Here is a 121,896-nt window from a genome sequence, read left to right as displayed (position 1 = left end):
ACGGTTTTTAAGGAAGAGCCCAAAATCTGGCCAAGTTCCATAAACTTGTTATTCTTCGACCACCAATCTGGCACGTTTTATGACATTCCAAGCCTTCATTTTGATCACAAACTGAAGAAGATACTATCACGATCATTTTGTGATCAATTTCATCTATTTTGGTCTCGTTTGAGCACGTTCAAATTTTGGGACGTCACTGAAAAATGGGATTCTGACGGCTGAAAAAGTATACCTTTTTTTGCCTCAAAATTCGTGTCATCCAACCTCTGATCATACAAAAAAACTATATCAAATTATAGCTATTCGAAGCACGGTCGCAACAGACCCATAATTGCGATGATCTGACATCGAGATCTTGAGTTAGGATCTTGAGCTATATCCTCTCAAAGAATTGGATTTTTTTATATAAAATCTGAATTTTCATGTTTTGAGCCTATCTTCTTTCTAGAAATTCTCTCGTTTTCAACAACGCCATGATATGTTCAATATGTCAAAACGAGCAAGTCATCGAGATCTAGCTCATGTTCGAATTCAAGCTTAATTGGACTTAAAACGAGTGAGTTATGAGCATTTGAAAATCATCTCGAAATAAGAAAACACAATTTCCATAAATGGAAACTGGTTCACGTGTAAAACCCACATTTTTATGGTATGTTAGACCCAAAATGGTCTCGGAGGGTCCGATTGAGCTGAAATTTGGTGCTTTAAGGTTTTTCGACATTTCGAATCCAAAAGTGGTGGTCTAATACTGTTTTGAGACCTATAAAATGAGGCTATAGCTATAAGAAAATGATAGGAACTAGAATTGAAAACCAAGTTTCATCCTGATCATATCAAAACTCACTCATCAAAACACGACACAAAGTTTTGTGGGTGCCATTAGGGTATCCAAAAATACCCTCTCATGTAATTTGAAGTCATTTTGATACTTCTTCAAAGGTCATTCAGTTTTAGACTTATTGCTATATTATTCCTGTAGTCTTGCGGCGTCTTGGGCACCAGCAGGACCGAGTTACTACCGACTCTCTCCTTATTCGTCTCAGGATACAAGTACATAAAAAATGACGTATAACAACTTGATTATCATTTTATTTGAGAAAATGTTGAAAGTGGATATTACTCCTGATCATGTTGCAACTATAGAATAACTTGTTGGTATTTTTACAAAATGTCTCCCTACTTCACAGCATCATTCGATAGCAAACAAGTTGTCAATGTTTGACATTCACAATAGTTTGAGGGGGAGTAATAAGAATGATGATAATCACATCTTTGATTGAATCATGATATATCTAGATAATGATAACGATCTAAAAGTTTCGATCATGATAAGGATTAACATGATATATTGTGATAAATTTCTTATATGTATTGTAATCACATCTTTGATTGAATCTATCAATGATGAGTACATAATAATTATAAATAAGACACATCCCTCTCTATAGGTGTAGAGAATTTTACATGAATATTGTTCTCTAAATTTATTCAAACACCACATCATTATCTTTTGTGTAAGGTTTATTACATGACTAAAATAAATAAAACACAATAAGAAAAAAATAAAATTAAGGACTTGCCAATATTAACTTATCCTTGTACTTCTTACATTGTTGAATTCTCTTACCAAAATCATAAACTCTAAGATTCACATAAAGTCCTACTCTATCGTCTTTTCATTTTTACTTATCTAGTTAATAAATAACAAATTAAGAACTCCTCCCATCAATACATGACCGTGAGATCTAGAATCTAGCAAAGCCAATCACGCCAATTCTAAGGAACTACAAGCATTACGTATACTCAAGATACACAATAAAGTTCATTTCAACCCCCCAACAAAATATACACTTAATAAATAAAATTTCTAAAAAATAAAGGAACAACCAAGTCCCCTGAAATTGACAAGCATACAAATATTAGATCCATATCTCGATTTTATTCTCTTATATGAATATCAAGTGTCTCCATATCTCACTATAACCAAACAGTGACATTCGATCGTTGTTTCATGCACGTAATCTTTTAAGAGTGTCATTGAACTTGATTGAACACCAACCCAAATACTAGTTGGATTGAGTGGTCATTAACCTAGTTGGATTGATTAAAAGCCGCGAAGACACTATTACACTTTTTGGAAATAGGAAATATATACAAAAAGAACATTCATTATTGGTATTGGGAGACCATAGCTATTACTAACCATTAGATGTAAAATCAAGTGGTCATTAGATGTAAAATCAAGTGGTTGGAGTTATGACATCGACTAGGCACAATGTCTAAAATAAAAATTCTTGAATATTGTGACACATTTCAATCCATCAAATTTTAGATCTAAAGGCCAAGAATGATTGTGACGTCTTTGTATAAAAAATAAATAGCCTTATAATATGCAATCCCTTAGAAATAAGTTTACTTTTAATAATATTTTTCAAGAACCGACTTGGGGTTAGTACCCACATTAGAAATTTAGGAAAATATGTAGTTTCTACTAGGCAATTGGATTGAAGAGAGAGAAAGCCACACTTAAGGAGAATTTTGTGTGTACACCCTTAGAGGCCAATTTTAGATGAACTTAAACCCAAACCATTGAATACCAAAATTTCTACTATGATATTAGTCGATCTCACTCGATGGACTTAAAAAAATCAAAAGAAATCGGTGCACCAAACTTGATCCTGAATCGGCAACTGACTCATGATCCCGAGCATGTGGGCCTTGCTTGAGATTATCTTTCCTTTTTTATTTCCTGTATCTTTTTTTTACGTTTGAATCTTGTTTGGGTTTTTTTTTTTTTTGTTAGATCGACAATCTCCTTCAAACAATTTCCAAATCCCTTCCCTTCTTATACAGTAACATTTTTTTGAAACTTTTTTAGGGATTGCACTTGCAAGCCGACATCACCGGTGGTCCGTAAGAAAGTGGTTCGATGACCAGTTTCTTGTATGGGACATAATTTCACATAACCATTTATCTATCTCTGGGTGACTTTGTCTCAATCAAGGGCCGCTCCTATTATTGACATGTGTTATCTCTTTATCTTAGTATTGAAGAAAAATAAATGTCAGATTGTATATTCAATAGTATGCAGTGCAAGGAATGCCAATAGTGAGGGGGGAGGCGTGGTTGAGAGAGAGGGAGAGAGGCGCAGTATCCAAACCGAATTTTAGGGAGAGTTTAATGAGAGATGGAGTATCTATACATTTGAAAGATAGAGAATACTGATAGAATAATTTTAAGAACAAGTTTTCAAATTTAGCTCACAAAATATATTGCAAGTCCTATCGATTCATTCGATCCATTAATCTCATAGTTTTTCAAAGGTATACCATAGTTATATCCCAAAACTAGGAAATTTTGATTTGTTTAAAAACTAAAAAGATACAAATAAACCCCTTGAAATTCTAAGGCGATGACCATACCTTTTACCCATGGATAAGGTCCCATTTGTTGTTGTTTTTATCATATCTATCCACCCCCTAACTGCGGTTAAATGTGGTACTAGAAATACTACATAAATATGTAAAACAATGTGTTTTTGATATGAGGAAATAATAATCATTATCAACCCTATTATGTGAAATCCGAGGGGGATGTGATTGATGGGACACAAAGCGCAAAATATAATTTTTCAAACCATTTGGTACACTCTAACCCTACTTGACAACTAAAAAACCAAGATAAAAAGCATCATGTTTTCTTTGTTATTGTTACTCTTCCTTGTTTGGCTGTTGGGAAACCAGAGCCCGTATTTGTCCCCTTTTTGGGACAAAAAAAAAAGGGAAATATGGAACCTCCTCATATTTCATTTTTACACCCTTCACCCTCTTTCCTTAATTAAATCACTAGCTTGAGCCCCATTTTCTCCTTATACTCCATGCCATGTTTTCTCTCTCTCTTTCATCTGTAACCCCAATTCTCTATGTATCTATAACTCAAGCCATAACCTCTCTCCTTGTATAAACATTTCTTACTTCACGAGCTATAGTCTATATCTCTCTTCCTCAGTTTTCATAGCCCGGATGCTGAACCAATGCTCCCAACGTTCTTGTTTTTTTTCATTCTCCAAATTTCTCAAAGATTTCATAAGAAAGCAAACTTTGTTTTAACCTTTAAGTTGTCGGATTTTATATTTGATGGTTGAAAATGATTGTGACGTTATTATACAAAAAAAATTGGCCTTATACTATCATCATTATCAGTGCTTTATTCTAACTATTTGGAGTTTGCTACACAAATCTTGTTTTGTCGTTTTGCTCTATCAAGAGCATATCATCAATAAGATTATAAAACCCCACATATTTTTATTACTATTTCCATCTATGTCATTTTGGATATTCCTTTTGCCCTTTTGGAACCTTCCACTTGAACTAAATCACATCTCTTGCGTAGCCTTAAAATAAACAAACACAAATAATATAGATATAGATAATAGTGTGGTTTACATAAGGTTGCAATCTTAAACAATCAAATTAACTTGCACCCCTAAGCATTTTCCATGAGATGCAGATTCGGCATAAAAAATTATTAGGATGGTGTGACAATTTATTTTTATCTCTAATTATAAAAATTTAAACTAAAAAATAACTAAAATCAAGCTGATCTATTAACACATAAAAGTTTTGAAAATGGATGGCCCTGATAATATGATGCAAAATATTATATTTTTAAAATTTGAAATATATTTCTCTCCATATCTATGTATCTCAATGTCAATTAGACGTTTTTTGACATCAAAATAATATTTTTCGAAAGAGGCACACCTTAATTATATGTTTGAAGGTGCCAACCTCAATATAAACTTTTTCCTATAAACAAATTGAACTGCACATCGAATTAAGAAAGTGTACTTATCAATCCATCGTCGGTTCTCCCCATTTAACGGTAACATTGGTCGCAGAATTGTGTGTCCACTTGCACCAATGGTCAATATCTGCGGTAATTTGTGATCACGAACGGTTGATGCCCCAAATAGAGATAGGGACAAATCCGCAATTTAACGATCCCAGGGGTAACAATTGGAAAAATGAAAGGATGCGGTCACACATCCATGTGGAATCGACGGCCAGGATTGCATTTAACTCTGCAATGCTAGGGATATTTTAGCAATTTATCAGAATGACATGGCAAGTTGGTCCAAAAGGGCGAGGCGCACTCTCTCTCGCTCTATAAAAGGAGTTGATCTCTCGTGCTAAAAACCCTAACCCTAAATCCGGACGTGGGAGTAAACCCTAACCCTAATATGGCCGCAGGAGATTAGTTTTCGTTCAATTGTCCAATACGTATCGGAGTTTTATCTAGGGTTTATGTGGCTCTACTTCAGTGGAAGATCTTCTTATTGCCTTATGATAATCTAGGATTTTACTGGAGATCTTCCAGGTATGGCGTTTACCTTATACCTGGTATGACTGTAACTTCATCTTGATCTTCTCTGTAGCTGTATAAACCCTAGAAGTAATTATTTTTATCATTTTTTGCTTTTAATGGAGCCTTTAATATTGTGGAGTTGGCGATTATTGAGGATTTGGACGTTGGATATTCTTTTAACCTGTTTCCTGATTCATGTGTCATCTGGTTGTAGCTTGTTTCTTTTTAGTTATCGAGAGGGTTAAATATGCTTGAAGGGGGTGTTTTACGGGATCCATATTTCATGCTATGTATTTGATTTGTGTGATACAATATAGATTGTATAAATGCAGCCATCTAATTTGACACCAGCTTATACGGAAGATAAATGGTCTTATTGTGTAATTTTCCATAGATGTATATGTATATACATGTATATACATGTGTATATATATATATATATATATATATATATATAGGGTGAGAGTAAAGAGTCAAATGTTTTGGCAACTCCTTGTTGGGGGATGAATTCATATGATTTTGAATCAGAGCTCTGTATGAGGTGGTGCACCCCAGGTGCACCCCAAAATCTCGTTATAAGATGTAGCAAATCTATGAACATTTGAATATCTTGATTATTGACGGTCTCGATAACATGCTACAAGATGAATCATTATTATTACTTGAAATTCAATTTTTTTTCATATTCATACATATCAAAGTGGAGATGATCAATTGAAGGGTTTTCTAATACCATTTGCCAGTACTGGAGACTGGAGGTAGGTAGGGAGGGAGGGAAGATGTGTAGTGCTACTGAAAACCTGATGTCACAGTAATTATTTCGAAGGGAGGGAAGATGTGTTGTGCTACTGAAATCCGCTGTCTCAGTAATTATGTCGACTTATGGAATAATCCTATCCCCATTCATGGTGCAATTATGGTATTTGCTTGGAATGGAGGCCAATTCATTGTTCAGTTACTTCAATTTCAGTTATTTTTGATAACCAGCTTTTTAAAAGCAACAATTTCATCATCTGCTAAAAAAGGTATAGTGAGTGGGGTTTTCTAATACCATTTGCCAGTACTGGAGACTGGAGGGAGGAATGGAAGATGTGTAGTGCTACTGAAAATCTGATGCCTCAGTAATTATGTCGAAGGGACTGAAGAAGTGTAGTGCTACTGAAAATCCGATGTCTCAGTAATTATGTCAACTTATGGAATAATCCTATCCCCTTTCATGGTGCAATTATGGTATTTGCTTGAAATGGAGGCCAATTCATTGTTCAGTTACTTCAATTTCAGTTATTTTTGATAACCATCTTTTTTAAAGCAACAATTTTATCATCTGCTAAACAAGGTTTAGGGAGTGGACTGTCTAAGCTAAATTCCTGGTTTACAACAGTTTTTAATTAATTTTTTATGCAAAAAAAATCAATTATTTAATGCGCGCATTCTACGTCATGATTAAATCTCTCACATTACCCATGTGACTAAACCCCCCACATTGTTGCCAAGGTAATTGACCTTTGTATTATGAGATCACGTGCATGTTATTTTACTAAAATTTGTCAACACCCTGATTCCTTCCTTCCATTAATTGACAAATTCTCTGCATCTGACTGATATTTAATCGTCATTCAGTTGCTCCACTAGTTTGTTTGGTGTTATGGCCGGTCACAGAAACTATAGCAGTAAACGCTCCCACTCCCAGGCAGACTCTATGGCGAATTTTGACAATGGAAGCAAGCGAAGAAACCCAGGAGAGGAAAGAGAACAATATGCCCCTGGACCGGAAGATACTGTCTATCGATACTTGTGTCCTGCAAAAAAGATTGGGAGTATAATAGGCAAGGGTGGAGAAATAGTGAAGACTTTAAGGGCAGAAAGCCAATCTAAAATAAGGATTGGTGAAACCATACATGGTTGTGAGGAGCGCATCGTGACCATTTTCAGTTCCCGCATGCGAAACCAAGCAACTTATGATGAGAGTGGTTTGGAGTTCATGTGTTCAGCTCAAGATGCACTATTCCGGGTGCATGACCGCCTTCTTGCTGATGAGACACCCGGTGAGGAGGGTGATGATACGAATTCCCAGAATGTCACTGCTCGTTTACTTGTTCCCGCAGATCAAATTGGGTGCATAATTGGGAAAGGAGGACAGATTATTCAGAACATGCGATCTGAAACTGGGGCCCACATTCGCATTCTGAAGAATGAGCAGCTGCCTCTTTGTGCTATGGCGTCAGATGAACTTCTTCAGGTTGTACATTACGAGGATCGAAGCTGTTGTTGAACTTCTAATGTTTGATTCAAGTCTATGTTTATTGAAATATCTTATTGTTTAAGCAAAATGATTGTAATAGTTGGTTGAAAGAGTATAAAGTAGAAAAAGCAGGCTCACACTGCACTTCTTTAGCCATTTATGGCCCTTTGTCCGCACTGTCTCACATATTGACAACGATTGTGTTGTCTCTTTGGTTTCAGATATCAGGGGATGCCTCAGTTGTTAGGAAAGCTCTATATCAAGTTTCTTCTCGTCTACATGAGAACCCTTCAAGATCTCAAGGAATGCTCTCCTCGGGGCCAATGATTCCACCTGGTGGTCAGTTCTTTGGTCCAAACTCTGGTGCCTCATACTATGGGGGATATAAAGGTGATGTTGGTGGTGATTGGGCAGTTGGGCCTTCACAACATCTCTATTCTGGTGCTAGAGATGACTCATCCGCGAAAGAATTTGGGCTTCGCTTGGTTTGCCCTTCTAGCCACATTGGTGGAGTCATTGGCAAGGGGGGTGTAATCATTAAACAAATCAGGCAAGAATCTGGTGCATTTATCAAGGTTGAAAGTAACAATGCGGAAGGTGATGACTGTGTGATAGCTGTTTCCGCAAAGGAGGTGTGCAGCTTAACATAGTTCTTGTTGGGATATTTTTTCAATTAATGCATTTGTTTTTGTTTGTTTTTAAGTTCCGATTGCCGTTTGTGTTTCAGTATTTTGATGATCCTTTCTCTCCGACCATTGATGCGGCAGTTCGTTTACAACCGAAGTGTAGTGAGAAGACTGAAAGGGAATCTGGAGAACCATCATTTACTACTCGCTTACTTGTTCCATCATCGCGTATTGGGTGCCTTATTGGAAAGGGTGGATCCATAATTTCTGAAATGAGGAAGATGACAAGAGCAAACATACGCATATTTTCAAAGGAAAATCTACCAAAAGTTGCCAGTGAGGATGATGAAATGGTCCAGGTTTGTCATACTTGCGTGGTTGTATCCTGTATCTGTTTTAGTGGTTGTATCCTGTATCTGTTTTAGTGTGTTTGATATGCTTGTTTTTATGCCTGTATTCTGTGTTATGTTATCAAAGTTGTTACTGTTTCTGTTGATTAAAGTGAAGGTTTATTTTTTCAGCTTTGAAATGGTTGTATATATTCTTGTGTTATGCAGATCAGTGGAGAGCTTGATGTTGCTAGGAATGCTCTCATTCAAGTGGCAACACGATTAAAGGCTAACTTTTTTGAGAGGGAGGGTTCTTTTCCAGTGTTTCCGTCATCTCTTCCTTACCTTCCGATGTCAGCGGATGTATCAGCAAAACCAGGTGGGAGGGGTTATTCTTATTCAGGAACAGGACTATATGGTGCCTCTGGTGATGTTACTTCTGATAGTTACGGGAATTATGCTAGTGGGCAGGTAAATTTTAGTTACTGCATGGTTTCCTTCAATTTATAGTTTGCATTTCTTTGATTATATTCTTGAAGAAAATAATTCCTGAAAATATCACTCACATGGCTCCTTTCTTTTTGTTGCATCTTGGTATTTTGGGTAATCTGTTATGGGGATTCTTCTCACTTTGACATACATTCTTCACTTCTTTTGACATGTGGAATGCAGAATGTGTATTTTACATATATTCTTCACTTCTTTTGACACTAGTGTATTTTTGTGGTATTTTCAAGATTCTGTAAATGGGTTGTATGTTTTAGAGCTCCAAACAAAACTTTCGGGATTTAGCTCTTGGTTCTTTGGCAACTGGAATGCAGAATTAATGTTTATGCACTGCTTTACCACTTGTTTAAACCTTTTCCTGTGTAAAATTTGATGTGTTTGATATTCATTTTTGTTACTCCTTTGGGTTGTTATTTGGTTCCCCATTCCTTCAAATTTTTTGATATTTCTCTAACCTTATATTGTAATGTCAGAGTGGAAGTAGTGGTGGTTATGGATCATATGGAGGCTACACATCAGGGCGTTCTGGTAGTGGGTAAGTGTGATTTCTTGTTTTTGTTTGTTGTATGAATTTCTCTAAAGGTTCTTTAATTTTTTTATTCAGTCTGAGGTATTTGTTGGGTTCAACACTTTTTTCTATTATTTGCCTCTTTTTGTTCTCTCCCAAAATTCTTTTAAGTGGGTTATTGGTGTTTGAGATTGCTTATTGATGTTTGTTACATCCATAATTTGTAAAGTGCGAGTTGGGTATTTTTTTTTGGTTAGGATGTAAGTGGGCTTGGGTCCTCTCTTTTGTCCCATTGTTTTTTTCTTGTTCGTCTTTATTGTTTTCTGGAGTCCAATTTCGTATCTTTTCAATCCCTTCTATTGTCAAACACTTGACCACCTTGTTACTCTTGGCTGCTGATGTGGGACATATGCACAGACTTACCTTACCTGATATGTGGTTTCTTGCACCCGCTGATGTGGGACCTTTGCACATGTATATTTACCTTGCCTGATATGTAGTTGCTTTTAGCAGGTTAACTAGTCAAAACTCTGTTTCTCATGGGAAACATCACGGTTATTAGGATGGCTGTGTGCCTAGCCCCGCAGGTAGATTATTGTGTCACTTTCGTCTGTACCTTTAAATTAAGATTTATATTTCCATCCATTAGTATTAGTCCTTCCGCATCTTTTATGTTACAATTTTTACTACCTAGTCAGCCCACCTATATTTAGATATCTGATTTACCTGTTTGCCTTTACCTTCCTATCCAAACAGCCAAGAACCATGATGCCTGGAGCCTGCTTACTGCCCTTTGATGAAGCCTCAAAGCCTAAACCTGAAGATCTCTGATGAACAGGGTTTTGGAAACTTTTGGCCCTTCCCCAGAAGAATATTTTTAGTGTGGTGTGATACCATTTGGCGATGTTGAACTGTTGTTTGATTACCCATCGCCATTTACTTCCCACCAGGCTTTATTTATTTATGTACCCAAGGGCCTTTCTTCTTAAGACCCCGTGTTATATGGAGACTATGACAAATACAGTTTCTTTGGTATTTTGCGAGAACAGAGAATTGCCCATTTCTTTTTTTTATGGCATTGCCAAAGTTTTTTAATTTGTGTTTGATGTGAAAATTTGATTTGCTGAATTTTTTGTTTGGTTCATTTTTGTAATGCCATGGGTTTTGGTTTGTTTTTGTCTGATAAATAGGTAATTTCATCATAGTCGAGAAGGTCTATTTTTCGGTACCATACCTGCAAATTTCTGCAAATTGTTAGTTATCCTTATCTTGATGTCTTATAGAATTTATGGGGTTTCCTTCTTTATTGGCCATGTCACTAAATTGATGGTAATTCTAAAGTCTAGACAATATGAGTACAGAATTGTCTTCTGTTGTTCTTTTAGAGAAGCCAGTTATAGGAAGTTTCTAAAATTTGGTAACATGATTGAAGTGAAAAAAAGGTAGGGGTTGTGGATATGCTCTTATTATGGGCTTGTTCATCATGAATGCTGAACTATATCGTGATGTATAAATATTTGATTGGTGTTGTATCAATAAATTTCCCCATTTTTTTTTTGGCTTTGACCATCATTTTCTTTTATCTTTTCTCTTGCGAAAGAAGTTGGGATTCTGGGTTGTGTTGTTATCATTATGTACATTTTAATTCTTGCAATAATCTGTTGAAGTAATTTTAATTTTTTTTGTCCAGGATGTGATTTGTTCACCAAATACTGTAGAAAAAGCTGTTGAATAATTAGTTTTGACAAAATGCTATATATGATGGTGGTACTCTTCTAGAAGAGATGATATTTTGGATTGTCATTGTTGACTGTGCTGCTCTGTTCCAATTGTTTCTATTCTCAACTTCCTTTTCGTTTGTCTGAGATTTGTTTTTTTTTGTTCTTTTGGGTCAATAGATCATTCAATTGTTTGTTCTTTTATTTACCTTCACATCTTGATTGGGTCAGATTGCAATTTTCTTTTTCTGTTTATAGTATATTTACTTAGGATTTTCCTTATATATCTAACAAATTTCGTTATGATTTTACTCAAACATCGTATGATGGTTTTAAATATACTTCAACTATGAAATAGAATTTATCTGAGGCACTTTGATGCAAGTTGTGCTTTACTTTGCTTCATTTCTTCTTTTTTGGTGCTGTTTTGTTTCTTTCTCACTGTTCCTGGATCCTTGGGATTTCCTCATGCAGTGCCTATGATGGGTTTAAATATACTTTGAGTCTTAGCTATGAAATAGAAGTTATCTGAGGCACGTTCAATGATGCAAGTGGTTTTTAACTTGATTTGGGTGTTTTAATTTTTTTCTCCTATTTTTTTTTTCTCTGTGTCTGTCTCTTGAGTATTTTGCATCTGGTTTTTACTCGAATGTATTGCAATGGTTCAGTTAACATTTAAAAAAAAAAAAAAAATGTTGATAAAAGCATTCATTCTCTCTCAGTTTTGTGGGTGTGTTCTTTGGGCTTTGATGCTTGTGTGATTGGCATTAATGTTTGTATTCCCACTTTATGAATCATGCATGCAATACTTAGTCTCTGATTGGTAGGATCAATTTATTGGAGCTAGGCTTTTGTATCCTGACCTATTTTAGTGTTGAAATAGGTCAAATGCTTGGGCTAGTCTGCTATTTGGATGGACATTCTTTACCTTTCAAACCCTGAAGAGGATTAGAAATCGTCATTTGCTTTGGGGAAAAACCTGATTTTGTTGATGTGTTTGTGTATACGGATTCCTATTTTTTGTGGGTTTTATTTGCTGTCACAATGGGATAGGTTGAGAGGTGCAGTTTCCAAAGTAAACCCATATTAGTACTGGTACTAGGATTAGCATTTTACTCATTAGAAGCGCTCTCATTTATTTGTTTTATGTTTTGTGTTTATTTGCATTATTATATTTTCTTTTGTGGTATGCCTCTTATGGTTTTATATTTACTTTGAGTGTATTTTCCAATGGGGAATTTGTCTGAGGCACCTCACGTTGAGTGTTTTGAAGTTTAGATTGCGCTATTCCTTTTGTCAATTGGTTTGGGCTTTAAGTAGTTTCTTGTTTTTTTTCCTATGACTCTTTAGGTATTCTCATGATTTGAGAGCATGAGATCAGCAATGCTTTTCAGGGTGATGATCTTCAGAATATCTTTTTTTATTTGTCTTCCCGGATATCTCTCTGCAAATAGCTCTCAGATGTTCTGTAAGTTTGAAATCCTGGTATGACATGCTATGGGTTAGTTGGAATTCGGCGGATTCTAATCTTATTACACTGTTGCTTTGGATATTTATTTTCTGTTTGCTTCTATGCGCTCTGATAGGTTTATATATAGTTGTGGCAGAAAAGCAAGAAAACATATGATTAGCGCAATGGCTTTTGTGCTAGCTGTTGCTTGTTAGCTTTATAGCGAAGACAAGCAAGAAAACAGATTCGCCATAGCACAACGGCTTTCATGCTAGCCATTGCTTGTTGCAAGAAAATGGATGCGCATTAGCCGTTGCTACCTTAAATCCGAGCAGTTGGTTGTCTGTTGGTATTATCTGGTAATATTATTCTGTTGGTATTTGTTTGGGTATTCTATTGTTTAGTTACATTTTTATCCCGTTGAGTGTTATTTTGAGTTTAGTGATGGTATAGTGGATACGGACATCAACACTCCTAGATGATGGGGCTTCCTGGAGTTCCTATGCACTTTCCGAATTGATGATATACTGATTTTAGTTGCTTTGTCAACCTTTAGATATTTTGTTTGTTGCATTTTTTAAAATACAAGGTACGTTTCATTCTATCTCCTTGCTTTAATTTACTCATTCTCGATTTAATTTGCTTTCTTTGAATTAGAGTGCACTTATCGATCTATGTACTTTATGATTTCCATTGCATAAACTAAAAATGTGTTATTTGGCATTGGTGTTTGCTTTTTGTAACTTCCTATTATCATGCTTTCGTTTCTTTATGTTGATTCTTTGTTCTTGAAAATTTTAAACGGACTTTCATATCTTAAAGTTGTTTAGGGCTACTGCTGCATTATCTGTGATTTGTAAATCTGGTGATTGTCGCAATTTTTAAACGTTCCTGCTTTTCTTTGTAAATTCTGGAGTTATGAGAGACTCTCTAGAACTTTTTTAGTATGTTATAAAGATAGCTTTTGTAAATGTGAGTATATGGGAGTCTTGTCACATGGAAATTCCTGTATATTTGATCATACATTTATTGTTCTTTCCATTTTTTCTTAATTTTGGTTTTATAAATGAACTAACTGCTCTTTTGTGTCTTTTTGGGGGGGGGGGGTGTTGTGTGTGTCTGTCTCTTTGTCTCCTCATGTTTGCACGGGCATCTGTGGTGTGTTTTACGGTAGATTTGTCCTATTGTCAGCGGTATGTGTGGCATGTTTTACAATCAACTTGTCCTAAAACTGTAGAGGTTTGCATTGTGCCCGACCAAATTCTATGGAGTCGTGTCAACGCACTTAGAATTATATTGTCTTTCTTTGAATACTAATTTGTGTGGTGTTGAGAATTGCTCTTGTCGTCCTGTTGTGGCAACCGGCACCCCGACAGAATGTGGCTTAGGGTGGTTCTTGTACTTATATTTTGGACTTTGATTCTTGAAAAGGGCATAATTTCATCTTTTAGAGTTTTTCCTTTACCTCTTATTTGGGTTTTGCTGTGTGGGTCTGATGTAGGTACATTTTTCTGGATTCTGTTTTTTGCTAGATTCTTTCGTGCTTCACCATTTTATTTGGTTTCAATGATGCATATGACGATTATCTAGACAGGGACATCGACAATCCTGTAGAGGATGATGACATTTTTTGGGAATCTCTCTGATGCATATTTCAATACTTTTTTGTCTCTTGGTTGCATTGAATATTGGTATGTTAAAAATTTTGAGATCCAAAGATTGTTCAATGGATTTGCCGTATGTTTTGATCTGTGGTCTTCATTTTTCATTTTTATTTTTTTGCTGGGATGGGGGTTATTGTTTCACTTTGTATGTTTTATTACCAGTAGAGCAGATTTGTGCTTTGTAATTATGTTTTATTTTTTTCCCCTATTTTTGGCTGGAATTTTTTCATATTTCGCCTTTGCTTGATTAACGATTTTTGTTCTATGTTTGTCTCCTTTGCTTACATGTTCATTTGTTGCAACTTTTTCTTGTTTAGAACATGATGTTCCAATATTTTTTCAAATTTTCTAAATGTAAAATGGTTTTCTATATCAATTTATTTGACTACTCAGTAACCTCTTTCGATGAAATCAAGACTTCATTTGGCCATTGATAATCATATGCACGATATGTCAGAGGGATGATGATGGTTCGTTTTAGTCACTACCTCTTAGTTTGACTGTTTTAGTCGTTGCGGAGGGATATGCGTTGAGATGTTAAGTTGCTGATTTGATGTCTTGGTTGTATTGAATATTGGTATAACCAAGACACCAAAAAAGTTTCGAAATATGTTTTATTACCAGTAAAGCAGATTTGTGCTTTGTAATTATGTTTTATTTTTGTCCCCTATTTTTTTGCTGGTATTTTTTCATATTTCGCCTTTGCTTGATTAACGATTTTTGTTCTATGTTTGTCTCCTTTGCTTACATGTTCATTTGTTGCAACTTTTTCTTGTTTAGAACATGATGTTCCAATATTTTTTCAAATTTTCTAAATGTGAAACGGTTTTCTTTTTCAATTTATTTGACTACTCAGTAACCTCTTTCGATGGAATCAAGACTTCATTTGGCCATTGATAATCATATGCATGATATGTCAGAGGGATGATGATGGTTCGTTTTTGTGACTACCTCTTAGTTTTACTGTTTTAGTCGTTGCGGAGGGATATGCGTTGAGATGTTAAGTTGCTGATTTGATGAGGTCAATACTAGTTGAAATTTTTGTGTTGTCGCTTGTATCCTGATGTTCATCTTTTGGTTCGATGGTACTCCTTGAAATGTCCATCCATTCACTTGTATTTTTATATTTCGTGTGTTAGGAAACGATGAATCGTTCTACTATCAATTTACTTGGACTTTATGTTGAGTACTCCCTTTAGTGTACAGTCTACACTTATTTGCTGGGGTCAAGTGGCCTATCTAGGATGACTTCCATGATCTGGAATTTGGGATACACTTTAGAGCCATCAGACGTTTATTTTCATCTGACCCTGAAAATTCCCATAGTTGCTGTAAGATACTTGGTCGTTTATTCAGGCTGATTTGGAAGAAAGAGTGTTTTATTTTTTGGTTCCTTTTTTTATGAAGTTGCCTATATCACCAAAATTTGGGGTCTTGAAAATATGTTCCTGCAGGTTTGCCCATTGGAGTAATGTGATCCTGTCAGAGAATGGAATCTTTTGGCTTTTACCTTATCTTGCATGTCACTCTTTTGAATTTTTATTTTCCGTATTTTTTATGAAGTGATTTTGTTTGTTCTTTTTCTTGTTGTATATGCTTTGGTTGTCTGCTCTGTTAAATCTTGGTTTGTTGGATCTGAAGTCTAATGGCTTTTGGAGAAATTTGCATTACTTTTTATACTATAATTTTTTTTTGTAAGAAAATTCTGGGAATGGAAAAAATTACGTGAGGAGGAAGATAGAAAATTATTCGAGTAATATATGTTTGCCGATGTGTTTTATTTGAATCAAAATGTGACTGATTTTTTCTTGTCTGTGTGAGACTCTCCCATTGCACTGTATTCATTTGGCCATATTCTTCCCTGAGGCGTCTAGCTTGAAAAGAATGGAAATTTTGGGATCATTTTTTTTCTTGGTTGTTTTTGATGTTTTTGAGAAAAAAAAATCTTAGGTCGTGATGCTTTTCATTTTTTTCTTGTGGCATATTTTCCATCTTGTTATCAATATTCCAATTTTTTGCTAGCCCATGATGTTTACATGCACGTATTATCAGATGAACAAATGATGATTCATTGTTTGTCACTACCTCTGAGGCTATCTTTTTCTATCACCAATTATTGTATTCTATGTGTTTATCAGAATGGATAATTAAGTTATTTTAGTAGTATTTACTAATGGAAAAGGTATATATATAGCCAAGGCTCCTAACAATTTAGTTATAGCCTACCACAAAAATTTCATTAGAAGTGGTTTTTTTGATGTCCAAATATTTTCAAATTGATCATCTCGACATCATGGGGCATGGACATGAAAAAAAACTGGATTTGCAAGATTTGGGAATAGTGCGTCTTGAAATACAATTTTGGACTGTCAATTTTCAAGATTTTCAAGTTTTCATAGATCTGTTCGATCTACACTATTTTTGAAGCTTTAGATGTTATAATTAAAGATGAAAATATATGTTAAGGCTATCACCAAGATTTCTAGTATTGTAATCACATTTCTCAACGCTATTTGAAGGTGCGCTTTGCTTTGATTGTTTGGAACCTCGGCTCTATACAAACCGCATTTTTTTTCCATATTGGCAGTTTCTTTTGGGGCAGATTTAATTCGTTGTTTTTTGTTGCTTTGGGGTTTCCTTTGCTGTCTTTGTCCGTCTCTTATATTTTTTTTCACTTATACCTTGCCTGGGCTGGTTATAGATATATTGCAAGCTAACTTATAATCTGTGATATTCTTTTATGTTTACTTGTCTTTTCATTCCATCCCACTCGGTTACTGAAATGTTTTCCCTTGGTTTTCTTTCCCTGGAAGTGTGGCATATCCAGCGATTTTTTGTGATTGATACACAAATTGCGGGGAGAGGTTCATTTGGTCTCTGTTTTTAACTCATTATTGGGGAAATTATCGTCCAACTATATAAGTGGAAATCTTTCTATCTGGTAATAAATTTTCTATAGCGTCAATTGTCTCTTGCCTATGAATTTCGTTCCCTTTCCGATGCTCTCTGGAAAAACCTTACTGGAAATTCCGTTGAGTGTGAGATGGTTGAGGGTGGAGGAGGTTTATTTTCAAATTTGGGTGTCAATCATTGGATATGCCCCATTTCCGAAGTAGAATATCAGGAAATTAATTTTCTAGTAGTCAAAGAGGGCGTTATTTCATTTCTAGGGATGAATTTACTGTAAGGGAGATTGGATTGTGCCAATGATGTTGTATTTGCACGTTTTTTCTGAAGATTAATTGGGGACATGCTTTTTATCATTTGTTCTGAAGCCTAGCTTCTGCTAGATTTTTACTCCATCAGCCATTTTATGTTTAATTTTGTTCTTTTATGGTTCACTGTCTATGGTCTGTAAACTCTCCCCCTTTAGTTTGTTGTTATTATTACTTGCGTATAGGTTGTCGTTTTTGAAATTCAGAGGTATTCATAAAGGAGACTCTGAATCTTTATTATCTCTTTCTTTTGAGGCTTTTGACTATTATATTTTTAGGCTCCTTTTATATGCATATGATGTAAAGATAGACCGTGACATCAGAAGTCTTTCCAGGGTATGGTGACTCGTCTTTGGGAATCTCTCTGATGCATAGTACTCGTTGTGCAGTGCATGTTTTATATAAATTGTTTGATGTTGCCATGGTGTATTTTATAAAAGATATTCTCTGAATCTTTATTATCTCATTCTTTTGAGTCTTTAGGTTCAGTGGCATTTATAAAGGTGAATGCCTGAATCCTTATTTTTTACTTTTCGAGCTTTTGACTACCATATATTTTAGGCTCATTTTCTTTGCATATGATGTCAAGATAGACAGGGAGATCAGAAGTCCTTCCAGGGTATGGTGACTCGTCTTTGGGAATCTCTCTGATGCATACTACTCGTTGTGGAATGCTCGTCTTATATATCTTGTTAGATTTTCATATGGCTGCGTTTCTTTTCTCTGTGATTCATAGTGTCTCATTCCTTCTTATTCCATGCTTCTAAGACATGTCTTTCTGGTTTCTTACACTCTACATGTTTGTAAATTAATGCACTGAGTATTTTTTGTCTCGTAAAAACATTTTGTGTTTTTGTTAACCAAAGTTGTTAGTGTTCCTGATTTTCAATTTTTACTGCACAAGGAAAATGGTGGGCTCTTTTGTGTTTTTATTCGCATGTGGGTGCTTATTTTTGTGTTTGAAGTAATTTACTCTTTTTAATTATTGGGGCCTGGTATTTTGCATTTGTAGGTGTTTTGGCTAGTGAGGTGTGTTATGCATGTGATGTGAAGATAGACAGGGACATCAGAAATCCCTTGTGGAATGTGATGATTTGTCTTGGGAATCTCTCTGATGCATAATGTTCCCTTTACTATTGTCGCCTTTTTTTAAAATCACTTTGATATTGATATTAACCCTTTATCTCTAAGTTTTGGGTCCTTAGCAATTTTAGGGTATCTTTTTTTTGTGATTATTGTTGGAGTTTTGGCTAGTGAGGAATGTATCATGCATGTGATGTGAAGATAGACAGGGACATCAGAAATCCCTTGGGGCATATGTTGTGATTTGTCTTGGGAATCTCTCTGATGCGTAATTTTCCATCTACTAAAGTATATTGTCGTCGTTTCTTAAAATCAGTTCTATTTGGTTATCGATATGTATGTAAATTGAACTCTAACAAACGTGGTTTTCTGAAAAACTGCAGTAATTTAGAAACCGATTTGAACTTTTGTTCCACCCTTATTAAGTGAGAAAAATGGGTTTTTGTAACAGTCATTTCATCGTTTTGTTTTTTTTTGTCTGGGTCTTTGTTAACCTTTATCTGTGATGGCTCGTCTGTTTGAAGGCATTTAGTTTCATTAACTTTATGATAAAGTGCAACAATAATTTTACCACTTTCCATTTGGGTATATCCTATTTATTTAACGGGTGTGGTTTGAACAAGGTTGCAACCGTTATCAATCCAATTAGGGCACTCCAAATTTTATCGTAACATGTAATTTTGTTGTAAAAAATTCATAAGACTCTGGAAATCTATTTTTATCTCTAACTAAAAAATTTTAAATTAAAAGAAAGGTTAAAATCATGTAGATTTTCTGTAAAAATATTTGACAATCTTGAAAATGAATGGTGTAGATAATGTGTTGCGAGATGCATTATTTTTGGGACTCGAAATCTTTTTTTTGTACTCACATCTCGATGTTGAGAGGATCAATTAGAGGGGTTTTTAAAATTAAAACGACCTTTTCCGATGGTTTTTTAGGTGTCCTATTTTTAGGTTCCATCTTTATATTAACTTTTTCCTTATTTAAATGCATACTGTTTCACTTACTCTGGTATGTAATAATCCGTTGTAGAAGGGCTAATTTCAAATGATCTTAGGTCTATATTTATCTAGCGTGGTTCTTGGTAGTGTCTATTTCTAATTATTATTCTTTATCTGAGGCTTTTTTTTGGCCATTTATTTTGTTTTTCCGTTGTTGCAGTTTTCTTTAGGTTTTGTCGTGGTCTGAATTTTTGGGTCGTTTTGTTTTCCTTACCTTCTATGTTTTATGTTTTTCAATTGAATATCAAATTGCAACCTCATAAGAATGGAAGATGAATCGTTATTTTTTAGCTAGCCTGCTGATTAAAATAACAGTTTGAGGGCCCCTTAACCTAGTTCTTGCATTGGGGCCCAAAAAGGGTTCATGTAAAGAAAGGTTTAGGGTTTATGACGTCTGGAGATTGAACTGAAGTTCTTGGCATTTCTTTTAGGTTTTTTAGGTACTGACATTGTTCTTACACACCAGATTTTAGTAGTTTTCCTTAATGTGTGTTTTTCAAGTTATCTTGCAAGCTTATGTTAAAGAAATTTATGTAGATGTCTTGTACTTTTTTGTGTAACCTAACATGCGTTGTGCTCCAAATGACAGCCATGTGAATGATCAGGGTTTGATATGCGGGGGTGAGAATTAGCCAAAAGTCTTGATTTTCTTGTCATAAATTTTCAGGAGTCATGATTGTAGACAATTATACTGTATTTCGAATTGTTGTGCTCTGACTAACCATTTTTGCAATTTTCTTACTACATGATTCGAGTTGTATTTTTATTATATTCTTTTTTGATAGCCTGATGATTGATCTTTAAGAATGGAGATTTGAAGGCACTTTTTGTTGTAGCCCATTGGGCATTGGGCTCCAAAATGTGTCAATGTAAGTAAAACGTCTAAGGTGTATGAAGGCTTGAGATTCAAACGAAATCATTGAGGCCCTGTAATGATTTTGTTAAACCTGTTTGGTGTCTACCATTTTTGGTGAACTTATCAAATTTAAGTGTTTTTCTCGTCTGAATTTGTGTCTGGAATTTTCTTGCAAGCTTTATTAAGAATAAACTCTTTTCGTTTATCTATTCAATGTCTTTATTTGATTTCTCATGTTTTTGTTTGTTGGGACTATGTTTGGTCATTTATCCTTTGGAACGGGTGTGTCGTAATTAATCTTGAGCATTGGATTTTAAATTTGGTGCCTGCATGTATTCTGCTGACCAATCTTACAGTTCAATAGATTTTTTTTGGTACTTTGGTATACACTTAGCTTTTCGGTTTCAGGGTGTTTTGGTTTTTTTGTTGGAAAATTGTTTTAATTGGGTGGATGTTGCATTTCTACAGTTGTGACTAGGAGAAAGTTAGAGAACCCTTTTTGATGGGGGTTTTTAAACTTAATTATGATGGTAGCTAGTTAAGAAGCTCGGGTCGTTATAGAGGAGTGGTGTGGGATTGGAATAGATTTGTTGTATTTTCTTATGCAGATCTCCTGTTAGGTAAGGGATTCGAATAGATTTGTTGTATTTGTTATGCAGGCCTCCTGGGAGAGAACTGCAAATTGGGCACCGGCTCTTTACAATGGTTTAAAAATTTTCATGGTAAGAAATTTAGGGTCTTTTGGAAGGCGATTCGTTGAAGGTCATAAGAAATTTAGGGTCTTTTGGAAGGCGATTCGGTGAAGGTCATAAAGTGACGCAATATGGAGTAAAAATCACCTTGGGTATTTTGTTACAAATTTGGGACTTGTTTAGCCTCTTGTTTTTTGGTGCGCATCTTCCGTGAGGCCAATGTATTAGCAGATTTCCATGCCAACGGAGGTTTTGGCGGTACTGTTTTAACTGAGACTTTGGTCTCGGACTGTGTGATTTTCCTTTTAATCTTTGATTAATAGTGCTTTGATACTAGCACTGCCAATTTTTTTAAAAAACATTTGAAACTAATACTGCCAATTGTTTTTAAAAGGATTATTATTTGTATTTTTTAGAAGTTATCTATTTTTTTATATATCTCATCAATTAATTTTTTGGAGGTGTTTTATTGTGCCACGTGTTGCGGGAATCTTGTATTTCTTGATGGAGCATCCGAATATCCGTGTTAGGTTTTTTTTTTTTTTATATTTGTTCTGGGGTTCTTGTATACTTGCCATTGTTTCTGAGTCTGAAATCTCCAATTTAGACATGTATGGCCGGGGTTGAGAATATATGTTCCAAGATGACACTTTTAAGGATGCATGGGGTGTCATTTCTTCGTTCAAGCTTATAACTAATTTCCCGTCACCTGTCAGTAGCACACCTTTGGCCGAGGCGTGAAGCATGGCATTCTGACTCTGAACCACTTTGGGTTGGGAGGCTGGGGATACTGTTATCTAGAAACCTTTAATTTCCCAAGAATTTCACTTTTTGTAAAATTTTCGTAACTGCATCCCAAGCCCACTCAGTGTTCGTTCCAAGTCTAACCAGGTGAATCAGACTCCAACACTTGGTGATTGATGCTGCCATCGTAACTTTTTTATGACTGCTCGTAGATTTTGCAATTCACGAGGGCACTTTGTGGAGGTTGAGACTACTGTTTATACAACTACTTTTATCCCGGTGGAAGTGTGCGGTCTGTATATGGCCAAGGCTCTAAGTTGTCAAATTGGAGCTCACCTTCAATAAGTATGAGAAATGTGGTTTGAATTTTGAAAATCTTTGCGATAGCCTTAAAATATATTTTTGTATTTACTTATAAAATTAAATGCTTAAAAGATGGTGTAAATTGGGTGGATTTATGAACAGTCAGCCCAAAAATGTGTTACAAGATATACAATTTTTAAAATTTGTAATCTATTTTTTTCTTATGTTCATACACCTTGATGTCGAGATGATCAATTTTAGGATCTTGTATTAAAACAACCTCTTCTAGTAAAATTCTTGATTTTGAGCTCTAATTTGATTTTTCATAGAGCCTAGATCTATATAAACTTTTCTCTTGGGGAAAGGTTTCAATAATATTTTCAGTTTTCAAAACGTATTCATGTTTTTGTGCAAATGCGGCCAACTCTTGCGTCCTTTGTATGAGAGCAGGTAAATATCCTGGGAGATAAAATGCAAGATCATGTATGGTCTTGATCTTGAGATTGGTCCGAAAATCTTCGTAAGATACCATGCCAATTGATCGTTTGGGACCTTACGTGCGGTTTTTTAAATAAAGATTCTCTAATTGGTCGTTTGGGGCCGTTCTTTTGCAAAACTGGGTTGTGGATCAATACTTGGGTATGTTATTTCTTTAATTTTTGTTCTTTATTTTGAGTGAGTTATTTTGAGTGAGGTGACCTAGTCTGGAACTTCCTTAGCTAATCGTGGGTGTGCAAATTCGGGTACTTGTAAAATCCCTTTTTCGTAGTTTGTTAATTAAGTACTTGTAAAATATCGTTTTCGCAGTTTGTTCATTAACCAGTGAATGTATTCAGCTCATGATTTAATGATTACATATTGGTTTATCCCCAGTTAAAAAGATATCTTAGAAATAAGCTATCAATAATCTGACAAACGTCAATTCTTGGATATGTGAATTCCTCTTTTTTTTTTTTTAATCTTTTTTTTGAGTGAGATGACCTACTATGGAACTTCCTTAGCAAATCTTGGGTTTGCAAATTCTGGTGGTTGTAAAATCTTGTTTTCACGTTTTGTTGATTAACCAGTTTAGCTATTCTGTTCGTGGATTGATGGTTACATATTGGTTTCTCTCCAATTAAGAAGATTTCTAAGAAATAAGCCATCTATAATACAAACAAATTAGATGGTTCTCTTCTGTTCTTTTATATATACAAAGGAAAAAATTTATATAAAGTTGCAACCCTAAAATGTAGAATTATAGAGGCACCTAAAAAATCATTCAGAAATGTTGTTTTAATGTTGAAAAATGCTCTAATTGATCATGTCGACATCGAGATTTATAGATATGAAAAAAAAAATGCCTTTGAGACCTAAAAATAGCGCATATTGCAACCCATTATCAAGACCGTCAATTTTCAAGATTTTCATTTGTTTATAGATCTGTTTGATTTTAACCATTTTTTAAGTTTAAAATTTTTTAATTATATATGAAAATCGATTTTAAGATAATCCTATTATTCGTTTACAGGAAAATAAAATGTTATGATAAAATTTGGAGGTGCTACCTAATTGGATTATTTAAAGTTGCAACGTTATAAAAACCCCACCCATCTAGAAATAGTATATTTTCTAATATATTGTTTATTTGAAAAAAATTTGTTGGCGCATTTTTATTGAATACGTAATTCTCAAGTAATAGTACTAAATTATGAGCATCACAAGGTTAACGAAGTATATACTACTCATAATTTTATTATTCAAGTAGTAGTAGTAGCGGCCGCTGCAACAGTAGTAATAATAATATGTAAATTATATAATTAAATAATAATGTCATTGCGATATTGATTATATAATAATTTTATCAGATTTTATAATTATAGAATAATAATTATGTGATATTGAATATATAATTATTTAATGAAATTTTATCAAATTTAATAAAACCTTATTGATATTAAAAATGTTGTAATAAAAATAGATAAATTTTAATATCAGCATACTACACTGTAATATTATCGTATATGATACTTTGTTATAATATAATAAAAGTAATAATATAATAATAGTAATAAAATATTTAGTATAGATAGTATAAATTACTTATAACATTATTATAAGGTGTGGTTTGCATAAGGTGGACCTCCAAATTTTAACATGTCATGTAATTTAGGTGTCAAATACTTCAGATGGCTTTGAACATCTATGGTCATATCTAATTAAAAAAATTTAAACTCTAAAAATGTTTCTATTCTATGAACATAAGAAACTTATGAAAATGGGCTGCCCTGATGATATGTTGCATGATGCACTGTTTTTTAGAAAAACTTTTTTTCTTTTTTTTTTTCATATTCATAGATCTTGATATCAATATGATTCATTAGAGGGTTTCTCAACATTAAAATAACCTTTTCCGATAGATTTTTGAGGTTCACCTTTATCCTTCATTTTGAAGTTGTGACTTTATATAATCTTTTTCCTTATTATAATAGTTCCGGAATATCATAATAACATAATGTTAAGAAAAGGGAAAGAGGAGTATGAATGGGTAAACACCTCAATGCAAAAAACTAGTAACATAATGTTAAGAAAAGGAGAACAGAAGTATGAATGGGTACACCCCATTGCAATAAAAACTAGTTTTTACCGAATGCTTGAAAATACACATTTCAGGTTTTTTTTTTTTTTAGAACGAAAAAGTTTATATAAGAATGCTACCTTATAATGTAGAACAACAAATGCCCCTCAAAAATCCATTAAAAAAAGTAGTTTTAATGTTGAAAAGCCCTTTGATTGGTCATCTCGACATCAAGATGTATGAAAAATAAAAAGTTTTTAAGGTTCAGAAATAGTGCATTTTACAATATATTATCTACACCATCCATTTTCATATGTTTACAGATCTACTTGATTTTAACTATTTTTTAAATTTGAATTTTTATAATTAGATATAAAAATAGATTTTGTGATAATCCTAAGAACATTTACATCAAAATTATGTACGATGATATAATTTGAAGGTGCACTTCTCCTCTACACCTACGGATGCATCTGTATGCAAACTGCACCCTTTTTAGAATGAGTGAGTACTAGATATGAGAGGTTTTGACGATATCGATATCCTGGATTAAAATATTATAATTAGATATAAAAATAGATTTTGTGATAATCCAAAGAACATTTTACATCAAAACTATATACGATGATATAATTTGAAGGGGCACCTCTCCTCTACACCTACGGATGCATCTGTATGCAAACTGCACCTTTTGTAGAATGAGTGAGTACTAGATTTGAGAGGTTTTGACGATATCGATATCTTGGATTTGATATGATTTGATATCTAAACGTGTTAATTATGTACGGACCTGAAAAACGATCCGAAAATACTATATGCCCTCTATATACCAAAAAATTACAATCAAGATCAGAAAATTCAATTTTTTATTTTTTAACAAAATTACTCCTCGGTCTAAAGATGCCATTTTTTTACTACTTTTTAATTATTTATATTATTATTTTTATTTAGTAGGGCAGTGTCCAACGTTTAAAAGGCATTGCTCAGTTAATCCGAAGATGGGAAGCTTGGAATGCTCAGGCAATCCGAAGATGGGAAGCTTGGAATGCTCAGGCAATCCGAAGATGGGAAGCTTGGAATGCTTACTCTTTTTAGAATTACAAGAATAAGCGGTCTGGGGACGTCAGACCTCTCTCTGGACTAAAAAAATAAAAGCGTCAGGGCGGTCCGAGGGTCCCATCCTCTGACTGCTTACTCTTTTCAAAATTACAAGTATAATCGATCCAAGGATGGGGACCTCAGACCGCTCCAGGGTGGTCTGAAGTTACTATCCTCAAACCTTTTATGTTTTTATAAAATTATAAGAATAAGAGGTTTGATGATGGAGACCTCGGACCACTCTAGGACTTTTGTTTTAGTCCAAAAAGCGGTATGAGGCTCCCATCTTTAGACTGCATGGGCCGTGCCCCTTAAACGTCGGACATTGCCCTGCTAAATAAATACATAAAAAAAAAAATTAACAAGCAATCCGAGAATGCCATCCTAAGACAGAAAGGTAATTTTGGTAAAAAAAAATCACGTTGACTGACTTTGGTTGTAATTTCTGGGTATATAAGAAGCATACCATATTTTCAAATCTTGCTTTCAGGTCTATACGTAATCAACTCTATCAAAAAATACACCCAAATCTAACCTCGATAAAATTAATAAATAAATTGAAATATTAAATGGTTTCCAAAAGCCCATTGTGGAAAAAGGGTAGGCTTTTTTTTGGTAATTCAGTATGGAAGAAAACCCTCTACCCTGTTTTTTAAAAAGGTTTAGTGTAGTGGGTGTTAGTGAAGTGGCGTTATTGTGAATGAAAACCATAACATGATGACTAAGGTGTGGGAGTTAGGGGTGGCAACAGGTTAGGTTCAACTAGACCAGGATCCGGACCCAGACTCAGACCTAAATAGTATTCAAATTTGGGTTTTGGACTTAGAACCGACCTGTTGGGTCCAAAAAATTGGACCCATACTTTCAGGATGAGTTTTTTCTATCTTTTTTTTTTTATTTTTTTTTGCTATTATATATCCGTATTATTAGCAACAAGATCACAATCATCCGCTGTTAGATTTAAAGCAGTCTAATTTGTAGATTAATAGTTAGAGATAGTTGTCAGTTCTTATAATATACGATGATACAATCTTGAATACACTTAAACGAAAAAGTCTTAAAATAAAGTATCTTTATCTCGAACAATTCACAGGTATGATTCAGGTCCAAAACCCGAATCGGGTGTACCTAGCGGGTCGTTGGTCGGGTTCGGGTCCATTACCACCCCTGGTAGGAGTGCTACCACCGCGTTCGTAGCCTCTTTACGAGAAGGGTAGGCCTTTCCTTCTCTTTATCACCTTAACTGAGCATTTTGGTAAAAAGAGATAAGCAGGAAGATGCCAAAATTTCAGTTGCCCTAACATTAACGCTTTTCGTTAAAAAAGGAGGCTTCTCGGAAACCCTGGCCAAAATTTGGGTGAGATAGGCCTAAATTTGGTCCAGACGTTGGAAAGGCGACTGGTTTTGGGGGGCAGATATTAAGATCATGCAATGGTGGTTCTCATAGCAAAATACAGATGATGGGCCCTCCTCAGGTTTTTTTCGATTTTTGAGTTAAAGCAATTACACCGCGTGGAGCAGCAGTTTCCGTGTGAACTGATTCTGTATTGATTGATGGAAAGAGAGGCATTAATTGATTTGTTTGAATGAGAGTAACAAAAGAGGAAGACTTTTTGTACGTTCAAATAGGGTAAGGAGAAAAGGTGGTTCAGTTTTTCGAACGAGAGGAAAGTGGGAGACAGGGGCCTGGTGTTCATGATGAGCTGAAGAGAGAGATTAGGGGTAGGCTAAGCAGGGCAGGGCAGGGCTAGACTGAGGAGATACACTGCCCAAAAATAACACCACTGCTCTATCCCCGTACCTCACGTACTTTCTCCCTCTTCTCTCACCTCTCTCTCTCCTCTCACGAGGGAAGTCACGGCCTGCTTTTAGGTGAGAAACCAGAAAAAAAAAACAAATTTTTTTTTTTTTTTTTTAATTTTAAAAAAATTCTCATATTTGAAAAGGAAAAAATGGGTTGTTTCGTTACTAAAAAATTATCTTATTTATCTTTTTGACCACTATGCTTGTTACGATAGAAAATATGAATTTTAAGTTTTAAAATTAGTTCATTTATCACCAAGATTGTCCATTTTAAAAAACTTCGGATGCTCATAAATATGCTAGATTTGCATCACTTTTGAAGCTTTCAATTTCTAAGCCATGATAACAGTTTTTGGAGTTTTGACACCGAAAATACATCTTTTAATGCGATTTTGAGATGCGCCTTGCTATGATTTATTGAGATTGTCACCTTATACAAACCTCACCCATTCGACAATTGAGACCAGGAGAACTACAAGTCTACAATGGCAGAACATTTTATTGCTATTAAAAAAGGTGTACTAGAGATTCTTTTTTTATTCTTTGGTGTGGGCATCATAAGATTGAACCTGGAAATCTCTCTCTCACACATTTTGGATACTTATTAGTTATTACATAATTGGACACACCTCTCTCCCTCTCTTTCTCTCTTCTGTGAAGGGTCTTGTCTCTCATTAAAATAACTCCTCTTGTGCATGCCACACGCATACAATACATATGCGTGAGAGTGAGAGTGAGAGTGAGTGAGAGAGAGAGAGAGAGAGAGAAAGCCTGAGTCCGCCCGATGGGAATGGAGTGTTTACAATGTGATTTGTACCAAAATGGAGTGTTTTGATTTAAGGTCCTATCCCAAATTATTAGTATAACCGTTTTTTAAACCCTCCCCCGGTTTTTATTCTTTCTTTTTACTAGAAAGAGGAGAATAAATCCTGCACATTTTCCCATTTTCCTCTTCCTCAAGAAAATGTACCTTGCTACATTTTATTTCAATATTTGCTTTAAAAGGGCGTGCATCTCCTTTTCTCTCTCGCTAGAAATGAAAGAAAATTAGTCTGTGTTACTGGTAGTGATATCTAAGACACAGACCTCGTTGAAGAGAGAGAAAGCATTTCCTAAAACTGTAAAATTAGTATTGCTTTCTTCATGCGATCAATCATACGACGCTCTAGTGAATAATTATTTGCAACAGCTGGCTTTTGACGTATAACACAAGGCTCTTCTGCACATCTATAAATACCTCTCTCTCTCTCTCTACACATGAATATTGCAGATCGAATTATGTATCTCTTCAGGTTTACCTTCATTTTTTTTGGGTAAGTTTTTTTTTTTGTTTTTTTAAAAGTCATTAGGGATTTACGCTCCTGGTGAGAATTGAGTAAGAATATGTATTCCAATCTTGTAAAAACCTCTCTCTCTAGATTACGTCTGTCTTTCTCTCTCTCCTTTCATAGTGCAGTGATCATCAAAGAGAGGCTACCAGCTTGTAACTACACTATACGTCTATATTTCTATTTTGTAAAGGGCGCACACAATCTCTCTCTGATATATTCTGAATTTGTTCTCTCTCTCTCTCTCTCTCTATCACGAGCCTAGAGAGCATGCGTCGTCATCGTACAGGCCTTTTTTTTTTGGGTTTTTAAGTTCTAAATACAGGCGTAATAGAAGTACATGATGTACAAATATACAATAAACATGCACTACTTTTTATTGACTTTATTTCTCTGTCTAAATCAAGATCATGGCATGCATCCATAAAGGTTTACAAGCATATCGTACATGGCATGCAAGTTGTTTCAAAAAAAAAAAAAAATATCATTTAATAAGGAACCAAGTACACATCCAGTGAAATTTAAATGATATTAAATTTTCTCTCTCTTTAGGTAGGGTGAGGTTTGTGCTACTTTCTACAAACATTTACTTTTGGACATGTTTTGTACGCGTGATAGTATTTTCATGTGAAATTTTTTTTTAATTATGATTTAGTGGGGAGATTTTTTTACATTAACTAACTGTCAATTGGTGTAAAAAATTGCATTGAAATCAATTGGTGCGGAAAAAAACTCTCAATATTTAATCACATGAGCAATTTTTTTCGCGTGAAAATACTTTAATAGTATTTTTACATGCACACCAAACATGCCATCATACTTATCTTATTAAAACTAAGGAATTTATCACCAGAAATTTATCAAAATATCTATTGGAGATAAACTATTCAACATATTATCCTTATATATGTGGATTTAATTTCAAAACACGCATCAAATACTTTGTCAGTTGGAATAATTGCAAAAGGGTTACATTTTGAATTGTTCTCGCGGGAGTTATGATAAATTTCTCATTGGTCAAAATGCATTGAAGATAAACTATTCAAAATTTTAATCATATTTATTGTTTCAATTTCATAAAATCCATCGGTCAAAATGCATTTAAGATACACTATTCAACATTTTAATCATATTTATTGTTTCAATTTCATAAAATCCATCAAAATACACATGACCATTCGTTGAAATAGTTGAAAATGGCAAAAATATTAAATAGTTGATATGCTATGTGTATTTTGGTAAGTTTTATTTTAAAATATTGGTGTAGGACCTTATTATTCTTTCTAGAGGGCACCTATGAATATTTTAATAATGAAATCTCTTTTGAAAAATATGAGAAACAATAAAACCATATTCTTAGGTACTGGACTGGCTCATTTATGGCGTCTAATACTGGAAATTTTATTGGTGTACAACCTTATGATTCTTTGTAAATTTTAAAAGGCCCCGTGTTTAGCATTTCGTTGAGATATATTATTCCGATGCATACAATTTTGGACTGTTTTTGAGATAAAAAATAAAAATAAAATTTTGGTCGAATGTTTCGAACATTGGACCGGCCATACTATTGGTTAAATGTTCTTATCACTATTTTATATCTTGCCCCATACATAAGGGAAGAAGCTTTCATTGTTTACGCCATCATGGGGGAGGAAGGATTTGAACCCCTGACAGTATAGTTCGTAGCCATGTGTTTTAATCCTACTCATCTCTATTGAAGTCATGATTGGAGTTTCAAATAAAACAACATTTTCACTTAATAAAATGTGTTATAGTTTTAATCATCTTTGAATTGACATTGGGGATGCTTAATACCAAGTCTCTTTGTGGCTCTTTTTATTGGGCGGAACACCATGCTATCAAGTAATTATTGTTTGCATATGTAGCCCTTATTTTGTCGCATGATAAATAATTATTGTTTGCATGTGTAGCCCTTATTTTGTCTATAGTATGAGAAAGAGATTATGGACTACCTTAATTAATTATATATTTTATATCAAATATGACAAGATGTTGGTGAATGTACTTAAAAGAGAAAAATATAGTGGGGAGCTGTATGATATTTCCAATATCCGACCATCTTAAAAATGAATAGTCCAATATATTAGTTATTAGATTACAATTTTTTTTTTTTGAAACGTACGTTACGTTATAAGACAACTTCATAAACTATAAAAAAAAACAAAAAAAAATAGTAAATAAAAAAAAAAAAAAGGAAAAAAAAATATAAGACCTCATCACAAAATTTACGAGAATATTGGCCATAACTTAATCACACAAAAGAATAGTTCGTACATAAATTTTTCCAAAAACTTTTGCGGTCTTATTATACACACACTTAAAATTCGAGAGATGCGGATGAATCATATGTCATAAGGGAGAAAGTATGATAAAAAAAAGTGATAATTGATGGTTTTGATAGACTCCACTTATGAATGTCATTTATTTTTAGGACAAGCTTTCAATGCTTCCTCATAAAAGGTATATATTTCATTTTATCTAACCGTCCATTCTAAATAGAGGGTTAAGATTATCTCAATCACAACGTCACGTCTCTAAACTATTTTATTTTTATTAATTTTTTTCTATAAACTATTTTGACACCAAATTTTGGACGTCAAATCTTCTATTAAACTTGTACTAGCAAAAAATATTTCCAATAAAATGAAATGACCAAATTACCTCTGAAAAATTTAAGAGATATTTTAGTTATTATATTTTATCTAAAAATTATTTTTAATATTTTTTATAAGTGAGCTCTAATGAGAAAATGGTACGAACCAAATTTCATATTCATAAAATTTTTATAAAAAGTTAAAAAAAAAGTAAAATTGGATGGCTGGATAATAGGAGAAATGTATACATGCTGCGAGGGAAGTATAGAAATATTTTTCTTCTCTTTTTATATTTGTTTTCTCGTTAAAGTTTATTATTTATTGGCTTTAAAGTCAATTTCTATTCTATTTTGATTATCCATTGGTCTAAACTCAATCCATCCAGTCTATGTCCTGCTCTCCTCCATCTCACTGCAATAATCAAACCCAAGACTTCCCTTTCTCTCTCTCTCTCAACAAACTTTTATTTGTGAGCCTGTCACTCTCCCTCCTTTCTCTCTTTCTCTCACGGCAAACTTCTCATTTTGAGCCGCCCCCCACCCATCCCATCCCATCCCATCCCTATTTCTCTCTCTAATCGAACTTCCTTTTTAGCCTCTCTCTCTCTCTAACTTCTCGTTTCGAGCCTTTCTCTCTCTGAACACCCCTATAAGCATGACATACGGAACAGTGCTGCGTCCCGCATTCTCAAGAACGCGAGAGGTCACGAGTAAGAGTTATAATCCACATGACCATGGAAGACTATGTTTAATTGTTCATAGGTGTATTATCACCATTAATCTAACTAATGGACAGTAAACAGAGGAGAATGGAGTACGTACTTCTGGGTCCCAGTCCATCTCAGCACGGTCCATTAGTTGAAAGGATGTTGATAAACACGATGACGATATATACTCATGTGATCTATCGTATACTTTTCCTCCAAGAAATTTGACACTCTCTCCTTAACTTGTTTGTCTGTAATCTCTATTGCTCTGTCTCTCTCGCATCACTCATCACAGGCAGCTCTCCAATAGCATTCCAGCCCACTCTCTCTCTAGAGTATAGTAGAGTACAGTAGAGTATAGTAGAGTAGAGTGCAGTGCGAGCCCCCCAATGATATTTCTATATAAAGCTCCCCCCATCAATTCCTTCTTCGATTTGAAGAAGAAAAGACCCCATACGAAAGCAGAAAATTTTGCTTTCTCCTTCCTACCAATCCTTCTCTCTGATTCGCCGCTTCTTCCTGTCATTCCTGCCTTCAGACCTCTCTCTTTCTCTCCTCTTTTCTTTTGTTTTTCTCTCCTTCCTGTTTAAGCAACCCCAATTTGTTATTTGAAAGGTGTAGGGGTAGACGCCTCTGAATAAAAGGAAACCACACCTCTCTCTCTCTCTCTCTCTCTCTCTCTCTAAGATTTATAACTACTCTTTTAAGGGAATGTATCTTTCTGTCCCTCAGTGATGGGAATTGGATGATATATTTTCTGGCAGTAAACGTGAGGTTTTCTATTGGCTCTCTCCCCTTTCATTCCCCTCCTTCTTTTGCAGTGAAACTGGGTCTTTCTATTGGTTCTCTCGCTCTCTCTCTCTCTCTCTACTTTTGATTCTTTTCCTATTCTCTCTCTCTCTATCTATCTATCTCTACTTTGATGCTGTTTCTCAAGTTCTTATTGGTCACCATTGATGATCATCTATGGTCTTGCATGTGGGGATGAAGATGTATGATGCAGCCAAGGATGACTTGCCGAAAAGCTCTCAAAAGGCTTCCTTTTTCTACTGCCATCATGCATGGGCATGACATGACATGTAAACACCATGCATGGGATCCTGTCATGTATCATGCCGCGTACACATACTATCATGTCTAGGTCTAGCAAAGGACATGGAAGGAACGAGGAATGGATCGGCCCATTTTTTCTATTGACCACCATGCCCATGCATGTGGCATGAGATGTAACATCATGTATGGTGTGCTATACTGTCCAAACAAGGATCGGAAAGGAACAGAGAGTGGATTGGCAAGTTGTCCTTGGCTATATTTTCATTTCTTTTCCTCGTGCTAGACTTAAGATGACCCACCTCTATAATGACGATGATGGTGCTGCGTGTTAACTTTTCAACATTAAGGATGGCTTTAATGTCACCATTCAAATCAATCTTGGGTGGTAGCTGGTAATTTTATTATTCTGTTCATCTATGTGTGAGGTTGGTTACTTTTTCTCTACATAATCTAAGAAATATGAAGCATCTTTACGTTATCTTTGTCCAACTACCACTCAAATTATTTATTTACTATAGCTTTCTATCGGATTATGCATTTACTTCTTTTTTTTTTTTTTTTTAAGAGAAAAACCTTATGCATTTGCTTTCATACATGGAAAACTGTTTCATGGGTACGCAGTTTTGCATATTTCAAAATGGATGCAAATGGGTAGTTCATCTGAAAACTGGTGAAAGTCCAAATATTTTTTTAGGGAAATTTTTATTTCCAATTTTTAATATATACTTATTTTAATATACATATGGTCTTCATGTTAGAGATTATATTTCTTTTAAGTATTAGGTCCAAAAATCCATCTCAAAAATAAATTCTTATGGTATGTATAGAAACCATGTCCTTTACACTCTCACTTTTACAATGCAATACAATCCAGAGAGTCCTTATTTTTCTGGGTCTGTACGATATATTTCGGGGCCAATGTTTAATAATTCGGGCTCAGATTTCGGGACCCGATTAACTCCAAAAAAATCACGAGAGTCGATGACTAACCCTAAAAGTCCAGCGAGTCTGACTGTCGAAGATTCTTATATAATTTTGATATTTTATTTTCAGCTGTATCGATATTAGCTTGAGGTCAGGCTCCTGCGAGTCAGAGCTCGAGTCTGTGTTGTTAATCACTTGACATGAAATATATGAACATTAAATTTTTTTATATTTTATATTTTTGTAGAAAAAATATCTTAATATTCTTTATTTTTAGATTTCATTTTGTGATAAATCTAAAATTTCAAGATTTATTTTTCGGCCCTTGCCACTTTAAATATATTTTTTAATCTAAACATATGTGAAAAAGATATGTTTTTTTTAATCCAATCCTTTTTACCTTTGTATTTATGTAGCTCAACCTTTTTTATCTCTTCCTATGTCTCTCTATCCTCTCGTATCTCTTCAAGTACTTCTCTTTCTCCTGTCATGTTTTTTCGAACACCTCTCTCCCAAGAAAAACATCTCACATCTATAAAGTTTTTTTTTTCTCAAATTTTTTTTTTTTTAAACTTCTCTATGTATAAGTTTGGAAAGACATGCCTTTGAAGATTTGTTAGACCTGAAAAGCAAGTTTGAATTAACACAAGGGATTAGAAAAAATAAAATCTAAAATATTTTTACTTCAAAGTCTCCATTAAAATCTTGGATTTATTGTAAAATGAAATCTAAATATAAGGGTACAAAGATATTTTATCTATTTATTTTTTTATCATTATTTTGTTCATTTTGCAGGGATGGATTGCGTGCTCAAGCTTGTGGTGGAGAGGCGTGGCCCCTTTGTAGTCTCAACTTTTTGTATGCATGGGACTTCTGAGCCTGATGACTCATGCTTTTGCTTTCTTTGGTCATTATGTAGTATTGGCCCCTAGTTAGATTTTGATGTGGAGACCTGTCCTTTACCCCAATTCAGTAATTGTTGCGGGCGGTCTTTTATGTACCTTATGTATTTGCACCCGCTTTTAGTTGGGCAACCAATATTGGTAGTCCCTCTTTCTCTCCCTTTTTCTTTCTCACTCCTCAATCTCTCTGCCTATGGAACCCAAAAACACGGAGTGTTGTCTCTATGATTATGTAAGGGATCTTTTTGTATCTTGTGCATTGTTTATGATGGGAATTTTTTCTTTTTTTTATTTATTTATGAAACAATGTATTGCCCTTTTGGTGGAAAGATCAGGTTTCCATTGGGCCGTTCACAAATTGTAGAAATGCCACAAATTGTAGAAATGCAGACGTTACGATAAATATATTTTTTAAATATAATTTGGTCTTGATTTTTAGAGAATATAATAGGAAAATGACATTTACTTCCCTCTGAAATTTCCATCTTTTTTAGCTTATTGGGTTCAGCAAAATCTCTTGTATCCTCCCAAATTTAAAATGTCCCTGTTAATCTTTTTGGTTCACTAAAATCATTTGTACCCTTAAAAAATTTAAAATTTAATGACCGTTGAGTCTTGAATTTATGGCATTTTGTAAAACAAAGTTATCAAATTTGTAAATAAAAAAAATTTATATATAGCTCAGGCTCTAAACAATCAAATTGGAGCCTACTTCAAAAATTTCACTTGAACAGATCGTTTTGATACCCAAATATCTTTGAATTGATCATCTCGTCCTCAAGATGCATGTACATGAGAAAAAAATGGACTTAATTTTTTGAAATAGTGTATTTTGTAGTGCATTTTTTGATGTTATTATTCAAGGTTTTCATGCTTTTATAGATCTGTCGTTCTATACTATTTTTTAAACTAATATTTTTATAAATAAAGATTAAAATGTATTTTAAGGCTATCGGAAAGGTTTTTAATATTGGAACCACATTTCTTGAACTATTTCAAGGTAGGCTCCAATTTGATTGTTTAGAGCCTAAGCTCTATACAAATCATGCCTTTTGTAAAATTATAAAGGAAAATATAAGTAGGGGGCTAGTGGTTTCAAAGTTTAAAACTTAAAGAGGGGTGCAAGGAATTTTGGTTAATTGGAATAGAAATTCCAGGGAAAGGATTATTAACTTGGGGTCAACAGGATTAGAAATTTTGGGGAGTGGATAAAAGATCCTATATTCAATATAATAGTCTTTAACATGGAGAACATGAGTATAAGAAAAAAAATTGAAAATTTAAAATAATTATTATATTTAAAAAACATATGGACCGCTAGTTACACTTGTTCTTTTATATACCATCTATTTGTATCAATCTTTAAGATGGATGTTTTATACTTTTAGAAAGAATATGTCTCTCCCACACATTTATGCATAAACAACATTGTTCCCTTGTACGTCTCTTCATGCACCTGAATCTTTTATGCCTTCAAATACTTCGTGTACCCTTAAATGTGTGGATTCTATATATATGTATGGAAGAGGCTACAAAATGTCTATGGGTGGAAATGAATAATTTTTTTGCCTATAGCTTCGGTACCATCTAATTTTTTGGAGGGTGTGGATTAAAGACTATTATGGACCTAATATATTTGTAGCGGTCTGCCCCAGATATAGTATGTCCATGATGTGATTTTTTTCACTCATAATTGTTACAAAAAATATATGGGGGGACCATCATGGCCCTTGTAGATCTGAAGCAGTTTTTAGGTAAACCTGTCACGGATACAGCATCTTAGTGACGGGGAAAAGTACTCTAGCAATTCACCTATATACACTTTTAAGATTTTTCGCATATATATATATATATACATATATATATATGTATGTATGTATGTATATACAACACTCCGCAATGCTAATAGGTGAAAATGAACATTGATTTTGCCTATCTCCATCATCATTTAAATTTTATCGTGTGGTCATAATTTTTTAGTGGTGTTTTATTTTTTATTTATTTTTCACCGAAATGATTTAAAATTTGGAACATGTATTCACAAAAAATAAAGGAATTTTTGTAAAATATAGAAAATATTTTTATATGAAAAAAATTGATTAAAATACCTTAGAAACGTTTTGGGGGTATTTTGATCAATTTTATTTTTGTAGATATTTTCTTTTATATTTTTATTAGATGCACATGAGTAAGATGTACATATCTTCCAAATTTCAGATGATTTCAATTTGTAGAAAAAAAAATGAAAAATAAAATATTATTGGATAATAGTGACCGTACGATGAAATTTGAACGGTGATTAAATTACAAGATATTATAAAAACTTTTCCCTATATATATATATATATATATATATATATATGCGCGTGGGTTCTGTCTCCCTCTCTTTCTCCGTCTCTCGCTGGAAGCAGAATATATGGTTCTGCTACTTTTACCCTCCCCTAAACAAGAATGCATTGCCAAATGCTAACAAAGTAGGCCGAGGGGAAAAATAGAAAAAAAGACAGTGTTTCACACTCGTTTCCAAGCGGTGTGGTATTTGCTGGAATTGTTGGGCTGTTCAAATGGGGCCTTTGGCATGTGTACCTACTTTTGGAATGTACGCAAGTTGCAAAACATCATGCCTCTTCAAAGTTGGAAGTAAATAATTCGTGTGGTGGGGCGGTAGTGTTGTTTTGGCAGCTATGTCAATGAGCCAGCGGGAGCATGCTTATTATCTGAAAGTCTCTTTATTCTCAGCTAATTTTAGAGGATTTATATACAGTAGTTAAAGTTCGTTGGCTCTTGTTCGAGATTAAACTGATCCGAGCCCTCATCCTTTTTTAAAAAGATAATCACTCCCCCGGGAACCAAATTTAACAAAAATAAAATCTCAAGTAAGACTGTTGCCCCGAGGGAATAAATGCATGGAATTGCTCCGGAGGGAGCATAGTATTTGCACTACCATTTTTATGAACGCATCCCACATGGAGCCAGTTCTAGCATACATACCAACAAGAGAGTTTTCTCTCGTGCCACCGAAATCCAATCTTACCTATCAAGCCCTGAATCTGCTCTCCATGTTTTAGGGGTTTGGAGCTTTCACTTGCTGTTAATACAGTAGCTATGTGGGCTCTGAGGAACGTTGCGTTTGGAAGCTCTAAAACCCTATGGGTTTTGATTATTTATAAATAAAGTATGATAAATAAAACATGACACATACCACAAGAACATAACAAAGATTTACGTGGTTCTCTTAAGAAAGGTTGTGTCCACGGCATAATAAGCATAAATCTACTATACCAATCAAAATTACATTAAAGATTTTGGAAAACAGTGTTACCTCTCTAAATCTCGACAAAAACAAAACTCGAGCAAATCCTTTTAAACCACTTTCTCTTCATTCTTTTTACTTCTGATAGCTATTATCGACAATACTAGATAGAGATGCGAGAGCAACGAAAAACTGATTTTCTCTCTAACTAAAAGAGAAACAACCCAAAATATCTATGGAAATTGTTTCTCTACAAGAAACCAAACCACTCTCCCTTCCTTTTCTTTACTTTGGCAATCATTACGGACACACTAGATAGAGACGCGAGAGCAATGAAAAACTGAATTTCTCTCTAACTAAAAGGAGAAACAACCCAAAATCTCTATAGGAACCGTTTTTCTAAAAAAAATCAACATCTCACTCTACATGGATCTTCCAGAGGCACCAACAATGTTTTCTTCATATGAAGCCCACTTCTCTAAGACGAAATTGCATTTTATGCAGAGGAGGCTTTGCCTGCCTTTCTCTTTAGAGGAAACACCATTCACATATAATTACCCAAATTGGGCACACAAATTATCGACACTTTCATCCCATATATATAAGATTAGGATTCTGTACTAAATAGAAAGTTATTCCATATTTATAAGATTAACATTTCATACTAAATAGGAAACTTCTTATTGATGTTACATATCTCAAAACCTATAGATATATCCAAGAGTCATAATCTTTTTGGATTTCTATTTTTTTAAAAAAACTTATCAATATCAATCTCAATCCCACATAATATGGGATTTACTTATGTGGGTGATTTTGGATAGCACCAAATCCGATAAAGAAAGGGAGGTCATGATCTACCTGAAATTTTGAAATGCTCATGATTTATAATCTATTATCATTCTTAGCATGAAAGGCAATAACAATATTATTCACAGTATCATTCATTATGAGCACATTGAACAAATTACAGCATTATTCATTTTCCTAAAAAATAACAACATTTATTCATTCTGAGCATGAGCATTATGACCTACAAACTCCTCAAATGAATCCAAATTGCTTTACTATAGAAATCAATACGAGAAACTTCGCGCATGAATGTCAATATCCAACAGGTACAGGATTTGAAGATAGGAGGAAGGAGAGATCTCCCTTTAGGTCCCGTTTGGTTCCTTGAAAATGAGTGTCCTGAGGAGCTACCCTATTAGAGTAAGTGTCTCTTGGAATATAGCCGTCTACTATTTGGATAGCATACGATAAGAAACCTAAAAGATGTCTTTCTACTGTTTGAATTGTTTTAATATTATTGTATATAATATAATATTATATTATATCTACTATAATATTATATATTATTATATAATATATCTTATAATATGGGGTGCGGTTTGAATAAGGCGGAGACCCTAAACAATCAAAGTAAGACACGCTTGTAGATCCAACATATCTATCGAGACTTGATAATCTTGAAAATTGATAGTCCAGGAAATTTATTACATGATGCATTATTTTCAAGACTTGAAATCTATTTTTCCTCATTTTCATACATCTGGAGGTCGTGATGATCGATTTGAGGCATTAAGGCATCGAAATGACCTTCTTAAGTGAATTTTTAAGGTGTGCTTTAATGTGATTGTTTAGGGCCTCACCCTTATATAAACCTTTTTTTTATAATGTACAACTAATTATAGGAAAATTTTTATATGCATGCTAAACCACATTTCTACAATATGCGGTCCCAAGATATAAAGCATCCATCTTAAAAATAGCTAGTCCATCTTAAAACAATTGAAACTAAAGATCCAAATGTTTTCTTAAAAGAATTATTATTATTAATTTTCAAAATTTATTTATTTATTTATATTCATAATCTCATGTTAGAGATTACATAGCTTTAAAAATTAAGTCCAATAATCTATCTAAAAAATAATTTTTTAATTGGTAACTCATTCAAAGAAACCATGTCCTTAATTTTAATTATTTTGGGGGATATAGATCTTCACATTTTGGCCTCAAAACATGGATACAACATTCCTAGAAAGACTAAAATCCCATCCCCAAACCACACCCACACTAGCCCAAAAATGGCAAGTGAGAGAATCAGGGGAGAAAGGGAGTCTGTGCTTCCATGGTTTTTCTCTGTGTACCTTCTTCATTCATGTTCTTGACCTTCAATGTGATTACTCTCAAAGTTGCCAAAAGATTTAATTGACAGTCAAAAAGACCATTTATCTTTTTTATATGGAGTTCACAATTATTCTCATTTATTAGATTCACTTATTAGATGGCTTGTGGTGAGTCACGATGTCTGAAAAAAAAAAAATTGGAACGTTATGTCTATTCTATGATACTCTTATAACTACCAGATAATGATTTCATGCAATGATTGTATAGTAGTATAATGCAACCATCTTTAATAACTATGTTAGAGATATTTGTTTGACACAGATTTTTAAATGTACAATCTTTTCATTATGAAGAACAATCACAAAATAAAAAATTTTGAAAAAATGCTCTAAAAAGTTTTCATTCTTGCCCAATTAATACAAGCCATCCATTTTATTGAGATGGTTAGATATAAGCCTCAAAAGGATTTTTTTATTCCCAAAATTTTTATATACCTTTATCATTATTAAATTAATAATGCTAGAATAGAAAAAAGTGATTTTGAATTTTCGAAAGCCTAGATCTTGAAATTCACCAAATAGATGATCGAGATTCATTGTTGGATGGGTACTAATTTTGACCACATCTAGGGTGTAAATTGATTTTTTTTTTTTAATTTATTTTTTCTATAGGGTTGATTATGAGGATTAAGATAATGTGTGTGCAAAATTTAGGATCATACAAATACCAAAAATATAATTTTCTAGAGGTGTGATTGTATTATACTACTATATAACCGTTGCATTAAATCATTTTCTATAACTACCCATTTTTAACTACCGAATTTGAAATTTAAGAGACATAAATGATTGTGACCTCATACACAAAAGATAAATACTCTCTTGGTAGACAATCCCAAGATTTAATGCTCCAGTCTAGTAAAGTACAATCTAAGAGTATTTTTAAGACCCCAAATTTTGGGGATGTAACTTTGGCAACCTAAAGGCTAACCTCAAAAAAAAATTGAAAAATTCATATCTCAATATCTATGAGCTCGAAAACAATAATATCCCAATATTGGAAAGTGAGATCTAACTGTTGAATCATCTAGTAATTCAAAAAATATCCTCTGGTGAGTATATAGCGACTACTGCACCATAAACCTTTGCAGTTTTTTCTTTTTATCTTGAGCATAATCTCTAGGTTGAAGAAGTTACATCCCCAAAATTTGGGCCTCAAAAATACCCTTAGATGGAGTATACAAAGTACAAGCTTTCCAAAAGCACATAAAAAAAAATGTACCCATCTCGCATAGAAAAGACAGAGAGAGAGAATACAAAAGTACAAGCTTTCATCAGACCCATGTTTGATCTTGGCAAGAGATTGATCCCATTGAATTGAATGAAACTACAATGGAAAAGTAAGAGCGAGAGACCATATAGAAAGAAAAAGTACCAGATTTCAAAACACACTCTTTGTTGGCAGACTTCTTTGATCGATCAGGCAAAGTACTTCACGAAGCTGGACCTTCGTTCAGGATCAAGTCTGGATTGCGGAAGGAGATGAATTCTTCACTATATTTAACTGTAGTAAGGGTGTTCACAAAAATAATGCCCCATGTACACAATGGGCAGTATGCATCTGAGGAAACAGAAAGTGCCAAGCTACAAAGTCATGTAGTAGAGGCGTCAACAAAAATGCTGCCCCCTGTACAAAATGGGCAGTACATACAAAAAACAAGAAGTGCCCCTTCACTCAAATGAGAATATAGACAAGGAGCTTTTCTATTATCAGACCCTCATGCTCTCATTTTTTTCTTTCTTTTTTGGAAATATTTACCCATTTATCCTTCAGGTCGATTGTCGTGCGAGCCGCATTAAACGCATCACGACCAAAAGCCAAAATCCGTTTCCATGGAATACACTTGTTATCTTCTGACATTAACTTTACTCCCTCCTGCACCAGCAAGAATTATAATCAAGGCTGATATTCCTCTTATTATCTCCAATGAACCACATATTACAAAACTATGAACCGTAGTCATATCTAACATTCTTCTTATCATCTCCAATGAACTATATATTACAAAACTATGAGAAACACAGTTCATGTAGCTTTAACACCCAAAACCAATTTACACAAACACAACCTGATATCTCTCTCTCTCTCTCTCTCACACACACACACACAGCTAAAGATTCCAAAAATCCTTCAGCCATAAATTGTGGAAATAGGCCACCAACTTCTATTCCTTCAGTGATTGAATGCACTAAAACATTAATACTATCTAGAAAGAAACTCCTGGAGAAACCTTAGCAGTTCAAAGACCTATGGTTTTACATACCTTCAATACTTCTTCCTCCTTTGCAGTCCAAGGACCTATTTTACGCCTTTTAGAAGGTTCTGCGCTTTCTGTGCTGCAAATCAGCAAAAACAAAAAAACAATTCATTGTTACAATTAAGACAAGTAGAAACGAAAAGTTGTATCTTGGATAGGAGAATTTCTCATGAGTTGATATCTTGAGAGATTTTCAAAGGCCTAGCAGCCTAGCTCATCTTACGAATCATCAGGGATGACCAATAACGGAAACACCAAGAAAAAAAGGAAGAGTCTAAATAATTTAAACAAAATAAAGAAAAACATATTTTAACTAACTTGGCTTTTCAGAGGGGCTGATATGGCACAAAAAATTACTAAGTTGTTTTGCTTCTTGAAATCCAATTTACACACCAAGAAGGCAATATTCACAACTATTAAGAAGCCAAATATCTGATTATTGTTGCCAGCATGGTCAAAACTAAGATGCGCGTATTGCTCTCTAATAGTCCAGATTGTTATTTTGAGCAGATTTTGATGATAGGAGATCCAGTTGAACTGTCTATTCAAGATAATGTTTTAGGAAAGGATTAGCATTAACATCAGTCTGTGTACACCAGCATTAACTTGAGTCACACACTAGTTGCCCAAATAAGGAAATCACTATAAAATTCTAAAACGCAGCAAAGCATCCCCCGCACGTGCATGTGTGTGTGTGTGAGAGAGAGAGATTCAGAGATTCATTGGTAACTTACCAATGCTCAAAAGGGCGATGTCTCAAAGCATACTTCCTAGAACCAGCAGATTGCTGCCCTTGATCTTGGCTTTCCAAGTCATTTTTGGGTAACTTATCACATTTTCTTGTCTTGATTGGTATACGTACCACAGAATCCGTATCGACATGATTGGATTCAATGTGTTCAGATTCAATGTGTTCATCGGACTTGTGAGTTTTGGGTTCAGAATTGGATCCATTGTGTTCAGTGGAGTTATCATAATAACTGGGTTCAAGTTGATCATTGGGCTTAAGGGTTGCAGATTCAAAACCTCCATTAACAATGGCGGGCTCCATGTGTTCATTGGGCTTGAGGATTTCCGGTTCAGAGTTATCATCAGAGCTGCTTGACATGACTATGCAAGTGTCATGTATGCCTTCCATCAAACATAGACCAGAGACCTGCTGCCTAAGATTTATAGGATCATCTTGATGATCTACTTGAGCCATTTCATCCAAACCCTCACAAGCTGATGCAACAAGAACATGTTTCAATGCCTCAACATCTTCAGGATCTACTTGAGGCATTTCATCCAAACCCTCACATGCTGATGCAACAAAAACATGTTTCAGTGCCTCAATATTTTTGCCAAATAACCAACTAAAGCTGTGCTATAATCGGAATGGATATGAGACTACATTGTGCTATACTGTTACTGTTCATTGCAGTGATGAACGGTGATGGTGAAAGCATAGGAATCAATAGAAAGAAACTTGACCACAATGCCAAGTCCGACACTGTCCATCATCACCCATCATTTCAATAGGTGGTCATGATGTAATGGACAATGAATATAACTTAGTCCATTTGGACAATGGTATACTTCCCCAAAAAAAAATTACCTTCTTGTAAATGACTCTCATCAACTAAACCAGTTCTCTTCCATGGGGATGAGCTAGATGGACAAGGGTCTTGAAGAACAGGATCCTTCTGCTAATACACAAAAACCAAAGCAGTATGATACATAAGTGACAATATCAGCCAATGTCTTCTAACCAGAATGTTGTTTCAATACCAAGGCTCAAAATGGAAACGACCAACACATACCTGCTCAAGACCAGATTTCGGTCTAGACTCAGCAGGTGTTGGTAGATCACTCCTGCCGAGTCTGGAATAGGGTACATAATGCAACATGTTGAAAACATTGACAATACTCAGGTGAGTACTGTAGCAACTAGGGCACGACTCGTCCAATTTGCTACCCTACAGTAGGTTCACTTTGCTAACCCCTTTTTTTTCTTTATTTCTTTGATTTAGGGCCTTGGTATTGCCCATTTGAGCCAAACTTTCATGCTTAATTAGATTTTTAGCCAATGTTCCAAAATTCGGCAACCCAGCCGCCTAGGCAAACAGGACAAAAAAATGCCTAACATGGGCCTAGGTGGGCACCCCCCCCCCCCCCCCCCCCCCCCCCCCACGGGCTCTCTCTCTTGGCACCATGTGCTTCCTCTTTACATATAGGAAGAAGAAGAAGATGGCCTCCAAGTGCTCAATGTGAGGTCTCTCTCTCTCTCACACACAAACATTCACACATATACATACAAAGATACACATGGACCCATATGCTCTCTCTTTACATGTAAGAAGATCACACAAACATCCACACATATACATACAAAGATACACATGAACCCATATGCTCTCTCTTTACATGTAAGAAGAAGATGAACTCCAAGTGTTCGATGCGAGGTCCCCCCCTCTCTTCTTTCTCTCTCAAAATGAACATTCTCCAAGTGTTCAATACGTCTCACAAACACGGATCCATAAGCTCTATCTCTCTTATTCTACATATAAGATGAGGAAAAAAGACTATGATATTTGAGTATTTCATGTGAGGCCTCACACACAAAAAACATAAAGCGCCCCCATCCCCCCCACACAAAAAGCAGCCATCTCTGTCTTTCTGAACATTGATTTTAGCATGATCTAGCTTCTAGCTGTTAAAAACATTATATTTAAAATAAAAAAAATAAAAAAATATTCACATCTTATCATGAATCCTGAACCTATGACATTTGGTCTTCCTAAGGGTATGGTCTTTGATAGAGAAGAATAGAGGAACAATATTTATATAGCCGACCCCAAATAATTAGGATAAGTCTTGGATGATGATAATGATTTAGAAAAACAAAGTTGGACTTGAGAATTTTTTAGATTAAAACATCGGCCATTTTCTTTACCGGTGTTTAAAAATTGTAATTTCTTTGCGTCGGTAGCTAATATTTGATGAAATTAAATCCCTAAGCCTATTTTTGTGTTCTTGATCCTACCATAGGCTTTTATTTAAGGGGGGGGAAAAAAAAGTACCTTGAGATTTGCAATTCGGATATATACTATTCATTAGAATTTTCCAAAAGCATAAATATTCTAGATATGATCTCAAAACCCAAAACTGGTTTTGGGGTTTTGATTCGGGTTATAATGAAGCTTTGATGAGGATTTGAGGCAATGGGCCATTGATTCGCATTAAAAGTTTGAGTATGTTTCCTTTTTCAATTTAAATCATAAAATAGATTTATTTTTTACTAAATCAAATAGAACTCATTTATAGTTCATTTCTATGTACTCTCATTTTTTTATGATTTTTTTAGACTTTTCCATTTTATGAATTTCTCTTTTCTTTTTCAGATTTTCTGATTTTTTGAAGCCAATAACATTACTTAATTGTTAGTCCAGCCAATAACATTACTTAATTGTTAGTCCACTGGTATGCACTTTTCTTTGTTCATTATATGTTTTAACTTTATTTTTTGGACATTTTCAATTTTGGTTTATTTTTCCATATTTTTTAGGTTTTTTTAATGTATCGACGGTGATATGGCGAATCAAAGTCGACTCACCCAAGTACCTCAGCTCACGGCGGATACTGAGTAAGTTGCCCAAGCCGTATTTTAGAACATTGATTTACCTAATATAAACGTGACAGATAAGTACAACATCATAAGTCAATTATTGTTGTAAGGATCATATGATTAACTGATTAAGTCGATAACTGTAAAGACAATGCCTTTATGGATTTCATTTGGCATAGACCGTAGTAGAAGTCTGATATACGTACTACAAAGAATAAAAAAAGCCCACAATTACTGGGTAACTAATGCGCCAAGATCCCCAAAATTCCCTGTATATGAATTCAGAGTTTCCTACACCCCTATGAATCTATAAACTAAACCTATAGCAAAGCTTCCTAATTCCTTTTCTCACATTAGTTTCCTAAAGAAACAACTAGTGTGCTAAATCTTGCATAAAGCATTACTAATCATGAAAAGAAAGGCACAAAGCAATGGGTCCTTTATTAGAATGATGAGCACGCATCGAACATGTCATTTATGATCATCATAAATAATTATGCATGTATCTATCAATCGGCTCACTCATAACTACTAAGGAACCCATTAAAATTTAAATCCCCCAACTAAATTTGAAGTAACCTAAGTAAGCACAGTTGTAGAACAATACAAGGCAAGCTTAACTTGATTATATATATATATATATATATAAGGAATTTACCCCTTTGCATTTGCCAGTAACATCTTCCATCTCCTTCAAGAATAGCTTTTCTTTCTCTTTGAAGTCATCGCATGTGCTCTCGGAATAATAATGATGAGCCTTAAGAATCAAATCTTCAAAAATAGAGGAAACCAAAAAGTTTCAAAGAACTAAGAGAAATAATTTATGCCCATTAAATCAAACATGAAAAGAGAGCATATCTCATTAAAGAAAAAGGATGGAAAAGAAGAACGGTAAGAAAAAATTAATAGAGTAAAAATAAATAAAAAAATCCAAGGGAAAGCAAAGTTAAATTGCGTTTCGACTCAATAATTTTCAGATTACCATAATAGCATGAATCATTAGAAAACAAAGATAAAAAAGGGGAAAAGGTCCAAAAAGAAACCATAATAAAATGATAAAAAGTTAAATGATAGTCTGATAAATACCGTTAAGAGCTGGGTCTGGGATTTGGATTTCTCCATTGCGAGGAAAACCTAGAAAAATCCAGAACCACGGCATAGAACAGTCGAGGTCCGTCATTTTCCCAGCAAGTGAAGATAGGGAGGGGGAGAACAGAGGATTTCAAACAAATAGTGGAGAGAGAATGGTGAGGAGAGAGAAAACAATAGAAAGAGGTTTCGGAAAACGTGGAGTGCGCTAGACGGTAGGAGAGAGAGAAGAGGAATGGCGCCTGAAGAGGGAAAGCTTTCAACAATATAGAAGTTATTTCGAGGCAAGAAGTGGGCCGAGAGGACTAAAAAGTATATTTAAAATATGATTAAATAAGTGACATCCAAATAAACTTGAAAATTAGTAAAAATAGTAGATTTTTAAAAAATCGATTTGTATTTTTTATTTTTTTAAGAGATGGGATATTATAAAAATAAATCCCTTATTTTTAAGGATTTTATATAATGTTTTTTGAATTTTTTTATATTATTTGGCCGGATAACCAAAACCGACTAAAACAAAAATTGGCCAGTGCATGGATAGAACATTTATCTTTTGTACAGGAAGGTCACAATCATTTTTGTTCTTTATATTTCAAAATGATCGTTTATAAAAGTTTAATTGATTAGACACAGGTCCAAAAAATATTATCGAACTTTGATACTCATCTCAAGCCATTCAATTTGACATCTAATGATTGAAAATAATTGTGACCTTCTTATATAAAAGATAAATGGTATCTTTATAGACAATCCGTAACGACGTAACACACATCAAAAGCTCATGGAAAATATTTTCTTTTTTGGTTTATGTATCCACTGAGTAATGGAAGTTTCTACATAATATGTGATGTCCGCTTTGTATGATAAAAGTAATACACACTTAAAAAACTCACAAAAAAATATTTTCTTACTAGTTTCAGTAAGTCATACACATGTTCAAACTTACATTACATTTGTAACCTTTATATACAAAAGATAAATAATTGCTTTATAAACATAAATGTAAATCATACACATGTTCAAACTTACCTTACATTTGTAATCTTTATGTACAAAATATAAATGATCGCTTTATAAACATAAATGAAACAAATGGCTCGCCCTGAGGGCCATGCTATAGGGTAGGGTGTTATACTGAGATAACACGAGTTATCCACCATTGTGTAAGAAATTTAAGAGCGTTTCCAAGACATGGTCCCTCCCGTCCTTGTCCTTCCTCCAAAATTAAACATATATTGCAGTTAAGCCATACGTGCGTGAGTATGGTGATCATTTACTCCTCCAAGTAAAACCCCATTGGGCCTTAAATTGAGGGGGTTTAACCCTTTCAATAAATAAATTTTTAATTGTACCTTTTATGCACTTAAATAGATAATAATTCAGGATTGAATTGAATCTGAGTGAAAACTAAACTTTGAGATATTTTATTTTGAGAATAATCAATAGTGAATCTTAAATAGTTCTCAATTATTTTTATAAATTTTTTTCCCAAATAGGTATTCCAAGGGAGTAGATGTACACTATGCTCCCACGAGGGAGCATACTTAAGTTGTTAAGTTTATTACAGGTATAGTACTTCGTATTTGTTATTTTTCATAAAAAATATCTAAATTTTGGGAAATTTGTGTATAACTCTTATTTTAATTTAAAAAATGTTTATATAAGGTTGTAACCCTAAAATGTGGCTAAGAAATCCATTGTAGAAGGTTATTTTGAAGTTGAAAAACCCTATAATTGATTATCTCGACATTGAAATATATAAAAAAAATTTATGAGTCTCAAATATTGTGTCCTTCAACATATTACCTGGACTGTCCATTTTCAAGATTTTATTTGTTTATATATCTACTTAATTTGAAACATTTTTGGGATCCAAAATTTTATAATTAAAGATGAAAATGGATTCTCAAGCCATCCTAAAAGCTTTCGACACCAAAATTATATCTTCTAATAAAATTTGATGGTGCACCTTACTTTGATCGTTTAACCTTACTTTGATCGTTTAAAATTACAACCTTATGTGAACCACACCCTTTTATTTTTGACATTTAAAATTTGTCCTATATATTTCATATACAATCAACTATCATCATTCGAGAATATAAATCTTATTTTAGTTTTATATATTTTTTATACATTAGAATAAGTTAAAATTTGACCTTTTTCACCATCATATAAATATTAAATTATTTTTAAAATAAATAAAATTATCAAACCACCCTCATACTGGTAGGGGTAATCAGACCAGTTTTTTTATTTTAAATACTTTTTATAGATGTACCAAGGTTTAAAGCATATGCAGGGTTTGATACTAATTTTGGGCTTAATCTAATGTATAAGAAAATAGATAAAATTAAAATTCATTTTTTCTTACCTGATTATATAAACTGGACTTATCTGCAAAGCAAAAGCTCTTTTTGTTGCCTCAAAAGCTCAAGTATGTTCCTTTTGGTGCCTCAACTTTGAGAGCTTTTAAAGTCACTCCCTTTACTTCTCTGGATAGAGAGGAAATCCAGTAATTTGAAAACATGGGGGGAAAATCAAAGGGGCTTCTCCTTCAAGTTGCAGGCGATTTTTCCTCCTCCAAACTATTTGATTTCGAAAATGGAGGGAGAAGGCTGGTTCCCTCCAAAACAAGTAGAGTGAGAAATCCTCGAAAATTGGTGCTCTCTCTCTCTAGAAATTCACATGAAGCCTGTAAGCTCTGCAATTGCAGGAGACGGGATTTTCTTGGTGCTCTTGGGTCTGGATTGCTGCTTAACTTTCCTGAGAATGCACAGTCATCATCGATCAGTTCCGAGTCGACTTCTAAGGTAGAGAAAGAGAGTGTCACATGGAATTTTGTAGAGAGGCCTTTGTATATTCATGTACATAAATGATTGATGGCTTATATTTTGGGTAGTTTGATGCTTGATACTTGAAAATTTGTTTGTGGGTATACAGATTTTCCTCTTGATTTTCACAATTTAGGTCATTTCTACTGGTCCCATCTTCTTGCTTCATGATATAAAGTATAGAATTGTTCTGTGGTGATCTATGAAAACTCGATTCCTGAAAACCAGAAGGCTTTAAGTGTAGGTCATATTAAACAAGATTCATCCTCCAAAGTCAGATTGGTATGAGGAGTTCTATGCGATCGCCATGGATCAAGTCCTGAAATCTTATGAGCCGGAGGTTTGTGGCCTCATAGCCAAATACCACTTCTACTTCTTTTAGGTTTTATCACTTTACACCTTTCATTAATTGATGAGATTTTTTTTTAACTCTTACTTGTATCTTGCATTATATTATTGTGAATTTTTTTTTGTACCTTTTCAATTTATACCATTCATTTATTGTTGGTTGTATTTTTTCTCACTCTTGTACGCATATTTTATTATATTATGGTTCAAAATTTTTATCAATCTATACCTTTCATTTGTTGGTTTATTTTTTTTCTAAACTTATTTGGGTGTATCTTTAATTATATTATTGTGCAATTATCTGGTGTTTATGTGTTCCTCATGATAATTGTCATTTTCCTTATGAAGCAACCTTTGATTTCAAATGAGGACTCTGATTTCTCATATGGGTCATAATCATCTAACTTTTATTGCCATATTATTGCACAATTAACCAGTTTGCTTATTCATTCCATAAAATAATCATTGTTTTTCCTTATGAAGCAACTGTTGATTTTAAATGCAGGTTTTATTCTCTCATAAGGGGTTTTAATCATCCAATCTTTATTGCCATATTATTTTGTGATTGACGGGTTTGCTTCTATATTTGTTAGAAATGTTGTTGTTCTTGCTTAATTTCCAATTTAGGCTCTGGTTTCTCGTTGGGGTCTTAATCTTCTATCCTTTAGGGCCACCTGTTCATTATTCTCACAAAAACTTCATACTTTTCATGTCCTAAACTATTGTCAATCTCTAAGCTTTCTGCTTCCCGTTGAGCTCTAATTCATCGTGCCTATAAGAATTATTGTCAATCTCGGAATTTTTCACTTCTCATTGAGCTCTAGTTTGTGGTGCTTTTAAGAAAGGTTGCAGGCTATAAAGAACAGCTGTTCAGCTATTTGAAAGGTGACCATGGCACCCAAGTGTTGGAACTGGGGGTTGGAACTGGTCCAAACTTCAAATATTATGCTACTTCCTCCAATATACATGTTCTTGGGGTTGATCCAAACATGCACATGGAGAAATATGCACGAAATGCCGCTCTAAATGCTGGTTTACCATCAACAAATTTTGATTTCATGCAAGGGGTAAGTTTGATCTTTAGGTGCTATTCAGAGTTTGATATTACATTATAGTCACCATTCTAGCATAGGTTTCTGACTTCATGGATTTGAAGCTTATTACAATGTTGTGGCTCTTAGGCATATGATTTGCTCATGCTACCTCTGAATGCAAATTTCTATGAAAAGGATGTTGTCTTTTCCCATTTATTCTATCTCTCTCTTCGTTTTCTTTGGATACCAATTGTCTTGTTCTTATTCTTTTGTTTCATCTCTGCAAAATCAGTAAAAGAACATGGTTTTTTGTTTGGTCATGCCTTGCAATAACCCCTTTTCTGTTGATCGGTACATTGATCAATTGTGACACCATTGTGGCTTAACACATGGGCATAGTGTTTAGGGTGTAAGGGGCTGCATGACCATGATCCATGTTTTGAATCCCTACTTAACCATTTGGGGATAAAAAAGAAAAGCACAACACCTTGATACTGTTGCCATTCTTGTTCTAGTGGTTTGTCGTGCGATTTGTATTCGTTGGACTTCAAGATGCTAGACCATTATGCTTAATATTTTTGTATACATCTATACGGCAGTTCTTTTGATAAACAGATTTGATCCGTAATTGATTTGAAGGTAGGGGAGGCTTTGCCGGCACCAGATGCGAGCATGGATATAGTTGTTGGAACGCTTGTATTATGTTCTGTCAAGGATGTCGCAATGGCATTAAGAGGTATTAGATTCATATCTGGCTTTCTCTATTTTTGGAATATGTATAGGACTCATGTTGCCTCGAGGTTGAATTCTGAATTCTCTGGAATTTTGTCAAATGTATCTTTTGCTATTGGTATTCGCGTGGAGCCTACATCTAAGATATTTAATGTACTGAAGCATGGATTTTATTTCATCAGAGGATAGTAAAGAAAATCTACCTTATGAAAACAAGAAAGAGGTTTTCCTTGCATTGTTATGATTGTGCCAATTTTCTGAGAAATATAGAGTTTACACCTTCAAATTTTAGCCCCTTTTCTCAAGAATCTGTTGACCTCTATTTGTTTATGTCTAACATTTTAAGTGAGCTGTAAAGATTAAATCTTTGTATAAAAGAAAGATGGCCCATTAACAAAAATTTGTAGCCGGTGGTTTTCGAGGCTGACCAAAATTAGTATGAAGATGAAATGGTTATATTATGATGAATACCTTGAAAGAGTTGATGTGAAACTTTGGGTAGCACAAGTTGTTGATAGGAAATTGAACTGGTGAAATTTCTTCAGAATGCATCATGTTCAGTGAAATGTTGGCTACTTTCCTCGACGATTAATAAATAAAAGAAAGATGGTCCATTAACAAAAATTTGTAGCCAGTGGTTTTCGAGGCTGACCAAAATTAGTATGAAGATGAAATGGTTATATTATGATGAATACCTTGAAAGAATTGATGTGCAACTTTGGGTAGCATAAGTTGTTGATAGGAAATTGAACTGGCGAAATTTCTTCAGAATGCATCATGTTCAGTGAAATGTTGGTCACTTTCCTCGACGATTAATATATAATAGGAATGCTTCTAATTCTTATGTAGGTGCTAAACTACACTAAGTTATTTGAGCTCTGTTCAAATTATAAATCCACGAAGGACAGAATTCCATAGTGAAGATTGGGTTTAATTTTATTGAAAATAACATTCATCATGTGTGTTTTCAATAGCATGTAACTCATTTCACTTTTCGAAAAATTTGTGCTGTTTATTTTGAGAAGTATAATATAGTGAACCCCTCTCATAGCATCTCATTTCTTTGTTTCACACTCCGAAGCTTCGGGCGTAGGTGTGAAATGGTAGAAGAATGGTGTCGATTTATAAAATCAAAATGTGACAAACGAGTGAACGACTACATGAATCAATTTGTTCGATAGTTGTATTTATTAAGCCTAATGCAAATTATTCTTCTTGCTGCATCCTTAATTCTGAAATATACCACATCTGCCTTGTTCAACATTGCTGATTGGACTCATCAATAGTATGTGAAGCTTTGATGATTGTGTCGAGCACTTTATGCAATTCAACTTGACTGGATGTAGTAATAAAATAATAGCAATTCATTTTGCAAGTTGTCAGCAAAAGATGATTGACAAAATAATAGACTTGTAGTATTTAATGATTACTCCAAAACACTTGGTCTTCAACATTTGCATTTGTTGTATTGTTGTTATTGTTTAGACTCTATTGAAAGAATGCTTGAAAGATATTTTTCTATCATAACTACAAGGTCAATGGGCCCTATAACTGGGTCCTCGCCCTTGCCATTGCATGGGCACCACGAGAAACTAATGAATCAATTTACATAGAAAAAATAGGAAAAAAAGACAAACCAGTGAATCATATCTGAAAGATTACCACATTATATTTACTGGTCAAAATTTTTTGACCCTTATGATGCTTCATAATTCATAACCACTGTCAATGTCATAATCAGTCGCAGTTAACATTATCAAATAAAAAATAAAAAAATGTCATAATCACTCACTCATTGCTTGTTGTTTGACTCATGACTCATGACCTAGTTCACTAGACTGCCTTCTAGGAAACTTAAGGGTCTAGTCCCTAGGGGAGCTATAAAGAGGGGTTTGGTTGCCTCTAAATTATCTCCGAAACTGTAGTTTTTTAGAAATACTAGTGAAACACATTATCTAAGTAGCGGATACACCATATTTCATACATATTATCAAATATCAATTGTCAAATATCAAATAAAATTGCCATTAAATTGGTAGAAGTCTAAAACTCAAATAAAAGGAAAAAGAAAAAGGTGCCACTGGTAATACCCATTACCAAAAATCATCATTCCACATTATTAGTTCATCATAGCCAAGTGAAACAATGAACACAAAAAAAAAAGTCCCAACACCATACTCCGAAGTCCCAACATTATATCAGATGTGATCATGTAAATATGTGATGATAACGAACTCAGTTTGGTAAATGAGTTTCATCATCACCAACAATGTCTCGCTGTCCACTAGGACCACTGTGACCACCACCAAAGCACTGAAGTTGCGCTCGCAACCAGATGAGGTGCATGTCAAGCTCAAATTGCGCATGGCCATCTTTTGTAAGTGCCTAGGGCTTTGACCATGATTGGCACACCATAAACCCTCAAAATAAATAGAGAAGAAATCTATATAAATAGGTATTATAAGTTCTACATAGACTGCTAGAACAAACCAACAAAGTACTCAAATAACAAATTCACCATGAAAAGACAAAATTGAAACTTACCGGGAAAGAGTGTCTTCCTTTGCCTTACCGCTAATTCAGTACCAAGTGTCGCAATTGATTATCTGTACTTATCTAAGTCTCTTGACACTTGATCTTGTTCTTCTATACTAGGGATGAGTTTTATTAAACACTTGTTGATTGCGAACATAAAGCATCACCGAGTATCAATATTTGGGTTTTCATAGAAATAAGCAGGGTTAAAATAATACCCTGCTAGGTGAAAGGGCCTCTCTAACTGGCAGACCCATTTATCTTCAACTATCTTCAAAATTGGAGAATATGTTTTTTCATTATAATCAAAATTCTTCTTAATCTTCTCCTTCGCAACCTGCAATGCCTGGTATATATGACCCATAGCTGGCTCTTTCTTACTATGAACAAGGTGCAAAACCTTAACTAAAGGTTCAAAGGCCGCGAGGATGCAAGTAAACCCCATTCCAAAAGGCTGGTGCTAAAACTAGATCAGCCACCAACCACCAATTGTATTGGACCACTTGCATTCAACCCATTCTTGAGATACAAACATCTCCCTCAGCTTGCGCTTTTGCTATTATAATAGAATGCAAACACAAAAAGGAGGTGGCAAATCTTTTAACTCCAGGCCTCACCAATTCCCTAGTGAACTTCCTCATCATGGCCAACACGTAGGTGTGGTTGTATATGAATATTGTGATGGCTCTTGCTTTATCTATAGTACTGGCCACGTCTTTTTTCTTACTTATTGCCTTAAGCATGCGGTCGATACAATAAGCTGCATATGGTGTCCAAAAGATGTGTGGCTTGTTTGCCGCCAACATTCTATCAGCTGCCATGTTGGCTGCAACCATGTTTGTAACCACCTGAACTACATGGCTCTCTCCCACTTCCTTGATGCATTTTTCTACCAAACCAAGAATGAAATATGCATCATGTATCTTGTCCGACGCATCAATGGACCTTAGAAACATTGTCTCCATTACAATTTACCAACAAATTCATAATGCTCCTATACCTTCTATCGGTCCATAAGTCAGTCATTATAATGACTCCATATCTACCCCCTGCGTCCCTATGAGTCTTGAAATATTCACTAGTGAATTCCACTTCTTTTTTAAGGAAGGGCTCTTTGAGTTGATATTGTGATGGCGCTTTATATCCTGGTGCATATTGCCCCACTTCTTCCATCATGATCTGGAAGCTCTTCAAACTAGTGGCATTGAATGAGATGCCCCCTTGATAGATCCATCTTGAAACATATTGATCGACATTTTCTTTTTATTCGTTTTTGTACTTGTTTTCTATAGTTGTCTGCCCCTTTTCACGAATTGCAATCTCAGAGCAGGGGATGGAAAATAAGAATCCATAGGTCCCCTTGCTTTAGGTCTTCTCTGCCCAATATCCAAAGGTGTATTAATAGAGCCCCATTCTTGAGCTAATTCATCGTCCCCAAATATCAACTGACATAGTGATATCTACAAGTTTTTTCTTTGCCGCTTCCTTCTTGTTTCTGACCCTTTCTAGATAATCCAACATCTCCTAACATCTGCAGAGACTTGGGTACATGAGGCCACATCCCCTCTCATACTGGCTAAATGTTTCTTCATTCTATTAATGTCGCCATTGTATTTCTTTTTACAAAATTTGCTCTCCACACAATTCTTATCATTGAGATTAGGGCACATGCCGTATTTCCACCGTGGATTACTTTGTTTGCTAGAACTAGAAGAAGACATCTTCACCTAATCAAAACCTGAAAAGTGAAAACAAATTGAAACCTCATTTAAAATAAAAGTAACTTAAAAAAAAATGTAAGAATCTGAAACCAAACAGGAAAATTAAATATAAATAAACAATTTCGATTAAGTTTCAGATATTTTAATAAATTGGGTTTCCCAAAACTTAGTAAAACGCCACTAAGCACAAAGAAAAACCCACTACGGATTATGGGGTACAAATCCAAGTATCCAAACATTATCTTAAAAAAAAAAGAAAAAAGAATAAGAAACCAAGCAAGAAAAATAAATAGAAATAACCAAACATTAGGTCATTAACTTGAAAAAATCACAACTATTTTTGTTTTTGGGGTGTTTCTCTCTCTAACTCAACCAAAATCCGTTTAGGGGTTTACAATGCCTCCGAAAACCCTTTTCTCCCCGCTTTAAAGGGGAAAATTACGTTGTTTGCCCTCCATTGAGGGTGATTTTCCACCAAGTCGTGTGAGGCCAAAAGGCGGCGCCTAGACGCCTGCCTGGATGTAGCTGCCTAGTTGGTGCCTAGTCGGGCAACTAGCCCCAACCGGTTTGGTACCTCACCTTTTGCCTAATTTGTGAGGCAGTGCCTTGTGTCTGACTTGTCGGACTGCCTAGGCAGCAAGGTGGGCACATTTTTTAACATTGATAGGGATATTCTAGGCTGCACAATTCTAATGGAGAACTGAGAATTTTCTACTCTAAAATTTTTACCCTAAAATAACCTTATATGTTTAAAATGATTTTTAGTTTTGTCAGTTTAAAATCGCTCCAAAAATTAAGTTCAAATTGAAAAATACTCCTTTGAATTTTTAATCATGTTTGAATTTTGGAAGCAATTTAAAATTACAAATACATCCTTTTTGAAAATTTTCAAACTAGTTATTGCTAATGTTGTTTTTGGATTTTTAAGTATTTTTTGCTGCCTCCTAAAACCAACTTCAATTTTTAAAAGATTCCTTTGAATTTTTTAATCTTTTTTTAATTTCATCAGTAATTTAAAACTATAATATATCCTAAGTCAAGTTTTTCAAGCAAGTTATTACTAATGTAATTTTGTGATTCGTAAAAGTACTTTATGGTAAAAAATTTGAAGCTGGAAATTCTCGGGTTACTATTAGACTACTGCAGCATGAACACACACACACAATAAATAATTAAGTCAGACTATGAGCAAGTTGCTTTTGGATAAACTATTTGAGGCATGGCGGCGTTTTCAAAGCCAACCTATTGATTTCCTTTGGAAACATCTATAAATGGTGTTAGGTGTATTTCTTTGGCTATTTTTACTAAAAGAAAATTTCCCCAAAAAAAAAATGAAAGGCTTTGAGCACATCTAAACTGTACATCTAACATGCAGCAAAACAAACTGTGGATGTGTGCGCAAAAAATGATCCTTAGACAATACACATTACATCAAAAATGAGAGGTAGGCGAACTTTATAGTGTCAGCCTATATTATGATTTGGAACGCTCACTCCTGTATGTGATAGTACATGCCCAACGCTAGAGATTGGAAGGGAAACAAATGGATGGGTATAGTTGTGTATAATTTTTTGAATTTTAATTTTTCAAAATAAACTTTCTTGAAATTTTTAGGTGTGCATGCCTTACTTATGTGCACCTAAAAATGTGTCAAAAATAATTCCAAAAATTAAATTGACTAAAGTACGGCTGAATATCTCTGGGTATTTCAGTTAATTATTTTTTGAATTCCTTTTTAGCATAAATATGCGCTATCTACTATGAGCTGCCCAAGGTGCAGAATGGTATATGATGAATGGTCTCGACTGAAGGACAGGAGGCAATTGGACAACCGGGAAGGCGTACACACTAGGACCCATACTTTTGTGAGTTGTTTTTTGATTTTTTGAGGACATTTTTTCGGAGCACCTAGATGAGTGAAATATGTGTGTAGAACTTGGAACCCATCGAATCCCTGTCTTTTCAAAAAGGAAAGCTAACCCATACAGTTGTCCAATCATTGGGTTCTCTCTTTTAATCTGGCCAGGTTTTAAAATTCGCCGATCCAAATTTAGAATTACCTTGAACCGAGCCTATTACTGGTCGGAATCAACGACTTGTTTGATAAACTGTATATTTTATATTGTAACCTTTTTATAATAAAAGAACTTGAGAAGCCCTGTTGGCTAGACCTCCCACACTCTATTTGAGAGCAATGTCGGACCTCTATTTGAGTGCAATGTCGGAGGTTCAAGTCCCCTACTGTACCTCCCTCAATAAATATCTTCAAGTTCAAACTTCAAACTTTAACAATACATTTGCCTCTATTTTTCAAGGTTAAAAAAAGTAACATACATTCATGGGGCTCGAACCCCAGACCTCTTGTGAGATGCCAAGACATGTACCGACTAAGCTATCCAAGTTTAGTGTTGTAAGATTCACACATTTAATAGTAATTAACTATTATAAAAAAGGAAAAATTTGACAACACGTCCTTGAAAATGTTTTTTTAGCCCAATTAATATAGGCCATCCCTTTTAGTGAGATGCTTAGATCTATACCTTAAAAAGATTTTTTTTATTTTATATTATAGCTTATTTTCAATTGATTAACCATGTCAAAATAGAGAAATTTTGATTTTGAATTCGTGAAGGCTTACATCTTGAAATTCACCAACTAGATTGTCTAGATTCATTATGTAAGAAGGTGCAAATTAAATTTTAGTTTTTTTGGATTGATTATTAGGATGAAGAGAATGTGTGTGCAACATTTAGGGTCATACAAATGCCATAAACATAGTTTTTTAGCAGTATGGTTTCATTGTATTATAATGACATGGTGACCTGAAATCATTCCCCATATATATAATCAAAATATTTTATACTCCCGTAGGAGTACACTATCCATTTATTTCCTCGTGTGAAACCCAATTTTGGAATAATTTTAGAATCCCCAACTTTGGGGATGTAACCTCTTCAATCCATAGACTAACCTTAGTAAGAAAAAGTTCCGAACTGAATTCTTCAAGTACTAGAAAAAATTCAGGTCCTAAGATTGAACAAAGACCATCGAATATTTGAAAGACGAGATCTCCATGTCAAAAAAGAATGCAAAATTCAATTTTTTTATTTTAAAAATAATTATTTAGTGATTCTTAGGTGGTTCCCAAAATTTTGGATTGAAAAATTCTTTCCAAGTAGTTCTTTTGACTGAGGGAGTAAATGTACACTATGCTCCCATGGTAGCAAAGCTGACGTGCTCTCTCTATATATAGGATAATACTTATAAAGACCTAGGGTGAATTTTTATAGTACTTCATGCATGACTCATCACCATCCAAAGTCCACTAATGGACCATGATTATTCAATAGTGTTTGATTTTATTTTTAATATTTTCTACAAATCCGATTTATTTGATATTTGGGGTGTGTGTGCAACTAAGCATTTCTCACAAAAACAAATTATAAAAAATATAATTATCATAAAATAAGGGGTGTGGTTTGTATAAGGTTGCAACCTTAAACAATCAAATTGAGGAGCACCTCTAAATATTGTTATAAATATAATTTTGGTATAAAAAATTCTTAAGATGGCTTGATAATTTATTTTCATCTCTAATTATAAAATCTTAAACTCCAAAAATGATTTAAATCACGTAAATATATAAACATTTGGAGATCTTGAAAATGGACGGTCCAGATAATATGTTGCAAGATACACTATTTTTAGGACTCGAAATCTTTTTTTCTTTTCGTATTCATACATCTTGATGTCGAGATGTTCGATTAGAGGGTTCTCCAACATCAAATCAACTTTTTATGATATATTTTTTCGGTGCTCCTTAATTCTACAGTTTAAGGTTGCAACCTTATATAAGCTTTTTTATAAAATAAAATAACTATAATACCCCTGAAGTGTTAATCGGGATAATTTAGTCATTTTTAGTGTTTGAATTATTTATTATATTTTCTCTAGATGCACCTCACTGAGGTGCACACAGCCTCAAAAATTGAGGTTAATCCTATTTGTAAAAATATATTAAAATTCAAATACTATTAAACAGTAATAATTGTCTGATGGAGTTTGGATGGTGATGAACCATAAGCAAAATACCATAAAAATTACTTGACTCACTAGGTCCATTTTTAGCACCCAAACCTAGACATAGGCCGACTAGCTCAATAGCCCTACTCATATCATGATGTCAACCATTAATTTTTTCCCTTAACCAAGATATGAATTTAAGAAATTTCATGCACTTAATTTCCTTGTTGTGGCTTCTGAATCTTACATTGCTTGTTTGACCCGATGTGACTATAGTGGATTACATGAATAATAGTGCAACTGTCCTCATGACTTTAACTAATTCCAATACAACAGGAAGAAACTAGAAATCCCATAAATATTAGGAAGTTTCACAACTTCACTTTATGCTATCTTAATATACTCTACTTCCTCTTCGTCTTCTCTCATATGTAGTTATCTCCTTATGTAGAACAGATTTGATTAGTGGGCATATTATAGGTGAATATGGATATTTTGATGCCCGAGATGGCTCTTGAAGCTCATACATTGCCATTGTTGTCAACTTTTCAATTTGGAAGTTCCTTTAATGCAGTTATATCATGCCTTTGCATGTATCCTAGTGTTTTTATTTGTGTTTATGCTAAAGGAAGGGCCTTCATAACGACTGATCGACATTTTCATTTACATATTGGTTTTCCGAGTTTTCTTTTCCCGTGCACAGTGGAGATCTGCTAATTTCAGTTGCTGAATGCTATATTGAGCCCTTTACTTTTGTTGTTATCAAAATCCAAATCCTTTCTCATTGTGTAATATTTTTCTCTATAATGCACAGAGGTGAAAAGGGTGTTAAAAAGAGGTGGTTGTTACATATTTGTTGAACACGTTGCTGCTCCTGGTACTGTGATCTCAACTTCTTTACTCTTTATTAATTAGATATTTTGAACATAAACCAATAATGAGCATCACTCTCCCCCCCCCCCCCATCCCCGGTCCCTTATCTCTAATCTATGATCTGGCTTTTTATACCAACCCATGTGTTTTGGAATTTCCTTCTCGATCTGCTTTTCAACATTTCAATCACATCCAACATTTCAAATGAGAAGGTACACCACTGGTTTGCTTTGTGACTTTTCTTTGATGCCCCAGCAAAAAGGAGGAGTTTTTTGTGCATTGATTCATTGAGTTGTTTTCTTTGTTGTTATTCTTTCCTTTTTAATCTTATGATATGTTCTTTTGTTCACTACTTCATCTTTTATTTTCTTTGGCAATTGCACACTTTTCATTGAATTGGGCATTTTATTCTTCATTTCAGAGGGCTCATCACTTAGATACGTACAAGGTGTTCTTGATCCTCTGCAACAGCTTATCTCTGATGGATGCCACCTGATTAGGGATACTGGTAAGGAAATTAGTAATGCTGGGTTCTCTAATTTGAATTTGAATAAAACCTTTGTGTCCAATCTCACTCTTATAAGCCCCCATGTGTATGGAGTAGCATATAAATAATATTACCTTGGAAGAGAGTTTACAAAAAAAATATAACTGATCTTTGCACATGTAACTCAGCTTAGAAAGACAAAGGATTTGTATACATACATGTGACGCATCATTTAAACAAATTGGTTTATATGATACAAACTAGTTATGCATGAAAATGCATTGATTTTAAGAACAGCCAAAGTATTGGAGAATTTAAGATGGGGAAACCTTTCAATATCTTGACTTGCATATGATTTATGTGACTGGAAACTACAACATTCGATGTTTGACTAATGGATGTCATTGACTTGGGAATAATGTCAGAGGTTAATGACAATTGTGCTTATCAAACAATGATTAATACATAACATTATTGTCGCCTTGATGTCAAATCAAGAATCGTGTGTATGGAGAATCACAAAAGAACTCGCCTTTTAAGATGATGCAGGACAAGGTTTAGGTTGACCTAAAATCTTCCATGATAGCAACTTAATCCTCTCTCCGCGCCTTCACCCCTCTCTCTCTCTCTCTCTCTCTCTCTACCAAATTACGATGGATTCTCAAATTGTGCTAAATTGCACTTAGATTCTATGTTTTACATGGATTGGTACCCAATTCAAATTGTTGCCAAAATCTTGATATACAAAAATAACGTACTTGTGCTATAAAATGACACATGTAGATGTGTTACTGAAGTTGCTACAACATACTTTTTGATTTGTTGCATTCTGCTTTTTTTTTTTATAGGTCATACCCGTGTAATTCATAGGCATTCAGGGAATATTGATACATTTGTCTATACAATCTTAATCAGATGGCTGGCAACGATCTAGCCATTTGATTGAAATCCAATGGCTATTCATCCCCAATACATTAGATTAGCCTCCCTTTCCTTATTTTATGGGTAGATCATTTTTTTTGTTTATTTGAACATTAGGTAGATAAACAATATTTGAGTGGCTGTTGTTCGACCTTTAGATCTCCATCTTGCTCGAACCAGGTATCTCACCATTAAACCAGTGGCCTCCCATTTTACTTGTGCAGTTACAGGCACCTAAAGTTTTCAAAAGAGAATGCATGTGTTAAAAGTGTTCAAATGGCCACAACGACAAGAAGATGCATGAAATAAGGAATGGAATTGTATCATTAAACCAGTTAACTTCAGTGCAAGGCTATCACATTTACTCCCTAGCTATTAGAATATGAAATCTAAGAGTTTGGGGAGTGTCACAAAGTTTAAAATCTTTTTTTTGGACTTTGATTCTAGTCAATAGCACACTTATAGCCCATTCAATTATACGTCCAACAACTAAAAATGATTGAGAGTTTTTTGTACTAAAGGTAAATCGTTTTATTGTGTACTTTTCCTGAGGAGGATATCTTTTTCGAAAGTACTACATGTTTCTCAATATTTTTTTTTTGTTAGTCTTACTGAAAACTTAAATGAGTTCGTTAAAAAAAAAAACCAATTGCAACATGTTAATTTATTTTCCGCCAAGGCTTCGAGTCATTATACCATTTGAAAAACATTTGCCTAACTGAAGTTCTAGTTAAAATCTCTCTAAAATGGAGTATTTTCAAAATTTACACATGAATGCCTTACGTGAGCAACATATATTATAATCTAAAGCACATATTTAATACAATCAACTTGTGTTTTCATTAATAACTTCTCATTTTCAATCGCCCATTCTTCTTTTTCAACCCAGTGATAAAAATCCTTGATTGAATAGTTGTTCTTACAACCTCATGATAAAATCCATGATTCCATAAGGGAAAAGTTTATATAGAATTGAGGCTCTAAACAATCAAATTAGAGCCTACCTCAAAATTATCACTAGAAAGGTTGTTTTGATGCCCAAATATCCTCAAATTGATCATCGATGCATGGACATGACAAAAAAATGCGTTTCAACTTTTAGAAATAGTATATTTTGTAATGTATTTTTGGGTTGTCAATTTTCAAGTTTTCATAGATATGTTGAACTACAGTATTTTTTAAGCTTTAAACTTTATAAATAAAGATGAAAATATATTTTAAGGCTATCACAAAGATTTCCAATATTGAAACCACTTTTTTTGACACAATTTGAAGGTAGGCTCTAATTTGATTGTTTAGAGCCTAGGCTCTATACAAACCGTACCCTTCCATAATTGGTCTCTCTTTTCTTTGTTTCTTTTGCTACCCAAGCAGGGGTGTTGGCCGCTACCTCACTCGTTATGTTAGTCAGGATGAAAATTTACAATGCATGGAAGTAGACTCTAAGTATTACTTACAAAGATACCTATAATAAGTCTATCTTTCTGTGTACATTGATAACTCCTATATACATTGATTACTCACTATATTTTCTCACTCCTTACTCAAGGTAAATTGAGGGATTATATTTCCCTTTTATCATAGCCAAAAATTTTGTACTTCTGCAAGAGTATACTGTCTATTTACTTCCTCAGATAAAACCCAATCTAAGATTAACTTTAGAACCCCAAATTTTGAGGATGAAACCTCTTCAAGCCATAAAGTAATCTCAAAAAAAAAAAAAAAAAAGGTTTCTGATTGCACTTTTTATGCTCTTGAAAAGACAATATCTCATGATTGAACATAACCTATCCAATTTTTAAATGATGAAATTTAACAATTAGAAAACTCAAAATTTAATTTCTCTTAGTTGAAAATGATCATCTAGTAATTCTTTAGCGTACTCTTTTATTTCTTTAAGTATTATCTTATCGTCAAGTGTAATACGTAAATTTTCTTGAGCATCTCCTTGAATACCCCTTGAATGGTACAGTGAGGGTTTTCTTTTCTCGTTGGTTTCTTTCTTGTAAATCCTAATTAGAATTTCCACAATCACTCTCGTACATATAGTTTGAGTTTCTTTGATGTACATTAACATCACATAATTAATTTGAGATAATATTTAAGCATGTCTCCTTGCATTGAAATAGATTTCTTTTCGATTATCTTGCAATATTATTCTAAGTTGTAAATCATTGCAAATGAAAAGTTCCCACAACCTTTTTGTTTTTTTTCTTTTGGGCAGTTCAACAGTAGAAATTGAACTTACGATGCAATGTTCCAAGTGAAAAAACCCTAACCACTTAAGCCCAAGTCCTATTCTTAAAAACTCCAACAGCCTTATTGTATGATCTATGCCATCTAGACAAGGACACGGGCAACAAAATTCAATTGCTCTTAGGTGTCAAATGCAATACCTAAAATGGAGACTTGGGACGACACTTCCTATAATAAAATAATACTCTTTAAGACAATAGGTTCTAGTTAGAGGTATCAATGGCAAGTGCCATAACAAAAGCTCAATTCTCACCAAATCTAAAGCTAAACATTAAAAGAAAAATAAAACATATTTAATAAATAGGCAAATGATTTCATGCAACGGATATATAGTAATATGATGCAACAACCTTCGAAAACCATGTTATGACCATTTGTTTCATCTAAATTTTGAAATATACACTCTTTTCATTATAATGAACAATCACAAAAAATAAAAATTTGAAAACAAAAACCTAAGAAGTACTTTTTAAGCTCGATAACATAAGCCATTCATTTTGGTAATATGCTTAGATCTAGACCTTAAAAAGATTTTTTATTTTCTGATATTTTTGTATAGCTTTATTATAATTAGATAAACAATATTAAAAAAGAAAACAATGATTTTGAGTTTATAAATGCTAAGATCTTATAATTCACCACATGAATGGTCTAAAATCATTTTTAGAAGGAACTTATGTTGATCATATCTAAAATTCAAATTGAACTTCTTTTTTGAGATTGATCATTGAGATGAAAAGAGTGTATGTAAAATTTTGGATCATATAAATACCATAAACATGATTATCTAAAAATGTCGTTGCATTATACTATGATACAACTGTTGCATGAAATCATTGCTCATAACAAATAGTTCATACTTAATGAACTCGCGTGTAGAGCAATTCTTGACATTTTCAAAATAGATTTTATTCACCTTATGATAATATATCATTGACATTGTTTATAATGAGACCATTAATCTTTCGTACATGTCACGATTATTCTTGTCTCTTAAATTTCAAAATGAGTGGTTGTACGAGTACCATTAAATAAATGGATCCAAAAAAAATTTCTCAAACTTCACAACTCACCCCAAACCATCCAATTTAACATTTAATGAGTGAAAATGATAATGACCTCCGTATATAAAAAATAAATTGATCTCTTTGTCAACAATAACTTTATAGAAATGCAAAATCTGATCATCCATAAAATAAACGGTGCAATTTAAACTTGGAATGAGAATAATTGTGTAGGTTTTATTAAACTGAAACCACTCTCTTACATTAATTTTAGAGATGAACAAAGATGTTTGGAGACGTATAGGGTCAGATAAAGCCCCCAACACGACAAATGACTTGTATAATTCAATCCCACGGGACAATCACAAATAGACGAGCATATTTTCCATTTCCTACTTCATTTTGCACTTTGCAATATGTTTTTAAAAACACAAAAAGGGAAAACTACGTTTATACTTTGGGCGCGATTTATATAGAGCTGAAGCTCTAAACAATCAAAGTAGAACACACCTTCAACTTCAAAAAGTGTCTATAGTTTCATTACTTGTAGTTTCATTACTGGAAATCTTTGTGATAGCCTTAAAATATATTTTCATCTTCAATTATAAAATTTAAAGCTTCAAAAATAGTTTAGATCAAGCATAACTATAAAAACTTAAAAATCTTGAAACTGACGGTCCAAAAATGCATTACAAGATGCACTATTTAAAAAACTTGAAATCCATTTTTTTCTATGTTCATGGATCTTGATGTGAGATGATAAATTTGAGGATATTTAAGCATTAAACAACATCTTCTAGTGAAATTTTTGAGATGGGCTCTAATTTCATTTTTTAAAACCTCGGCTCTATATATAAACTTTTTCCTTATACTTCTGAACAATTTTAAATTTAGATAGCTAACCCGCTTTCCATGAAGTTTAATAGGTGCTCTGACGACCATAAGGGCAAGATTTAATCAACTGCCAAATGATTTTGATATCAAATCTATCAAAATGGCCCATATTCTATCTTGGAGCAGATTTTTTGGGAAATTTTTAGTTCTGAAACCTTTGAAAAGAACATTAAAAAATTGATAACCGTTTAAGAGTTTTAGGTCTCATCATATTCTACGGTACTCGAGCCCAGTATAATCTTTTTCCCTATATGAAATCTAGGAAAGTAATGAAAATATCCCTTTTTCCTAGGGATATTTGAAAAATATCTGGAAAAGTTGAAAGAAGTGAAAAGGACACATCCACTATGACGACAAGAGTAACAATTATTAGCCTCATTTATGAGGAAGGAGAGAAGCAATAGGAGAAATATTTTGCCAATATCATCAAAATTCTCACTCATTAATTGTTGCAGCTTGGATTCTCAAGCACCTCCTGCAAAAAATAGAAAGCAAGTAATAAACTCACTTCCATGGCAAGAGCAAAAACACAAGCAAAATGCAGCAAACTGTTATAATTCAAAACCTTACAAAGGCAGAAATTATTATCTTTGACGAAGAAAACTAGGCACAGATTACCTTTTTCATAAGCACGGGCACAGGACAATTGCCAGGAACCAGCTTGATGGAGAGGGGTTGGCTGTGGAGAGAGAGAGAGAGAGAGAGGGAGAGAGAAGAGAGAGAGAGAGAGAAGAGAGAGAGAGAGTGAGAGTGAGAGTGACAGAGAGAGAGAGAGAGGGAGTACTACAACAAATCTCCAAGGATTGACAAGAACAAAATTGAAAGTGAAAGCATATCCAGTAGTCATCAATTATTCTCTCAAAAAAAGTATATCTAGTGGTCAAAAAGAGGAAGATCATGCAGTTAAGGCAGCCCATCAGGTCAGGACGATCGAACCCAGATCACTATCTAGACCCACCCCATGAACCCAGTGGGTCGGGTTCAATCTTATCTTATCAGGTCTAGCTTAACCATTGACAACTTCAAGCATGAAATGGAAAGAACATAGGAGTCAATAAATATAAGAGGACTGAATCAAACAGAAACTATAACAATCGAGAAATCACATAATTCTCATAACCAAAAAACTAATATAAAAATGTCTCGTGCGAATTCAGTGGTCAAGTAAGGCAACCAGATCTCAATCAGCACTATATTTATAAGTATGCAATTTGTAGTTATATAGCGAAATCCACAACTACATGACCATTGATGATCAAACTCAAATGGTCTTGGGTCACATCCGAGTCCATTCCTCAGCTTTTCCATCGATCGCAGTTTCTTCCCTGGCCCAAGGCCAGCCCTTTACTACGGAAAGCCTCCGTGGTTGCAACGCTTTGGACCATTTGGTTAGAACACAATCAGAGAATTTTTCAGGGGCAAGTCTCACATTGGCTCACTCTCAAGGAGACAATTTGGTCCATGGTCATCTTCTGGCCCACTAACCGCAACCACTTCAAGCTCATCTCCTCCACCGAGGCGCACAACGTTGTTTCACAACCCTAGACCTGTCCCCTGCTCTTCCGTTTGGCGGCCCCAAGATCTTGGGAAAACGAAGTTCAATTTTGACAGATGCTCCCTCGGCAACCTGAGCCAAGAGGGTATTGGGGGTATTTTCAGGAACTATACAGGAGTCAAACTCCTCTCCTTTGCCTCTCCTATTGGCTTTGCGGACTCTACCACTGCAAAAGCCCGAGCACTCTTGGAGGGCCTCAAATCCTTTGAACCCTATTGAGCACTGAACTAGTTATTGAGGGTGACTAAAAAAATGTCATCTCTTGGACCTCAAGCGATGCCACTCCGCCTTGGAGACTTACCGCAATCTTTGACGAGATTTTTTACATTTGCAGGCATATTCGGATCTCATGGACACCTATTTGACGGGAGGCCAATCTCAAGGCCAACACGTTGGCTAATGAGGGAGCTTCGCAAACCACATCCTAGCAGCGTTGTACTTTTTGTTAGTATAGCATTTTTTGATCCAACCCAGAGCTGGCCATGATCTGCCCCTTGAGGTCAATATTTTTTGTATACTGCAATACCTCTCTTTAACACAAAGTTAATAGGTTCAAAAAAAAAACTTACAAGTTGAAGGCTCTAAAAGAGCAAGGGAAAGGCCTCAAAGGACATAGATGGAACTGATGAGAAAAGATATGTTGACTTACAGTCTGACTGAGGGAATGAACCTTGATAGAGCGAAATGGCAAAAAAAGATTTGTATAGCTAACCCCAAATATTTGAGATATGGCTGATGATGAAGGTGGTGGTGATGATGAATTGACAACTTTTTATCCATATATGTAGAAAATACAAAGGCTAGCTCTTGTACAATGCTTAGGTTAATCTCAGAGGTTTTATACTTTTGAGGAGCATCGAACGAGATTTCTCAAAGATTTTAAGGCATTCCCATTGCCGGTCACATCCATAAATATTGACAACTTTCAACTAATGAAATTTGAACTTTTACAACTCTCCAAGTCATAACAACAATCAACAATCATAGATCCTTTTTTTTTTTGGCAAAGTCCGCAAGCATCATCATCATCATTACAAATTTTTGGCTGCAGTCAATAGGTTTCATGATCATATTTGGTTTGATATAAATTTTTTAATATTGATGTCCAAAAGCATGCTAATGTTTATTTAGAAGTTGTGTGTGTGTCTGTGTGTGGAATATGTTATGAATGAGTATACTAGTCACTATAATATGTTTGCCTAATTATTATGCTGCTCTTGTTAGTAATATTAAAATATGATCACATTGTAATATACATGTTGACGTCTAACTAGTAGCAATATAGAAAAGGGTTTTATTAGACTACTCCCTATGTGGTGCATTCTTTAAGCCAACTCAACAATTTAGACACTTGATACTCTTACTTCAAAATATTGTAACTTTTATCTAAGAGTATTTTAGGTAATTAATCAAATATATAGTATTATTTTTTATTACAAACAAGAGCATTTGTTAACTATTATGGGGAATGACATCACTCACATATGATGTGACATCATCCAACTGTGAGTGACATCATCCATATAGAGCATTAATTGCTTTGTAATAACTAATAAAATATTATTGACCTCTTCTAATAATTATCTATCATACCCCTCACTAATATCAAAAAATTGCCCTTACTAAAAGCGTTTTGATATTACAATACAATGATAATAAGTGTAAGTTGAAAGAAAACTCTATGAGCAAGAGTAGCCTCAAAAATTCCTCCTATAAAGCATTCCCTTAACCTACTCAACTTCTTAGACAATCATTACCCTAGCCTTTTAATACAACAACTATTTTGAGAAAAGGCAATTGTTGTCATTAGTAAGGGGTATAATAGATTTTTTAAACAATATTTTACTACTCATTAGAAAAAAGTTAATGCTCCATATATGCAATGTCACACCCCATGCAGTCATATTATATCCCATATAGATGGTGTCATTCTCCACAATAGTTAATAAATGTTCTTTGTTTCTACAAAAAATTCTACTTTACCCTTGATTAATTACTTAAAATACCCCCAAAAAATTCTACAAAAATTCAGTAATAAAAGATATGAAGTGTTTGAAGATGTTGGTGGAATACACCATGAAGGGAGTAAGCCTGATAAAACCCAACATAATATGTAAGTCTAATGCTTCACTGGCATTAGATGCCTTATGAATTTGTTTAATCTTTTTCTTTTTTCTCCCTTCTAAATTACTTCTCAAACTTCATTCAGACATATAATCTTCTCAATATATTTATAGACGATTTGGACCGACAATCTTCCTTTACAAACCATGGATTATTGGACCAAAACCATGATCTTGACTTGACATGGCTCATGTTAAGTTGGTCTTAAAGTAAAACAGACACTATAAATTAACTAAAGATTCGACTTGACTAAATTTTTACACATCATAGAGAAAAAGACTAGGTATTTCCCATTTTCACATGTCTAAAGTAAATGAACCACTTTACATAAAGTAAAATTAGTCATGTGGATGATATTTCATTCTTCAAAGATGTAAATTGGCATCTCCTTTGCCATTACCAATCTCTGATTCTATTGTTTCAATTAATTCCCATTGTTCTTGGATTTCTTCTTTTTGAAAAATAGACTTAAACCATTTTAGGTGTTCCCGTAGGTCACTATGCAGGAAGTGTCCTTGTCTGCATGCAAAATAGGCACCTGATTTTTGTTTTTTTCTTTGGTAAAATTTGTATGATTCAAAATACCTTTTGCAAATTCACCTACACATTGGGATATTATATGTCTCAGCACCTTTAATGTCACAACCCTTTGAATCACAACAAGTGAGATAAATGGATGCTCCAAAATGATAACTTTTCAATCTCCTTTCTTGCAAATCTGAGAACATGAGATAAAACTAATAGTCCCAGAGTTATTCCTCTAGTTGAAATAGTTTCTACGACTATTTCTCCAATGTTGTCTACTAATGCTAGATGAGAAGCATCACACAATTGTGCAATCCAAATCTCCAAGTCTCTTGAATGTAGCTTTCAAAATATAGCTCAAAGTCGTCTAAATTTAACAATTTCCTGCAAGATAGTAAGATCATGTAAAACAGTTCATCCAGGAGGCCTCGCTATGAACTTTTACAAGCCCTCTTTCTTTGATAGCCTTCTTCTCTTCATCATCATCAGAGTCTTTTCCCAACTATTCAGGGTCGGCTAAACGAATCCTGATCCACCGTTCTACTTTTAGGATTCATGGAACGTTTTGATGAAGTTCACGTTGGATGCTTACCTTACACAACCCACCTCCTTCACCTAAGCTTGGGATGGGGTGAGGGAAAGTTTAAGGTCCTCACCCTTCTTAGACCAAGCCTTCTTCTATTCATATGTCAAATTACGCCACAATACTAGCTTTTCTTTGGAGCATCCCTGCGGCCCTTACTACAACATCTTCTTCTACCCATCTCATATTGTGAATGTGTTGTAGTTTTTATTCCATAGAACAATATCTTCCCATGGTTGAGAGTCCATTTAAATATAAAATTGAAGTATCAAATCTAAGAAACAATAGAATTCAGAATGAATACATCCAAAGGAACTTAGGGGTAGCTCCAAAAGATAATAAGATGAGGAAAAATAGAGTTAGGTGGTTTGTCATGTACAACATCAGCCTAGAACAACACCGATTAAGAGGGAAGATTAGGTTCAAATGGAAGGCTCTAACGAGCAAGGGGAAGGTCCAAAAGAACATGGATAGAAGTAATGAGAAGAGACGTGGTGACTTATGATTTGACTGAAGGTATGGCCCTCGATAGAGCGAAATGACAAAACAAGATTCACGTAGCCGACCCTAGATAGTTGGGATAAGGCTCGAACGATGATGATGATGATGATGATGATCAAATCCAATATCCCCAAGCCTAGACGACTCTCACTAGAATGAACCGCACCATCTCCATTTGCGGACAATCCTTCATTTCGAATAGTTGTCACAGACTTCACAAGCATGTACATGACATCATGGAATTGGTAATAAATACTTGGATCATTTTTTCTCCAAAAAAAAAAATTACTTGGATTATAGTTTGCAAATGATCATCATAGATTTCTTGGGCTTGTTCTTTTCCTTCAATAGAAGGACATGTATCAAAAAAATTCTAAATTTCTTTTAATTGATTTTCAATTGCCATACTATGTTTTTCTGCAAATGAAGCCCTTTGGAGCAGATAATTAGCCCTAGTAGAATTGGCCGTGTCAACATGTCTCAACCTTTTATGTCATGCAGCAGTAGGCAACTTGCAATTGTCCTGAGAATTGATGCTTCTTCTAATGGGTCTTGTGTTGTAGAAGAGTAGGCCATTTTTGGGGGCCAGCCTTCTACCACCAGATTCTTTTTTTTCCCATTACATTCATCATCTACCATTATTGTCCTTATCATAAAAAACCCTTCAAAGTTCCAATTAGGAGAACATGTGATTTTACTTGACCTTTGAAAAAAACATTGCAGAAAACTTGAAAATTTTGAGCAAGAGAGTAGTTATCAAACACAAAAAAAAAAAAAAAATTAAGCAAGAGAGTTTGTCTATAAATTTTAATATATATATTTATCTATAAATCCTATAGGAATTAAAAATAGTCCATAACTTTTTTATGCTCTAAGTGCCCTTTTTTGGTAAATCTTTACTATTCCCAAAATACCCCAGATTTGACACGTGAAGTATCAGAACACAAATCGTTTTTATAACAAAGAATGGGTTTCGCACTTGAAGTGTTGAACCCATTTTTTTCAGTAAAAACACGAGTTTAGCAGTTGCAGGCACCGAATAGATCTTTTTTTATTTGAAATAAAAATAAGGGTTCGGCATTGACTCCCTATTTTTAAGTATTACACCATGCCCCCTCTAGATCAACATAAATACTTGCTCCCACAAGCAAAAAAGTTACACAAGATGATTGTTTGGATATGAAGAAGGCACCTTTTTTTAGGCACGTATAGACTAGGTTTTGAAAAGAAAAAATGTTTTATATTGGTTGCTAGGTTGAAAAGGGGTATTATTGGTTGCATTTTCATTGAAGGAGAAAGTTTGCACATATACTATGCTCTTGCAGGGTATAGTATATATGCACTTTACTTTAAAAAAAGCGCCGATGTGAAGTGTACTAAGTCCAGTTGAGATAATCTTCCGGCATCTTGCTTTGTGGTTTGCAGTAATTTATTTCTATGTTTTCTTATTCTCATAAGCATTGTGTTGGATTTATTCATTGAATAAATGAAGTTGTAATTAGTGACAGCAAATGAGAACCACTTTTTGGTTATTTATTTGTTTGTTTCAAGTAAGTTTTATTGTACTTGGACCCTTGTAAGTATTTAAGTCAGTGAAAAAAAGAAAAATTAAAAACTATATACGCCAGATCACCTTGTCCAACTTTCATTGAATAAGCCGAACCATGTTTTGACTTAAAAAAGGTGGGTTTGTGATCACCTACAGCCAACAATTGGTAAATACAGAGGCATTTTAGAGAGAAGCTAAACTGAGAAGAAATTGCGAGAAAAAGAGCATGAATGCGAAGAATCGAGTCATCTGCCGAGTACCACAAGAGCAAGAGAAGAAAAAAAAACCACAAAGGCTCTCTCTAACACGTTATTTTTTTTTTTTTTTTTTTATCTCATCTTCATTCACCGTTCCAAAAAAAAAAAACCTTACACTTCACATTTTGTTCTCTTGTAACAACTTCTCTTTGCTACAAGATAATCCTACCAAAACATTTATATCTATCTTTCCCTAGTTTATAGCACACAAAAACAAATTATCCTTTCCTTAAAAAACCCAGTCGATAACCTCCTAAAAAAACTCATGCAAAATAAAAAAAAGGCCCCTACCAAAAGAAAGAAGGAATTACCTAAAAAAAAAAAAAAATACTTACTAAAATTTAATAAACGCCTACAAAAAAGGACTCTAAAAAAAAAAAAATATTAAACAAGTGCATCTTTATTTCACTTTCTTCCGATTGTGATCTGATCGCTCTAACTAATCCAAAGCGATAATTACGACTCCATCATCGAAAATAATTCCTTATGCCTACCAGTTAAAGCTACCAAGACATATGAGGACTTCTGATACATTCAATGACAAGCACTGAATTATGCAGGAGATACCTCGAGTGACGAAGAGCGAATTATGTGGGAGATACCTCTAGTGACAAAGAGCTTAACTCGAGAACGAGTTCTCTCCAACCAAGGAGGATGATGACGTCGAAACTATCATATTGGATTATCTAGAACAATCAAATTGCGATAAAAAAAGCGAAAATAAATACTACCTTGTTAAAAAATAAAAATTCTTTTTGTAAGTCTATTTGTTAAATTTCATTAATGTCTTCTCTTTTAGAAGGATAATTCCTTCTTTCTTTTGGTAAGGGTGTTTTCTTTATTGTGCCTGAGTTTTTTTAAGAGGTTATCTATTGAGTTTTTTCGAAAAGGACAGGCTGGTTTTGTGTGCCATCAACTAAAGAAAGATAAGACGCACTTTTTTTGGTAGGATAATCTTGTAACAAAAGGGAGTTACAAGTTAAATAAAACATGAACTATAAGGCGATCGTTTCTTTAGATGGTGAATGAAGTTGAGGTGAAAAAAAATATCAACAAATTAAAGAGAGAGAGAGAGACTTTGTGGGTTTTTTTTCTTCTCTTGTCCTTGTGGTGAGTGGCGGAGAACTCGGATCCCCGCGTTCATTCTTTCTTCTTATTAATTTTCTTCCTAGTTTTGTTTCTCTCTCTAAAATGCAATTGTAGTTGTCAATCTTTGGTTGCCAGTGAATTTTTCAGCTGCATCATTTTGGTACTTCAAGTGGCAAATCCATGTTTTTACTTTAAAAAAATCAGTTGGTGCTTATAAGTGCCAAAACCATTTTGTACTAAAACAAAAAATTCGGTTCAACACTTAAAATTCCAAACCTAGGGGCATTTTGTGAAATGTAAAAATCTGAGAAAAAAGGGAACTTGAGCATATAAACTATAAAATATGAAGTCTCCTAAATATATAGAATTTTTACGTGAACTTCCCAACTTTTGAATTACTTCTGAAACTAAATATTGAAAAAGTCAAAAAAGAGGTTTATTTTCGATTTGATGCGAATCTCAAAGGCCCACAAATTACCCTCACACATCTGGAAGTTACATTAGCAAAAAATTGTTTGAAAAAATTAAATGAAAGCTTGATTGATGATTGTAATGTTAAATTCCTTCCAAATTTCAAAGGAATATTTTTTATTTTAAGCCTTTTTTTTTTACAAACCTTGTGAAGATATTTCATGACTTATGGATATATTTTGAAATGCCAAAAATACCCTTGTCAAAATACTTGAGCAATTTATAGTCAAAACCATTTTTAACATATAGGGATACCTAAAGGTCAGTCATTTGGGAGTAGGATATTCTAACCCCACCACTACATTGGTTTGAACATTAAAATACCCACAGCACACAACTATAATGGTGAACTTAAACTATCTTACTCTCATATGTTTGACCATAAAATAACCTTATAAGTTAAAAAATAACTTATTGACTAGAAATTGCTCATATATAAGGATATTCTCTCATACCAACATCACTCCAAAAATAAAATTCAAATTTAAAAATATTCCTTTGACTTTTTGAATCATGTTTGAATTTTATAAGCAATTGAATATAAAAAATTGATCTTTTTAAAAACTTGCAAACCAGTTATTTTTAATATAATATTTAGATTTGTTAAGGTAGGTTGCAGTCCCTCTGAGAATCAACTTCAAATTTTAAACAAAATAAATCCTCTTTTTACTTTTTGAACATTTTCAAATTTCAGAAACAATTTACGATTACAAATCTACCCTAACTCAAAATTTTTAGTAGATTCTTAAGGGTATTTTATGGTCTATAATTTGGGAGTCAATTCTAAGTTCTAGTGTGACCCAAAGAAACCCATATGTGTGTATCTAACCATACATGCATTCATACGTACATACATATGGGAACCCACTTTTGTAGGCAGGGCCAATCAGTTGGCCATAGTAGCATTTAGTATTTTTATTTATTTTATCTCCAAATCCATTTTATCTAAAAAATTGGGCATCTACTCCTCTCATTTAGTTGTGGCTAAAAAATTACAAAAGAGTTTCCCAAACTTTTTGAATAAAATTACCCTTGAAATAATTTGGGGTACTTTGGTCGATTTATATTCTTGCAAATTATTATTTTTTATTTTTAAAGCATGCCTAGTGAGGTGCACACACCTCAATGTTTCATCTCAATCCATCATCATCATCGTCAAAGCCTTTTCCCAACTAATTGGGGTCGGCTACACAAATCATGGTCCATCATTCAGCTCTATTAAGGGCCATACCCTCAATAAGGCCATAAGTTCTCATATCTTTTCTTGCTACTTCTAACCATGTTTTTTTGGGACTACCCTTGTCCTTTTTTAGCCTTCCACTTGAAAGTTTCATCTCAATCCAATTTGCAAATTAAAACTAAAATACTAACACGAAACCTTGCCCATCCATTTTTTCTCTAATAATCTAAAGTGCTGGGCATTTACTATTCAATATGTGAACCCAACCAACCTGTTGCCTAGAACTTGTGGTGATCTAGAAAAAGACCAATGGACAGAGGCAATGGTTGGGGAACTCAACTCTATAGTTTCAAATGAAGTTCGAGACCTTGTAACCTTACACCCAAATAGGAAAGCAATTGGGTGAAGAAAGGTCTGTAAGGAAAAGCTGAACGCGAAAGGAAAACTTGAGAAGTATAAGGCTAGACTTGTAGCCAAGGGATCCACCCAAAAAGAGGAGATAGACTATGAGGAAACCTTTTCATCTCATAGGTTATCAAACTCCCATCGATTAGGATCCTCATAACCATAGCTGCCAACTTCGACTTCGAACTCCACCAAATGTATGTCAAAACAGCATTCCTTAATAGGGAGTTAAAAGAGATCCACTTCGACTTCAAACTCCACCAAATGTATGGCAAAACAGCATTCCTTAATAGGGAGTTAGAAGAGATATATATGAAACTTAAGCTGCGCTCATTTCACCAAATGGATGCCCACTTCAGCTTTTCTCATTTCAAATGAAAGGTCGTCTCTTGACTAGGCAAGCATTGAAAATCTAGAGTTCATCAATTTAATCCAGTTATTTAAAAAAGTTGGGTTGACACGAAATCGCCCAGCCCGACTCAGGAATTAGTCACTCATTCCGAATTTGCATATATATAGGAAACCGGACAAGTTTAGAAGGGAACTGATAGTTGTGCACAGTAAAACGACTATTCTCTATAGTAAAATGGTGATCTGAACAGGTTTTTGGCCGGTTCACTTTTTGTCCGCACAATAAAACGGCGATCTGGACCGCCAATTCACTGATCCGGGGCAATTTTGTAGGTGCCTGATCAAGGTCAGCAACTTGTTTTTTAAATCACTGATTTAATCCATGGATCTATGGCAAAACCAGGAAAGTTAGGGCAAACTGCACAGACCTTAGTAAATGTTCATTGATTAAACTAGGCCAAGAATATGGGGAAATCAGCACCAAAATCAGCAAACGTTTCTCACTCGAACTAAGGCAGATACCCGGGCAAGCAGTACAATGTCATCAATCATTCCCCAATCAAACAAGGTTAACATAGACAGCAAATAGCTAGGACAAGCTCTGGGAACCTCTGGAACTGCTCCAACGCAAAAACTAGGGAAAAAGCCGGGAATCTCTGAAATTGTTCATATGCAAAGACTATGGTGCAATCTAGAGCAAAAAGCCACGGAACGAAATACAAACCCCTGCAATTGCTCCTCAATAAAATTAGGGCATAGTCAAGGGCAAACAAACTATTAGAGCAAGGTATTAGAACTTCTGCAACTGCTCTTCTCAAGATGAAGCTTCTGTACCAGAGGCCTCAGCTCAAGAGAACACGCAAAATGGATAACAGATTGCCCTTTGAGAGAGAGAGAAAGAGAGAGACTTTTTAATAGATAAGAGAAAGGTGGGGAAGACGGATTTTTAATATAGAAGGAAGAAAGAGAGAAATATCATAATAACTGTAATATCAATTTCCTCATCCTCAATTGCAATGGTAGCGAAAAATTCCCTTCATCAAAGCAGTCATCTTCGATACAATAAGCTTCCAGTGAGCAGATGAAAACTGAGAAAATACAAATATCAAACAAGCCTGTAGATCTAAGCATTGAGCCTATAAATCTTTTGGGTTTACATATCTAGAGAGAAGATCAGATAATGAAGGCAGAAAATATCAAATAATCATGTAATGAAAGCCTCGACCCTGCAAATCTAAAGGCTTTTCACATCCCGAAAGAAAGTTAACAAAAAACTGAAAAATATCAGATATATTAATCCAAGCCTTAAGAGATAAGTTCCAAACATCTCACTGAAGATCAGATTTAAGTCCAAAAAAAGACTGGAAAACGTGTAAACCCAAGTTTTGAGCCTACACATTGCACATCTAAATGGAAGATCGAGACGCGCTTGCAGCAATCAAGAACAAGGAAAAGCCACACAGCGATTGAAGGAAAAAAAAAATTGCGTACCTCTTTTAAGGTTGGATTTTAAATTAGGGTTACGTTGAGCGCTCCCTCCCACTGCAATCCTTCGTTCAAGAAGAGAATGGACAGAAGTCTTCTTACCGTACATCTTAAAAAGTAACTTAAAAGGTCGATGGAGACGAGGCCACCTTCAAAAGGTGTCGAGAAAATAGTATCGAGAAACGTGATTTCAATAGTGAAATTTTAAAGCTACGCTTCAAAAATAGTCTAGATCGAGCGGATCGGTAAAAACCTCGAAAATCTTTTGAAAATTGAGGTCCAAAAATGCATTACGAGATATTTTATTTTTTTTAATTAAAATCTATTTATTTTTTTATGTTCATGCGCCTTGATGTCGATACGATCAACTTGAAGATATTTCCACATCAAAACAACCTAGTAAAAATTATGAGGTGCGTCCTAATTTATGCATAGACATGAGAAAAAAATGGATTTCAAGTTTTGGAAGTAGTGCCTTCCGTAATGCATTTTTTATCATGACATCTTAAAATTTAAATTACTTAAAGAAAAAAGTTTATATAGAGCTGAGGCTCTAAACAATCAAATTAGTACGCACCTCAAACAGTTCACTTAAAGATGTTTTGATGCTCAAATATCTTTAAATTGTTCATCTCTACATCAAAATTCATGGACATGGTAAAAAAATGGATTTCAAGTTTTAGAAATAGTGCATCTTGTAATGTATTTTTTTACCGTTAATTTTCAAGATTTTCAAGTTTTCATAAATTCCTCGATCTACATTACTTTCAAAGCTTTAAATTTTATAATTAGATATAAAATTATATTTTAAAACTAACACACAGATTTCCAGTTTGCACATTTCTTGATACTATTTGAATGTACGCTCTACTTTGTTTGTTTAAAACTCAACTCTATACAAACCGCACCCATAACTAAAATGTCTTCTTCAAAATTAATTTGGTCTTTTAATTTTACTTCTCAACTAATTGATTAATAATGAAAATAAGTTTATAGCCTTTTGATTTTACTTTTCTAACTAATTGATTAGTAATGAAAAAAATGTTATATAATGTGTGATACGTCACGTAACTTAAAAAAAAAAAAAAAAACAAAAACAAAACACTGCATCAAAAGCCTATAGATAAGGGTTTTTTTTAATGCTGAAAAGTTCTCAAAAGCCTATAGAAAAGGTTTTTTTTTTATTGCTGGAAAGTTCTCTAATTGACCATCTTGACCTCAAATGTATGGATATGGAATAAAAATATATTCTAAGCCATAAAAATAAGAAAAAAGTTTATATAGAGCGGACACTCTAAACAATCAAATTTGAGACTACCTCAAAAATTCCACTAAAAGAGGTTGTTTTGATGCCCAGATATCCTCAAATTGATCATCTCGACATCAAAATACATGCACATGAGAAAAAAACTGAATTTCAAGTTTGGGAATAGTATATTTTGTAATGTATTTTTTTACCATCAATTTTCAAGATTTCATAGATCTGTTAATCGACACTATTTTTTAACCTTTAAATTTTATAAATAAAGATACAAATATAGTTTAAGTTTTTCGCAAAGATTTCTGGTATTGAAACCACATTTTTCAACACTATTTGAAGGTAAGCTCTAATTTGATTGTTTAGAGCCTACGCTCTATGCAAACTACACCCTAAAAATAATGCATCTTCTTCTTTTTCTTTATTTTTAATGTTCTCATATATTTACTTAATCTATAACGTGTTCATATTTTTAAATTTTAGAACTATAAATAAAATTTAAGCCATTATAGAATTCCCAACATCGATTGGGAAAGTATATAATAAGACCATAAAGTAGGCACAATTAATCTCGACATTGGACGTAAAATTGGGTCGCTCCATTTATTTCATTGACCAAGTTCAAAGTTGAAAGTAAAATTCTACAACACTTAACATTGGATGGTTATAAGTAAGGGTGCAATTTGTATCGAGCCAAGGCTCTAAACAATCAAAGTAAAGCACACCTTCAAATAGTATCGAGAATGTGGTTTCAATATTGAAAATCTTTTTGATAGCCTTAAAATATATTATCATCACTAATTATAAAATTCAAAGCTTCAAAAATAGTGTAGATCGAGCAAATCTATGAAAATTTGAAAATCTTGAAAATTAACGGTAAAAAACTACGTTACAAGATGCACTATTTCTAAAATTTGAAATTCATTTTTTTCTCGTGTCCATGCATCTTGAGGTCTGAAGACGTTTGGGCATCAAAACAATTTCTTATAGTGAATTTTTTGAGGTGTGCCCTAATTTGATTATTTAGAGCCTCCCACTTATATAAACTTTTCCTTATAAGTAATGTGACCTCATATATCAATGGTAAATGATCTCGTTGTATGCAATCCCACATCAATATTATATCTTCCAACCAACTTTTAAGGTGCGCATCACTTTACTTATTTAGATTTACACCAACAAATTCTTGCACCCACCGTTTAAAATTACATTTTTTTCTCTTATGTTAGTATTTTTGGTTTTAAAAATACTTATATGTATTTCAAAACAACATATAGTTTGTTATTTTTTAAATTGCTTTGTAGAGAGAGAAACATATGGGTTTTAGTCTCACATTGAAGAGGAGAGAGTTTGTTGAGTTGTATTTAAAAACACGTATTCCTTTGGAATATACTATAAGCACAAATGAGAGAGAAGGAACATGTATGGAGCACACACGAGGGCGTGTGCGCTTGATGGTGCATATGAGGCACCCCTCGCTCGAGTACGTGTGCGGCTTGGGCTCGTGGTGTATTATCTTTTTGTGAGCCTGACTCGTAGAAGAATCCAATGGTCGTCTAACCGTCGAAGAGTGTCCGTTAGCTAGCTCTCAAAGAGTGTTGATCAACTAGCTGTCAAAGAATGTGGGACATCCAACGGTCATCCAGCCATTGATAAGATGGACGCTTGTAACATCAGCATTCAAGTGGGCTCACTTTCTCTACTCAGCTTTATTTTTTTCTCTCTCTAAACTATCAAGACTCTGGTGCCTCCATTCTCTGTAATTCCAGCAAGTAAACCAGTGGGCTAACTCTCTCTATCTCTCTACATGATTTTATCTCTTTTTCTCTCTAAACTATCAAGACTCTGGTGCCTCCATTCTCTACAATTCCAGCAAGCAAACCAGTGGGCTAACTCTCTCTATCTCTCTACACGATTTTATCTCTTTTTCTCTCTAAACTATCAAGCTCTGGGGTCTATTGTGTGAGTTCTAAGCTCGGTTGCATAGAGCTTAGGAACATTAAAAATACCTATTTGTTTTCCTGTATCCTAATGACGAAGTATCTTTATGCACAACAAATACTACATCGAAGGGGGGCAAATACCGTATTGAGATAGCGTTCCGACGTGTTTGAAAACAATAAGAGTTTGAGATTTATATTTACAAATCATACCATTTCCTGCCCCCATTTCACCAAACCAAAATCCAACAATTCCAACTAAAAAAATCACATAAGTTTCAATGAAAACAATTGAAATTAAAAGAAATGTTGTGGTTTATATAAGGCTAAGGCCTTAAACAATAAAAGTAAGACACACCTTCAAATAATATCAAAAGATATTGTCCCAATATTGAAAATCTTTGTGATGGTTTGAAAATTCATTTTCATCTCTAACTAAAAATTTTGAAGATTAAAAAACAATAGAGATCGGGCAAATCCATGAACACTTTAAAATTTTGAAAATTTACTTTATAAAAAATGCATTGCAAGATGTATTATTTCCAAAATTTCAAATCCATTTTTTTTCTCATATCCATACATATTGAGGCCGAGATCATTGATTTGAAGATTTTTTGCCATCAAAACAACATTTCCTAGTGAATTTTTGAGGTGCGCCTTAAAATGATTGCTTAGGGCCCTACCCTCGTATAAACTTTGGAACTTGGTTTCTATGCGGCGAAGCCCGCATGTGTAGAAATGTGGGCCTCTTAATAAATATAATTTTGAGATAGATCTTAACATTTTATATTTAAGGACATGTAATCTCTAACATGGATATCATAGATATGAAGAATAAATAAATTTTAAAAATTAGAAATAATAATTCTCAAAAGAAAATATTTGGATAGTTAGTTTCCATTGTTTTTAGATGGAACGCCTACTTGCATCCATCTTTAAGATAGATGCTTTACATTTATTGGACAACATATGCATGAAACAATTTTCCATAAACTTTTTGTATTTTTAATTTGGACCCGGTTTCTACGTGGCCAGGCCTGTATACACGAAAATGCGGGCCACCTAATATATCTATTTTTAATATGGATTTTAAGATAGTTTTTAAGGATATATAATTTCTAAAATGGAGAGCATGAATATGAAAAAAAAATAAATTTGAAAAACTCAAAATAATAATTCTAGTAAGAAAAGTAACAAAATATTTGGTCCATCAGTTTCCATTGTTTTTAAGATAGAACACCTACTTGCATCCATCTTTAAGATGGATGTTTCGCTTTACACTTTTTAGACGGCATATGTAGAAATGCGGTCAAGCCAGCATATAACAATTTCCCTTTTAATTTTGAGAAAAGTTCATATAAGGTTGCATCATGTAGAATTACATATGTACCTCAAAAATGTATCGGAAAGGCTGTTTTAATGTTGAAAAACCATATATTTGATCATCCCGATATTGAGATGTATGAATATATAAAAAAAAAAGTTTTCGAGCCTTAGAAATGGTGCATCTCGCAACACATTATCTAGACCGCCCATTTTGAAGATTTTTATAAGTTTATAGATCTCATTGATTTTAACTATTTTTTAAGTTTAAAATATCTAATTAGATATGAAAATAGATTTTAAGATAATCCTAATAAATTTTTACAACAAAATTAAAATTAATAGATTTTGGAGGTACGCTTTAATTGGATTGTTTAAGATTGCAACCATATAGAAACCGCACCCTTTGATTTTTACCCGTGTGCCACGGTGTGCTTCTCTTTTCCACAAAGGGTGTAAGCGTACAATATGAACCCGCGGGAGCACACTGTAAGCGCTCCTCTGCGAAAGGCTGTCCCTTCCATAAGTTTGTGCTGCAATTTATTTCTACCAAGTATATATATGATAGAGGACGCGAGGCGAAGTCTCTGGTCCAGAAGCTTCATCGGGAGGAGTGGCAGAGGTTCGTATACCTTGCCTCAATTGCTCTTATCCGTTGATTTTGCCCCAATTTTATTAAGCAACAGTTGCATACGTTCGTTAAGGAGCTGTTTCAGAGGTTGGTATTCTTTCCAGTGCTTTTTTTGCCCTAGATTTTGCCAGTGTTTGTTAAGTAGAGATTTTAGATCTATTACCGTATGTTTTCCCCTAGGTTTTGCTTAGCAGCAGTTCCAGATGTTCCTGAAGCTTTCCCTAGCTATTTTCCCTGCGTGCCCTAGTTTACTCAGGGAACAATTACCGAGACTGGGAAGCTTGCCTTAGCTCTTTGCCCAGTTCGTGTAAGGAACATTTCCTATTTTGATGCCGATTCTCGTAGTTTTTTTTCCCCAAATCAATTAAGGAAGATTTCCTAAGGTTGGTGCAGTTTTCCCTAGATTTTTGTCCTGGTTTGTCACAGATTTTGCACTGGTTTTATTATGGACAGTTCATTGCCTTCTTGCTTATGGCTATAGCTGCCCTAGGTTTTCCATAGATTTCCCCTTAGTTTTATTGAAGAACAGTTTAGAAGTTTGCCTTGGTTTTATAATCTTCCTGTTGCATATGTATGGTTCAGTGTCCTTAAATGAAAGCCCTAATTTTGAGTTGTTTTGACATTCTATAGCTTGGTGGGTGTATAGAAGATGTCTTCTTCGTCAGGGCAACCTCAGTTTCGATACACTCAAACTCCTTCAAAAGTTTTGCATCTCCGCAACCTTCCATGGGAATGCACAGAAGAAGAGCTCATTGAGCTCTGCAAGCCATTTGGGAAGATTGTCAACACCAAATGCAATGTTGGGGCCAACCGTAACCAGGCTTTCGTCGAATTTGTGAGTTTTTTTTTTTGTTTTTTCTTTTTTTTCCTACACTCTTTTGGTGCCTATCGATTTAGTGAATTCTCACTTGTTTATTCAGTTTTTTCCATTTATAAAGGGATTTGTTTTTTGGTTTTTTGATTTCCTTTGAGCTTAGAGAAATTCTTTGCAAAATTTGGTGTTTAGAGATTTTATTGGATAGTTGAGTTGTTTTTTTTGCTGTAAAGTCATTCATCTTCACTGTTATTTCATTGGTTTTGGACTTCCTACTTGTTATCACATCGAGTTAATATCTCATTTCTCTTAGCTGGTGTTTGTTTTCTTTGTGAAAGTCGATGTCCAAAAATTTTGGCTGCAATGTCCAACAATACCAAGCTTATAGAGGCTTTTCATTTGCTTGTATGCGTTTGTGGTTGGCTTATGATTTTTTAGCGTTCGAAAATCTCGGTTTGTATTATGTCTAAATTTGGTTGGAAATTGTTCTTTCTTTTTTGGATAAGATTTCCTCTTCATTAATATTACCTTGCAATAGAAATCAGCCTCGGGCTATATGGAATTTGGCTGTATACCTACCCATGTTCAGGAATAGCTGAAGTTATTGTATACCTACCCATGTTCAGGAATAGTTTCAAGTTTCAGCTGGTGGGTTATTCCTTTGAGGGGTTTCTCTATTGTTAAACACTTAAAAAACATTATAACATACTGCAATCTTATGCAGCATTCCGTTGATAATCATCATCATCGTAGCCTTTTTCTAATTAATTGAGGTCGGCTACACGAATTTTGGCCTGTCGTTCTGCTCTATTAAAGGCCATACCCTCAGTGAAGCCATAAGTCCCCATATCTTTTCGGACTACTTCCAACTACGCCTTTTTGGATTTACCCCTTGCTATTTTCAGTCCTTTTACTTGAACTAACTCGCACCTCCTAATAGGTGCTGTAATTGGTCGGCGCCACACATGGCCATCCCACCTAAGTCTACTATTTCTTATCTTATCGCCTATTGGTGTCACACTTAAACTTTTTCGAATGGATTCATTTTGAATTCTATCCCTTCTTGACGTGCCACTCATCCATATCAACATCCTTATCTCCGCTACACTTATTCTATGGGTATATTGTTTTTTGTCCACCCAACATTCTGCCTCATAGAGCAAAGTTGATCTCACAACTGTCCTATAGAACTTGCCCTTTAGCTTCATTGGTATGCGGCGATCACATAAAATTCCAGTTGCACATCTCCACTTCGCCCACCTCGCTCTAATTTTGTATGCCATCGTCTTCAATCTCTCTATTTTCCTGGATTATTGACTCAAGATATTGAGAATGCTGCCTTTTTGTACTTCCTAGCCGTCAATCTTAACTACTTCCTCGTCTCTACTCCTATTATTACTAAACTTGCATTCCATATACTTTGTCTTAGTTCGGCTACTTTTAAAACCTTTGGATTCTAGAGCATCCCTCTAAAGTTTTAACATTGTGTTGAAATTGTTTTGGGTCTCATCGATCAAAACTGTCATCTACGAACAACCAAGGCTTCAAAAAACGCCAAGCGGCCTGTCTGGCGCTCATACGGGCGCCCCGTAGTGCAAATTCTTAGCATTTTTTCATATATTTTTCATCCAAATGCACATATATGCATATAGGTGTGTCAGATTTTGTAATTTATTCCATTTGAAAATATCGCAAGTTTGCAACATACATTTTTATATACAAACATATCACATATCTTAGTAGAGCTACCAATCAACTCAAAAATCTTCGAATCCACCAGTAGCACCCTAAAAATAATTTCAATGAGAAAAGAAAACTTTTTCAATCCACAAAGAATACTCTCGATTCTCAAAAATTACTTTAGATTCTCATAAATAAGTTTAGTATGGAGATTGAGGGTTCTTTTTTTCACTTTGGGGATTAAAAATAAACCCCATAACGTTTTATACAACCTTGGGGGTTAAAATCACCCCTTTTGAAAAAATCCTTATGGCCCTAGGCGCTCTCCTAGGTACATCCGCCCGTGTAGGGCTGCTTGGGTCTAAGCGTGCGGATTTTTAGTCCAGGCCACCTGGGCAGGTGTCGAGGCTTCAGGCGGACTGTTTTTTAAAACATTGACAAACAACATGCACCACGGTACCTCATCTTATAGGTGCCTAGTTAAGTCAACCATAACTAAGACAAAGAGGTACAGGCTCAATGTTGATCATTGATGTAGACCTATTGACATTGAAAACTCACTCGTCTCCACTAGTTGTTTGTACACTTGTTAGCGTTCCATCGTACATATCTCTCACTAAGTCGATGTAGTGTCTTGAGACTCATTTTTTTCCAACACCCTCCAAACCAAATCTCGAGTTACTCTGTCATAAGCTATCTCTAGATCAATAAAGACCATGTGGAAGTCTTTTCCCTTCGCCCTAAACTTCTCAATCAGTTGCCTAGTTAAGAAAATAGCCTTCGTTGTTGACCTTCCTAGCATAAAACCAAATTGATTTTCAGATACACTCGTTTCATGCCTTAGTTGTTGCTCAATCACTCTCTTTCAGAGTTTCATAGTATGGCTCATAAGCTTGATTCCTCGATTGTTTGCACAATTCTGTATGTCTTATTTGTTCTTGTAAATAGGTACCACAATACTTTTCCTCCATTCGTCTGACATTTTATTTGTTCTCAACACCTTGTTGAACAACTTCATTAGCCAGTTAATGCCAATCTCCCCCATGCACTTCCAAACCTCTATTGAGATATCATCTGGTCCTAATGCCTTTCCTATCTTCATCCTTTTCAAAACTTATTTCACTTCCGACATCGTAATTCTACGAATGTATCTATGACCTCCGCTGTCAATTGTACTAACATGTTATTTAATTTCCCTTGATAATACAACATGCTATTTAATTTTCTAATACTTGGAGTACCCTTTGTTTTTGTGTATATTTGTCCTCTTGCCGAGAATCTGGGCAACAAAAAGTCCTGTCTTGTTGCTTGTGGAAAATAAGGATATTGGAGGGTCACAAACTTTAGTTCTCATGAACTTTTTATAGGATTTGTTTTTTTCGCACATATGCATGCAGCTTTGCATACAAATTATGTTTTGCTCGTGTTTCTATTGGTAGGGACTTCAATAAAATTAGAATTGAGATCAAAGACTATTTTTACTTGTGGTTATCTATTACTTTCTGTGTTGTGCATATTTTATATGGTTGTGCCTTGTTACTAGGGAAAAGTATGGCTTGCATATTATGTTTATGCTCAGCGTCCACCGTCCAGCTTCAAAACACTTAGTGGAGATGACCTGTAGCTTCTTCAGTTTGTCCATCATATGTACTATGGTTCATCTCCACTGCCTTTATTGAGAAAATGTGATCTGACAGTATCCAATGTATTTTCAAATGTACAACTTATGTGTATTGTTTACTTGTTATTTGCTCTGCAATGTTATCATTGGAAGTGTCTGTCTTGACAACCTACACACATACACTTCATACAGGTGGACCTTAATCAGGCCATTTCCATGGTTTCATATTATGCTTCTTCATCAGAGCCAGCACAGGTGCGGGGAAAAACAGTATATATCCAATATTCTAACAGGCAAGAAATTGTCAACAACAAGAGCTCCGGAGATGTTGCTGGGAATGTTTTGCTAGTGACCATTGAAGGTGTAGAAGCTGGTGATGTCAGTATAGATGTCATTCACCTCGTAAGTTCATTCAACTAATCGATTTCTTTTCAGGATCTATGGGAATGTTTTCACTAGTTTGGCACATTTCTTGATTCTGCTCATTGTTGGGGTATGTGTGTAAGTAGGGAATATTTAATTAGCTTGAAAAAGTTACAAGACCCAGGCGGTTTTACTCTACTTTTGGTTGACACACTCTGCATGGATCATCAGCAGGTCCATGTTATCAAGGAGAAATCCTCGTTGTCAGCATACTGCATTGGGAGAAACATGTGTGTTTTGCTTACCTCAATCTTTTAACCGTACTGCTCTTAGCCTTACAACCTTAGTAGATGAACAATATTTCTTCTGACTCTCCTTTTACATTATGCCTTATCCAAGTTGTAGGGTCAACTCAACCTGTTTGGGAGCTGATTTTTGAGGTTTAACTTCCGACTCTTCTACTTCTAGTTATAGTGTCAATCCATATACTTCTCCTATTTGGATTATATGGGATTTAATATAAAAGATACTACATAAGCTTTTCGTACAATATTCAAGGGAAATGGTTACTGTAAAATATTAGAAGGAATTAGTGCATCCTTGGACTTTTTTTGTTTTTTCTTTTCTTTACTGATTTTGTATGATAGTACTGGGGCTTACAGTTTGTGGCTGCTATGTTTTGAATGTTTTTCTGCTTTTAAATTTCAAAAATTCAGTTTTTAGTATATTTCTTGTTCTCATTTGACTTTGTTTTCTTTGGAGACAGTGCATTGATATGATCCTATACATCACATTCGTTTTTTAATGTCTATTGAACTATGTATCATGCCTCTGGTGTTATGATGAATCCCGTGCTCTTAGCTGCAGGTGCCCTTCCGCACTTAAAGAAAGCTAATTGATGCTTTATCTTATGATCATGTGTTACATCAAAGCTGAGCAATGACAACTGTTTGCATAGTTTTTATCTTTTGTTTTATTCTCATGAATGTCGTGGTGCAGGTATTTTCTGCCTTTGGATTTGTGCACAAGATTGCAACTTTTGAAAAGGCTGCTGGATTTCAGGTCATTTTCTTTTGTTGGTTGGTGATTTCTTACTGTCTCAGTGTCTTGTGTTAGAGTACATGTTTGCCTCAACAGTTAGTATGAATTGCGAACTTTTCAGGAAGGTCATTGTTTTTTATAAGGAATATATATATTTTTATCACAGGCATTGATACAGTTCAGCGATTCTGAAACTGCCTCTGCTGCAAGAAATGCATTGGATGGGAGAAGTATTCCAAGGTAAGAGATCTTTGAGTGGTATTTGATCTATTATTCCTTGGCTTCCTGGTACAATATGTTTGTGATCAATTTGGTATTCACAGGTACCTACTTCCAGAGCATGTTGGTTCTTGCCATTTACGGATATCATTTTCAGCTCATACTGACTTGAATATCAAATTTCAATCACATCGCAGCAGGTAGCTATTGCATGGAGCGAATGGTCAAAATTCTATCATATTGGCATGTTTACTTTTCCTGGTTCTAGTCATGGGTCCCAAGATAATCCTTTATTTGCTGCTCTGTCTTCTTGTTATTTTGCAAGTGTGTTCCTACTCAAGGGCCCAAACATTAGTCTGTTTTTCTTTACAATTGATTTTGTGGCATTCTGCGGTCTACAATTTGAGGTTTGCTTACAACCTTTGAAATGCCTACTTTCATTTGCAGGGATTACACAAATCCTTACCTTCCTGTGAATCCTTCGGCTATTGAAGGCACTGCACAGGTAGGTTACTATTGCTAGTGTTTCTTTAACAGTCTAACATTGCTTGTGGGCTAATAGATCATTTTGCCAGCCTGTTGTAGGCCCAGACGGGAAGAGAAAGGAACCAGAGAGCAATGTACTTCTTGCTTCCATTGAGAACATGCAATATGTAGTGACTGTTGATGTTCTTCACACGGTAAGATGGAAGCGTACTGTCTCTTTTTTGCATAAGATATTCTGAAAAATGCATTATTAACTTGCACAGTTTTTGTTTTCTGTTTCAGGTGTTCTCAGCATTTGGCACTGTTCAAAAAATTGCTATCTTTGAGAAGAATGGTGGTCTGCAGGCATTGATTCAGTACCCTGGTATGACTATGGAATTGTATGGAAGCAAACTTTGTTTTTGATGTGATTTTCATCAACAATGTCAGAATTTAATGATCTCTTTTATACGCTATTTTTTTTATTTTTAATTTTTTTTGGGGCGCCTCTTATCCGTGCATTTTTTTGTTTTGATTTCCATGGTATGCTTGATGGGAGCTTCTGGTAACTGAGAAATTTTAATTTGCTTGCATAACTAGCCTTTTCAAACTAAATGTGTGTTGTTTGACTTTATGAAATGGTATATGACTAATGAGTATTGTTTACATGTTCTGTAGTCTTCGTAGAAGCTATGCACCGATTCAACTAGTTGAAAAGAGACGGAATGGTTTTATTATGCGTCAAGTGTTTTCAATGTGCTGTTAGCCTATCCTGTTGTATCAAATTAGAGAATTTAAAAAAAAAAAGAAAAGAAAAGGGGCTAATATAGAACTTTAGCAAATTTGGGTTGAAATGTAGTTATTGTCCTATGAGCTGTGCTAAAGATAGGGAAGTATTGAGGTGCAAATATAGTAGATATTTTATTATGGAGCATTGATCCAATGCAACGGTTGTATCATAGTATAATGCAATGACACTTCTAGAAAACCATGTTTGTGGTATTTGTATGACCTCAAATTTTGCGCACATACTCTCTTTATCTCAATAAGCAATCTCCCCCCCCCCCCCCCTCCCCTCCCCTCCCCCCCCAAAAAAAAGGTTCAATTTGAACCCTAGATATGGTCAAAATGAGTCCCTTCCAGAAATGAATCTAGACCATTCATTTTTTGAATTTCAAGATCTTAGCCTTTATAAATTCAAAATCATTTTTTTTTTTTTTAACATTGTTCATCTAATGATAATAAAGCTATCTAAAAAAATTGGAAATGAAAAAAATCCTTCTAAGGCTTAGATCTAAACATCTCACCAAAATTAACGGCCTATGTTAATTGGGTTAAAAAATACTTTCTAGGTTGTGTTTTCAATTTTTTTCTTTTTTTTTGTGATTGTTGATTAGAATGAAAAGAGTGTGTATTTCAAAATTTGGATCAAACAAATGGCCATAAGATGGTTTTTTAAGGTTGTTGCATCATATTACTATACAACGGTTGCATGAAATCATTGCCCTATATTATTACATGCATCTGAGATACTTTCCTAGTAGTTTGCATTTGAGGAAGCTTATCTTCCTAACTCAAAAAAAAAAAAAGTGATTCTCTATGTAAAACCTCCAGGTTCTCTACCTAGGACATTTGTTAGATGTCCCCATAATGTGTCATTGCGTCATGTGTTGTATTTCGTTGTGGAATTTGCTGTTTAGCTTATTAATTTGGTTCTCCTGAATTTTTAGATATAACAACAGCTGCAGTTGCCAAAGAACATTTGGAGGGACACTGCATCTATGAAGGTGGCTATTGTAAGCTTCATCTGTCATACTCTCGTCATACTGATCTCAATGTTAAGGTATAAAATGTGTTTTTATGTTAACGTCCCAAGAACAAGAAAAAAAGAAAAGCAAATTAATTAAACAGCTTTGTTTGAAACTGATGGTTCCATCAAAGTATGCTTCTTCAACTTTTATCAGCTTCACCTTATAAAGAACAAATCAACAAAAGGACATAATTATACCAACTTTTGCCGAACAATTCTACAACCCTAATTGGTGGTCTCCTTTTCTCCAGGCTCACAATGATAGAAGCAAAGACTACACGATTCCTGATTCAAACCTATTAGGAGTGCCACAAGCTCCAGGTATTCCACCCTCCGCACCAGGTTGGCAAAGTCCACTTGGAAATGATTACAGCGGTGGCTCACAAGCAATGGTACCTGATGGTCAAGTGGGTCTGTGGAATCCAAGCTTACAAGCCCCAAGAGCGAATTTTAACCCAGCTAGCAATGCATTTCCAGGTCAAGCTTTCATGCCGCCGCCGCCGCCTCCTACTTATCCTGCTAATTCAGGAGCTCTTTTAGGTAGTCCATCAGATTTGTCACAGGAAAACTATGCCAAGAATGGGAATACTTTTCAGCAACAGTCTGACCAATTGCCAAATGGGCCTTCTTTACAAAGTGCACTGCTCCCGCCTTATGGTCGAGGAGCACACCCACCCCAGGCCCCCTATTATCGTTAGATGTGTACTAGTTTGAGGTATTCTTCTCTGGGGCATATTTCCTAAATATTTTGGGGCTTCCATTTTGCATAGCTTCTGTAATACGTTAAAGAGCTGCGGTGGCAGTGGCTTCTTTGATCTCGTGAATTTCACCCGTGTGGCTCTCTCTCGCCCTCCCCCCACCCACACCCCTTGGTATAGCGAAAACAAATATTACATTTTGACAATCACTAGACTAGAATTTCTTTGACAAAGGAAGTGCAATCGCATTTTGTAGTTTGATTGGTTACTCATGTATGATTTTTGTTGTGCTTGAGCATGTTGTGTGTCGATGATAGATACTGCTGTTTCTCCATCAGGGGCATCCCCTTCATGTGCTCTTGATTTAGTCCTGTTTCTTATTTCCATGTTTGTGGGTTAGTTTATGTTCTCTCTCTCTCTCCTCATACACACAACACAGTGGGAGCTTTGGTATCGATTAATCAAATTAAGTTATTTATTTGCTCCAGTTGGGAATTGAGTGAGAGATCGGTCCAGATTTAATCTGGGCTGTTGGGCTCGTATGTTTATATGGGCTGATTTCGGTTTTTTTCATATATATATATATATATATATATATATATATATATATAGTTATTTGAATTTTATTATTTTTAATTGAACTTTCATGTTACTTGTTTCTTGTAATTATAAAATAATAAAGTTAACAATAATACATGTCAGTGGAGTCTTAATATATTTCTTTGCATTTATGGGATGAAGATAAACTATAAAAAATATGAGTAGAATTTTTTGTTTTTTGTTTCAATAATCGCAAGAGTCATCCAATTTGTGTTTTTTCTTGATATACTTACTTGTTATTTAATTGAGAAATAATTTATGTAAATTTAATATAACGGATTTTATAAAAGAAAAAGTTTATATAAGGTTGCAACTTTAAAATGTAGAATTAAAGATGCGCCATTAGAAAATGTTGTTTTAAGGTTGAAAACTCTATAATTGATCATCTTGACATTGAGATATATGAATATGAAAAAAAAAAAAACAAAGATTTCGAGTCTTAGAAATAGTGAATCTTGCAACACGTTATCTTGCTCATTCATTTTCAAGATTTTCATATGTTTATAGATCTACTTGATGTTAACCATTTTTGAAATTTAAAATTATATAATTAGATATAAAAATAGATTCTCAAAAAATTTTAAGAATTTTTTATACGAAAATTACATAAAATTTGGAGGTGCATCTTAATTGGATTGTTTAAGATTGCGACCGTATAGAAACTACACCCTTTTGTAAATAATACATAGTTTGATTGATTGAGGCTATGAGATTGTACTTCCGCATTGCACAGGCTGAGAACTAGTGTTCATTGTGATAATTGTTTAAAGTTGAACTCAATTCTACTTGGCAGTGGCTGCTGAACTTGATGAATGTGGAGAGAGAGAGAGAGAGAGAGAGAGAGAGAGAGAGAGAGAGCATTGATAAACATGGCTTATGTCAAACATTGGAGTCATTGGTTGGCGGTGCTTTCCACTACACAAGGATTCTCATATGATATTATTTGGACAATAATTTCCCAACATCCCCTATTTTAAAAAGGCTACTTTCTTGTTTGGTTCATAACCTAACATACTAAAATAAGATTTTGCAAATATAAATGAATATTTCGAGACCATATCTACCTTTCTCTATATCCTACAAATTAAGGCACATTAAACTTGTTGTAGAAGTCCTTGTCTAACCAAGTGTTAAGGCACTTGTAGTTGTTGCAGTTTGGGATCGTAGTTCATAACAATGTTTTAGACATAGTTGAAGGATGCCCTTCCGGTGCAGCCCCAGCCTGGTCGAATCACCGTACTATTCTCTCCCAGTCTTTTTAAATGTATGATCTCAAATTTTTATTATTGGCATTGGAAATCTCGATGATGGCTTTAAAATCAATTTCTGACCGTGATTAGGAAATTTGAGGCTAAAAAATAGTAGATTTTGCATATCTATGAAAACTTTTTTTTTTAGTGTGAAATGAATAGTTAGATAATTTGTTATAGGATGCATTATTTCTCGAGCTTGAAATCCTAATTTTTTTTCACAACCATAATGGGTTAAGGTTGAGATGGTTGATTTGAAGGTTTTTCGATGCTAGAATTGTAATTTTTTGTGGGTTTTGAGGTGAAGTTTTACTTATTTTGATAAGGCTGCAACCTATCAAAGCATGAAATATTTTTACATATTTAAGAGAATTTCATATACTGTAGATAATAATTTAAAAAGTTAAAAAATGAAAGGAACTTAACACTAAATACTAATGTCCTGTAATTTCCTAGGACGCATAAATATTTTTTTTTTGTCCTCAAACATAGGATTTTTTTTTTGTCATCAAACATAGGAGTTTCTATTTTTTTTATTCAAGAATATATCTTCAAAAAGCAAGAAGTCCCATTTCTTTGTCTATAAAAAGAGAATTTTAATTTTTTTTATTCAAGAACAAAAACATCCTTTTTTTGTTCTCAAACATGGAATTTTCATAAATTTAAGAGAATTTCATATGTGGTAGAAAACCATTTAGAAAGTTAAGAGCAAAAAGAATTTTACGAGTATATCTCTTGTTTTCCGTTTATTATTATCCTTCAAAGGCAATAAGTATCCTTCAAAGGCAATACGGGGCACCGGTTCGTTCTTATAGTTGTTTGGAACTATCAGTTTCGAACCCCATAAAGCAGTTCGAAGCTATCACTTTGGAAACCAACCCCATTTGGGAAAATAAACTGGTGGAACAAGTACTACTTTTGGACAGCATTACTAGTTCTAGACCGGACCGGTAGTTTTTTTGCAATTCTGTCGGTCCAAATGAAAATATATCGTGGCCAATGAATTGCATTAAGGTACCAGTCCAGAAATGGCACTTCCAGGCGGTTCAGATCAAGGTTTATTGCAACACTAGTCTAGAAGCGTTTTTTCTAGACAAGTGTGTTGCAATAAACTACTCGTTTGACAGGACTACTTCTCGACCAGTCTAAGAGGCTAGATTTTGCTTCAGTAGTTCCGATTCAAACTCCAGTTTCGAACGAAGTTTCGAGACAAAAGCATTTTGAAAAAAGTAAAAATACACACAAAAAAAAAAAAGGACATCCCTGTAAAATTCAAATATCGATATATTTTCAACTCCGCAAAATTTACAGAATATTAATGTTGATTGTCCTTGCATTTTCAACACTCAAGAAAATGGTTCTTACTTTGTCAAAGACTGAATACGTTGCTTTGGGGCATGGGATTAACTACAAAAGCAAAAAGCAGTTTGAAAGATAAAGACTCATAATTTTTTTAAAAAAAAGAAAAAAAGAAAAAAGAAGAAGAAAGAAACAAGAAAATTTACAAGAGAGTAGTCACGTGCATTTATTCGAGCAATAGTTGGGGCATGTGAAAAGTGTGTAGACTGTGCACTTTGCTCTCCCTTGCATGGCTCAATGGGAAAGTAGCATAACAAAAATGAGAAAAAGGAAAAGTATAGGTAGGATCTAAAGTAAACTCTTTCATCCATTGAACCTATCTGAAAATTTTGGATCCACTTTGCGCGAATAATTTAAAGAGAAACAAAAATTGTTATTTTTTATATATTGCATGATGTTCTCAAGTTCGTCTCGGCTTAAGGTACTCAGCCCTTGACTGAGGTGAGTCACCGAACCGAGTTTAAATGGACTCATCAAGTCATGTACATGATAAAAAATTCATAAAAATTTTTAAAAGTGAAAATTTTGTTAAAAATAGTTAAGAATAATAAACAGGTAAAATAACTAATAGAAACCATTACATGTCTATAAAAGTCCAAAAATGTATATATAAGATGGACTTTTAAAAAATGTCTTAAAGTATTCAGATTAATAAAAATTAGTAAAATAAAGAAAGGTGCATGTAAAAGGTCCCAAATCATCTAAAAACCATATAAGTCATATATTAATGATTCTATATATTCGATCGCTCGGCCTAGGTTGCTTCAGCAAAATTTAGGGTCCTAAAAGTACTTCTACCTGGGGGTTTACCCAAGAGAGAAAAATGTATAGTTTGCTACCCCGGGAGCATAAAATCCATGTCATTTTAAAGAGCTTAACAAAGGCCGTGACTTGCCTATGCACACTTAATAAAGCTCCTCAATGAAAGGTATCTTTTGCCCATAGGGCTCCAACACGTTTCAGTGGATAACAATCTTCACCCATCCATTATTCAACAATTAAAAAGAATATATGGTGATTCTTTTTTCTCTCTAATGAAAGTTACAAAAGGAGACCCCATCTCTCGAAGTTTATTCGGGTAATAATCCTCTCTTAGTCCCTAGTTGTCTCACTTATCTATAAAATAAGGGATTGTATACAAAGAGACTATTTATTTTTGGTATAGGGAGGTCACAATTATTTACAACCATCCGATGTGAAATTTGATAACTTGAGTGTGTTACAAAGTTCGAGAACATTTATTTTGAACTTTGAGCTTGGTCAGTAAAATAAATGCAGCCACCGAATTTCACATCCAATGGTCAAGATTAATTGTGGTCGCCTTATACAAAAGGTAAATACTCTCATCATATACTTTCCCATTAAATAAATGTGTTTATCACACTCATACATGAACATAATATACATCTACTCTCTTGGGATGATCACCTACTAGGAATAATTATTTGACACTAAAATTTTGAGAACCGCCGAATAATCACCTGATGATTATTTCTAAAAAATAAAATTTGGATTTTGAGTTGTTTAACATTAGATCACACCCTTAAATAATTAAGCAATCTCTATTCAATCTAGAGGTATTATTTTTTTTCAAGCATATAAAAAGTGCAATTTGATTGTTTTTTAGAGATTAGTCTATGGGTTGAAAATGATGAATTACCAAAAGTTTAGGCTATAGTTTGGCGAGTACATTTTATAGAAGTTTAATACATTGTACTTAACTTATTCCTAATTGTTCTTGGAGGAGTGATTTTATGCAACGGTTGCATAGTAATATAATGCAGCAACCGTCAAAAGCCACGTCAAACCCATTTGTTTAATCTTAATTTTTAAATATATGTTGTTTTCAATCTAATGAATGATCACAAAAAAAGAAAAATTTGAAAATACACCTCAAAATATGTTTTTTGAGTGCAACTAATATAGGCCGTCCATTTTAATGAGATGCTTAGATCAAGGTTTTAGAAGGATTTTTTTCTTTGCAAAATTTTTAGATTGCTTTAGTATCATTAGATTAACAATGCTAAAAAATAAAAACATTATAAGTATTTTGTATTACAATCCTTTATCCTTTTTAGTTAGGGAAAAACATACAATAAGACCATTTATTTTCGGTACAAGGTGGTCGCAATTAATTTTGAACATTATATGTGAAGTCAGATGGTTGCACTTATTCCATTAATCAAGCTAAAACTTCAAAAGAAATTTTTTTGAACTTTGTGACACACCCAAGCTATCGGATTTTACATTGTATGGTTGTAGCGATTGTGATCTCCTTGAATAAAAAGTAAATGGTATAATTGCATACAATCCCCTTAGTTAGAATTCTAAACCATTGAGAATTTATTCTGTATCACTAAATCCCTTCTTTCTCTATTTTTTTGAAGAGATTGTATACAATGAGACTATTTACTTTTGGTATAGAGAGATCATAATTACTCATAACCGTCCGATGTGAAATTTAAGAGCTTGGGTATGTCACAAATTCGAATTTTTTTTGGAACTTTGAGCTTGGTCAATGAGATAAATGCAGCCACCCAATTTTACATCCAATGGTCAAAATTAATTGTGATCACCTTCCCTTCGTAAGCTTTTCCTTTTCGAATGATAAGCTTGAGGTACTCTTAATATCTCAACAAATGAGCAATTATATTTCGCATTTATAATTCTTTTTTTTGAAAATCAATTTTTGTTTTTTAGAATCTCTGTATGGATAAATCCCTGCCCTTTTTCTCTATAGCAATCAAAAGGATATCATCAGTGAGACCGTGACCATGAATAAATCAATTCCCTCTCTCTTTTAACAATTTTTCTTTTTTAGTCTTATCTCTATCTCTAACAATTAAGAGGGAATAAATCCCTTCCCTGTATATCTAACAAATCTTTTTTGAGTCTCTCTCTCTATAACCATTAAAAGGCGCTAACACTCAAAAGTGAGAATGCACGACATGCTTTATGGAGAAATCCCTCCCCCCTCTCACTCGCTATCTCAAAAAGACAGAAAAGAAAGAAAACCCTCCTCCCTGTTTCCATCTTCCTCCCTCCTCTCTCTAGGTTTTCTTCATTATTTTTCATTTAGTTGTTCATCTCTCTCTCTCTAGAAAGGCTTGGGTTTCCTAGAGTATATAGATCGAGGTGACGTTTCCCTTTCAAATTAACGCCGAGATTCGAGCTCACAGGTGTTGTATCACTGTTAATCTCTTTGTCCCCTTCTCATTCCGACTCTTTCTGCTTTTTTTTTTCTTTCTTTTTCTTCATTTTTATTAGCTTATGCTCTTCTTCCCTTCTCAACTCAGAACCAACTTTTTTTTTTGCAGGCGAGGCGTTCCACTTTATCTGAGCTTTCCATCCATTTGTGGTGAGTTCTTTTATCTGTTTTGTTGAAAGTTCAAATTTGAAAACCTCTTTAATGTTTTGCTTTTTGTATATTAATGGAAATGAGCCTCCTTTTTCTTGTTCAAGAACCTAGGGTTGTTCAGATTCTAGTTAAGTTTTATGAGTTTTTTTTTTCCAATTAAATTTAGCAGAAGAACAAAGGGGCGAGTTGTGAATGAAATTTATAGTTTTGTTCCCTTTCTCCTTTTTTTTGAGTTTGTATTGTTACCTGCTTCTGTTCTTTACTGATTTTTCTTTTCAGTTACATTTGATTTTATTGTTTTATTATCTATTAAATGTTAGGGTCTTGGTTAGTAAAGCTTACTGATTATCTACAAACTTGGTCGTTTTTGGTTGGTTAGGAGGATATGTGTGAGAGTGATTAGTTTTTTTTTTTTTTCTCTTATTTGTTTTTTATTGATGACTGCATGTGGTCAGCTCAATATTTGCAATATGCAATATTACCAAGGTGGAATTTTCTTTTTTGATCAATGGGTTTTATTTCATAAGCTACAAAAAGAGATTTTCTTAGATATTATTTATTTCTGTTTACGTCATATCAAATTTCATGTTATGGAGATTTGGGCTTTCTAATATCTGGAGAGAAATGGGTGATTAATGTGGATTTTTAGGAACGAGTAGATTACTCCCTTTTTCTATTACTATGATAGCATCTTTCTGCCTTTATTTTATGAATTTCTTCATGAGTTAATGTGTTTACTGTTGCAGATTAGGACTGCCATGTTGGCGTTTAACATCTAATCTATTGATTCAAATCTTGGAAAGGATCAGTGGTTCATTGTCATCAGGAAATGCAGATTGCCTTGAAACCCACTTTTAAGAAACGTTTGTAAAATATTGGAGTTTCATCAAATAAGCGTTCTGATTTCACATGACATCAAATGTGTATACCATCCAAAGGTTATTGGAAGACCTCCATTGGTTTTGGCACCCAGTGCAGATATAGTTTGATCATGATTCAGTTATTGATGGAGAAACTCAATTCATATGATCCAAAACCTTCTCTATGGTGCTAGGAATAAATGATTTTTTTTGGGTACTGTAAATTTCAAACACACTTGAAGGGGGCCAATATTCTCAAGTTTCATACAACATAGCTAAGACGGGTTCTCTTTGTTGTGTGGCTGCAAGGCCGCATGCATCCAATGCAGGCAGTCGAGAGTGGTCCATGGGGCCTAATGAGCCTTACTGGCAAAATAACTCGAGCTTTTCTCCCCCCTTATCGAGAAGATGGGATTATAGATTTCAATCAGAAGGGTTGCCTTATGGATCTCATGGCGGTATCCAATTGTATGGGTCTTCATTGTCCTCTAATAGTAAAGAAAGTAGAAGTAGGGTGAGCAGTGAGAGGTTTCCAAATCCTCAGTATTCTGCATCCGATGGCATGGTTTCTTATATTAGCAGCCCATCTGATAGTTTTCAGACCCAACTAGGGACTCCACCTGTGCAAGGTGTCAATCTCGAAGAGTTTGTTTCTTCGGCAATTGGAGGTAAGAACTGTTACTTTGAATTTACTAGCTTCGCTTGTTTTTTAATATCTGTATCATAGGTTTAATTGGGTTTATTAAAATTTTGATTAATTTAGCCATATATTGTGAAGTGATATGGGATTGTTATGCTGATGCTTATAGCAAGTCGGCCTCACATAAATCAAATATTTATATTCTGTGGGCATCTGTAGTTTCAAATCTGAGTAGCTGACCATGTTCTTCACAATAATAACTGTAGTGCTTTTCATTCAACGAATAAAAAAAAAACTACAATGCAGTTAAGACTTTCCTTTCATTTGGAAAGGAGTTGTCTGAAGGGTGTAACTACCCAGAGATTGAAAACAGTAGCCTAATACATGTTGCTAAGGAAAATTTTAAAGGGAGTAGGTTGGTATTCCCAATGCTTGGCTCTTCTTTGACCTCTCCTCCTCTTAGCCAATACCTTAGAGCTTGAATGATTGATACAAACCCTGAGTTCTCCTTTGGACAAGGTCGGGCTTGCATTTAATTGCAGAAGCCTTGTAATAGAGTACAGAAGGGATCTAGGTGATGGAAGACTAGTTGGTGGTAGAAAATTTGTTAATACAAGGGGTCAAAGTTGGGATTTACTGCTTAAGTGCAGCAATTTGCTACTGTAGAGAAGATCTTGTAGCACGGATGGGGTTACTGCCTAGACACAGGGAAGATGACAGGTCGATAAAGTCCTCCTTCTGACACCATTGAACTGAAGATTCTCGGGAACAGCTCCAATTTCAGTTGGAAAGGATAACTTGAGGCTGAATATTACAATAAAAAGAAATCAATGGAAAAAGGGTAGATAGCATGCATGGTGATTATATGGGCTAGGGCTGCTGGGTGGAAGTTCTGGAGGCTTCCGGGGAGAGGGAGTTGAATGATCAGAAGAGTAGATGGATGAGTCAAAATTGGTGGGGATGGGGTGGAATTTGCTATCATTCAGTCATAAAAAATCTAACATAGATGGTAAAAATGGCCTTTTTAATTGGCGGGGCCATGCGTTTCTTGAAAATCTTTTCTCATGACATCAAATGATATCTGTTCTTTCCTGGAGTGAATGCATGTTGTCATATGGGGATGCTTGAGAATGAGATCTTATATTTTGAATTACAAGGCTTTTATCATGGTTGAGGTAAGAGGAATGGGATCTGTGCCTTTCTTGGAATGCAAGGCTGTTGTCTTTTTTTCTTTTTTTTTGAAATAAGGCTGTTCTCCCGTATGAGGTAAGAGGTATGAGTTCAGGAGTTTCTTGTGATTTTTGTGGGGATGATTTTGAGCATGTATTCTGTCTGGAGTGCCCTGCAGCATTGAAATTGTGGGTTGGCATTCCCTGAGTGTTTTTGCGTGTGCTGTAATATATAGTTTCCTAAGAGACATGTAATAATGTAGATGCTAATTAGAGTGCATCCCACTTGTCCATCTTTAGAAATAAGTTACATGTATAAAGTTAGTTGATAATTAGATTACATCTCTTGTCCATCCTTTCTACAAATGGTTAATACTAACTTTCTTGTGATGACTATTTTCATTTTGACCATGTGCCCGTATTGTTTGTCTATGGCTGTCTGTTACCTGGCCTTGCAACTGTGGCATAACCGTTTAGTGTTTGGACTTTTGGACTCAATCTAAAGCTCTGATGGGGTTACGAGGACATCTTTGTGGTTGTTGTACTTAGTTTTCTTCCTGGCATTCTATTTCTGGTGATGCATCCTTAGTTTCAAAAATCTGAGTTCTATCTGTCCATCTCTGTTTGTTCTTGAGCTTGATGTGGAGATCTTGCAGTTGCAAGGTTGCATTATGCGAAATTAGCTGGTTGAGATGATGTGCAATTGAGAGATAGTGGCTTTGAAATATTCTGGAAAATTGAAGCATGTTGGTAATAGATTTTTTCATCTCCAATCAAGGTTTAAAAAAACACTAGGTGGCTCCTAGGCGGCTGGCCTTGTGCCCAGTGCCTAGACAGCCGCCCTGACCCCTGTAGTGAAAATTATGCAGATATATGCAGATATGTGCTGTCCAAATGTACATATATGCATATATTTGTTATCTTTGTAATTTTGTTTTGCATGTATATGCATTATAACAAACCTTTTTTATACGAATATATCACATGTTAAGAATAAACATGTTCAAAACTTCAAATTATAGAAAATTTAGTGAGAAAACTTAAAAAACTTCATAGATTTGGGACTTAGAAAAAAATAGATTTTTTTCCTTCCAGTAATCAACTAACACCTACCACCTACTCCTCTCCCAACATTCACATCAAAAAAATCCCCCATTATTCACTTGTCCAACTAGCTCAGTAATCAAGTAACGTACGCCAGGCCTGGGTGCCAGTACCTGGCCACCCACCCAGGCGGCCTAGAAAGGTGCCTAGGCGGGCATCCAGCGCCTAGTCCTGGGTGGGTGCCCAAGGCCCGCGCCCTTTTCTTGAGAACAAAGCACTTTGGGTCATTTTTTACCAACAATATTTCCATAAAAGGCCTTTGAGAATAACCCTAAAACAACATACTGGAATATAAGCCCCAAATCTATTGATTTTGAGATCTTTGTGAATGGAAAAAAAAAATTCTAAGACTTTTTTAAGTTTTTTCACTAAATTAGCTAGCATAAGTTACTACTTAGAATGCATTTTTTGGAGATCAAAGTTGAGGATCTTATAGTTCAGGGAGTGAAAATGTAATTCGTAGTCTGACTGGGACTGGGAATAAAGTTATCATTTGAGATGGTAATGAAGTTTTTGTTTTTTTGGGGGTAGATCAGTGCTGAAGGGGGTCCCTTACTCATGATAGGAATGGAACTCAAGACATGATGGTATAACACTTTCCACCCTGACCACCTATGCCTTGAAGGAATACAAAAGGTAATGTGATCTCTTTGAGGTTATATTTGGTCTCATGTTGCTATGGGTTCACTTGATCTTTTTGTACAAGATGGATTGGGAGGGAGTGGTTAGAGCCATTTTCATAGATGATGAGGTGCTTTGTTGTTTTTCTTTACTAGGGATTGAGGCATTTTAAACACAAGGTTGCCCACTGACTTTACCATACATTCTGGATCATTTCCAAGAGGATTTTATATGAGTGCTTGTGGCCTTGTGGGACATTTTGTTTGGGATGAGATGTTGGGAAAGGTTGATACCATTCAATGCAATGAAAAACCGGAGGATCCCACCGTGTTTTTTAAAAAATCAAATTTTAAAAATAAACAATATCAATTCATACATCAGATTGAATGTAATATTTTATGGAAAATTGTTTCATGCGGACTGGACTGCATTTCTACAATATGAGGTCCAGAGGTATAAGGCATCCATCTAAAAGACGGATGCAAATAGGTGGTCCATCTAAAAACAATTGTAACTAACGGTCGAAATGTTTTTTTAATATAATTATTATTTTTAGTTTTGAATTTTTTTTTTTCATATTTCGTGATCTCTATGTTAAAGATTATATATTCTCTAAAAATTAGGATCAAATTATATTTAAAAAAATATATTTATTGCTAAGCTCGCATTTCTACAATACGTGTGCTGGCCGCATAGAAACCGTGTCCATATTTTATTTATATTGTTTTCCATTATAGTTTGTATGGTATGTATCATTGTATTAGGGCGTGTTTGAATATGCACACATGCAGTGCGATTATGGCTTCGTAGGATTCTTTATATTTATGTAAATTGTTATATCCACAACACTTTATGCATAATCTTGTGCAGTTGCTATGAGATGTACATGATTCCTGCTATTGTTGAAACCAATGGTTTAAAAAACAGATCGGTGCCTTCGATCGGGCATCCCAAAAACCCATTCGGATCGGTGAATCGGCGATCTGGATCGGGAATCGGCCCAGTCGGTCGGATTAAGCCTTACAAAAAATCTAAAAAAATTATTAAAATTCATTATAAATGTTATTTTTTAGGAATCCAATAAGAAACCGGGGTACTACATTATTAACTTTCATTTTTTTCATCAATATACAAATATTCAGATGTTCTTTCCCTATATGAACTTATTTTAACCATTAAATTTACATCACACAATAGAAAAATCATGGAATTATCATGGATGAATTATATAATCATACATGGACTGCAATAAAGAATGGTTTAAATTGATGAAAAAATGGCGAATTGGTGGAGAACTCTAATCATTTAAGAAAAACCCAAAGTATTATAACCTAACTAACTATAATCCAAAATTACTGAAATTGAAATTGTTGGTTTACATTTTATAATTATTTTATTATACAAATAATAACAAATTCAAAATATCTTATAATATCATCTAATGTAAAATATACTATTGACAATTGTAAGAAAAATAGTATATTATATCATTTATACTGCAAATAAATTAATAAACAAAATAAAGATTTGGTTATCAATGTAGAAATTATTAGAACGCGTACCAATTTTCGAACCTTTTATTTTTATTTTTTACAAGAAATACTTGTTGTATTATCTTTTATTTTTTTGACAAAAACTTTTTTTTTTTGACAATAAATAATTGTTGTATTATCTTTTATTTATTTTTGACAAGAACCTTTTATTTATTTATTTGACAAGAAATGTTTGTCATATTACTTTTTTTTTTTTTTTAGCAAGAACCTTTTTTTTTGTGACAAGAAATGCTTATTGTATTACCTTTCTTTTTATAAGAACATTTTTTTTTTTGGAGAAGAATTTTTTATTACCTTTTATTTTTTTGACAAAAGCCTTCTATTTTTTTGACAAAAAAAGGAAAATTGACAAGAAAAGAAATTGACAAGAACCTTTCTTTTTTTTTTTTTTGACAAAAGCATTTTATTACTTTTTACAATAACCTTTTATTTTTTTAATAAAAAAAAAGAAAATTTGACAAGATAAGAAAAAAACAAAGTTGCAAAAGCGAGCTCCATGTGAAGACTTGAACCACCAACCTCCATGTACATGACGTTCACGCTAACCGGTACACCACATGCCACGGTATGATGTAAATAGCCCAAATAAATTAGTATAATACATTGTTGTTTCATGTTATTACCTGTTCTCCACAGTATCCCACATCGAAAAGGTGGGATATGCGCGAAACATGCGTGAACCAATGTTGTAACACGTGCGAACCAAGCCGAAGTCCCTTGGCCAGCGCCATATGGCGAGTTTGGTGTAATGTTGGATCATTGGTCCATTTTAACGCACGAATTACTGTAGCAAACCGCCAGATTACTGTAGCATAACCGCCCATACAAGTCAGAATCGGGCGATTAATGATGTCATATAGCGAGTCTATTGTGTTGAATCGCCGGTTCTTCTTTAGAACCGGGGCGATCCAGTGTGTTTTAGCGGAATCAACACGGGCATACCGATTCCCATGCGGACTCGGGGCGAGTCTGTTGCGACTCGCTGACTTTTAAATCACTGGTTGAAACCTTTCCATGCAAGCCAGTCTCCTCCATACCAATGCTTTATCCATTCAGTCATTGCTTTACTTTTTCTCCCCTTGATGGGCCTCTCCTTACTTTCACTCATCATATGCCCATTATTTGAATGATTTCTTTCCCCATGTGTATTTTGAACTTATGAAGTGATTATGTGTTGACATTTATGGTAGCTTGCCCGTCTTTTGCTCCTTATAATGCCATTTGTATAACTTGTCCTTACAGTTTCGGCTGAGACCTGCTGTCAAAAACACTGATTTCACGGTGTGAAAATTCTCTATGTAGTCCTCCCCATGGAGTTTTCTCATGTCTGTTTTTTCAAAATTTTGAGGTTTTATTGTTTCCCTATTTCTTAATGCTATTTAGGAAGCCCATGGTCTTATTGCCCTTTTGTATGAAATGATTTTGTTCTGCCTTGTAAGTGATATTTTCTGTAGGAATTGAGGCTTCACATTTGTTACTTTTCCTGCTCCTTATGGTGTCATCTTTTCTTTCTATGAAGAGGGTTAACTGATAAACATTCTTATGGGCTTTAATTCTATTGAAACATTTTGTTGGATCTGTGCCTTCCGTGTGTTGTTATTCTTCTTGTTCCTATATTCTACAATCATTGGTTTGCACCTCATAACATATGTATCTAGGACCAAACTATTCTTTTTCCTGTGCCCTTGTTTGTAAGTTTTTTCAACTGCAATTTATATGTGCCAATTCTTTTGTGCTAGTTCTTATCAAATGATACCATGTTGCATAAGCATCTTTTTGAAAACAGACATGATTTATGTCCTCTTTCCATGTGACAAAAACTGATCTGGAATGTTGTACATGACTGATGGACCAAATTATACAAATTTGCAAACTACTTTCTAATTTGTTCATATTGAGTGGGAGTTTGTGGCCTTATCGCATAAGACTCGGGAGTCGGCGAGCCAACTCAGACCTGTCACCTGCCCGGTTTTGTGTTTTTAATTGCCGGTATGAATGATTCAGTTTAGTGGCAATACATAGTCTCTGTCAATCGTACCATGGTGATATAGATTATTTAGCCTGTATTCTTAATCTTATTTACTGTTATGCTCATTTATGTGACCTTTACTTGGAGAACTCTTGCTGACGAGAGTCCGCCTTGATGATATGCCAGGACCCTCAGCTGAACCAGCTCCATTTTCACCATCAACTGAGGTAACTACTGATTTTCAGGTCTTTTTTTTGAAGTTTATATTTAGGGAAATTGTACTATAATTAGATGGGCTATATTACATGATACTCCATGCCTAACAGGCACCGTATATTCCCAGTGGGAGCCACTGGGGATTTTTTCGATTCAGTTGATCTCCAACCATCCATCAATGGGAGTGCATGGGGAACTTGGTGTACCACATACCATTATATTTTGACCATGATAATACTTGAATTTGTTTTTGTACCCAAATATCTTTGAGATAGACCATTGCTTCTTAACAGGGATTCACTTCGACGGTCCCATACAGTGTGGGGTCCACTTCCTCACAATCCGATGCTGGTGATGGAGAAGCTACCTTCAAAACCCACACATACACTCCCTCATCCAACCGAAACTTCTCGACCCGCTACTCTTTCATGTCCAAACCTGTTTATCCTCTGTCACTGCCTAATCAACTTTCTCTCTCAAGCCAAACGCCCGAGTTCGAGTCTCTCAATACCAGCACCACCAGGTTAACACCCATCGACAACAACAATTACATGCCCCTCGATCTCAAGTACCTAAGATCTCTCACAGAGTTATCTGGCTTCCAAGAGATCGATTTTTCATCCCAAAGAGACCAAGGGCTCAGATGGAGCAGTGCAAGTAGCCTGGATTTTACTGAAATTGCCCTCCATCTCGACCCTGAACACACTGGAACCTCAAACAGTCTATCTGGAAGCCTTAAATGTGCTTTATGTGAGAGATTACTTTCTCAGAGGTCACCATGGAGCTCTCGTCGAATTGTGAGGAGTGGAGACATGCCAGTTGCTGGAGTCCTATCATGCTGCCATGTCTATCATGCCGAGTGCTTAGAGCAAACTACCCCCAAAACTCAGAAAAGTGATCCACCTTGCCCACTTTGCATGAAGGCCAACAGCGATGAGGCAGGGGCAGTTTCAGAGCAACCTGTGGTCTTCTCTAAGGTGATGAAGTATGGGTTTCCAAAGCTCAAAGATGATACTGGTGCCGCCTCTTCTTCGAGGGGTTGGGGGGCTTGTGGACAATTTGGGGATTGTGTTGAGGTCCCTCCAAGGAATAGCATGTCATTGTTAAGCAGGAGTAGACTTAAGAAGCACTTATCACTGAAGGGGAGTTCTGGCAAGGGTTTGCCGGATTCCAGCAAGGATCTGGTAGATCCCAGCAGGTTGAGGAAGATCGGGTCATGTTCTTCACAGGTGCCAAGTGCTCGGAAATGGCAGTCAGGTTGTCGATGAAGATATGAGGATGGTAGGTGTAGTAAGGCCAGTCTGTTTTTTTTTTCACATGACAGTTTCTTAGTTTTGGCCTTTTTTGATGTTCATTTGCCAGGATTTCATGGTTGTTATGCGATTGACCCGGATATACAAAATGTATTATGAATTAATAACTATATACAGCTCTGATCATTGATCTTTGCTGGTCTTTTTTTTTTCTCCTTTTTTCTTTACGAGTCATGAATTTCACATTTTCAGGAATATCAAGCTCAATCGACATGAAATAAATTGCTTGGCATTTACTGTTTGGTGAACGATGGTTGTTTCTCCATTGACAGGAATGTTTTAAAAATTAAGTTTATTTGAAATTGGGGGCTTAGTGGTTTAAGTCACAAGGTTTGCAGCTATGTATTGAATTCTGGTGACAAGGATCCATTATTGAAAAAAAATAATTAAGAGGTTTATTGAAATATATCGTCCAGAATATAGAATTTATTGTTGTTTTATGACCAAATTTTTTATGTTTTAACATATATACTAGTTCAAGAAAATATAGCACAATTTCTGGAATATTAAATTTCTCCTTGTTTTCTCATCCAAATTTTTATACCATAGATACTAATTTGATGAAAATATAAATTCTAAATAATGAAAAATGAATAAAAGGAATCATAAAAACTTTAGATAGATTTTAGAACTATGAAAATGATTATCATTTTATATATTTGTTTGTTTCAATTTTTAAGGGGTTATATATAAAGCGGAACACTGATGTAAAATTGGATGGTTGGGGAGTGTATTTTTATTTACAAAATTCAAGAACAATTATCTCGGACTTTGATGGTGATCAAAGGGACGTGTCCAACTGTTGTAGTTATATATTAACATTTGATAGTTAGAGGTGAATTAGATGTTTTTGTACTAAAGATATATCTATAAAGATCTTTTTATTAAAAAGTTTTCCAGATGTTCATGCACACACCTGCACGTGCTTACACGTGTCTATTGTTTGCAACTTTGCATAAATGTCTAGAATACTTGGAAGTACTTGAGCCAAGCTTTTAAGAAGGCTCTGTGGTGAATTCATCTGGTTGTTTCTTCTCTTATATCTTGAAATTTGTGGGCGTAAATAATGAGATAGTGAGCTGTTTACATTATTATGTGAAATTCGTATATTTTCGATTAAGAACAAATCATCATCTTCATCATCAAAGATTTTTTTTAATTAATTAAGATCGGCTACACAAATTTTAGTTCGCCATTTTATTCTATTAAGAATCATATTCTCAGTGAGGTTATAATCATTTTATCGATCAAAAGTTCCACATAAACGATATTTTGCCATGAAAATCTCATCATTGTTTAGCCCTAAAACCTAATGCGCCATTGTTGCTTGCAATACGTCTTAAATTTGATAACTAAATCATTTGTATTTTAATTCAAAATGTTGGTATTGGAGCCATAGAACCCAATAATAAGTTGTTGGATCACAAAGTACAATAGAATAAACTGACACTGCAAAATTCGGAGTTTCTTTTAACTCGAAATGAAATCAAATAGGTTGTTTTTAATCTTTGATTTGATATTATTTTCTATTATTTTTTCTATTTTCTACTTTTTAAAAATCAGCTGAGTCGGCTCAGGCGATTCATCTAGTTGAACTTGGATTGTGTGTAACGGGTTCAACCCACCAGCTTCGTTCAAGTTTTTAAACCTTGCGCTGAAATATTAATATTTACCGACTTCGATTGGTGGATAGAACTAGTCACCAACCTGCCTAAGTCAATACGAATGAATCATCCAGTAGCCTCGGCCGACTCGGACATTCTTAAGAATAATTAAAAAAAGGAGTAAAAATAGAGAAACCGAAGAAAAAGTAGAAACGAGGGAAATCAAATATTGAAAATTGACCTATTTGATTTCAATAGTGGTATAAATTAAATCAATTTGGAAAAACAATGGTAGAAAAAAAAAAAATTGCTAAAAGCATAAACCCATATTGAGATTTTTGGTTTTGATTCAAATTTTTTTTACTGAGGCTTTTGTAGATCAATGTGTTACAAATATTTGGAAAAATTTGATTGAGTTAAAACATCGATAGAGAAATCGAAAATTTAAATTTAGGCTTAAAAAAAACTGTCGAAATTTGGAATATCGCTTTATTCTATTTTACTTTGTGATCCAACAAATTGTTATGGGGTTGGAGGGCTCCAATACCGACACCTCAAAAGATAATTTGGTCAAGAAATGAGAAAAAAATCATAAGAAATGTGAATTGGGGTTTAAGGCTTAAAAAATGATGAGATCAAATTTTGAGGTTGACAAATCTCATCCATTTGTCCGCCCGATCATTTTTTAAAAGAGGATAAATAAGTTTTGTTTGGTTTCATGGGAAAAACTTTTGAAAGAGTATACAAAACGACTATTTATTTTTAATACAAAGAAATCACAATCATTATGTTCATCAAATTTTAAATCCAATGGTTATGAGAATGTCATTGACTTAAAATTACTGTAGACTCCTTGTAAGAATGATAATTGATCTCCTCGTATACAATCTCAAGACTTAAGGATATGAACTTTCCTCACCCAAATTGATACCTCTCCCACTAAGGTGTGGGGGTACTACGACGAGAACTCCAGCCTCCAAAAGTCAAGGCAAAAGAGTTTGCTTGAGTCTCGGAATAGATCAATTTTACAGTTTAGAACTTGTATTTTAGAAAAATAGAGGACTATGTTTAATTTGGAACTTAGAAAAATAGAGGACTATGTTTAATTTGCTATAACAATTTTGACCTTAATAAGAAGCTCTAGACTTTTGGCAATCCATTTAAGACTTTAGTTGATCATTGTAATTAGGGAAAATTATGTAAATATCTGTTATAATTTATGTTATTACCAAAATACGAAATACTTTCTATTATTACTTGCATGCCGTTTTTTCATTTCATAACGACTTTTTTTTTAAAAAGACGGTTTTACTCTTTTTTCGGTTTTTCAAAAACCGAAATCTGGCCAATTTTGATTATTGAAAAGCCGAAATTACTCTGACTCGTTTAAACCCTACGAGCTCTACTTCTCTCACAACATGCGAACTTTGGGGCTCCTCTCTCTTCTTTCTGTATTTTCTCTCTCTCTCTCTTACCTCTATCACAAGAAAACCCATTCTGTAATTAAAAAAAAAAATGTAACCAGAGGGATTTTAATTGCATTTGATGGATTTTGAAGGCATTTGACAATTTTCAAATTTGTATTGAAGATATGCATATAATGATTTGTTGTGCGATTTTAGATATTTAGATTGTATAAGGTTGTAATTTAGGGTTTCATATTTGAGTATAAGAGGTCGATTTAGGCTTTATTCGACGGATTTCACAGTTCTATAAGTATGTTAATTTGTTTGAGTGATATTTGAGGTTTTTAAGAACTGCAAATTTGGGTTTTTTTTCCAGAACTAGAATTTATACAAGATATTCTATTGAGCTAATTATGCTTTTTAGTTGCAAATTTTAGTATATCTGGAACTAGAAAATTATGTTGATTCATAAAATCACAATTTTTTTATGAATCATGTTAGTTTTATCAAGAGATTGGTTGTTGAGTATGATACAAAGTTATGAATATGAAATTTCCCTTATATTTATTTATTTTTATCATGCTTACCATTATTTATGATCATAATATTTTAGTGGGTGAAATTGGTAAATCATGAGTTGCCTTTTCTAAGTCTTATTAGAATTCATATATCCTTACTGTCATTTATTCTTGATTGCTTCTTCTTGTCATTCTTTTCTTCTTTCTTATAGGAACTTAGATTCTCTTACATAGTTTTAAGTATACATTTGTAATAGATATAGTGATATCTTAGGAAAGGGTTGAATTTTTCTTGTTGATAGATTGAGTAACTTATAAATGAAAATTTGGATCCGATTTATGATGCATGTATTGAACATTTTACAAATGCTTGTGGTTTTAGGAGTACTTAGAAAATAAAGAACTTTATGCTTTATGCTTCAATATTTTTGATAGAATAATTTAAAGACCAGATTTATTTGAGAGCTCATTCGATCTCTAAATTTGTGACTACCTATTTGGAGGTTTAATATGTGACTTGGCATTGTTTCATTGACTCTATATACAAATGCGTGATGAGTTCTTACTATTTCGATATTCAGTCCTTTGTATTATCATGTTCTTTTCATAGATTAATACTTTTTATTGTAATGGTTAATAGTAAATAGAGGAAAATGACGATAAGCCAAGTCTAGTAATGGAACCTATAGGTTGAATTGAAGAGCTCCATAACACTAGGTTATGGTATAAAATTGACCATATTTGCTATTTAATAATAACATGTCATTGTTTATCAGTTATTCAGTTAAGTTTTACATCTGTAACCTTATGATTAACATGGTAACTATATGGGGTTCCAGTGATTATGGATTATATCCATCTAGATGGGGCATACCCTGGAGGTCCTGAGGACCCCAGTTTGCTGCAGCTACATAACAATCATTCGTCGTATTATATATGGGAAGGACAAGTATATAAATATATTCATCTTTTTTTTACATTAGCTCGTTATTTTTAGTAAATTGTAATATGTTTAAACATCATAGGGGTAGTATATGTGTATATATTGTGACCCATACGTTGTATATTTGTTGTATTACAGGAGAAAGCAGAGATAAGAATATATTCATCTTTTTTTACATTAGCTTGTTATTTTTACATTATTTGGTTGAACATACTAGTCGACTTAATATCATATGGGACAAGACCAAAGGGAGTTTAGAAGGCCCTTTTAAAGTATTCCACTATGAAATACTGACTGCAGTTCACAGTGGGATCCAAGTACATATGGTTAATAGTCGCAATGGCATGACTACATGGTATGCCATAGTTGCCATTTCCTACAACTGCATATCCTTTAATCGACATCGTACTTCTTCTATACATAGTGGATCTCAAATTGTGTATCCATGATGGATATAACATGGTGTAAAAATCTTGCCTTCATCTTTCGCAAGTCGAGTAATTCTTGGACTTTTGGTATTAGCAAGCCGCTCCAACCATTAGCTAACTCCCTTTTCTCTTCAAACCTGGACAAAATCCATGCATTGAATGACTCAACTATGTTAGAGGTAAGATGATTGTATCTAGCCCTTAGAAATAGGCATCTGCCTAAGATTTGGGAGGGATATTCTTAATCCACACATATGTTTCTGGGTTGACACACTGTATAAACATTATTTTGTCAAACCCACCAATGGTTACTTTGAGGGTAGCCCTCCAAACAACATCAATAATACTTTGGTATTTGCTAACTTTTTCATTAACCCCTAGAAGTTTTATCCCATATGTGGTATACATATTGTTAGAAAACATGTGAGAAAATATTTTTCTATTTCTTTTAGCGAGTTTTTCTGATTATCTGATACAATTGTTAAGCCAAGCAGATTAAGAAACTCATTTAATAATTCACTTAATAAACTTTCAACCACTGCAAATACCATTGGGAAGAATCCATTATTTGCATCTACGACAATGACACACAATAATATGCCTTGATATTTTTCTTTTAAGAATGTCCCATCAGTATCAATTAGTGGCCTGCATCTATTAACCAAACCCATGATGCATAGACGAAAAGCAATAAATAGTCATTTTAACCTGCCTTCATCTGTGTAGATGCGAATTGTGGTTCTAGAGTTGGTTCTTTGGAGCTTCTCCATATATAAGGGAAGGTCTGGTCATATGATCCATCAATCATCTCCCTAGCAACCTCTTTTCCCTTCCAAGCTTGAATGTAGAAAAACTTGACACCGTGATCGCGTTGGACATCTTTTATACATCTTTCGCTTTAATTTTTTTTGCTACCCAATCACCACAAGCTAGTGGCTGATGGACCCTCCTCATTGGACCATTGCATGGGCGCTCCTTAACCATGGATTTCACTTTGAGTATGCCATAGTACCAACTCGCAACCATTCATGGCAATCTCTCTGTCTTACAACTTGCCCACACCCACCCCTTCTGCTTTTCTCAAACTTCAGAGCAAATTATTTTGGATAGAAAAATCAATCAGATGATGCTAGAATTCATTGACATTTTCAAAAAATTGACCAATTTTCAATTGAACATCGTTACCAACTCATCTACATGGGCTCTCAATTGGTTCAATATCCTCCATATCACGCTCTGGCACAAGCTCAGGCTTGGGCACCATTTGAATGTTCTCATGTCGATCAGGTAAAGGAGCATTACGTTGACTGTTGACAAAAGATAGAATGTAAGATGAAACAACAGCTTGTGCACATAAACTATTTAAATAAAGGAAATTACAGATGAAAATATAAATTGTAGATGTACCTATTCCTTGCAGATGGGCAATCACCAATAGGTTCTACCGTTTGGAATTTCATAGATCTTTGCTCCAGCTCTATTACAAAGGTAATGTATACAACAATACTTGAAAACTCCCCTCCCAACATAAAAGATACGTCTATATCATCACTTACATCAATCAATTCAAGGCCACTAGAGGGACTTCTATTGTGGTACAAGGAACTGTTTCCATTATACTTTCTAACCTTCAACACGTTTGTCATATGGATTCGTCTCAAATGACCCCCCATATTGAAATATCAGTTGCACTCCCTCGGTAACCATCGTCATGCTACTGTATTAAATGAATACCAAAATTCGTGTTATAGAAAATCAATACAATAAAGAATACAAAAACTTAGGATATATCTAACTAATTTAGGGTTCATAAAATGTGAGTTTTACATAAAAGATCAAAATAGTGTACTACGAAAAAAGTCAATTATTTAATAAACCAAAAAAAAAAATATCAGTACAAACATAAAATAAATAATAAACAACAAATATTAATACAAACAATTAGTTACTCAATACAACAAATACAATATAGTGTACTACTATATATATCAACATAATGTACTACTAAATAAATCGATTGTTCAATAAATTATTCAAAACAACAAATATTAATACAAACAGAAAATAAACAACAAATAATTACATAAATAAACAACTTCATCAATATTTACTAAAAAAAAGTCCATTTCAACAATACACAACAAATAATAATAAAAAAAACAAAATATTGTTTTCATTGAGACAAAATTAATTAACAGCATAAGACAAGAGTAAGAAATTTATCAATCACGACTAGACTGAGAGCAAATCTCTTCTAGTTTGTGGGATACTTTATTGGGGGATAGAAAAGTTCGTAGGATAGGGGACATAAATTTTTTGGAACCCTAAAATATCAAGAAAAATGCTCCTATATGCTCGTATGATGGTCTTAAGTTGGGTTTTTTTGCGCAAAAAATTTTGGTTTTTGAAAAACCGAAATTAAAAAATTTTGATTTTTGAAAAATTGAAACTCCAAAAATTTCAGTTTTTGAAAAATCGAAAAAGGGTAAAATCATCTTTTTTTAAAAAAATTCATTATGAAGTGAAGAAATGGACAAGCGAGTAATAACGGAAAGTATTTGGTATTTTGTTAATAATGAAAACTATAATGGATATTTACGTAATTTTCCCTTGTAATTATATCACATGCTTTGATCGCAGTTACGAAGTTTTCGATATTGAACAGTACCGTTTAGGAGGGGCGTTTTGATTTAAGTAGAAAGCTCTAAAAGAGCAAGGAAAAAACCCAAAAGGACATGAATAAAAGTAGTATATTTGGTGACCTATGGTCTGACTGAGAGTTAGCCCTTGGTAGAGTGGAATAACATCACATAATTTTTATAGCGGACCCCAAATAGTTGGAATAAGAGTTGGATTATTGTGATGATACAATTTTGACTGCAATCAGTGTTCGTAAAATCTAACCAGAACTGTTGATCGAACATGGGCCTTGAAGCAGTTTACTCAGCCGCTTCAACCTCTCTAACCAGACAAGTCTCGGGCGGTGGAAAAAGTGTTGAAAAAAAATAAAATAAATACAAAAAAAATCTACTAAAATATGAAAAACATATAAAGAATGATTAAAACAAAACACATTCAAATGAAATTGAAAATTAATGAAAACATAGATTTTAACTCATTTTATATTTTCCAAAGACTATTTTTACGATCTAACCGAGCGGTTAGCGGTTAGATCAGGCGATTTTACGAACAATAACTGCAATTATGCAATTCTAACCTTACGCAAATGTACAAAATTTCGAGGACTCAAAAGCCAACAATGTGTACATTATCTCTCATACTTCAATTCATTCGGTCCCGAACCTAGGGTGACTTCTCAATGTACCATTATAGAGTCAATATGTGCCTCATGAATGTCAAGTCCAAATCTAAGGACGCTTTGCCACTAAAAATCTTTCAACTTGCACCCATGAGTGAGTTGAAAAAGCTTATGAGGGTTTTTGTTTATTTGAATGGTAGGAAATGCATGGTGTGAGTTCAAAAGGTGCACTGACCTACCTTTGAAATTTTACATTTTTTAGTGAGAGAAAATGAAATATAGAGATTACCCTTAATGGGACAATGTGAACATATAGGAAAGGTTGGGAGGAGGCTTATCTCAAAGTAGATATGGTGCAAGCAACAGTTGCCATCTATGATATATGCCATCATATTCTTTGCTCTCTCTCTCTAACTTTTGAATGATACTCTCTCTAAATATTTCAAGGTAACAGGAGGTCATGTGCCGTGTTGCCGTAGCACTAGACAAGTGCACATTCCTACCACATTGTACTTTCTTATAAAACATTACATCTCCACCATCTCCTTCCTCATCTAACAAATTAAACCTCTCTCTCTCTCTCTCTCTCTCTTTGCTGCTCAATCTCTTCCTTTCTTTTAACTCATGGTCCCTTTCAAACCCTCAATCTCTCCCTCTCTTTCAACCCATTGTCCCCTATCAACCAATATGTTCCTCACCCTCTCTCTCTCTCTCCTTCAACCCATTCTACCCTTTCAAACTATACAATACATCACCCACCCCAGCCCCTTTTTCTCTCTTGAATTTTTATTTTTATTTTTTCGGGAGTAGCAAGCTTTCTATACTTCTCCTAATATATAAAATTTATATAACTCCCCATCCAACCGTCCATTCTGAATGGACGGCTGAGATGATCCAATACAATGTCACACCTATATACTATTTTATTTTCAATTTTTTTTACAAATATTTTGACACCAAATTTTGAGCTTCCACTCCTCTTTTAAACTCGTACTTATAAAAAATATAAAAATAATATTCTCAATAAATAAAATAACCAAAATATCTCTAAAAGTTTCAGAGGTATTTGGTCATTTTTTTTTATAATACTTTTTTAAGTATATCCCATTGAAATGATAGCAAGCACCTAATTTCATAGTCATATAATTTATAGAAAAAATTATAAATAAAATACTCTCAAGTATCGGATCTAGATCAAAACATCCATGACTCACTTGATCAAAATTGAATGACTGGATAGGGGAAGTATACTCTCTCTCTCTCTCTCTCTCTCGACCCTTTACTACAATTTGTTGCTCAACCTTTCCTGTCAAGTTCTCATCCCTTTCAAACATGTTAACTTCTCTCTCTCTCTCAACTTGTATAGTAAATACAAACAAGTGGGACAACTATAACCGCAATGCGGACCTGCAAAACTTCACTTGAAACCTGGCCTCTCGTGAATAGTGGCTCTCACTCCCTGCAAATCTTATGCCTTCTTTTTCACTCATCTTCTCATGTATTTTGGCTTCTTTCTCACTCATCCTTGTTTTTTGGATCCTTTTCACCTGTCGTATCCTACACCTTCTGTCGTATCCCAAGATATTTTATGATTTTACTTGTTCATTTATTTTTTATCTTTATATGTGGAGGTCAATATGATCTATTGGAATAATATTTTTCAATGGAATTTTGAAGTCTACCTTGCTTCTATAATATATATGAGATTATATATTATAAGGTCATTTATCTTTAATACAAAGAGGTCACAATTAATCATAACCATTAGATGTCCAATTGAATGGTTTGGGGTGCATAACAAAATTCAAATTTTTTTTGTTGCGCTTTGAGTTTAGTCGCAAGTGCACTTACAACCATCTGATTTGCAATTTGACGGACAAAAATGGTTGTAACCTTCTCGTGCCAAAAGTAAATGGTCTCTTTATATGCTATTCCTTTTTCTCTCTCTCACATCAATTTTATAATGATGCAATTTCTACAAGTAAAGCTTCAATTCGTTTCCTTGTTCGAAAAACACTGTAGGCATGGGAAATTTCTATGATGGCTCTAAAATCAATTTACATCACTTATTGTGATATTTGTAGCTCAAAAAATGGTATAGATCTTGCCTATGCGTGAATATTTGAAAATGAGCGGTTTATATATATGTTATAATATTCATTATTTTTAAGATTTGAAATCCTTATTTTTTTTGACAACCATAACAGTCAAGGTTGAGATGATCGATTGGAAGAAGATTTTCCTCTGCCAGAGTAGTAATTTCTGTGAGTGAGGTGAGAATTTATTCCATTTTATAATATCTTGTAAAAAAATAAAATAAAAAGACGTAGTTTGCATAAGGTTGGAATCTTAAAGAATCAAATTCAAGCGCACCTCCAAATTTTATTGTAAATGTAATTTTCACGTCATAAATTTTTAAGATAGCTTGATAACCTATTTTAATTTCTAACTATAAAATTTTAATATCTAAAAATAGTTCAAATCAAGTCGATCTATATAAAAATCTTGAAAATGGATGGTCCAGATAATGTGTTGCAAGATACCCTATTTTTGTGACTCAAAATGTTTTTCTCTTTTCATATTCATACATCTCGATATTGTGATGATTGATTTAAGGATTTTTCAATATCAAAATGACCTTTTATGATAGATTTTTGAAATGCACCTTAATCCTATATTGTAAGGTTGCAACCTCATATAAACTTTTTCAAAAAAAAAAAAAAAAGTTTCAAATAAACCTTGTGTATGCCCCCAAAATAACGTCATGAGACCATCTAATTATTCGATGATTGGATCTAACATTTAAGACTCAAGATTCCATTTTATTTTCTCCAAATAATCATCAATTGATTCTTAAATAGATCCTAAAATTTTATAAATAGATACTACTGAAAATTCCATTTGTTTTTCTCCAAATAATATTCTATTGATTCTTAAATAGATCCTAAAATTTCGTAAATAGATACAACTCCTAAGACTCAAAATTCAATTTTCTTTTCTCTAAACAGAAATTCAATACGATGCAATCGAGACAAGGCGAATATACTCCAAGTCCAAAAGATAAAATTGGATTAGTGAAACTAGTTAAAGTGCTATTAGAGTTGCACACTCTAAAGCGATGGGCCTTTTGGCTGAAACTGAAAATAGTTGATTTCTCAATGGTCGCAAATAATTAAATCTCATCAAAATTATTTGAGAAATCTCTAAGAGAGCTTGATGTCTCAGTTAAAACCATCTATTGCTGGTAGGAAAAGAGTTTCACCTCTTTTAATCAATTCATTAATGGATCCAATAATCAGTTATTTATAGAGATCAAACATGTCACTTTCACAAGAAACCAAAAGTAAAAAGTGTTCAAGGCTATGTTTCCATTAACACTGAAAAAAAAAAAAAGAGAAAAAAGAAAGAAAGAAAAAAAAGGAAAAGAAAAGAAAAGAAAGCGAGAGAGGTCATGTTGCCGCAACAGTCTAAGAATCATTGTATGCCTCTGCAGCATAAAAATGCTGCAATGGCATTATGTTCTTTATAACTGTTCCAAAGGCATTTAGGCGTGAAATTTGAAATTTAAATGGTTCTTTCCCAACTCATAATCATGTGTATAGAGTACACACAAAATAAACTAAAATTTTTACTGCTCTTCCATAAACTTAGTTACGAGTCACCAATAATTCAAGTTTTACATTATTAGAACTAACAGGTTTCACTCGAGGGAATGAATGAAATAGTCGCTCCCGCGGGAGCATATAATTTTTGCCTTTCCTCTTTTTACCTTGTTTCCTCCATATTTCTCCATTTGAGCTTGCATTTGTCTTCTGGTTAAATGTCTCTTTCTACTTTATACATAGGTATTCAACTTTCATCAATGGTGTCACACTGTCAACCCGTATAAAAAGTAACTTTCAAGAGGGCCCAAGTTTCTGATATTTGGTCTTTTTTTTACTATTTTTCTCCAGTGAGATGGGCATATTCAATCAGACCAACCATTTAAATGACCTGTTTCTGGAGAGATGAGGTATAAGAATTAGAAGCCCAGCAAAAATACACGCTAGAGATGATACAGTTGGAGCAATGAATGCCTCCTACATTATCTGTCTCATCTCCTTTTAGAGAGAACTCAAAATAAATTTTTTTTTTCCTTTTTCTTTCGCATATATTTTTTGTTTTTTTTTTGGGGTTTGGTGAGATGGGATGGAGAGTAGGAAGCCATAAATGGAGAGCCCAAATGGACCATGTTTGAAGGCGCCTTCAAACAAGACTACCTTTTACAACTAGGCCCTCTTGCACCTATTATATTATTATTATTATTATTATTATTATTATTATTATTATTATTATTATTATCATCATCATTATCATCATCGTTTGAGTTTTATTCCAATTATTTAGATGGATTATATGCATCCTATTATGCGATTTAGCTCTATCGAGATGGT

The 121,896-nt window shown here is 34.2% G+C and overlaps 5 protein-coding genes, 2 long non-coding RNA genes and 6 other non-coding genes across 37 annotated transcripts; 11 read left to right on the top strand and 2 right to left on the bottom strand.

The window, feature by feature from the left end:
• Positions 1 to 5,202: 5,202 nt before the first annotated feature.
• LOC18422018 (KH domain-containing protein At4g18375) lies at positions 5,203 to 22,540 on the top strand. 11 transcript variants are annotated; one of them, XR_016055096.1, is made up of 8 exons: positions 5,203 to 5,379; positions 6,988 to 7,606; positions 7,831 to 8,241; positions 8,337 to 8,594; positions 8,793 to 9,035; positions 9,545 to 9,606; positions 12,648 to 12,765; positions 21,229 to 21,535. XR_016055096.1 is itself a non-coding variant. In XM_011624090.3 (8 exons), exons 2-7 carry the CDS (start codon positions 7,013 to 7,015, stop codon positions 10,139 to 10,141), a joined length of 1,617 nt encoding a protein of 538 aa, XP_011622392.1. In that variant the 5' UTR covers positions 5,203 to 5,379; positions 6,988 to 7,012; the 3' UTR covers positions 10,142 to 10,166; positions 10,336 to 10,674. The 11 variants fall into 11 exon arrangements, 8 of the variants coding, with proteins under 8 accessions (XP_011622392.1, XP_088722296.1, XP_088722298.1 ...); XR_016055097.1 differs by having other exon boundaries at positions 5,203 to 5,402; XR_016055095.1 differs by lacking the exon at positions 21,229 to 21,535 and adding an exon at positions 12,884 to 13,138.
• LOC148782653 (small nucleolar RNA Z267) lies at positions 11,768 to 11,837 on the top strand. The gene has a single exon (XR_016055196.1). It is a non-coding gene; the product is annotated as a small nucleolar RNA Z267 (small nucleolar RNA).
• LOC148782652 (small nucleolar RNA R44/J54/Z268 family) lies at positions 14,316 to 14,399 on the top strand. Its single transcript, XR_016055158.1, has one exon. It is a non-coding gene; the product is annotated as a small nucleolar RNA R44/J54/Z268 family (small nucleolar RNA).
• LOC148782651 (small nucleolar RNA R44/J54/Z268 family) lies at positions 17,915 to 18,000 on the top strand. Its single transcript, XR_016055157.1, has one exon. It is a non-coding gene; the product is annotated as a small nucleolar RNA R44/J54/Z268 family (small nucleolar RNA).
• On the top strand, positions 18,198 to 18,283 carry LOC148782650 (small nucleolar RNA R44/J54/Z268 family). Its single transcript, XR_016055155.1, has one exon. It is a non-coding gene; the product is annotated as a small nucleolar RNA R44/J54/Z268 family (small nucleolar RNA).
• Positions 18,662 to 18,747, top strand: LOC148782649 (small nucleolar RNA R44/J54/Z268 family). Its single transcript, XR_016055154.1, has one exon. It is a non-coding gene; the product is annotated as a small nucleolar RNA R44/J54/Z268 family (small nucleolar RNA).
• LOC148782648 (small nucleolar RNA R44/J54/Z268 family) lies at positions 18,893 to 18,980 on the top strand. The gene has a single exon (XR_016055156.1). It is a non-coding gene; the product is annotated as a small nucleolar RNA R44/J54/Z268 family (small nucleolar RNA).
• Positions 22,541 to 32,085: 9,545 nt separating the features above from the next.
• Positions 32,086 to 35,715, top strand: LOC148782647 (uncharacterized). 2 transcript variants are annotated; one of them, XR_016055093.1, is made up of 2 exons: positions 32,086 to 33,860; positions 35,188 to 35,715. It is a non-coding gene; the product is annotated as an uncharacterized LOC148782647 (long non-coding RNA). The 2 variants fall into 2 exon arrangements; XR_016055094.1 differs by having other exon boundaries at positions 32,086 to 33,893.
• Positions 35,716 to 41,943: 6,228 nt separating this feature from the next.
• On the bottom strand, positions 41,944 to 47,998 carry LOC18422017 (uncharacterized). Of its 2 annotated transcripts, none has more exons than XM_011624087.3 (6): positions 47,688 to 47,998; positions 47,260 to 47,372; positions 44,592 to 44,679; positions 43,729 to 44,296; positions 43,001 to 43,073; positions 41,944 to 42,612 (listed from the first exon to the last, which is right to left on the bottom strand). In XM_011624087.3, the coding sequence occupies exons 1-6, from the start codon at positions 47,779 to 47,781 to the stop codon at positions 42,463 to 42,465; spliced, it is 1,086 nt and encodes a 361-aa protein (XP_011622389.2). In that variant the 5' UTR covers positions 47,782 to 47,998; the 3' UTR covers positions 41,944 to 42,462. The 2 variants fall into 2 exon arrangements, with proteins under 2 accessions (XP_011622389.2, XP_088722295.1); XM_088866169.1 differs by having other exon boundaries at positions 44,592 to 44,682; positions 47,688 to 47,997.
• A 2,180-nt stretch (positions 47,999 to 50,178) lies between these two features.
• On the top strand, positions 50,179 to 62,618 carry LOC18422016 (uncharacterized). 3 transcript variants are annotated; one of them, XM_006827235.4, is made up of 6 exons: positions 50,179 to 50,506; positions 50,772 to 50,867; positions 51,721 to 51,942; positions 52,549 to 52,645; positions 61,735 to 61,797; positions 62,215 to 62,618. In XM_006827235.4, the coding sequence occupies exons 1-6, from the start codon at positions 50,222 to 50,224 to the stop codon at positions 62,406 to 62,408; spliced, it is 957 nt and encodes a 318-aa protein (XP_006827298.2). In that variant the 5' UTR covers positions 50,179 to 50,221; the 3' UTR covers positions 62,409 to 62,618. The 3 variants fall into 3 exon arrangements, with proteins under 3 accessions (XP_006827298.2, XP_088722294.1, XP_088722293.1); XM_088866168.1 differs by having other exon boundaries at positions 51,381 to 51,942; XM_088866167.1 differs by lacking the exon at positions 51,721 to 51,942.
• Positions 62,619 to 67,494: 4,876 nt separating this feature from the next.
• On the bottom strand, positions 67,495 to 79,525 carry LOC110007155 (uncharacterized). The gene is made up of 3 exons (XR_002280721.2): positions 79,437 to 79,525; positions 67,974 to 68,034; positions 67,495 to 67,830 (listed from the first exon to the last, which is right to left on the bottom strand). It is a non-coding gene; the product is annotated as an uncharacterized LOC110007155 (long non-coding RNA).
• Positions 79,526 to 84,540: 5,015 nt separating this feature from the next.
• On the top strand, positions 84,541 to 93,627 carry PTB1 (polypyrimidine tract-binding protein 1). 11 transcript variants are annotated; one of them, XM_088866162.1, is made up of 13 exons: positions 84,541 to 84,573; positions 85,213 to 85,417; positions 88,890 to 89,099; positions 89,295 to 89,350; positions 89,460 to 89,500; positions 90,060 to 90,122; positions 90,268 to 90,341; positions 90,425 to 90,520; positions 90,768 to 90,825; positions 90,896 to 91,000; positions 91,089 to 91,170; positions 92,516 to 92,628; positions 92,847 to 93,627. In XM_088866162.1, the coding sequence occupies exons 3-13, from the start codon at positions 89,086 to 89,088 to the stop codon at positions 93,291 to 93,293; spliced, it is 1,149 nt and encodes a 382-aa protein (XP_088722288.1). In that variant the 5' UTR covers positions 84,541 to 84,573; positions 85,213 to 85,417; positions 88,890 to 89,085; the 3' UTR covers positions 93,294 to 93,627. The 11 variants fall into 11 exon arrangements, with proteins under 11 accessions (XP_088722288.1, XP_088722291.1, XP_088722286.1 ...); XM_088866165.1 differs by having other exon boundaries at positions 89,292 to 89,350; positions 92,516 to 92,581; XM_088866160.1 differs by having other exon boundaries at positions 89,292 to 89,350.
• Positions 93,628 to 99,158: 5,531 nt separating this feature from the next.
• Positions 99,159 to 109,447, top strand: LOC18422013 (RING/U-box superfamily protein). The gene is made up of 5 exons (XM_006827232.4): positions 99,159 to 99,681; positions 99,820 to 99,860; positions 100,607 to 101,388; positions 107,963 to 108,003; positions 108,286 to 109,447. The coding sequence occupies exons 3-5, from the start codon at positions 101,067 to 101,069 to the stop codon at positions 109,258 to 109,260; spliced, it is 1,338 nt and encodes a 445-aa protein (XP_006827295.2). The 5' UTR covers positions 99,159 to 99,681; positions 99,820 to 99,860; positions 100,607 to 101,066; the 3' UTR covers positions 109,261 to 109,447.
• Positions 109,448 to 121,896: the final 12,449 nt, after the last annotated feature.

This window comes from Amborella trichopoda, chromosome 4 (assembly GCF_054954075.1).
Source record: "Amborella trichopoda isolate Santa Cruz 75 chromosome 4, AtrichopodaSantaCruz75HAP2 v2.0, whole genome shotgun sequence".
NCBI lineage: Eukaryota > Viridiplantae > Streptophyta > Magnoliopsida > Amborellales > Amborellaceae > Amborella > Amborella trichopoda.
The sequence above is the reverse complement of the archived record's forward strand: the minus strand, read 5'-3'. Positions and strand labels throughout refer to the sequence as shown.

Bases quoted from the DNA above. Each gene is read 5' to 3' on its own strand.
- LOC18422013 (XM_006827232.4), top strand. From the start codon at position 101,067: ATGGGGCCTAATGAGCCTTACTGGCAAAATAACTCGAGCTTTTCTCCC. The intron at 101,389-107,962 runs GTAAGAACTGTT...ATGATATGCCAG, and splicing joins TGTTTCTTCGGCAATTGGAG to GACCCTCAGCTGAACCAGCT. The intron at 108,004-108,285 runs GTAACTACTGAT...GCTTCTTAACAG, and splicing joins CATTTTCACCATCAACTGAG to GGATTCACTTCGACGGTCCC.
- LOC18422016 (XM_006827235.4), top strand. From the start codon at position 50,222: ATGGGGGGAAAATCAAAGGGGCTTCTCCTTCAAGTTGCAGGCGATTTT. The intron at 50,507-50,771 runs GTAGAGAAAGAG...CTTTAAGTGTAG, and splicing joins GTTCCGAGTCGACTTCTAAG to GTCATATTAAACAAGATTCA. The intron at 51,943-52,548 runs GTAAGTTTGATC...ATTGATTTGAAG, and splicing joins ATTTTGATTTCATGCAAGGG to GTAGGGGAGGCTTTGCCGGC.
- PTB1 (XM_011624064.3), top strand. From the start codon at position 85,232: ATGTCTTCTTCGTCAGGGCAACCTCAGTTTCGATACACTCAAACTCCT. The intron at 89,100-90,059 runs GTAAGTTCATTC...GTCGTGGTGCAG, and splicing joins GTATAGATGTCATTCACCTC to GTATTTTCTGCCTTTGGATT. The intron at 90,123-90,267 runs GTCATTTTCTTT...TTTTTATCACAG, and splicing joins AAAAGGCTGCTGGATTTCAG to GCATTGATACAGTTCAGCGA.
- LOC18422017 (XM_088866169.1), bottom strand. From the start codon at position 47,781: ATGACGGACCTCGACTGTTCTATGCCGTGGTTCTGGATTTTTCTAGGT. The intron at 44,297-44,591 runs GTAATTTTTTTT...TTGTTGCATCAG, and splicing joins TGAGAGTCATTTACAAGAAG to CATGTGAGGGTTTGGATGAA. The intron at 43,074-43,728 runs GTAAGTTACCAA...GCTGATTTGCAG, and splicing joins CATCGCCCTTTTGAGCATTG to CACAGAAAGCGCAGAACCTT.
- LOC18422018 (XM_020665173.2), top strand. From the start codon at position 7,013: ATGGCCGGTCACAGAAACTATAGCAGTAAACGCTCCCACTCCCAGGCA. The intron at 8,242-8,336 runs GTGTGCAGCTTA...TTTGTGTTTCAG, and splicing joins TAGCTGTTTCCGCAAAGGAG to TATTTTGATGATCCTTTCTC. The intron at 9,036-9,544 runs GTAAATTTTAGT...TTGTAATGTCAG, and splicing joins GGAATTATGCTAGTGGGCAG to AGTGGAAGTAGTGGTGGTTA.